The sequence below is a fragment of the Anser brachyrhynchus genome (genome assembly GCF_964034855.1).
Source record: "Anser brachyrhynchus genome assembly, contig: SCAFFOLD_121, whole genome shotgun sequence".
In the NCBI taxonomy this organism is placed as follows: Eukaryota; Metazoa; Chordata; class Aves; order Anseriformes; family Anatidae; genus Anser; species Anser brachyrhynchus.
This window is the reverse complement of record NW_027663658.1, coordinates 118,467-262,645: the sequence shown is the minus strand read 5'-3', so window position 1 is coordinate 262,645 and position 144,179 is coordinate 118,467. Positions and strand designations below refer to the sequence as shown.

General features: G+C 47.4%; 1 long non-coding RNA gene across 1 annotated transcript; it reads left to right on the top strand.

The window, feature by feature from the left end:
• The first annotated feature begins 64,144 nt into the window (after nucleotides 1-64,144).
• LOC308187074 lies at nucleotides 64,145-110,263 on the top strand. Its single transcript, XR_013944449.1, has 3 exons — nucleotides 64,145-65,228; nucleotides 74,356-75,071; nucleotides 109,829-110,263. It is a non-coding gene; the product is annotated as an uncharacterized lncRNA (long non-coding RNA).
• Nucleotides 110,264-144,179: the final 33,916 nt, after the last annotated feature.

Here is a 144,179-nt window from a genome sequence, read left to right as displayed (position 1 = left end):
AAACCTCCTGCAATGCTAAAAATCATCCTACCCACAATCATACTTCTTCCAACAGCCCTGCTGTCTCCACCAAAATTTCTATGGACTAACACCACCTTATACAGCCTCCTAATCGCTGCCCTAAGCCTACAGTGATTAATCCCAACCTACTACCCCTACAAATTTTTATCCAACTGAACAGGAATTGACCAAATCTCATCCCCCCTCCTAGTACTATCCTGCTGACTACTCCCACTCATAATCATAGCAAGCCAAAACCACCTGCAACAAGAACCCCTACAACGCAAACGAATCTTTATCTCAACCTTAGTCGCAGTCCAGCCATTCATCCTACTAGCCTTTTCCACCACAGAACTAGCACTATTTTACATCTCATTTGAAGCAACCCTCATTCCCACCCTAATCTTAATCACCCGATGGGGGAACCAACCAGAACGCCTAAGCGCTGGCATCTACCTGCTATTCTACACGCCAGTAAGCTCTCTACCCCTGCTAATCACAATCATACACCTATACGTGAAAATTGGCACCCTGCACCTGCCAACCCTACAACTAACCCACCCAACCCTATCCACCTCATGGACAGGAATACTATCAGGTCTAGCACTGCTCATAGCATTCATAGTAAAAGCCCCACTATACGGCCTACACCTCTGACTGCCAAAAGCCCACGTAGAAGCACCCATCGCAGGCTCAATACTCCTCGCCGCCCTACTACTAAAGCTAGGAGGATACGGAATTATACGAGTCACTCTATTTATGGGCCCACTGTCCAACCTCCTGCACTACCCCTTCCTAACCCTGGCCCTATGAGGCGCCCTAATGACTAGCTCAATCTGCCTACGACAGACAGACCTAAAATCACTAATCGCTTATTCATCCGTTAGCCACATAGGCCTAGTTATCGCCGCAGGAATAATCCAAACCCACTGATCATTCTCAGGGGCAATGATGCTAATAATTTCCCATGGACTAACTTCCTCCATACTATTCTGCCTAGCCAACACAAACTATGAACGTACGCACAGCCGAATTCTACTACTCACACGAGGCCTACAACCTCTCCTACCACTCATAGCTACCTGATGATTGCTGGCCAATCTAACAAACATAGCCTTACCCCCAACAACAAACCTCATAGCAGAGCTAACCATTATAATCACCTTATTCAACTGATCTGCCTTCACGATCATCCTAACAGGAATCGCAACCCTACTAACCGCCTCCTACACCTTATTCATACTACTAATGACCCAACGAGGCTCAATCCCCTCCCACATCACATCTATGCAAAACTCAACCACGCGAGAACACCTGCTCATAACACTCCACATTATCCCAATATTCCTCCTAATCCTCAAACCCGAACTGATCTCCGGAATCCCCTCATGCAAGTATAGTTTAAACCAAACATTAGACTGTGATTCTAAGAATAGAAGTTCAAACCTTCTTACCTGCCGAGGGGAGGGTTTAACCAACAAGAGCTGCTAACTCTTACATCTGAGCCTAAAACCTCAGCCCCCTTACTTTTAAAGGATAACAGCAATCCACTGGTCTTAGGAACCACCCATCTTGGTGCAAATCCAAGTAAAAGTAGTGAACCCCACACTACTAATCAACTCCCTCACACTACTCACGCTGACAATCCTCCTAACCCCAATCATCCTGCCATTTCTATTTAAAAACTTTAAAAACACCCCACAAGCCACCACCCGCGCTGTTAAAACCGCATTCCTAATTAGCCTAGCCCCTACAACCGCATTCATCTACTCGGGAGTAGAATCTGTCACCTGCCACTGGGAGTGAAAATTCATTATAAACTTTAAAATCCCCCTGAGCCTAAAAATAGACCAATACTCAATAACATTTCTTCCAATCGCCCTATTTGTAACATGATCAATCCTACAATTCGCCATATGATACATGGCCTCAGAGCCATACGTAACAAAATTTTTCACCTACCTACTGACATTCCTAGTCGCCATACTCCTCCTAACAACCGCAAACAACATATTCCTCCTATTCGTAGGCTGGGAAGGAGTACGAATCATGTCCTTCCTTCTCATCGGCTGATGACAAGGCCGAGCAGATGCCAACACCGCCGCCCTACGAGCCGTAATCTACAACCGAATCGGAGACGTCGGACTGATCCTGAGCATAGCATGACTAGCTTCAACATTCAACACCTGAGAGATCCAACAAGCCGTACACCCCCACCAAACCCCAATCCTCCCCCTCATAGGATTAATCCTCGCAGCCGCAGGAAAATCCGCCCAATTTGGACTCCACCCATGACTGCCCGCAGCAATAGAAGGCCCCACCCCAGTATCAGCCCTACTGCACTCCAGTACCATAGTAGTAGCCGGAATCTTCCTGCTCATCCGCATGCACCCCCTGCTAGCCACCAACCAGACAGCCCTAACTGCCTGCCTATGCCTAGGTGCTCTATCAACCCTATTCGCTGCCACATGCGCCCTAACCCAAAATGACATCAAAAAAATCATTGCTTTCTCAACATCCAGCCAACTAGGACTAATAATAGTCACTATCGGACTAAACCTCCCACAACTAGCCTTCCTACACATCTCAACCCATGCCTTCTTTAAAGCCATACTATTCCTATGCTCAGGGTCTATCATCCACAACCTAAACGGAGAACAAGATATCCGAAAGATAGGAGGCCTACAGAAAATACTCCCAGTCACTACTTCCTGCCTAACCATCGGAAACCTGGCGCTGATAGGAACCCCATTCCTAGCCGGATTCTACTCAAAAGACCTCATCATCGAAAGCTTAAACACATCATACCTAAATACTTGAGCCCTACTCCTAACCCTTATAGCCACAGCATTCACCGCAACCTACAGCATCCGCATAACCATCCTAGTCCAAGCTGGACAAACCCGAATCCCCCCAATAGTATCAATAAACGAAAACAACCCACTAATCACCGCCCCCCTAACCCGACTCGCCCTAGGCAGCATTACAGCAGGAATAATCATTACCTCTTTCATCACACCAACCAAAACCCCCCCAATAACCATACCCCTTATCACCAAAACTGCTGCCATCCTCATAACAATCCTAGGAATCATCCTAGCCCTAGAACTATCGAACATAACACACACCCTCACTCACCCCAAACCAACCCCCCTCATAAAATTCTCCTCTGCATTAGGGTGCTTCAACCCCCTAGTACACCGATTCTTCTCCAAAAACCTACTAGAAAAGGGACAAAACATTGCCCTACACTTGATCGACCTCTCCTGACTCAAAAAAATAGGGCCAGAGGGCCTTGCTGAACTACAAGTAGCCGCAAGCAAAGCCGCAACCTCAATACACACAGGGCTAATTAAGGCCTACCTAGGATCCTTCGCCCTCTCCATCCTGGTAATAATCCTAATAACACACAGACTCACTAATGGCCCCTAACATCCGCAAATCCCATCCCCTACTAAAAATAATCAACAACTCCCTAATCGACCTACCTGCTCCCTCCAACATCTCTGCCTGATGAAACTTCGGCTCCCTTCTAGCCATTCCATAGCCACACAAATCCTAACAGGCCTGCTACTAGCCATACACTACACCGCAGACACTTCACTCGCCTTCTCCTCAGTAGCTCACACATGCCGAGACGTCCAGTACGGATGGCTCATCCGCAACCTCCACGCCAATGGTGCTTCGCTCTTCTTTATCTGCATCTACTTACACATCGGACGAGGCCTCTACTACGGCTCCTACCTATACAAAGAAACCTGAAACACAGGAGTAATCCTCCTACTCACCCTAATAGCAACTGCCTTCGTAGGGTATGTCCTACCATGAGGACAAATGTCATTCTGAGGGGCCACCGTAATCACCAACCTATTCTCAGCCATCCCGTACATTGGGCAAACTCTAGTAGAATGAGCCTGAGGAGGATTCTCAGTAGACAATCCAACCTTAACCCGATTCTTCGCCATCCACTTCCTACTGCCCTTCCTAATTGCAGGAATCACCCTAGTCCACCTAACCTTTCTACACGAATCAGGCTCAAATAACCCACTAGGAATCGTATCAGACTGCGACAAATGAGGCCTAGAAGGTTGATTGTAAGAAGTATGATTATTAGGGATGTAAATATTATGGCTCATTTGTGGCCATTTTTGTTGAGTGGGACTATTAGTTGTTTTGTGATTAGGTGAAGGAGTCATGTTTGGATAGTAGAAAGGCGGTTGTTGATTCATCGGTTGTTTGGGGACGGGAATAGTAGGGCTGGGAAGAGTAGGGATAGTAGAATTAAGGGGATGCCAAATAGATTGGGGCTGGAAAATTGGTCACAGAAGCTTAGGTTCATGGTCAGGATCATGGTGTGGGTTTGGTAGTGAGGGAGGTCTTATTTGATGGGGGGTTGGTTGTGGTGAAGGCTAGTAGTTTTGGTTGGATGAGGAGTGCTAGGGTTAATCAGGTTATAATTATGATTGAAAATCATGGTGCGGGGTTAAGCTGTGGCATATCATTAAGGAGGGGGAAGTCCCTCTTTGGCTAGCTTAAAAGGCTAGTGCTGTTGCATAGCTTCTTAATGATTAGGATGATGATAGAAGGGACGATCAGGCCTCGAAATGTGGGAGTGGGGTTGATTCTACTACAATGGGTATGTAGCTGTGATTAGCCCCGCAAATTTCTGAGCATTGTCCGTAAAAAATCCCAGGCCGGGTGGTAATGAATGAAGTTTGGTTTAGTCGGCCTGGGATTGCGTCTGTTTTAACTCCGAGCGTTGGGACTGCTCAGGAGTGGAGTACGTCTCCTGCAGTAATGATCACGCGGATGGGGGATTCTATTGGGATAACTACGCGGTGGTCAACTTCTAGCAGTCGGAAGTGGCTGTTGGGTAAGTCTGGGGTGGGCACTATGTAGGAGTCGAAGGATAGGTCTTTGAAGTCTGTGTATTCGTAGCTTCAGTATCATTGGTGGCCGATGGCTTTTAGGGTGAGGTCTGGTTCATCGATTTTGTCCATTATGTAGAGGATTTGTAGGGATGGGAGGGCGAGGAGTACCAGGACGATAGCAGGTAGGATTGTCCAGATCAGCTCTACTTCTTGGGCGTCTACAGCATTGGACGAGAGTTTTTCTGTTAGTATGTGGGCTAAAAGGTAGAGAACTAGGCTGCAGATAGCTAGGGCAACGATTAGGGCGTGGTCGTGGAATTCAACGAGTTCTTCTATGATGGGTGATGAGGCGTCTTGGAATCCTAGTTGGGAGTGGTTGGCCACATGAGATGTACAGGATTTTTACCTGTGATTTAGTCTTGACAAGGCTATGTAATTGGTTTACTAACGTCTCATAAGAAAGAAGCATGAGCGGTGAATGCAGTTGGCTTGAAACCAGCATGTGAGGGTTCGATTCCTTCCTTTCTTGTACTTGGACGAAGGCCGGTTCCTCGAAAGTATGGTATGGGGGAGGGCAGCCGTGGATTCATTCAACGTTTGTGGTAGTTAGTTCTGGTTGTAGGACTTTTCGTTTGGCCGAAAAGGCTTCTCAGATGATGAATATTAGTATGATTACGGCTACTATTGAGATTAGGGAGCCGATGGAGGAAATGGTGTTTCATAGTGTGTAGGCGTCGGGATAGTCCGAGTATCGTCGGGGTATTCCTGCTAGGCCTAGGAAGTGCTGGGGGAAGAACGTTAGGTTTACTCCTGTAAATATTACCCCGAAGTGGGCTTTTGCTCATGTTTGGTGTAGGGTAAACCCAGTGAGTAGTGGGAATCAGTGAGTAAATCCTGCTAGAATGGCAAAGACGGCGCCTATGGATAGGACGTAGTGGAAGTGGGCAACTACGTAGTACGTGTCGTGCAGGGCGATGTCTAGGGAAGAGTTTGCAAGAACGATTCCTGTTAATCCTCCGATGGTAAATAGGAAGATAAATCCTAGAGCTCATAGTATTGGGGGGGTCTCATTTGATTGTTCCTCCGTGCAGGGTGGCTAGTCAGCTAAATACTTTGATTCCGGTAGGGATGGCAATGATTATAGTGGCTGATGTAAAGTAGGCTCGGGTATCAACGTCTATTCCTACTGTAAACATGTGGTGAGCTCAGACGATGAATCCTAGGAAGCCGATGGATAGTATGGCTCAGACTATTCCCATGTAGCCGAAGGGCTCCTTTTTGCCTGAGTAGTACGTGACTACGTGTGAGATGATTCCAAACCCCGGTAGGATCAGAATATAGACTTCTGGGTGTCCGAAGAATCAGAATAGGTGTTGGTACAGGATTGGGTCTCCTCCTCCAGCGGGGTCGAAGAATGTGGTGTTTAGGTTTCAATCAGTTAGTAATATTGTAATACCGGCGGCGAGTACGGGGAGTGATAGAAGGAGTAGGATGGCGGTAATTAGTACGGATCAGACAAATAGTGGGGTTTGGTATTGTGAGAGTGCGGGGGGTTTTATGTTGATGGCTGTGGTGATAAAGTTGATGGCCCCAAGGATGGAGGAGATACCGGCTAAGTGGAGTGAGAAGATAGCCAGGTCTACTGAAGCTCCGGCGTGGGCAAGGTTACCTGCTAGGGGAGGGTAGACAGTTCAGCCTGTGCCGGCGCCAGCTTCTACAGTGGATGAGGCTAGTAGGAGGAGGAATGATGGGGGGAGGAGTCAAAAGCTTATGTTGTTTATTCGCGGGAATGCTATGTCGGGGGCACCGATTATGAGGGGGACTAATCAGTTGCCGAATCCTCCGATCATGATGGGTATGACTATAAAGAAGCTTATTACAAAGGCGTGAGCGGTAACGATTACATTGTAAATTTGGTCGTCGCCTAGGAGAGTTCCTGGTTGTCCTAGTTCTGCGCGGATTAATAGGCTGAGTGCGGTGCCGACTATTCCTGCTCATGCCCCGAAGATGAGGTACAGGGTGCCAATATCCTTATGGTTAGTGGAAAATAGTCATCGGTTGATGAAGGTGATGGGTAAGATGGCTGAGTGTTGAAGCGTTAGGCTGTAGTCCTTTTTACAGAGGTTTAATTCCTCTTCTTATCGGCTCTGTAGTGAAATTCATGTTGAGTTGCAAGCTCATCGATGCGCACTAGGGTGCGTCAGGGTCTTTGTAGGCAGAAGCCAATTGGTTTAGGCATTTAGCTGTTAACTAGAGTTTTGTGGGATCGAAGCCCATCTGTCTAGGGAGGCTTTAGCTTAATTAAAGCGTCTGACTTGCATTCAGAAGATACAGGTTAATATTCTGTAAGTCTTAATGTGCAGAAACTAAGAGGGTTTAACTCTTATTTAAGGCTTTGAAGGCCTTCGGTTTGGGGTGTTATCCTAAGTTTCTAGACAATGGCATGTATTATTGGGGACAGGGGAAGTAAGAGGATTGATAGTGAGGCAAGGACCGCAGTAGGTGTGCTTGGGGCTTTGCTAGTGTATCATTGTTTTATGTGGTTAGAGGAGTTGGGGGGAAGGGTAATTGTTGAGTGGTATGCGAGGCGTAGGTAGAAGAAGAGGCTGAGCAGTGATAGCATGGCAATTGCCATGGCTGCTGGTGTTATTTCCTGTTTAGTTAGTTCTTGGATGATAAGTCACTTTGGTATAAAGCCTGTTAATGGGGGGAGGCCTGCTAGGGATAAAAGTACTAGTATTAGGGTGGCGTTTAGCACTGGGGTTTTTGTTCATGAGGTTGTGATCATGGATAGGTTAAGGGCTTTGATTTTGTTAAGGGCTAGGAATACGGCTGATGTTATGATTGTGTATAGGTAGAAGGTAAGTAAGGCCAATTTGGGGCTGTAAACTAGGATGATGGCGATTCAGCCTAAGTGGGAGATGGACGAGAAGGCTAGGATTTTGCGTGTTTGTGTTTGGTTCAGTCCTATTCAGCCTCCTAGTGCTGTTGAGGCTAGGGCCATGGCGGTGAGTAGAGCTGGGTCGAGGGATTTGGATGTTAGTAGGAGCAGGGTTAGTGGGGGGGAATTTTATGAGGGTCGAGAGTAGCAGGGCTGTTATTAGTGGCGATCCTTGTAGTACTTCTGGGAATCAGAAGTGAAATGGCACTAGGCCCAGTTTAATAGCGATTGCTGCTGTCAGTAGTAGACAGGAGGTTGGGTGGTTTATTTGTGTGATGTCTCATTGGCCGGTGACTCAGGCATTGGTTATGCTAGAGAATAGGACCAGGGCGGAAGCAGCTGCTTGGGTTAGGAAGTATTTCGTTGCGGCTTCTACTGCTCGTGGGTGGTGGGATTTGGCAATTAGGGGAATGATGGCTAGTGTGTTGATCTCCAGTCCTGTCCAGGCCAGAACTCAGTGGTTGCTGGAAATTGTGATTGTGGTGCCCAAGATGAGGCTGAAGGTTATGATTGGGGTCGCGTAAGGGTTCATTAGTAGAGGAGGGGGTTAAACCATCATTTTCGGGGTATGGGCCCGATAGCTTGATTAGCTGACTCTACTAGAAAATAATATAAGGGAAGTATGGAGAATTTTGATTTCTCTTGTGTGGGTTCAATTCCTACTTTTCTAAGGTCAACAGGAAATGAGAGGGCTGTTATACCTCTATGTTCACTTTATCATAGTGACCCTTTGTAGTTCAGGCACATTTCCTTATGTAAGGAGGTAGGCCTGCATAGCAGATAGGTATGCTGATGTGTCAGAGGCACAGAGCTAGTGTGAGGGGTAGGAAGTTTTTTCATAGTAGGTGCATTAGTTGGTCATATCGGAATCGTGGGTATGAAGCTCGGACCCATAAGAAACCAGAAGATAGTAGGAGGACTTTTGTGGCTAGGATGACGGGGAATAGTTCTGTGGGTGGCCCTAGGGCGCTTGGGTTTAGGAATATGATGGCTGTAAGTGTATTTATTAGCATAATGTTCGCATATTCAGCTAGGAAGAATAAGGCGAAGGGTCCTGCGGCGTATTCAACGTTAAACCCTGAGACTAGCTCAGATTCACCCTCTGTGAGGTCAAAAGGAGCTCGGTTTGTCTCTGCTAGGGTGGATACGTATCATATTATTGCTAGGGGTCATGAGGAGAAAATGAAGTATAGAGGCTCCTGTGCGACGGCAAAGGAGCTGAGTGTGTAGCTTCCGCTTAGTATGATTATTGATAGCAGGATTATGGCCAGTGTCACTTCGTATGAAATGGTCTGTGCTACTGCCCGTAGGGCTCCGATTAGTGCGTATTTTGAGTTCGAGGCTCAGCCTGATCATAGGACTGAGTAGACGGCTAGGCTTGACATGGCTATTAGGAAGAGAACTCCGAGGTTTAGATCTGCTAGGGGAAATGGGAGTGGTAGTGGTGCTCAAGTGGTGAGGGCTAGGACAAGGGCTAGTATTGGTATCAGAATGAATAGAAGTGGGGAAGAGGTAGAGGGTCGGATGGGCTCTTTGGTAAATAGTTTCAGTCCGTCCGCAAATGGTTGAAGTAGGCCAAAAGGCCCGACAACGTTAGGGCCTTTGCAGGATTGTATGTAGCTTAGGATTTTCCGTTCTACTAGGGTTAGGAAGGCTACGGCAATCAGGATTGGGATGATGTATAGGAGGGATATAACGAGGCAGCTTAGTGTTGTTATTTGAATCATGGGTGAAGCTAGGGAGAGGATTTGAACCTCTGGGGAAAGGGCTTAAGCCTTCTGCACTTGCCGGGCTCTGCCACTCTAGCTGGTCCTTTTCTAGGATTGAAAGTGGTGGGGGAAGGCCCTCTTCACGGTTTAGTTGGTTTCACTGCTTAGAGGGGGGGGGCGTGCTTGTGGTATTGGCCCCACTTTCCCGGTCCTTTCGTACTGGGGAGAGTGTGTCATAGATAGAAACCGACCTGGATTGCTCCGGTCTGAACTCAGATCACGTAGGACTGTTAATCGTTGAACAAACGAACCCTTAATAGCGGCTGCACCATTAGGATGTCCTGATCCAACATCGAGGTCGTAAACCCCCCTGTCGATATGGGCTCTTGAGGGGGATTGCGCTGTTATCCCTGGGGTAGCTTGGTCCATTAATCAATTATATTGGGTCTGGTCACTGTTAGCACTTTGAGGGGTAGCTCTAGGTAAAGAGGTATGGTCTTGTTTTTGGAGGATTTGTTCTCCTCCAAGGTCGCCCCAACCGAAAAATATCGACCAGGCTCTGCGATGGTAGTGGCCCCAGTGGGGTTGATTGAGGATTCGCGGTGGTCGTTGATTTTTAAGTTCCACAGGGTCTTCTCGTCTTATGTTCACATCCCCGCTTTTGCACGGGGAGATCAATTTCACTGATTATCTGTGAGAGACAGTTAAGACCTCGTTTAGCCATTCATACAAGTCTCGATTTATGGGACAATTGATTGCGCTACCTTTGCACGGTTAGGATACCGCGGCCGTTAAACCTAAGTCACCGGGCAGGCATCACCTTCAATACTTGTTTAATTTGCTGAAGGCTATGTTTTTGGTAAACAGTCGGGCCTTATTAATTTGCCGAGTTCCTTTCACAGATTTTAATCGCTCTTATAGGCGCTCCTGAGTCGGGTTAACAGGGTTAGTTAATACGTGGTCTTGTAGGGGTTTTTGTATCTGTCTAGGTCTGTTAATAATGTTTCTATGTAAGCTTGCGCCGTTAGAGGGGTGTGGCCCTGAGTTACTTATTTTAGCATTAATTCTCCTATATTCATAGGTTGACCTGTTTGTGATAAGGGAATCATCTTATTTTGGTATTTTTAGGTGGTGGAGCTTTGACGCACTCTTTTTTGATGGCTGCTTTAGGGCCCACGGTAGGATCAGTAGTAAGAATTATCCGCTAGTCGAGGTTGTGTCCTTTTTTAATGGAGCTGTCCCTCCATTAAATAGCTCTTAATCATCTCATTAGGGTTCAGGATGTCCGGTAGGGAGGATTAAGGGGGAACTTAGATTCGTTTCACAGGTAACCAGCTATCACCCAGCTCGGTTGGCTTTTCACCTCTACTGACAAGTCATCCCACTCTTTTGCAACAGAGACGGGTTCGCTCTCTTTAACTGCTTGAAAGTAGCTCGCTTGGGTTTCGGGGGGGCAAACTTTAGTTCACTTTGCTTGGTTGTTCTCGCTAAACCATGATGCAAAAGGTACAAGGGTTGATCTTTGCTGTCTGTCGCTTTGATTGTTTCACTGCTATTTCATCTTTCCCTTACGGTACTGGGGTCTCTATCGCGTCTAAGTGTCTTTTCTATCGCCTATACTAAGACTGTAAAATGCTTTAGTTTAATTAGTTTAGTAAATTCTTTAGTTTTGGTGTACTATTTGTGTGGTTGAGCTAGAGGGGGGGCTTCAAGACGATCCGGTCTAGTAGATATCTTTCAGGTGTAAGCTGAGTGCTTTGGTGTTATAGCTACGTCTTGATATTCTAAGTACACCTTCCGGTACACTTACCTTGTTACGACTTACCTCATCTTCAGCGTATTTATGGTATTAGTTATGTGGGATGTGGCTTTTGAGGAGGGTGACGGGCGGTATGTACGTGCCCCAGGGCCGGCTTAAAGTAGGCTCTATTGTCCCACTTTACTGCTAAATCCGCCTTCCAGAAGTGGTTTCACGCTTCTTTCCGTGTGCCCTATGAATAGGGAATGTAGCCCATTTCTTCCACTCCATAGGCTATACCTTGACCTGTCTTATTAGCGGGGTGCTATTGTGTCCACTGTTGTGCTCTCATTCGAGGTGGGCTGGCGACGGCGGTATGTAGGCTGTGTTGGCAAGGGGTGGTTGGGTTAATCGGGGATTATCGATTGTAGAACAGGCTCCTCTAGGTGGGTTTGGGGCACCGCCAAGTCCTTAGAGTTTTAAGCGTTTGTGCTCGTAGTTCTCTGGCGGATACTTCGGTAAAGTAAGTATCAAGATTTAGGGCCAGGCATAGTGGGGTATCTAATCCCAGTTTGGGCCCTGGCTTTCGTGGGTTTAAATCAGTCGTTAGTTCCTAAGATCATCTTAATGGTGTGTTTAGGTGCATCTTGGGCTTATGACAGCTCAGTTGCATTTTGATCTTAGTTAGCTAGGATAGGCATTTTACCACTCTTTACGCCGTGTCAATAGGACGGTTGATTTGGGTTTCTTGTATGACCGCGGTGGCTGGCACAAGATTTACCAACCCTTGAAGTTAGGCTGTTGCTATAACTAAGTCAAGTTTGCACTCATTGCTTAATGTTAATTACTGCTGAATACCCGTGGGGGCGTGGCTTAGCGAGGCGTCTTGGGCTACTACTTGGGTGTGCCTGATACCCGCTCCTCAAGGCCTGTATGGGGGTAGGTGGTCGAGGGCGTTTACACTGGGGCGCGGATACTTGCATGTATATATTTAGCAAAAACCAACCGTAAGGTTAGGACTAAGTCTTTTGTCCGCAGGCATGTTTTATGCCATCTTGGCAACTTCAGTGCCATGCTTTGTGTTAAGCTATGTGGACGGGGGTGTGGTTAGCTGATAGTTGAGTGGTGAGTGAGAGTGAAGTATATGAAATTATTGCTTGTGTTTACTATTTTTAGTACTGGAGTTTCTCTAATAAGTTTAAGTTATTTTGTATGTGTTTGTGTGTATATGTACATCGTTCCGATGATGTCATGGAAGGGATGATTAATGGAGTTTTAGAGGTAGTTTGCTGGGATTGGGCGATGAAGGTTTATGCTACATGGTGGTTAGCGAAAGTTTACTGGTTTAGTTTGTGAAGCGCAGGGGTTGCGCTTAATGATTTGTTGTTTTGTGCTATGTCCAACGAGCATTCATCCAATAGCCCCATTTAACCCGGAGGGTGGAGGTAACATTAACTGAATGTGGTCAAAGTGCATCAGTGTCAGGATGATTCCCCATATACGCCAACCGTCTCATCGAGGGACCCTTGAAATATAGGATAGGCCGTGAGGCAGGTGTGTCCAGGCTTAGATTGTGGGACCCCCGAGATCACTGGGAATAGCCACCTGTGAGGTAACCCCGGAAAAAATAAGAGGAACCAGAGGCGCCAAAAAGCTGGAACATGCCGCGATTACGCATTGAGAAGGTGAAAGTACTCACAGATGCCACTTTGAAGGGCAAGGAGGGGTGAGTGAACCCAATGGATGGCCCTGACCGAGGAACCAGAGGCGCAAAAATGTGAGGAGGGCGAGGGGTTTAGGGGGAACGTATGGGCCTGAAGCTAGTCATACCGGACATTATGTGCAACGGGTTGCTGATTTCACGTGAGGAGTACGATTAATAAATCCGTCTGATACGAACTGCATGAGATATGTGGTGGAGAGTTGTTGTTGGAGCATGTCCTGTGAGCATTCATTAAAATGGGGTCTTGTTATGCGCTTGAGTGGAGTTGTATTGGGTGTTGTGCGGTATGGTCCTAGAACATTCATGCCGGGTGGTTTGGTAGGAGTGTGTTTAAGGGTTTAATGGCCGTGTACATGTATGGGTTTAGCACCTGCTTATAAGATAGTCCGTATATAATGTATATTACTGGTACTATAGTATGTATGTGTATGGGGTATATAAATTTATGCACGAATATGCATAACCAAATACCCCCGCCTCGGGGGGGGAGGGGGGGGGGGTTAAGCATAATGGCATAGATGGGGTAGAATTATTGGGGGCTTGCGGTTAGTTCCTGTAGTTGAGAACAATGGCGGCTTTTCGAGCCGCAGGCCTCGGGTAGTGTCCGGGCAGGAATAATGACTTATTTTATGTTTTTTTTAGGGATTTGCTTTGCGGTGGGTGTTTTGGGTGTGGCGTCGAATCCTTCGCCGTATTATGGGGTTGTTGGTTTGGTGTTAGCGTCTGTGGCGGGGTGCGGGTGGTTGCTGGGCCTTGGGGTTTCGTTCGTGGCTTTAGTGCTGTTTATGGTGTATTTGGGGGGTATGCTGGTGGTGTTTGTTTATTCAGTAGCTTTAGCAGCGGAGCCTTTCCCTGGGGCTTGGGGGGATTGACGGGTGATTGGATGTGCAGTAGCGTTTGTGGCAATTGTTTTTGGGGGGTTGGTGTTTGGGGGGTTTATGGGGGCTTGGAAGTTCGGGGTTTCTACTGTGAATAATGTTGGGGTGTTTGTTGTTCGGTCGGATTTTAGTGGAGTTTCCATGTTTTATTCACATGGGGCAGGGATGTTTTTAGTGGCGGGTTGGGGGCTGTTGTTGACTTTGTTTGTTGTATTGGAGCTTGTGCGGGGGTTGTCGCGGGGTGCTATTCGGGCGGTTTAGGGGTTAGGGTCAGAGAATAGTTTATTGAAAATGCCAGCTTTGGGAGCTGGAGATAAAGGTTTGAGTCCTTTTTTTCTGAGTTTGGGGTACTCTAAGAAGTGGTAAGTCTTCAATCTTTGGTTTACAAGACCAATGTTTTTATAAACTATTAGAGTATTTAGCAGTTGAGTATTTTGTTTTCTAGGGCGCTTGCGGCGGGGAGGAGAAATAGGAGGATAGTGAAGTAGGCGATTGAAGCGAGTTGGCCGATGATGATGAATGGGTGTTCGACGGGTTGGCTTCCTACTCATGTTAGGACGAGGAGGTCGGCGACTAGTACTCAGAATAGGAGCTGGGAGAGTGGTCGGAATGTTATTGCTCGTTGTTTTGATTTGTGCAGGAATGGGATTAGGAATAGGATCAGTACGGAGGCGGCCAGCGCTAATACGCCTCCTAGTTTATTTGGGATTGAACGTAGGATGGCGTAGGCGAATAGGAAGTATCATTCTGGCTTGATGTGTGGTGGGGTTACTAGTGGGTTTGCTGGGGTGAAGTTTTCTGGGTCTCCCAGGAGGTTAACCGCTCATGCTTCTTTCTTATGAGACGTTAGTAAACCAATTACATAGCCTTGTCAAGACTAAATCACAGGTAAAAATCCTGTACATCTCATGTGGCCAACCACTCCCAACTAGGATTCCAAGACGCCTCATCACCCATCATAGAAGAACTCGTTGAATTCCACGACCACGCCCTAATCGTTGCCCTAGCTATCTGCAGCCTAGTTCTCTACCTTTTAGCCCACATACTAACAGAAAAACTCTCGTCCAATGCTGTAGACGCCCAAGAAGTAGAGCTGATCTGGACAATCCTACCTGCTATCGTCCTGGTACTCCTCGCCCTCCCATCCCTACAAATCCTCTACATAATGGACAAAATCGATGAACCAGACCTCACCCTAAAAGCCATCGGCCACCAATGATACTGAAGCTACGAATACACAGACTTCAAAGACCTATCCTTCGACTCCTACATAGTGCCCACCCCAGACTTACCCAACGGCCACTTCCGACTGCTAGAAGTTGACCACCGCGTAGTTATCCCAATAGAATCCCCCATCCGCGTGATCATTACTGCAGGAGACGTACTCCACTCCTGAGCAGTCCCAACGCTCGGAGTTAAAACAGACGCAATCCCAGGCCGACTAAACCAAACTTCATTCATTACCACCCGGCCTGGGAATTTTACGGACAATGCTCAGAAATTTGCGGGGCTAATCACAGCTACATACCCATTGTAGTAGAATCAACCCCACTCCCACATTTCGAGGCCTGATCGTCCCTTCTATCATCATCCTAATCATTAAGAAGCTATGCAACAGCACTAGCCTTTTAAGCTAGCCAAAGAGGGACTTCCCCCTCCTTAATGATATGCCACAGCTTAACCCCGCACCATGATTTTCAATCATAATTATAACCTGATTAACCCTAGCACTCCTCATCCAACCAAAACTACTAGCCTTCACCACAACCAACCCCCCATCAAATAAGACCTCCCTCACTACCAAACCCACACCATGATCCTGACCATGAACCTAAGCTTCTGTGACCAATTTTCCAGCCCCAATCTATTTGGCATCCCCTTAATCCTACTATCCCTACTCTTCCCAGCCCTACTATTCCCGTCCCCAAACAACCGATGAATCAACAACCGCCTTTCTACTATCCAAACATGACTCCTTCACCTAATCACAAAACAACTAATAGTCCCACTCAACAAAAATGGCCACAAATGAGCCATAATATTTACATCCCTAATAATCATACTTCTTACAATCAACCTTCTAGGCCTCCTTCCATATACATTCACCCCAACCACCCAACTATCTATGAACATAGCCCTAGCCTTCCCACTATGGCTCGCCACACTACTAACAGGCCTACGAAACCAACCATCAGCCTCTTTAGCCCACCTATTACCCGAAGGTACCCCTACACCCCTAATCCCCACACTAATCCTGATCGAAACAACCAGCCTACTAATCCGCCCCCTAGCCCTCGGAGTCCGCCTTACAGCCAACCTTACAGCAGGACACTTACTCATCCAACTCGTCTCTACAGCCTCCATTGCATTAATACCCACCCTTCCTGCAGTATCCATCCTAACAATAATCATCCTACTACTCCTAACCATCCTAGAAGTAGCAGTAGCCATAATCCAGGCCTACGTCTTCGTGCTCCTTCTAAGCCTATACTTACAAGAAAACATCTAATGGCACACCAAGCACACTCATACCACATAGTTGACCCAAGCCCTTGACCAATCTTCGGGGCAGCCGCCGCCCTACTCACAACCTCAGGATTAATCATGTGATTCCACTACAACTCATCCATACTACTAACCCTAGGCCTCATCTCAATACTCCTAGTAATACTCCAATGATGACGAGACATTGTACGAGAAAGCACCTTCCAAGGCCATCACACTCCCACAGTCCAAAAAGGCCTACGATACGGCATAATCCTTTTCATCACATCCGAAGCATTCTTCTTCTTAGGGTTCTTCTGAGCGTTCTTCCACTCGAGCCTGGCCCCAACCCCAGAACTAGGAGGCCAATGACCCCCAACAGGAATTAAACCACTCAACCCGATAGAAGTCCCCCTACTAAACACAGCCATCCTACTAGCCTCAGGCGTTACCGTAACGTGAGCCCATCACAGCATCACAGAAGGAAACCGAAAACACGCCATCCACGCCCTAACCCTAACGATCCTCCTGGGATTCTACTTCACAGCCCTACAAGCAATAGAATACCACGAAGCCCCATTCTCAATCGCCGATAGCGTCTACGGATCTACCTTCTTCGTTGCCACTGGATTCCACGGACTCCACGTAATCATCGGATCCTCCTTCCTGACCGTCTGCCTCTTCCGACTGATCAAGTTCCACTTTACATCAGACCACCACTTCGGATTCGAGGCAGCAGCCTGATACTGACACTTCGTAGACATCATCTGACTATTCCTCTACATAACCATCTACTGATGAGGATCTTGCTCTTCTAGTATATTAATTACAATTGACTTCCAATCTCTAGAATCTGGTATAAACCCAGAGGAGAGCAATGAACGCACTCATGTTCATATTCGCCCTATCATCAATCCTAAGCGCCGCCCTAACCGCATTAAACTTCTGACTCGCCCAAATAAACCCCGACTCAGAGAAACTCTCACCGTACGAATGTGGATTCGACCCACTTGGATCTGCTCGATTACCATTCTCAGTCCGATTCTTCCTCAGTAGCCATCCTGTTCGTCCTATTCGACCTAGAAATCGCCCTCCTACTCCCCCTGCCATGAGCCGTCCAACTCCAATCCCCCCTAATGACCCTCACCTGAACTGTAGTGATCCTCCTTCTCCTAACACTCGGACTGGCCTACGAGTGAATTCAAGGGGGCCTAGAATGAGCAGAATAACAGAAAGTTAGTCTAACCAAAAAGATAGCTGGTTTCGACCCAGCAGATTACAGCCAACCCTGTAACTTTCTTATGTCGCCCCTACATTTAAGCTTCTACTCAGCCTTCATTTTCAGCGGACTAGGACTAGCCTTCCACCGAACCCACCTAGTATCCGCCCTACTATGCCTTGAAAGCATAATATTATCGATATTCGTAGGCCTATCAATATGATCCATCGAAAACCAAGTCTCCTCATTCACCATGGTACCAATTCTCATGCTAACCTTCTCAGCGTGTGAGGCGGGCACAGGCCTGGCCATCCTAGTAGCCTCCACCCGCACACATGGCTCCGACCATCTACACAACCTAAACCTCCTGCAATGCTAAAAATCATCCTACCCACAATCATACTTCTTCCAACAGCCCTGCTGTCTCCACCAAAATTTCTATGGACTAACACCACCTTATACAGCCTCCTAATCGCTGCCCTAAGCCTACAGTGATTAATCCCAACCTACTACCCCTACAAATTTTTATCCAACTGAACAGGAATTGACCAAATCTCATCCCCCCTCCTAGTACTATCCTGCTGACTACTCCCACTCATAATCATAGCAAGCCAAAACCACCTGCAACAAGAACCCCTACAACGCAAACGAATCTTTATCTCAACCTTAGTCGCAGTCCAGCCATTCATCCTACTAGCCTTTTCCACCACAGAACTAGCACTATTTTACATCTCATTTGAAGCAACCCTCATTCCCACCCTAATCTTAATCACCCGATGGGGGAACCAACCAGAACGCCTAAGCGCTGGCATCTACCTGCTATTCTACACGCCAGTAAGCTCTCTACCCCTGCTAATCACAATCATACACCTATACGTGAAAATTGGCACCCTGCACCTGCCAACCCTACAACTAACCCACCCAACCCTATCCACCTCATGGACAGGAATACTATCAGGTCTAGCACTGCTCATAGCATTCATAGTAAAAGCCCCACTATACGGCCTACACCTCTGACTGCCAAAAGCCCACGTAGAAGCACCCATCGCAGGCTCAATACTCCTCGCCGCCCTACTACTAAAGCTAGGAGGATACGGAATTATACGAGTCACTCTATTTATGGGCCCACTGTCCAACCTCCTGCACTACCCCTTCCTAACCCTGGCCCTATGAGGCGCCCTAATGACTAGCTCAATCTGCCTACGACAGACAGACCTAAAATCACTAATCGCTTATTCATCCGTTAGCCACATAGGCCTAGTTATCGCCGCAGGAATAATCCAAACCCACTGATCATTCTCAGGGGCAATGATGCTAATAATTTCCCATGGACTAACTTCCTCCATACTATTCTGCCTAGCCAACACAAACTATGAACGTACGCACAGCCGAATTCTACTACTCACACGAGGCCTACAACCTCTCCTACCACTCATAGCTACCTGATGATTGCTGGCCAATCTAACAAACATAGCCTTACCCCCAACAACAAACCTCATAGCAGAGCTAACCATTATAATCACCTTATTCAACTGATCTGCCTTCACGATCATCCTAACAGGAATCGCAACCCTACTAACCGCCTCCTACACCTTATTCATACTACTAATGACCCAACGAGGCTCAATCCCCTCCCACATCAAGCTGTGGCATATCATTAAGGAGGGGGAAGTCCCTCTTTGGCTAGCTTAAAAGGCTAGTGCTGTTGCATAGCTTCTTAATGATTAGGATGATGATAGAAGGGACGATCAGGCCTCGAAATGTGGGAGTGGGGTTGATTCTACTACAATGGGTATGTAGCTGTGATTAGCCCCGCAAATTTCTGAGCATTGTCCGTAAAAAATCCCAGGCCGGGTGGTAATGAATGAAGTTTGGTTTAGTCGGCCTGGGATTGCGTCTGTTTTAACTCCGAGCGTTGGGACTGCTCAGGAGTGGAGTACGTCTCCTGCAGTAATGATCACGCGGATGGGGGATTCTATTGGGATAACTACGCGGTGGTCAACTTCTAGCAGTCGGAAGTGGCCGTTGGGTAAGTCTGGGGTGGGCACTATGTAGGAGTCGAATGATAGGTCTTTGAAGTCTGTGTATTCGTAGCTTCAGTATCATTGGTGGCCGATGGCTTTTAGGGTGAGGTCTGGTTCATCGATTTTGTCCATTATGTAGAGGATTTGTAGGGATGGGAGGGCGAGGAGTACCAGGACGATAGCAGGTAGGATTGTCCAGATCAGCTCTACTTCTTGGGCGTCTACAGCATTGGACGAGAGTTTTTCTGTTAGTATGTGGGCTAAAAGGTAGAGAACTAGGCTGCAGATAGCTAGGGCAACGATTAGGGCGTGGTCGTGGAATTCAACGAGTTCTTCTATGATGGGTGATGAGGCGTCTTGGAATCCTAGTTGGGAGTGGTTGGCCACATGAGATGTACAGGATTTTTACCTGTGATTTAGTCTTGACAAGGCTATGTAATTGGTTTACTAACGTCTCATAAGAAAGAAGCATGAGCGGTGAATGCAGTTGGCTTGAAACCAGCATGTGAGGGTTCGATTCCTTCCTTTCTTGTACTTGGACGAAGGCCGGTTCCTCGAAAGTATGGTATGGGGGAGGGCAGCCGTGGATTCATTCAACGTTTGTGGTAGTTAGTTCTGGTTGTAGGACTTTTCGTTTGGCCGAAAAGGCTTCTCAGATGATGAATATTAGTATGATTACGGCTACTATTGAGATTAGGGAGCCGATGGAGGAAATGGTGTTTCATAGTGTGTAGGCGTCGGGATAGTCCGAGTATCGTCGGGGTATTCCTGCTAGGCCTAGAAAGTGCTGGGGGAAGAACGTTAGGTTTACTCCTGTAAATATTACCCCGAAGTGGGCTTTTGCTCATGTTTGGTGTAGGGTAAACCCAGTGAGTAGTGGGAATCAGTGAGTAAATCCTGCTAGAATGGCAAAGACGGCGCCTATGGATAGGACGTAGTGGAAGTGGGCAACTACGTAGTACGTGTCGTGCAGGGCGATGTCTAGGGAAGAGTTTGCAAGAACGATTCCTGTTAATCCTCCGATGGTAAATAGGAAGATAAATCCTAGAGCTCATAGTATTGGGGGGGTCTCATTTGATTGTTCCTCCGTGCAGGGTGGCTAGTCAGCTAAATACTTTGATTCCGGTAGGGATGGCAATGATTATAGTGGCTGATGTAAAGTAGGCTCGGGTATCAACGTCTATTCCTACTGTAAACATGTGGTGAGCTCAGACGATGAATCCTAGGAAGCCGATGGATAGTATGGCTCAGACTATTCCCATGTAGCCGAAGGGCTCCTTTTTGCCTGAGTAGTACGTGACTACGTGTGAGATGATTCCAAACCCCGGTAGGATCAGAATATAGACTTCTGGGTGTCCGAAGAATCAGAATAGGTGTTGGTACAGGATTGGGTCTCCTCCTCCAGCGGGGTCGAAGAATGTGGTGTTTAGGTTTCAATCAGTTAGTAATATTGTAATACCGGCGGCGAGTACGGGGAGTGATAGAAGGAGTAGGATGGCGGTAATTAGTACGGATCAGACAAATAGTGGGGTTTGGTATTGTGAGAGTGCGGGGGGTTTTATGTTGATGGCTGTGGTGATAAAGTTGATGGCCCCAAGGATGGAGGAGATACCGGCTAAGTGGAGTGAGAAGATAGCCAGGTCTACTGAAGCTCCGGCGTGGGCAAGGTTACCTGCTAGGGGAGGGTAGACAGTTCAGCCTGTGCCGGCGCCAGCTTCTACAGTGGATGAGGCTAGTAGGAGGAGGAATGATGGGGGGAGGAGTCAAAAGCTTATGTTGTTTATTCGCGGGAATGCTATGTCGGGGGCACCGATTATGAGGGGGACTAATCAGTTGCCGAATCCTCCGATCATGATGGGTATGACTATAAAGAAGATTATTACAAAGGCGTGAGCGGTAACGATTACATTGTAAATTTGGTCGTCGCCTAGGAGAGTTCCTGGTTGTCCTAGTTCTGCGCGGATTAATAGGCTGAGTGCGGTGCCGACTATTCCTGCTCATGCCCCGAAGATGAGGTACAGGGTGCCAATATCCTTATGGTTAGTGGAAAATAGTCATCGGTTGATGAAGGTGACGGGTAAGATGGCTGAGTGTTGAAGCGTTAGGCTGTAGTCCTTTTTACAGAGGTTTAATTCCTCTTCTTATCGGCTCTGTAGTGAAATTCATGTTGAGTTGCAAGCTCATCGATGCGCACTAGGGTGCGTCAGGGTCTTTGTAGGCAGAAGCCAATTGGTTTAGGCATTTAGCTGTTAACTAGAGTTTTGTGGGATCGAAGCCCATCTGTCTAGGGAGGCTTTAGCTTAATTAAAGCGTCTGACTTGCATTCAGAAGATACAGGTTAATATTCTGTAAGTCTTAATGTGCAGAAACTAAGAGGGTTTAACTCTTATTTAAGGCTTTGAAGGCCTTCGGTTTGGGGTGTTATCCTAAGTTTCTAGACAATGGCATGTATTATTGGGGACAGGGGAAGTAAGAGGATTGATAGTGAGGCAAGGACCGCAGTAGGTGTGCTTGGGGCTTTGCTAGTGTATCATTGTTTTATGTGGTTAGAGGAGTTGGGGGGAAGGGTAATTGTTGAGTGGTATGCGAGGCGTAGGTAGAAGAAGAGGCTGAGCAGTGATAGCATGGCAATTGCCATGGCTGCTGGTGTTATTTCCTGTTTAGTTAGTTCTTGGATGATAAGTCACTTTGGTATAAAGCCTGTTAATGGGGGGAGGCCTGCTAGGGATAAAAGTACTAGTATTAGGGTGGCGTTTAGCACTGGGGTTTTTGTTCATGAGGTTGTGATCATGGATAGGTTAAGGGCTTTGATTTTGTTAAGGGCTAGGAATACGGCTGATGTTATGATTGTGTATAGGTAGAAGGTAAGTAAGGCCAATTTGGGGCTGTAAACTAGGATGATGGCGATTCAGCCTAAGTGGGAGATGGACGAGAAGGCTAGGATTTTGCGTGTTTGTGTTTGGTTCAGTCCTATTCAGCCTCCTAGTGCTGTTGAGGCTAGGGCCATGGCGGTGAGTAGAGCTGGGTCGAGGGATTTGGATGTTAGTAGGAGCAGGGTTAGTGGGGGGAATTTTATGAGGGTCGAGAGTAGCAGGGCTGTTATTAGTGGCGATCCTTGTAGTACTTCTGGGAATCAGAAGTGAAATGGCACTAGGCCCAGTTTAATAGCGATTGCTGCTGTCAGTAGTAGACAGGAGGTTGGGTGGTTTATTTGTGTGATGTCTCATTGGCCGGTGACTCAGGCATTGGTTATGCTAGAGAATAGGACCAGGGCGGAAGCAGCTGCTTGGGTTAGGAAGTATTTCGTTGCGGCTTCTACTGCTCGTGGGTGGTGGGATTTGGCAATTAGGGGAATGATGGCTAGTGTGTTGATCTCCAGTCCTGTCCAGGCCAGAACTCAGTGGTTGCTGGAAATTGTGATTGTGGTGCCCAAGATGAGGCTGAAGGTTATGATTGGGGTCGCGTAAGGGTTCATTAGTAGAGGAGGGGGTTAAACCATCATTTTCGGGGTATGGGCCCGATAGCTTGATTAGCTGACTCTACTAGAAAATAATATAAGGGAAGTATGGAGAATTTTGATTTCTCTTGTGTGGGTTCAATTCCTACTTTTCTAAGGTCAACAGGAAATGAGAGGGCTGTTATACCTCTATGTTCACTTTATCATAGTGACCCTTTGTAGTTCAGGCACATTTCCTTATGTAAGGAGGTAGGCCTGCATAGCAGATAGGTATGCTGATGTGTCAGAGGCACAGAGCTAGTGTGAGGGGTAGGAAGTTTTTTCATAGTAGGTGCATTAGTTGGTCATATCGGAATCGTGGGTATGAAGCTCGGACCCATAAGAAACCAGAAGATAGTAGGAGGACTTTTGTGGCTAGGATGACGGGGAATAGTTCTGTGGGTGGCCCTAGGGCGCTTGGGTTTAGGAATATGATGGCTGTAAGTGTATTTATTAGCATAATGTTCGCATATTCAGCTAGGAAGAATAAGGCGAAGGGTCCTGCGGCGTATTCAACGTTAAACCCTGAGACTAGCTCAGATTCACCCTCTGTGAGGTCAAAAGGAGCTCGGTTTGTCTCTGCTAGGGTGGATACGTATCATATTATTGCTAGGGGTCATGAGGAGAAAATGAAGTATAGAGGCTCCTGTGCGACGGCAAAGGAGCTGAGTGTGTAGCTTCCGCTTAGTATGATTATTGATAGCAGGATTATGGCCAGTGTCACTTCGTATGAAATGGTCTGTGCTACTGCCCGTAGGGCTCCGATTAGTGCGTATTTTGAGTTCGAGGCTCAGCCTGATCATAGGACTGAGTAGACGGCTAGGCTTGACATGGCTATTAGGAAGAGAACTCCGAGGTTTAGATCTGCTAGGGGAAATGGGAGTGGTAGTGGTGCTCAAGTGGTGAGGGCTAGGACAAGGGCTAGTATTGGTATCAGAATGAATAGAAGTGGGGAAGAGGTAGAGGGTCGGATGGGCTCTTTGGTAAATAGTTTCAGTCCGTCCGCAAATGGTTGAAGTAGGCCAAAAGGCCCGACAACGTTAGGGCCTTTGCGGGATTGTATGTAGCTTAGGATTTTCCGTTCTACTAGGGTTAGGAAGGCTACGGCAATCAGGATTGGGATGATGTATAGGAGGGATATAACGAGGCAGCTTAGTGTTGTTATTTGAATCATGGGTGAAGCTAGGGAGAGGATTTGAACCTCTGGGGAAAGGGCTTAAGCCTTCTGCACTTGCCGGGCTCTGCCACTCTAGCTGGTCCTTTTCTAGGATTGAAAGTGGTGGGGGAAGGCCCTCTTCACGGTTTAGTTGGTTTCACTGCTTAGAGGGGGGGGGCGTGCTTGTGGTATTGGCCCCACTTTCCCGGTCCTTTCGTACTGGGGAGAGTGTGTCATAGATAGAAACCGACCTGGATTGCTCCGGTCTGAACTCAGATCACGTAGGACTGTTAATCGTTGAACAAACGAACCCTTAATAGCGGCTGCACCATTAGGATGTCCTGATCCAACATCGAGGTCGTAAACCCCCCTGTCGATATGGGCTCTTGAGGGGGATTGCGCTGTTATCCCTGGGGTAGCTTGGTCCATTAATCAATTATATTGGGTCTGGTCACTGTTAGCACTTTGAGGGGTAGCTCTAGGTAAAGAGGTATGGTCTTGTTTTTGGAGGATTTGTTCTCCTCCAAGGTCGCCCCAACCGAAAAATATCGACCAGGCTCTGCGATGGTAGTGGCCCCAGTGGGGTTGATTGAGGATTCGCGGTGGTCGTTGATTTTTAAGTTCCACAGGGTCTTCTCGTCTTATGTTCACATCCCCGCTTTTGCACGGGGAGATCAATTTCACTGATTATCTGTGAGAGACAGTTAAGACCTCGTTTAGCCATTCATACAAGTCTCGATTTATGGGACAATTGATTGCGCTACCTTTGCACGGTTAGGATACCGCGGCCGTTAAACCTAAGTCACCGGGCAGGCATCACCTTCAATACTTGTTTAATTTGCTGAAGGCTATGTTTTTGGTAAACAGTCGGGCCTTATTAATTTGCCGAGTTCCTTTCACAGATTTTAATCGCTCTTATAGGCGCTCCTGAGTCGGGTTAACAGGGTTAGTTAATACGTGGTCTTGTAGGGGTTTTTGTATCTGTCTAGGTCTGTTAATAATGTTTCTATGTAAGCTTGCGCCGTTAGAGGGGTGTGGCCCTGAGTTACTTATTTTAGCATTAATTCTCCTATATTCATAGGTTGACCTGTTTGTGATAAGGGAATCATCTTATTTTGGTATTTTTAGGTGGTGGAGCTTTGACGCACTCTTTTTTGATGGCTGCTTTAGGGCCCACGGTAGGATCAGTAGTAAGAATTATCCGCTAGTCGAGGTTGTGTCCTTTTTTAATGGAGCTGTCCCTCCATTAAATAGCTCTTAATCATCTCATTAGGGTTCAGGATGTCCGGTAGGGAGGATTAAGGGGGAACTTAGATTCGTTTCACAGGTAACCAGCTATCACCCAGCTCGGTTGGCTTTTCACCTCTACTGACAAGTCATCCCACTCTTTTGCAACAGAGACGGGTTCGCTCTCTTTAACTGCTTGAAAGTAGCTCGCTTGGGTTTCGGGGGGGCAAACTTTAGTTCACTTTGCTTGGTTGTTCTCGCTAAACCATGATGCAAAAGGTACAAGGGTTGATCTTTGCTGTCTGTCGCTTTGATTGTTTCACTGCTATTTCATCTTTCCCTTACGGTACTGGGGTCTCTATCGCGTCTAAGTGTCTTTTCTATCGCCTATACTAAGACTGTAAAATGCTTTAGTTTAATTAGTTTAGTAAATTCTTTAGTTTTGGTGTACTATTTGTGTGGTTGAGCTAGAGGGGGGGCTTCAAGACGATCCGGTCTAGTAGATATCTTTCAGGTGTAAGCTGAGTGCTTTGGTGTTATAGCTACGTCTTGATATTCTAAGTACACCTTCCGGTACACTTACCTTGTTACGACTTACCTCATCTTCAGCGTATTTATGGTATTAGTTATGTGGGATGTGGCTTTTGAGGAGGGTGACGGGCGGTATGTACGTGCCCCAGGGCCGGCTTAAAGTAGGCTCTATTGTCCCACTTTACTGCTAAATCCGCCTTCCAGAAGTGGTTTCACGCTTCTTTCCGTGTGCCCTATGAATAGGGAATGTAGCCCATTTCTTCCACTCCATAGGCTATACCTTGACCTGTCTTATTAGCGGGGTGCTATTGTGTCCACTGTTGTGCTCTCATTCGAGGTGGGCTGGCGACGGCGGTATGTAGGCTGTGTTGGCAAGGGGTGGTTGGGTTAATCGGGGATTATCGATTGTAGAACAGGCTCCTCTAGGTGGGTTTGGGGCACCGCCAAGTCCTTAGAGTTTTAAGCGTTTGTGCTCGTAGTTCTCTGGCGGATACTTCGGTAAAGTAAGTATCAAGATTTAGGGCCAGGCATAGTGGGGTATCTAATCCCAGTTTGGGCCCTGGCTTTCGTGGGTTTAAATCAGTCGTTAGTTCCTAAGATCATCTTAATGGTGTGTTTAGGTGCATCTTGGGCTTATGACAGCTCAGTTGCATTTTGATCTTAGTTAGCTAGGATAGGCATTTTACCACTCTTTACGCCGTGTCAATAGGACGGTTGATTTGGGTTTCTTGTATGACCGCGGTGGCTGGCACAAGATTTACCAACCCTTGAAGTTAGGCTGTTGCTATAACTAAGTCAAGTTTGCACTCATTGCTTAATGTTAATTACTGCTGAATACCCGTGGGGGCGTGGCTTAGCGAGGCGTCTTGGGCTACTACTTGGGTGTGCCTGATACCCGCTCCTCAAGGCCTGTATGGGGGTAGGTGGTCGAGGGCGTTTACACTGGGGCGCGGATACTTGCATGTATATATTTAGCAAAAACCAACCGTAAGGTTAGGACTAAGTCTTTTGTCCGCAGGCATGTTTTATGCCATCTTGGCAACTTCAGTGCCATGCTTTGTGTTAAGCTATGTGGACGGGGGTGTGGTTAGCTGATAGTTGAGTGGTGAGTGAGAGTGAAGTATATGAAATTATTGCTTGTGTTTACTATTTTTAGTACTGGAGTTTCTCTAATAAGTTTAAGTTATTTTGTATGTGTTTGTGTGTATATGTACATCGTTCCGATGATGTCATGGAAGGGATGATTAATGGAGTTTTAGAGGTAGTTTGCTGGGATTGGGCGATGAAGGTTTATGCTACATGGTGGTTAGCGAAAGTTTACTGGTTTAGTTTGTGAAGCGCAGGGGTTGCGCTTAATGATTTGTTGTTTTGTGCTATGTCCAACGAGCATTCATCCAATAGCCCCATTTAACCCGGAGGGTGGAGGTAACATTAACTGAATGTGGTCAAAGTGCATCAGTGTCAGGATGATTCCCCATATACGCCAACCGTCTCATCGAGGGACCCTTGAAATATAGGATAGGCCGTGAGGCAGGTGTGTCCAGGCTTAGATTGTGGGACCCCCGAGATCACTGGGAATAGCCACCTGTGAGGTAACCCCGGAAAAAATAAGAGGAACCAGAGGCGCCAAAAAGCTGGAACATGCTGCGATTACGCATTGAGAAGGTGAAAGTACTCACAGATGCCACTTTGAAGGGCAAGGAGGGGTGAGTGAACCCAATGGATGGCCCTGACCGAGGAACCAGAGGCGCAAAAATGTGAGGAGGGCGAGGGGTTTAGGGGGAACGTATGGGCCTGAAGCTAGTCATACCGGACATTATGTGCAACGGGTTGCTGATTTCACGTGAGGAGTACGATTAATAAATCCGTCTGATACGAACTGCATGAGATATGTGGTGGAGAGTTGTTGTTGGAGCATGTCCTGTGAGCATTCATTAAAATGGGGTCTTGTTATGCGCTTGAGTGGAGTTGTATTGGGTGTTGTGCGGTATGGTCCTAGAACATTCATGCCGGGTGGTTTGGTAGGAGTGTGTTTAAGGGTTTAATGGCCGTGTACATGTATGGGTTTAGCACCTGCTTATAAGATAGTCCGTATATAATGTATATTACTGGTACTATAGTATGTATGTATATGGGGTATATAAATTTATGCACGAATATGCATAACCAAATACCCCCGCCTCGGGGGGGGAGGGGGGGGGGGTTAAGCATAATGGCATAGATGGGGTAGAATTATTGGGGGCTTGCGGTTAGTTCCTGTAGTTGAGAACAATGGCGGCTTTTCGAGCCGCAGGCCTCGGGTAGTGTCCGGGCAGGAATAATGACTTATTTTATGTTTTTTTTAGGGATTTGCTTTGCGGTGGGTGTTTTGGGTGTGGCGTCGAATCCTTCGCCGTATTATGGGGTTGTTGGTTTGGTGTTAGCGTCTGTGGCGGGGTGCGGGTGGTTGCTGGGCCTTGGGGTTTCGTTCGTGGCTTTAGTGCTGTTTATGGTGTATTTGGGGGGTATGCTGGTGGTGTTTGTTTATTCAGTAGCTTTAGCAGCGGAGCCTTTCCCTGGGGCTTGGGGGGATTGACGGGTGATTGGATGTGCAGTAGCGTTTGTGGCAATTGTTTTTGGGGGGTTGGTGTTTGGGGGGTTTATGGGGGCTTGGAAGTTCGGGGTTTCTACTGTGAATAATGTTGGGGTGTTTGTTGTTCGGTCGGATTTTAGTGGAGTTTCCATGTTTTATTCACATGGGGCAGGGATGTTTTTAGTGGCGGGTTGGGGGCTGTTGTTGACTTTGTTTGTTGTATTGGAGCTTGTGCGGGGGTTGTCGCGGGGTGCTATTCGGGCGGTTTAGGGGTTAGGGTCAGAGAATAGTTTATTGAAAATGCCAGCTTTGGGAGCTGGAGATAAAGGTTTGAGTCCTTTTTTTCTGAGTTTGGGGTACTCTAAGAAGTGGTAAGTCTTCAATCTTTGGTTTACAAGACCAATGTTTTTATAAACTATTAGAGTATTTAGCAGTTGAGTATTTTGTTTTCTAGGGCGCTTGCGGCGGGGAGGAGAAATAGGAGGATAGTGAAGTAGGCGATTGAAGCGAGTTGGCCGATGATGATGAATGGGTGTTCGACGGGTTGGCTTCCTACTCATGTTAGGACGAGGAGGTCGGCGACTAGTACTCAGAATAGGAGCTGGGAGAGTGGTCGGAATGTTATTGCTCGTTGTTTTGATTTGTGCAGGAATGGGATTAGGAATAGGATCAGTACGGAGGCGGCCAGTGCTAATACGCCTCCTAGTTTATTTGGGATTGAACGTAGGATGGCGTAGGCGAATAGGAAGTATCATTCTGGCTTGATGTGTGGTGGGGTTACTAGTGGGTTTGCTGGGGTGAAGTTTTCTGGGTCTCCCAGGAGGTTAACACAGGACCTAAACACACCATTAAGATGATCTTAGGAACTAACGACTGATTTAAACCCACGAAAGCCAGGGCCCAAACTGGGATTAGATACCCCACTATGCCTGGCCCTAAATCTTGATACTTACTTTACCGAAGTATCCGCCAGAGAACTACGAGCACAAACGCTTAAAACTCTAAGGACTTGGCGGTGCCCCAAACCCACCTAGAGGAGCCTGTTCTACAATCGATAATCCCCGATTAACCCAACCACCCCTTGCCAACACAGCCTACATACCGCCGTCGCCAGCCCACCTCGAATGAGAGCACAACAGTGGACACAATAGCACCCCGCTAATAAGACAGGTCAAGGTATAGCCTATGGAGTGGAAGAAATGGGCTACATTCCCTATTCATAGGGCACACGGAAAGAAGCGTGAAACCACTTCTGGAAGGCGGATTTAGCAGTAAAGTGGGACAATAGAGCCTACTTTAAGCCGGCCCTGGGGCACGTACATACCGCCCGTCACCCTCCTCAAAAGCCACATCCCACATAACTAATACCATAAATACGCTGAAGATGAGGTAAGTCGTAACAAGGTAAGTGTACCGGAAGGTGTACTTAGAATATCAAGACGTAGCTATAACACCAAAGCACTCAGCTTACACCTGAAAGATATCTACTAGACCGGATCGTCTTGAAGCCCCCCCTCTAGCTCAACCACACAAATAGTACACCAAAACTAAAGAATTTACTAAACTAATTAAACTAAAGCATTTTACAGTCTTAGTATAGGCGATAGAAAAGACACTTAGACGCGATAGAGACCCCAGTACCGTAAGGGAAAGATGAAATAGCAGTGAAACAATCAAAGCGACAGACAGCAAAGATCAACCCTTGTACCTTTTGCATCATGGTTTAGCGAGAACAACCAAGCAAAGTGAACTAAAGTTTGCCCCCCCGAAACCCAAGCGAGCTACTTTCAAGCAGTTAAAGAGAGCGAACCCGTCTCTGTTGCAAAAGAGTGGGATGACTTGTCAGTAGAGGTGAAAAGCCAACCGAGCTGGGTGATAGCTGGTTACCTGTGAAACGAATCTAAGTTCCCCCTTAATCCTCCCTACCGGACATCCTGAACCCTAATGAGATGATTAAGAGCTATTTAATGGAGGGACAGCTCCATTAAAAAAGGACACAACCTCGACTAGCGGATAATTCTTACTACTGATCCTACCGTGGGCCCTAAAGCAGCCATCAAAAAAGAGTGCGTCAAAGCTCCACCACCTAAAAATACCAAAATAAGATGATTCCCTTATCACAAACAGGTCAACCTATGAATATAGGAGAATTAATGCTAAAATAAGTAACTCAGGGCCACACCCCTCTAACGGCGCAAGCTTACATAGAAACATTATTAACAGACCTAGACAGATACAAAAACCCCTACAAGACCACGTATTAACTAACCCTGTTAACCCGACTCAGGAGCGCCTATAAGAGCGATTAAAATCTGTGAAAGGAACTCGGCAAATTAATAAGGCCCGACTGTTTACCAAAAACATAGCCTTCAGCAAATTAAACAAGTATTGAAGGTGATGCCTGCCCGGTGACTTAGGTTTAACGGCCGCGGTATCCTAACCGTGCAAAGGTAGCGCAATAAATTGTCCCATAAATCGAGACTTGTATGAATGGCTAAACGAGGTCTTAACTGTCTCTCACAGATAATCAGTGAAATTGATCTCCCCGTGCAAAAGCGGGGATGTGAACATAAGACGAGAAGACCCTGTGGAACTTAAAAATCAACGACCACCGCGAATCCTCAATCAACCCCACTGGGGCCACTACCATCGCAGAGCCTGGTCGATATTTTTCGGTTGGGGCGACCTTGGAGGAGAACAAATCCTCCAAAAACAAGACCATACCTCTTTACCTAGAGCTACCCCTCAAAGTGCTAACAGTGACCAGACCCAATATAATTGATTAATGGACCAAGCTACCCCAGGGATAACAGCGCAATCCCCCTCAAGAGCCCATATCGACAGGGGGGTTTACGACCTCGATGTTGGATCAGGACATCCTAATGGTGCAGCCGCTATTAAGGGTTCGTTTGTTCAACGATTAACAGTCCTACGTGATCTGAGTTCAGACCGGAGCAATCCAGGTCGGTTTCTATCTATGACACACTCTCCCCAGTACGAAAGGACCGGGAAAGTGGGGCCAATACCACAAGCACGCCCCCCCCCTCTAAGCAGTGAAACCAACTAAACCGTGAAGAGGGCCTTCCCCCACCACTTTCAATCCTAGAAAAGGACCAGCTAGAGTGGCAGAGCCCGGCAAGTGCAGAAGGCTTAAGCCCTTTCCCCAGAGGTTCAAATCCTCTCCCTAGCTTCACCCATGATTCAAATAACAACACTAAGCTGCCTCGTTATATCCCTCCTATACATCATCCCAATCCTGATTGCCGTAGCCTTCCTAACCCTAGTAGAACGGAAAATCCTAAGCTACATACAATCCCGCAAAGGCCCTAACGTTGTCGGGCCTTTTGGCCTACTTCAACCATTTGCGGACGGACTGAAACTATTTACCAAAGAGCCCATCCGACCCTCTACCTCTTCCCCACTTCTATTCATTCTGATACCAATACTAGCCCTTGTCCTAGCCCTCACCACTTGAGCACCACTACCACTCCCATTTCCCCTAGCAGATCTAAACCTCGGAGTTCTCTTCCTAATAGCCATGTCAAGCCTAGCCGTCTACTCAGTCCTATGATCAGGCTGAGCCTCGAACTCAAAATACGCACTAATCGGAGCCCTACGGGCAGTAGCACAGACCATTTCATACGAAGTGACACTGGCCATAATCCTGCTATCAATAATCATACTAAGCGGAAGCTACACACTCAGCTCCTTTGCCGTCGCACAGGAGCCTCTATACTTCATTTTCTCCTCATGACCCCTAGCAATAATATGATACGTATCCACCCTAGCAGAGACAAACCGAGCTCCTTTTGACCTCACAGAGGGTGAATCTGAGCTAGTCTCAGGGTTTAACGTTGAATACGCCGCAGGACCCTTCGCCTTATTCTTCCTAGCTGAATATGCGAACATTATGCTAATAAATACACTTACAGCCATCATATTCCTAAACCCAAGCGCCCTAGGGCCACCCACAGAACTATTCCCCGTCATCCTAGCCACAAAAGTCCTCCTACTATCTTCTGGTTTCTTATGGGTCCGAGCTTCATACCCACGATTCCGATATGACCAACTAATGCACCTACTATGAAAAAACTTCCTACCCCTCACACTAGCTCTGTGCCTCTGACACATCAGCATACCTATCTGCTATGCAGGCCTACCTCCTTACATAAGGAAATGTGCCTGAACTACAAAGGGTCACTATGATAAAGTGAACATAGAGGTATAACAGCCCTCTCATTTCCTGTTGACCTTAGAAAAGTAGGAATTGAACCCACACAAGAGAAATCAAAATTCTCCATACTTCCCTTATATTATTTTCTAGTAGAGTCAGCTAATCAAGCTATCGGGCCCATACCCCGAAAATGATGGTTTAACCCCCTCCTCTACTAATGAACCCTTACGCGACCCCAATCATAACCTTCAGCCTCATCTTGGGCACCACAATCACAATTTCCAGCAACCACTGAGTTCTGGCCTGGACAGGACTGGAGATCAACACACTAGCCATCATTCCCCTAATTGCCAAATCCCACCACCCACGAGCAGTAGAAGCCGCAACGAAATACTTCCTAACCCAAGCAGCTGCTTCCGCCCTGGTCCTATTCTCTAGCATAACCAATGCCTGAGTCACCGGCCAATGAGACATCACACAAATAAACCACCCAACCTCCTGTCTACTACTGACAGCAGCAATCGCTATTAAACTGGGCCTAGTGCCATTTCACTTCTGATTCCCAGAAGTACTACAAGGATCGCCACTAATAACAGCCCTGCTACTCTCGACCCTCATAAAATTCCCCCCACTAACCCTGCTCCTACTAATCCAAATCCCTCGACCCAGCTCTACTCACCGCCATGGCCCTAGCCTCAACAGCACTAGGAGGCTGAATAGGACTGAACCAAACACAAACACGCAAAATCCTAGCCTTCTCGTCCATCTCCCACTTAGGCTGAATCGCCATCATCCTAGTTTACAGCCCCAAATTGGCCTTACTTACCTTCTACCTATACACAATCATAACATCAGCCGTATTCCTAGCCCTTAACAAAATCAAAGCCCTTAACCTATCCATGATCACAACCTCATGAACAAAAACCCCAGTGCTAAACGCCACCCTAATACTAGTACTTTTATCCCTAGCAGGCCTCCCCCCATTAACAGGCTTTATACCAAAGTGACTTATCATCCAAGAACTAACTAAACAGGAAATAACACCAGCAGCCATGGCAATTGCCATGCTATCACTGCTCAGCCTCTTCTTCTACCTACGCCTCGCATACCACTCAACAATTACCCTTCCCCCCAACTCCTCTAACCACATAAAACAATGATACACTAGCAAAGCCCCAAGCACACCTACTGCGGTCCTTGCCTCACTATCAATCCTCTTACTTCCCCTGTCCCCAATAATACATGCCATTGTCTAGAAACTTAGGATAACACCCCAAACCGAAGGCCTTCAAAGCCTTAAATAAGAGTTAAACCCTCTTAGTTTCTGCACATTAAGACTTACAGAATATTAACCTGTATCTTCTGAATGCAAGTCAGACGCTTTAATTAAGCTAAAGCCTCCCTAGACAGATGGGCTTCGATCCCACAAAACTCTAGTTAACAGCTAAATGCCTAAACCAATTGGCTTCTGCCTACAAAGACCCTGACGCACCCTAGTGCGCATCGATGAGCTTGCAACTCAACATGAATTTCACTACAGAGCCGATAAGAAGAGGAATTAAACCTCTGTAAAAAGGACTACAGCCTAACGCTTCAACACTCAGCCATCTTACCCGTCACCTTCATCAACCGATGACTATTTTCCACTAACCATAAGGATATTGGCACCCTGTACCTCATCTTCGGGGCATGAGCAGGAATAGTCGGCACCGCACTCAGCCTATTAATCCGCGCAGAACTAGGACAACCAGGAACTCTCCTAGGCGACGACCAAATTTACAATGTAATCGTTACCGCTCACGCCTTTGTAATAAGCTTCTTTATAGTCATACCCATCATGATCGGAGGATTCGGCAACTGATTAGTCCCCCTCATAATCGGTGCCCCCGACATAGCATTCCCGCGAATAAACAACATAAGCTTTTGACTCCTCCCCCCATCATTCCTCCTCCTACTAGCCTCATCCACTGTAGAAGCTGGCGCCGGCACAGGCTGAACTGTCTACCCTCCCCTAGCAGGTAACCTTGCCCACGCCGGAGCTTCAGTAGACCTGGCTATCTTCTCACTCCACTTAGCCGGTATCTCCTCCATCCTTGGGGCCATCAACTTTATCACCACAGCCATCAACATAAAACCCCCCGCACTCTCACAATACCAAACCCCACTATTTGTCTGATCCGTACTAATTACCGCCATCCTACTCCTTCTATCACTCCCCGTACTCGCCGCCGGTATTACAATATTACTAACTGATTGAAACCTAAACACCACATTCTTCGACCCCGCTGGAGGAGGAGACCCAATCCTGTACCAACACCTATTCTGATTCTTCGGACACCCAGAAGTCTATATTCTGATCCTACCGGGGTTTGGAATCATCTCACACGTAGTCACGTACTACTCAGGCAAAAAGGAGCCCTTCGGCTACATGGGAATAGTCTGAGCCATACTATCCATCGGCTTCCTAGGATTCATCGTCTGAGCTCACCACATGTTTACAGTAGGAATAGACGTTGATACCCGAGCCTACTTTACATCAGCCACTATAATCATTGCCATCCCTACCGGAATCAAAGTATTTAGCTGACTAGCCACCCTGCACGGAGGAACAATCAAATGAGACCCCCCCAATACTATGAGCTCTAGGATTTATCTTCCTATTTACCATCGGAGGATTAACAGGAATCGTTCTTGCAAACTCTTCCCTAGACATCGCCCTGCACGACACGTACTACGTAGTTGCCCACTTCCACTACGTCCTATCCATAGGCGCCGTCTTTGCCATTCTAGCAGGATTTACTCACTGATTCCCACTACTCACTGGGTTTACCCTACACCAAACATGAGCAAAAGCCCACTTCGGGGTAATATTTACAGGAGTAAACCTAACGTTCTTCCCCCAGCACTTCCTAGGCCTAGCAGGAATACCCCGACGATACTCGGACTATCCCGACGCCTACACACTATGAAACACCATTTCCTCCATCGGCTCCCTAATCTCAATAGTAGCCGTAATCATACTAATATTCATCATCTGAGAAGCCTTTTCGGCCAAACGAAAAGTCCTACAACCAGAACTAACTACCACAAACGTTGAATGAATCCACGGCTGCCCTCCCCCATACCATACTTTCGAGGAACCGGCCTTCGTCCAAGTACAAGAAAGGAAGGAATCGAACCCTCACATGCTGGTTTCAAGCCAACTGCATTCACCGCTCATGCTTCTTTCTTATGAGACGTTAGTAAACCAATTACATAGCCTTGTCAAGACTAAATCACAGGTAAAAATCCTGTACATCTCATGTGGCCAACCACTCCCAACTAGGATTCCAAGACGCCTCATCACCCATCATAGAAGAACTCGTTGAATTCCACGACCACGCCCTAATCGTTGCCCTAGCTATCTGCAGCCTAGTTCTCTACCTTTTAGCCCACATACTAACAGAAAAACTCTCGTCCAATGCTGTAGACGCCCAAGAAGTAGAGCTGATCTGGACAATCCTACCTGCTATCGTCCTGGTACTCCTCGCCCTCCCATCCCTACAAATCCTCTACATAATGGACAAAATCGATGAACCAGACCTCACCCTAAAAGCCATCGGCCACCAATGATACTGAAGCTACGAATACACAGACTTCAAAGACCTATCATTCGACTCCTACATAGTGCCCACCCCAGACTTACCCAACGGCCACTTCCGACTGCTAGAAGTTGACCACCGCGTAGTTATCCCAATAGAATCCCCCATCCGCGTGATCATTACTGCAGGAGACGTACTCCACTCCTGAGCAGTCCCAACGCTCGGAGTTAAAACAGACGCAATCCCAGGCCGACTAAACCAAACTTCATTCATTACCACCCGGCCTGGGATTTTTTACGGACAATGCTCAGAAATTTGCGGGGCTAATCACAGCTACATACCCATTGTAGTAGAATCAACCCCACTCCCACATTTCGAGGCCTGATCGTCCCTTCTATCATCATCCTAATCATTAAGAAGCTATGCAACAGCACTAGCCTTTTAAGCTAGCCAAAGAGGGACTTCCCCCTCCTTAATGATATGCCACAGCTTAACCCCGCACCATGATTTTCAGTCATAATTATAACCTGATTAACCCTAGCACTCCTCATCCAACCAAAACTACTAGCCTTCACCACAACCAACCCCCCATCAAATAAGACCTCCCTCACTACCAAACCCACACCATGATCCTGACCATGAACCTAAGCTTCTGTGACCAATTTTCCAGCCCCAATCTATTTGGCATCCCCTTAATTCTACTATCCCTACTCTTCCCAGCCCTACTATTCCCGTCCCCAAACAACCGATGAATCAACAACCGCCTTTCTACTATCCAAACATGACTCCTTCACCTAATCACAAAACAACTAATAGTCCCACTCAACAAAAATGGCCACAAATGAGCCATAATATTTACATCCCTAATAATCATACTTCTTACAATCAACCTTCTAGGCCTCATTTGTCGCAGTCTGATACGATTCCTAGTGGGTTATTTGAGCCTGATTCGTGTAGAAAGGTTAGGTGGACTAGGGTGATTCCTGCAATTATGAAGGGCAGTAGGAAGTGGATGGCGAAGAATCGGGTTAAGGTTGGATTGTCTACTGAGAATCCTCCTCAGGCTCATTCTACTAGAGTTTGCCCAATGTACGGGATGGCTGAGAATAGGTTGGTGATTACGGTGGCCCCTCAGAATGACATTTGTCCTCATGGTAGGACATACCCTACGAAGGCAGTTGCTATTAGGGTGAGTAGGAGGATTACTCCTGTGTTTCAGGTTTCTTTGTATAGGTAGGAGCCGTAGTAGAGGCCTCGTCCGATGTGTAAGTAGATGCAGATAAAGAAGAGCGAAGCACCATTGGCGTGGAGGTTGCGGATGAGCCATCCGTACTGGACGTCTCGGCATGTGTGAGCTACTGAGGAGAAGGCGAGTGAAGTGTCTGCGGTGTAGTGTATGGCTAGTAGCAGGCCTGTTAGGATTTGTGTGGCTATGGAATGGCTAGAAGGGAGCCGAAGTTTCATCAGGCAGAGATGTTGGAGGGAGCAGGTAGGTCGATTAGGGAGTTGTTGATTATTTTTAGTAGGGGATGGGATTTGCGGATGTTAGGGGCCATTAGTGAGTCTGTGTGTTATTAGGATTATTACCAGGATGGAGAGGGCGAAGGATCCTAGGTAGGCCTTAATTAGCCCTGTGTGTATTGAGGTTGCGGCTTTGCTTGCGGCTACTTGTAGTTCAGCAAGGCCCTCTGGCCCTATTTTTTTGAGTCAGGAGAGGTCGATCAAGTGTAGGGCAATGTTTTGTCCCTTTTCTAGTAGGTTTTTGGAGAAGAATCGGTGTACTAGGGGGTTGAAGCACCCTAATGCAGAGGAGAATTTTATGAGGGGGGTTGGTTTGGGGTGAGTGAGGGTGTGTGTTATGTTCGATAGTTCTAGGGCTAGGATGATTCCTAGGATTGTTATGAGGATGGCAGCAGTTTTGGTGATAAGGGGTATGGTTATTGGGGGGGTTTTGGTTGGTGTGATGAAAGAGGTAATGATTATTCCTGCTGTAATGCTGCCTAGGGCGAGTCGGGTTAGGGGGGCGGTGATTAGTGGGTTGTTTTCGTTTATTGATACTATTGGGGGGATTCGGGTTTGTCCAGCTTGGACTAGGATGGTTATGCGGATGCTGTAGGTTGCGGTGAATGCTGTGGCTATAAGGGTTAGGAGTAGGGCTCAAGTATTTAGGTATGATGTGTTTAAGCTTTCGATGATGAGGTCTTTTGAGTAGAATCCGGCTAGGAATGGGGTTCCTATCAGCGCCAGGTTTCCGATGGTTAGGCAGGAAGTAGTGACTGGGAGTATTTTCTGTAGGCCTCCTATCTTTCGGATATCTTGTTCTCCGTTTAGGTTGTGGATGATAGACCCTGAGCATAGGAATAGTATGGCTTTAAAGAAGGCATGGGTTGAGATGTGTAGGAAGGCTAGTTGTGGGAGGTTTAGTCCGATAGTGACTATTATTAGTCCTAGTTGGCTGGATGTTGAGAAAGCAATGATTTTTTTGATGTCATTTTGGGTTAGGGCGCATGTGGCAGCGAATAGGGTTGATAGAGCACCTAGGCATAGGCAGGCAGTTAGGGCTGTCTGGTTGGTGGCTAGCAGGGGGTGCATGCGGATGAGCAGGAAGATTCCGGCTACTACTATGGTACTGGAGTGCAGTAGGGCTGATACTGGGGTGGGGCCTTCTATTGCTGCGGGCAGTCATGGGTGGAGTCCAAATTGGGCGGATTTTCCTGCGGCTGCGAGGATTAATCCTATGAGGGGGAGGATTGGGGTTTGGTGGGGGTGTACGGCTTGTTGGATCTCTCAGGTGTTGAATGTTGAAGCTAGTCATGCTATGCTCAGGATCAGTCCGACGTCTCCGATTCGGTTGTAGATTACGGCTCGTAGGGCGGCGGTGTTGGCATCTGCTCGGCCTTGTCATCAGCCGATGAGAAGGAAGGACATGATTCGTACTCCTTCCCAGCCTACGAATAGGAGGAATATGTTGTTTGCGGTTGTTAGGAGGAGTATGGCGACTAGGAATGTCAGTAGGTAGGTGAAAAATTTTGTTACGTATGGCTCTGAGGCCATGTATCATATGGCGAATTGTAGGATTGATCATGTTACAAATAGGGCGATTGGAAGAAATGTTATTGAGTATTGGTCTATTTTTAGGCTCAGGGGGATTTTAAAGTTTATAATGAATTTTCACTCCCAGTGGCAGGTGACAGATTCTACTCCCGAGTAGATGAATGCGGTTGTAGGGGCTAGGCTAATTAGGAATGCGGTTTTAACAGCGCGGGTGGTGGCTTGTGGGGTGTTTTTAAAGTTTTTAAATAGAAATGGCAGGATGATTGGGGTTAGGAGGATTGTCAGCGTGAGTAGTGTGAGGGAGTTGATTAGTAGTGTGGGGTTCACTACTTTTACTTGGATTTGCACCAAGATGGGTGGTTCCTAAGACCAGTGGATTGCTGTTATCCTTTAAAAGTAAGGGGGCTGAGGTTTTAGGCTCAGATGTAAGAGTTAGCAGCTCTTGTTGGTTAAACCCTCCCCTCGGCAGGTAAGAAGGTTTGAACTTCTATTCTTAGAATCACAGTCTAATGTTTGGTTTAAACTATACTTGCATGAGGGGATTCCGGAGATCAGTTCGGGTTTGAGGATTAGGAGGAATATTGGGATAATGTGGAGTGTTATGAGCAGGTGTTCTCGCGTGGTTGAGTTTTGCATAGATGCGATGTGGGAGGGGATTGAGCCTCGTTGGGTCATTAGTAGTATGAATAAGGTGTAGGAGGCGGTTAGTAGGGTTGCGATTCCTGTTAGGATGATCGTGAAGGCAGATCAGTTGAATAAGGTGATTATAATGGTTAGCTCTGCTATGAGGTTTGTTGTTGGGGGTAAGGCTATGTTTGTTAGATTGGCCAGCAATCATCAGGTAGCTATGAGTGGTAGGAGAGGTTGTAGGCCTCGTGTGAGTAGTAGAATTTGGCTGTGCGTACGTTCATAGTTTGTGTTGGCTAGGCAGAATAGTATGGAGGAAGTTAGTCCATGGGAAATTATTAGCATCATTGCCCCTGAGAATGATCAGTGGGTTTGGATTATTCCTGCGGCGATAACTAGGCCTATGTGGCTAACGGATGAATAAGCGATTAGTGATTTTAGGTCTGTCTGTCGTAGGCAGATTGAGCTAGTCATTAGGGCGCCTCATAGGGCCAGGGTTAGGAAGGGGTAGTGCAGGAGGTTGGACAGTGGGCCCATAAATAGAGTGACTCGTATAATTCCGTATCCTCCTAGCTTTAGTAGTAGGGCGGCGAGGAGTATTGAGCCTGCGATGGGTGCTTCTACGTGGGCTTTTGGCAGTCAGAGGTGTAGGCCGTATAGTGGGGCTTTTACTATGAATGCTATGAGCAGTGCTAGACCTGATAGTATTCCTGTCCATGAGGTGGATAGGGTTGGGTGGGTTAGTTGTAGGGTTGGCAGGTGCAGGGTGCCAATTTTCACGTATAGGTGTATGATTGTGATTAGCAGGGGTAGAGAGCTTACTGGCGTGTAGAATAGCAGGTAGATGCCAGCGCTTAGGCGTTCTGGTTGGTTCCCCCATCGGGTGATTAAGATTAGGGTGGGAATGAGGGTTGCTTCAAATGAGATGTAAAATAGTGCTAGTTCTGTGGTGGAAAAGGCTAGTAGGATGAATGGCTGGACTGCGACTAAGGTTGAGATAAAGATTCGTTTGCGTTGTAGGGGTTCTTGTTGCAGGTGGTTTTGGCTTGCTATGATTATGAGTGGGAGTAGTCAGCAGGATAGTACTAGGAGGGGGGATGAGATTTGGTCAATTCCTGTTCAGTTGGATAAAAATTTGTAGGGGTAGTAGGTTGGGATTAATCACTGTAGGCTTAGGGCAGCGATTAGGAGGCTGTATAAGGTGGTGTTAGTCCATAGAAATTTTGGTGGAGACAGCAGGGCTGTTGGAAGAAGTATGATTGTGGGTAGGATGATTTTTAGCATTGCAGGAGGTTTAGGTTGTGTAGATGGTCGGAGCCATGTGTGCGGGTGGAGGCTACTAGGATGGCCAGGCCTGTGCCCGCCTCACACGCTGAGAAGGTTAGCATGAGAATTGGTACCATGGTGAATGAGGAGACTTGGTTTTCGATGGATCATATTGATAGGCCTACGAATATCGATAATATTATGCTTTCAAGGCATAGTAGGGCGGATACTAGGTGGGTTCGGTGGAAGGCTAGTCCTAGTCCGCTGAAAATGAAGGCTGAGTAGAAGCTTAAATGTAGGGGCGACATAAGAAAGTTACAGGGTTGGCTGTAATCTGCTGGGTCGAAACCAGCTATCTTTTTGGTTAGACTAACTTTCTGTTATTCTGCTCATTCTAGGCCCCCTTGAATTCACTCGTAGGCCAGTCCGAGTGTTAGGAGAAGGAGGATCACTACAGTTCAGGTGAGGGTCATTAGGGGGGATTGGAGTTGGACGGCTCATGGCAGGGGGAGTAGGAGGGCGATTTCTAGGTCGAATAGGACGAACAGGATGGCTACTGAGGAAGAATCGGACTGAGAATGGTAATCGAGCAGATCCAAGTGGGTCGAATCCACATTCGTACGGTGAGAGTTTCTCTGAGTCGGGGTTTATTTGGGCGAGTCAGAAGTTTAATGCGGTTAGGGCGGCGCTTAGGATTGATGATAGGGCGAATATGAACATGAGTGCGTTCATTGCTCTCCTCTGGGTTTATACCAGATTCTAGAGATTGGAAGTCAATTGTAATTAATATACTAGAAGAGCAAGATCCTCATCAGTAGATGGTTATGTAGAGGAATAGTCAGATGACGTCTACGAAGTGTCAGTATCAGGCTGCTGCCTCGAATCCGAAGTGGTGGTCTGATGTAAAGTGGAACTTGATCAGTCGGAAGAGGCAGACGGTCAGGAAGGAGGATCCGATGATTACGTGGAGTCCGTGGAATCCAGTGGCAACGAAGAAGGTAGATCCGTAGACGCTATCGGCGATTGAGAATGGGGCTTCGTGGTATTCTATTGCTTGTAGGGCTGTGAAGTAGAATCCCAGGAGGATCGTTAGGGTTAGGGCGTGGATGGCGTGTTTTCGGTTTCCTTCTGTGATGCTGTGATGGGCTCACGTTACGGTAACGCCTGAGGCTAGTAGGATGGCTGTGTTTAGTAGGGGGACTTCTATCGGGTTGAGTGGTTTAATTCCTGTTGGGGGTCATTGGCCTCCTAGTTCTGGGGTTGGGGCCAGGCTCGAGTGGAAGAACGCTCAGAAGAACCCTAAGAAGAAGAATGCTTCGGATGTGATGAAAAGGATTATGCCGTATCGTAGGCCTTTTTGGACTGTGGGAGTGTGATGGCCTTGGAAGGTGCTTTCTCGTACAATGTCTCGTCATCATTGGAGTATTACTAGGAGTATTGAGATGAGGCCTAGGGTTAGTAGTATGGATGAGTTGTAGTGGAATCACATGATTAATCCTGAGGTTGTGAGTAGGGCGGCGGCTGCCCCGAAGATTGGTCAAGGGCTTGGGTCAACTATGTGGTATGAGTGTGCTTGGTGTGCCATTAGATGTTTTCTTGTAAGTATAGGCTTAGAAGGAGCACGAAGACGTAGGCCTGGATTATGGCTACTGCTACTTCTAGGATGGTTAGGAGTAGTAGGATGATTATTGTTAGGATGGATACTGCAGGAAGGGTGGGTATTAATGCAATGGAGGCTGTAGAGATGAGTTGGATGAGTAAGTGTCCTGCTGTAAGGTTGGCTGTAAGGCGGACTCCGAGGGCTAGGGGGCGGATTAGTAGGCTGGTTGTTTCGATCAGGATTAGTGCGGGGATTAGGGGTGTAGGGGTACCTTCGGGTAATAGGTGGGCTAAAGAGGCTGATGGTTGGTTTCGTAGGCCTGTTAGTAGTGTGGCGAGCCATAGTGGGAAGGCTAGGGCTATGTTCATAGATAGTTGGGTGGTTGGGGTGAATGTATATGGAAGGAGGCCTAGAAGGTTGATTGTAAGAAGTATGATTATTAGGGATGTAAATATTATGGCTCATTTGTGGCCATTTTTGTTGAGTGGGACTATTAGTTGTTTTGTGATTAGGTGAAGGAGTCATGTTTGGATAGTAGAAAGGCGGTTGTTGATTCATCGGTTGTTTGGGGACGGGAATAGTAGGGCTGGGAAGAGTAGGGATAGTAGGATTAAGGGGATGCCAAATAGATTGGGGCTGGAAAATTGGTCAAAGAAGCTTAGGTTCATGGTCAGGATCATGGTGTGGGTTTGGTAGTGAGGGAGGTCTTATTTGATGGGGGGTTGGTTGTGGTGAAGGCTAGTAGTTTTGGTTGGATGAGGAGTGCTAGGGTTAATCAGGTTATAATTATGATTGAAAATCATGGTGCGGGGTTAAGCTGTGGCATATCATTAAGGAGGGGGAAGTCCCTCTTTGGCTAGCTTAAAAGGCTAGTGCTGTTGCATAGCTTCTTAATGATTAGGATGATGATAGAAGGGACGATCAGGCCTCGAAATGTGGGAGTGGGGTTGATTCTACTACAATGGGTATGTAGCTGTGATTAGCCCCGCAAATTTCTGAGCATTGTCCGTAAAAAATCCCAGGCCGGGTGGTAATGAATGAAGTTTGGTTTAGTCGGCCTGGGATTGCGTCTGTTTTAACTCCGAGCGTTGGGACTGCTCAGGAGTGGAGTACGTCTCCTGCAGTAATGATCACGCGGATGGGGGATTCTATTGGGATAACTACGCGGTGGTCAACTTCTAGCAGTCGGAAGTGGCCGTTGGGTAAGTCTGGGGTGGGCACTATGTAGGAGTCGAATGATAGGTCTTTGAAGTCTGTGTATTCGTAGCTTCAGTATCATTGGTGGCCGATGGCTTTTAGGGTGAGGTCTGGTTCATCGATTTTGTCCATTATGTAGAGGATTTGTAGGGATGGGAGGGCGAGGAGTACCAGGACGATAGCAGGTAGGATTGTCCAGATCAGCTCTACTTCTTGGGCGTCTACAGCATTGGACGAGAGTTTTTCTGTTAGTATGTGGGCTAAAAGGTAGAGAACTAGGCTGCAGATAGCTAGGGCAACGATTAGGGCGTGGTCGTGGAATTCAACGAGTTCTTCTATGATGGGTGATGAGGCGTCTTGGAATCCTAGTTGGGAGTGGTTGGCCACATGAGATGTACAGGATTTTTACCTGTGATTTAGTCTTGACAAGGCTATGTAATTGGTTTACTAACGTCTCATAAGAAAGAAGCATGAGCGGTGAATGCAGTTGGCTTGAAACCAGCATGTGAGGGTTCGATTCCTTCCTTTCTTGTACTTGGACGAAGGCCGGTTCCTCGAAAGTATGGTATGGGGGAGGGCAGCCGTGGATTCATTCAACGTTTGTGGTAGTTAGTTCTGGTTGTAGGACTTTTCGTTTGGCCGAAAAGGCTTCTCAGATGATGAATATTAGTATGATTACGGCTACTATTGAGATTAGGGAGCCGATGGAGGAAATGGTGTTTCATAGTGTGTAGGCATCGGGATAGTCCGAGTATCGTCGGGGTATTCCTGCTAGGCCTAGGAAGTGCTGGGGGAAGAACGTTAGGTTTACTCCTGTAAATATTACCCCGAAGTGGGCTTTTGCTCATGTTTGGTGTAGGGTAAACCCAGTGAGTAGTGGGAATCAGTGAGTAAATCCTGCTAGAATGGCAAAGACGGCGCCTATGGATAGGACGTAGTGGAAGTGGGCAACTACGTAGTACGTGTCGTGCAGGGCGATGTCTAGGGAAGAGTTTGCAAGAACGATTCCTGTTAATCCTCCGATGGTAAATAGGAAGATAAATCCTAGAGCTCATAGTATTGGGGGGGGTCTCATTTGATTGTTCCTCCGTGCAGGGTGGCTAGTCAGCTAAATACTTTGATTCCGGTAGGGATGGCAATGATTATAGTGGCTGATGTAAAGTAGGCTCGGGTATCAACGTCTATTCCTACTGTAAACATGTGGTGAGCTCAGACGATGAATCCTAGGAAGCCGATGGATAGTATGGCTCAGACTATTCCCATGTAGCCGAAGGGCTCCTTTTTGCCTGAGTAGTACGTGACTACGTGTGAGATGATTCCGAACCCCGGTAGGATCAGAATATAGACTTCTGGGTGTCCGAAGAATCAGAATAGGTGTTGGTACAGGATTGGGTCTCCTCCTCCAGCGGGGTCGAAGAATGTGGTGTTTAGGTTTCGATCAGTTAGTAATATTGTAATACCGGCGGCGAGTACGGGGAGTGATAGAAGGAGTAGGATGGCGGTAATTAGTACGGATCAGACAAATAGTGGGGTTTGGTATTGTGAGAGTGCGGGGGGTTTTATGTTGATGGCTGCGGTGATAAAGTTGATGGCCCCAAGGATGGAGGAGATACCGGCTAAGTGGAGTGAGAAGATAGCCAGGTCTACTGAAGCTCCGGCGTGGGCAAGGTCACCTGCTAGGGGAGGGTAGACAGTTCAGCCTGTGCCGGCGCCAGCTTCTACAGTGGATGAGGCTAGTAGGAGGAGGAATGATGGGGGGAGGAGTCAAAAGCTTATGTTGTTTATTCGCGGGAATGCTATGTCGGGGGCACCGATTATGAGGGGGACTAATCAGTTGCCGAATCCTCCGATCATGATGGGTATGACTATAAAGAAGCTTATTACAAAGGCGTGAGCGGTAACGATTACATTGTAAATTTGGTCGTCGCCTAGGAGAGTTCCTGGTTGTCCTAGTTCTGCGCGGATTAATAGGCTGAGTGCGGTGCCGACTATTCCTGCTCATGCCCCGAAGATGAGGTACAGGGTGCCAATATCCTTATGGTTAGTGGAAAATAGTCATCGGTTGATGAAGGTGACGGGTAAGATGGCTGAGTGTTGAAGCGTTAGGCTGTAGTCCTTTTTACAGAGGTTTAATTCCTCTTCTTATCGGCTCTGTAGTGAAATTCATGTTGAGTTGCAAGCTCATCGATGCGCACTAGGGTGCGTCAGGGTCTTTGTAGGCAGAAGCCAATTGGTTTAGGCATTTAGCTGTTAACTAGAGTTTTGTGGGATCGAAGCCCATCTGTCTAGGGAGGCTTTAGCTTAATTAAAGCGTCTGACTTGCATTCAGAAGATACAGGTTAATATTCTGTAAGTCTTAATGTGCAGAAACTAAGAGGGTTTAACTCTTATTTAAGGCTTTGAAGGCCTTCGGTTTGGGGTGTTATCCTAAGTTTCTAGACAATGGCATGTATTATTGGGGACAGGGGAAGTAAGAGGATTGATAGTGAGGCAAGGACCGCAGTAGGTGTGCTTGGGGCTTTGCTAGTGTATCATTGTTTTATGTGGTTAGAGGAGTTGGGGGGAAGGGTAATTGTTGAGTGGTATGCGAGGCGTAGGTAGAAGAAGAGGCTGAGCAGTGATAGCATGGCAATTGCCATGGCTGCTGGTGTTATTTCCTGTTTAGTTAGTTCTTGGATGATAAGTCACTTTGGTATAAAGCCTGTTAATGGGGGGAGGCCTGCTAGGGATAAAAGTACTAGTATTAGGGTGGCGTTTAGCACTGGGGTTTTTGTTCATGAGGTTGTGATCATGGATAGGTTAAGGGCTTTGATTTTGTTAAGGGCTAGGAATACGGCTGATGTTATGATTGTGTATAGGTAGAAGGTAAGTAAGGCCAATTTGGGGCTGTAAACTAGGATGATGGCGATTCAGCCTAAGTGGGAGATGGACGAGAAGGCTAGGATTTTGCGTGTTTGTGTTTGGTTCAGTCCTATTCAGCCTCCTAGTGCTGTTGAGGCTAGGGCCATGGCGGTGAGTAGAGCTGGGTCGAGGGATTTGGATGTTAGTAGGAGCAGGGTTAGTGGGGGGAATTTTATGAGGGTCGAGAGTAGCAGGGCTGTTATTAGTGGCGATCCTTGTAGTACTTCTGGGAATCAGAAGTGAAATGGCACTAGGCCCAGTTTAATAGCGATTGCTGCTGTCAGTAGTAGACAGGAGGTTGGGTGGTTTATTTGTGTGATGTCTCATTGGCCGGTGACTCAGGCATTGGTTATGCTAGAGAATAGGACCAGGGCGGAAGCAGCTGCTTGGGTTAGGAAGTATTTCGTTGCGGCTTCTACTGCTCGTGGGTGGTGGGATTTGGCAATTAGGGGAATGATGGCTAGTGTGTTGATCTCCAGTCCTGTCCAGGCCAGAACTCAGTGGTTGCTGGAAATTGTGATTGTGGTGCCCAAGATGAGGCTGAAGGTTATGATTGGGGTCGCGTAAGGGTTCATTAGTAGAGGAGGGGGTTAAACCATCATTTTCGGGGTATGGGCCCGATAGCTTGATTAGCTGACTCTACTAGAAAATAATATAAGGGAAGTATGGAGAATTTTGATTTCTCTTGTGTGGGTTCAATTCCTACTTTTCTAAGGTCAACAGGAAATGAGAGGGCTGTTATACCTCTATGTTCACTTTATCATAGTGACCCTTTGTAGTTCAGGCACATTTCCTTATGTAAGGAGGTAGGCCTGCATAGCAGATAGGTATGCTGATGTGTCAGAGGCACAGAGCTAGTGTGAGGGGTAGGAAGTTTTTTCATAGTAGGTGCATTAGTTGGTCATATCGGAATCGTGGGTATGAAGCTCGGACCCATAAGAAACCAGAAGATAGTAGGAGGACTTTTGTGGCTAGGATGACGGGGAATAGTTCTGTGGGTGGCCCTAGGGCGCTTGGGTTTAGGAATATGATGGCTGTAAGTGTATTTATTAGCATAATGTTCGCATATTCAGCTAGGAAGAATAAGGCGAAGGGTCCTGCGGCGTATTCAACGTTAAACCCTGAGACTAGCTCAGATTCACCCTCTGTGAGGTCAAAAGGAGCTCGGTTTGTCTCTGCTAGGGTGGATACGTATCATATTATTGCTAGGGGTCATGAGGAGAAAATGAAGTATAGAGGCTCCTGTGCGACGGCAAAGGAGCTGAGTGTGTAGCTTCCGCTTAGTATGATTATTGATAGCAGGATTATGGCCAGTGTCACTTCGTATGAAATGGTCTGTGCTACTGCCCGTAGGGCTCCGATTAGTGCGTATTTTGAGTTCGAGGCTCAGCCTGATCATAGGACTGAGTAGACGGCTAGGCTTGACATGGCTATTAGGAAGAGAACTCTGAGGTTTAGATCTGCTAGGGGAAATGGGAGTGGTAGTGGTGCTCAAGTGGTGAGGGCTAGGACAAGGGCTAGTATTGGTATCAGAATGAATAGAAGTGGGGAAGAGGTAGAGGGTCGGATGGGCTCTTTGGTAAATAGTTTCAGTCCGTCCGCAAATGGTTGAAGTAGGCCAAAAGGCCCGACAACGTTAGGGCCTTTGCGGGATTGTATGTAGCTTAGGATTTTCCGTTCTACTAGGGTTAGGAAGGCTACGGCAATCAGGATTGGGATGATGTATAGGAGGGATATAACGAGGCAGCTTAGTGTTGTTATTTGAATCATGGGTGAAGCTAGGGAGAGGATTTGAACCTCTGGGGAAAGGGCTTAAGCCTTCTGCACTTGCCGGGCTCTGCCACTCTAGCTGGTCCTTTTCTAGGATTGAAAGTGGTGGGGGAAGGCCCTCTTCACGGTTTAGTTGGTTTCACTGCTTAGAGGGGGGGGGCGTGCTTGTGGTATTGGCCCCACTTTCCCGGTCCTTTCGTACTGGGGAGAGTGTGTCATAGATAGAAACCGACCTGGATTGCTCCGGTCTGAACTCAGATCACGTAGGACTGTTAATCGTTGAACAAACGAACCCTTAATAGCGGCTGCACCATTAGGATGTCCTGATCCAACATCGAGGTCGTAAACCCCCCTGTCGATATGGGCTCTTGAGGGGGATTGCGCTGTTATCCCTGGGGTAGCTTGGTCCATTAATCAATTATATTGGGTCTGGTCACTGTTAGCACTTTGAGGGGTAGCTCTAGGTAAAGAGGTATGGTCTTGTTTTTGGAGGATTTGTTCTCCTCCAAGGTCGCCCCAACCGAAAAATATCGACCAGGCTCTGCGATGGTAGTGGCCCCAGTGGGGTTGATTGAGGATTCGCGGTGGTCGTTGATTTTTAAGTTCCACAGGGTCTTCTCGTCTTATGTTCACATCCCCGCTTTTGCACGGGGAGATCAATTTCACTGATTATCTGTGAGAGACAGTTAAGACCTCGTTTAGCCATTCATACAAGTCTCGATTTATGGGACAATTGATTGCGCTACCTTTGCACGGTTAGGATACCGCGGCCGTTAAACCTAAGTCACCGGGCAGGCATCACCTTCAATACTTGTTTAATTTGCTGAAGGCTATGTTTTTGGTAAACAGTCGGGCCTTATTAATTTGCCGAGTTCCTTTCACAGATTTTAATCGCTCTTATAGGCGCTCCTGAGTCGGGTTAACAGGGTTAGTTAATACGTGGTCTTGTAGGGGTTTTTGTATCTGTCTAGGTCTGTTAATAATGTTTCTATGTAAGCTTGCGCCGTTAGAGGGGTGTGGCCCTGAGTTACTTATTTTAGCATTAATTCTCCTATATTCATAGGTTGACCTGTTTGTGATAAGGGAATCATCTTATTTTGGTATTTTTAGGTGGTGGAGCTTTGACGCACTCTTTTTTGATGGCTGCTTTAGGGCCCACGGTAGGATCAGTAGTAAGAATTATCCGCTAGTCGAGGTTGTGTCCTTTTTTAATGGAGCTGTCCCTCCATTAAATAGCTCTTAATCATCTCATTAGGGTTCAGGATGTCCGGTAGGGAGGATTAAGGGGGAACTTAGATTCGTTTCACAGGTAACCAGCTATCACCCAGCTCGGTTGGCTTTTCACCTCTACTGACAAGTCATCCCACTCTTTTGCAACAGAGACGGGTTCGCTCTCTTTAACTGCTTGAAAGTAGCTCACTTGGGTTTCGGGGGGGCAAACTTTAGTTCACTTTGCTTGGTTGTTCTCGCTAAACCATGATGCAAAAGGTACAAGGGTTGATCTTTGCTGTCTGTCGCTTTGATTGTTTCACTGCTATTTCATCTTTCCCTTACGGTACTGGGGTCTCTATCGCGTCTAAGTGTCTTTTCTATCGCCTATACTAAGACTGTAAAATGCTTTAGTTTAATTAGTTTAGTAAATTCTTTAGTTTTGGTGTACTATTTGTGTGGTTGAGCTAGAGGGGGGGCTTCAAGACGATCCGGTCTAGTAGATATCTTTCAGGTGTAAGCTGAGTGCTTTGGTGTTATAGCTACGTCTTGATATTCTAAGTACACCTTCCGGTACACTTACCTTGTTACGACTTACCTCATCTTCAGCGTATTTATGGTATTAGTTATGTGGGATGTGGCTTTTGAGGAGGGTGACGGGCGGTATGTACGTGCCCCAGGGCCGGCTTAAAGTAGGCTCTATTGTCCCACTTTACTGCTAAATCCGCCTTCCAGAAGTGGTTTCACGCTTCTTTCCGTGTGCCCTATGAATAGGGAATGTAGCCCATTTCTTCCACTCCATAGGCTATACCTTGACCTGTCTTATTAGCGGGGTGCTATTGTGTCCACTGTTGTGCTCTCATTCGAGGTGGGCTGGCGACGGCGGTATGTAGGCTGTGTTGGCAAGGGGTGGTTGGGTTAATCGGGGATTATCGATTGTAGAACAGGCTCCTCTAGGTGGGTTTGGGGCACCGCCAAGTCCTTAGAGTTTTAAGCGTTTGTGCTCGTAGTTCTCTGGCGGATACTTCGGTAAAGTAAGTATCAAGATTTAGGGCCAGGCATAGTGGGGTATCTAATCCCAGTTTGGGCCCTGGCTTTCGTGGGTTTAAATCAGTCGTTAGTTCCTAAGATCATCTTAATGGTGTGTTTAGGTGCATCTTGGGCTTATGACAGCTCAGTTGCATTTTGATCTTAGTTAGCTAGGATAGGCATTTTACCACTCTTTACGCCGTGTCAATAGGACGGTTGATTTGGGTTTCTTGTATGACCGCGGTGGCTGGCACAAGATTTACCAACCCTTGAAGTTAGGCTGTTGCTATAACTAAGTCAAGTTTGCACTCATTGCTTAATGTTAATTACTGCTGAATACCCGTGGGGGCGTGGCTTAGCGAGGCGTCTTGGGCTACTACTTGGGTGTGCCTGATACCCGCTCCTCAAGGCCTGTATGGGGGTAGGTGGTCGAGGGCGTTTACACTGGGGCGCGGATACTTGCATGTATATATTTAGCAAAAACCAACCGTAAGGTTAGGACTAAGTCTTTTGTCCGCAGGCATGTTTTATGCCATCTTGGCAACTTCAGTGCCATGCTTTGTGTTAAGCTATGTGGACGGGGGTGTGGTTAGCTGATAGTTGAGTGGTGAGTGAGAGTGAAGTATATGAAATTATTGCTTGTGTTTACTATTTTTAGTACTGGAGTTTCTCTAATAAGTTTAAGTTATTTTGTATGTGTTTGTGTGTATATGTACATCGTTCCGATGATGTCATGGAAGGGATGATTAATGGAGTTTTAGAGGTAGTTTGCTGGGATTGGGCGATGAAGGTTTATGCTACATGGTGGTTAGCGAAAGTTTACTGGTTTAGTTTGTGAAGCCCAGGGGTTGCGCTTAATGATTTGTTGTTTTGTACTATGTCCAACGAGCATTCATCCAATAGCCCCATTTAGCCAAATCCCACCACCCACGAGCAGTAGAAGCCGCAACGAAATACTTCCTAACCCAAGCAGCTGCTTCCGCCCTGGTCCTATTCTCTAGCATAACCAATGCCTGAGTCACCGGCCAATGAGACATCACACAAATAAACCACCCAACCTCCTGTCTACTACTGACAGCAGCAATCGCTATTAAACTGGGCCTAGTGCCATTTCACTTCTGATTCCCAGAAGTACTACAAGGATCGCCACTAATAACAGCCCTGCTACTCTCGACCCTCATAAAATTCCCCCCACTAACCCTGCTCCTACTAACATCCAAATCCCTCGACCCAGCTCTACTCACCGCCATGGCCCTAGCCTCAACAGCACTAGGAGGCTGAATAGGACTGAACCAAACACAAACACGCAAAATCCTAGCCTTCTCGTCCATCTCCCACTTAGGCTGAATCGCCATCATCCTAGTTTACAGCCCCAAATTGGCCTTACTTACCTTCTACCTATACACAATCATAACATCAGCCGTATTCCTAGCCCTTAACAAAATCAAAGCCCTTAACCTATCCATGATCACAACCTCATGAACAAAAACCCCAGTGCTAAACGCTACCCTAATACTAGTACTTTTATCCCTAGCAGGCCTCCCCCCATTAACAGGCTTTATACCAAAGTGACTTATCATCCAAGAACTAACTAAACAGGAAATAACACCAGCAGCCATGGCAATTGCCATGCTATCACTGCTCAGCCTCTTCTTCTACCTACGCCTCGCATACCACTCAACAATTACCCTTCCCCCCAACTCCTCTAACCACATAAAACAATGATACACTAGCAAAGCCCCAAGCACACCTACTGCGGTCCTTGCCTCACTATCAATCCTCTTACTTCCCCTGTCCCCAATAATACATGCCATTGTCTAGAAACTTAGGATAACACCCCAAACCGAAGGCCTTCAAAGCCTTAAATAAGAGTTAAACCCTCTTAGTTTCTGCACATTAAGACTTACAGAATATTAACCTGTATCTTCTGAATGCAAGTCAGACGCTTTAATTAAGCTAAAGCCTCCCTAGACAGATGGGCTTCGATCCCACAAAACTCTAGTTAACAGCTAAATGCCTAAACCAATTGGCTTCTGCCTACAAAGACCCTGACGCACCCTAGTGCGCATCGATGAGCTTGCAACTCAACATGAATTTCACTACAGAGCCGATAAGAAGAGGAATTAAACCTCTGTAAAAAGGACTACAGCCTAACGCTTCAACACTCAGCCATCTTACCCGTCACCTTCATCAACCGATGACTATTTTCCACTAACCATAAGGATATTGGCACCCTGTACCTCATCTTCGGGGCATGAGCAGGAATAGTCGGCACCGCACTCAGCCTATTAATCCGCGCAGAACTAGGACAACCAGGAACTCTCCTAGGCGACGACCAAATTTACAATGTAATCGTTACCGCTCACGCCTTTGTAATAAGCTTCTTTATAGTCATACCCATCATGATCGGAGGATTCGGCAACTGATTAGTCCCCCTCATAATCGGTGCCCCCGACATAGCATTCCCGCGAATAAACAACATAAGCTTTTGACTCCTCCCCCCATCATTCCTCCTCCTACTAGCCTCATCCACTGTAGAAGCTGGCGCCGGCACAGGCTGAACTGTCTACCCTCCCCTAGCAGGTAACCTTGCCCACGCCGGAGCTTCAGTAGACCTGGCTATCTTCTCACTCCACTTAGCCGGTATCTCCTCCATCCTTGGGGCCATCAACTTTATCACCACAGCCATCAACATAAAACCCCCCGCACTCTCACAATACCAAACCCCACTATTTGTCTGATCCGTACTAATTACCGCCATCCTACTCCTTCTATCACTCCCCGTACTCGCCGCCGGTATTACAATATTACTAACTGATCAAAACCTAAACACCACATTCTTCGACCCCGCTGGAGGAGGAGACCCAATCCTGTACCAACACCTATTCTGATTCTTCGGACACCCAGAAGTCTATATTCTGATCCTACCGGGGTTCGGAATCATCTCACACGTAGTCACGTACTACTCAGGCAAAAAGGAGCCCTTCGGCTACATGGGAATAGTCTGAGCCATACTATCCATCGGCTTCCTAGGATTCATCGTCTGAGCTCACCACATGTTTACAGTAGGAATAGACGTTGATACCCGAGCCTACTTTACATCAGCCACTATAATCATTGCCATCCCTACCGGAATCAAAGTATTTAGCTGACTAGCCACCCTGCACGGAGGAACAATCAAATGAGACCCCCCCAATACTATGAGCTCTAGGATTTATCTTCCTATTTACCATCGGAGGATTAACAGGAATCGTTCTTGCAAACTCTTCCCTAGACATCGCCCTGCACGACACGTACTACGTAGTTGCCCACTTCCACTACGTCCTATCCATAGGCGCCGTCTTTGCCATTCTAGCAGGATTTACTCACTGATTCCCACTACTCACTGGGTTTACCCTACACCAAACATGAGCAAAAGCCCACTTCGGGGTAATATTTACAGGAGTAAACCTAACGTTCTTCCCCCAGCACTTCCTAGGCCTAGCAGGAATACCCCGACGATACTCGGACTATCCCGACGCCTACACACTATGAAACACCATTTCCTCCATCGGCTCCCTAATCTCAATAGTAGCCGTAATCATACTAATATTCATCATCTGAGAAGCCTTTTCGGCCAAACGAAAAGTCCTACAACCAGAACTAACTACCACAAACGTTGAATGAATCCACGGCTGCCCTCCCCCATACCATACTTTCGAGGAACCGGCCTTCGTCCAAGTACAAGAAAGGAAGGAATCGAACCCTCACATGCTGGTTTCAAGCCAACTGCATTCACCGCTCATGCTTCTTTCTTATGAGACGTTAGTAAACCAATTACATAGCCTTGTCAAGACTAAATCACAGGTAAAAATCCTGTACATCTCATGTGGCCAACCACTCCCAACTAGGATTCCAAGACGCCTCATCACCCATCATAGAAGAACTCGTTGAATTCCACGACCACGCCCTAATCGTTGCCCTAGCTATCTGCAGCCTAGTTCTCTACCTTTTAGCCCACAGGAAATAACACCAGCAGCCATGGCAATTGCCATGCTATCACTGCTCAGCCTCTTCTTCTACCTACGCCTCGCATACCACTCAACAATTACCCTTTCCCCCCAACTCCTCTAACCACATAAAACAATGATACACTAGCAAAGCCCCAAGCACACCTACTGCGGTCCTTGCCTCACTATCAATCCTCTTACTTCCCCTGTCCCCAATAATACATGCCATTGTCTAGAAACTTAGGATAACACCCCAAACCGAAGGCCTTCAAAGCCTTAAATAAGAGTTAAACCCTCTTAGTTTCTGCACATTAAGACTTACAGAATATTAACCTGTATCTTCTGAATGCAAGTCAGACGCTTTAATTAAGCTAAAGCCTCCCTAGACAGATGGGCTTCGATCCCACAAAACTCTAGTTAACAGCTAAATGCCTAAACCAATTGGCTTCTGCCTACAAAGACCCTGACGCACCCTAGTGCGCATCGATGAGCTTGCAACTCAACATGAATTTCACTACAGAGCCGATAAGAAGAGGAATTAAACCTCTGTAAAAAGGACTACAGCCTAACGCTTCAACACTCAGCCATCTTACCCGTCACCTTCATCAACCGATGACTATTTTCCACTAACCATAAGGATATTGGCACCCTGTACCTCATCTTCGGGGCATGAGCAGGAATAGTCGGCACCGCACTCAGCCTATTAATCCGCGCAGAACTAGGACAACCAGGAACTCTCCTAGGCGACGACCAAATTTACAATGTAATCGTTACCGCTCACGCCTTTGTAATAAGCTTCTTTATAGTCATACCCATCATGATCGGAGGATTCGGCAACTGATTAGTCCCCCTCATAATCGGTGCCCCCGACATAGCATTCCCGCGAATAAACAACATAAGCTTTTGACTCCTCCCCCCATCATTCCTCCTCCTACTAGCCTCATCCACTGTAGAAGCTGGCGCCGGCACAGGCTGAACTGTCTACCCTCCCCTAGCAGGTGACCTTGCCCACGCCGGAGCTTCAGTAGACCTGGCTATCTTCTCACTCCACTTAGCCGGTATCTCCTCCATCCTTGGGGCCATCAACTTTATCACCACAGCCATCAACATAAAACCCCCCGCACTCTCACAATACCAAACCCCACTATTTGTCTGATCCGTACTAATTACCGCCATCCTACTCCTTCTATCACTCCCCGTACTCGCCGCCGGTATTACAATATTACTAACTGATCGAAACCTAAACACCACATTCTTCGACCCCGCTGGAGGAGGAGACCCAATCCTGTACCAACACCTATTCTGATTCTTCGGACACCCAGAAGTCTATATTCTGATCCTACCGGGGTTCGGAATCATCTCACACGTAGTCACGTACTACTCAGGCAAAAAGGAGCCCTTCGGCTACATGGGAATAGTCTGAGCCATACTATCCATCGGCTTCCTAGGATTCATCGTCTGAGCTCACCACATGTTTACAGTAGGAATAGACGTTGATACCCGAGCCTACTTTACATCAGCCACTATAATCATTGCCATCCCTACCGGAATCAAAGTATTTAGCTGACTAGCCACCCTGCACGGAGGAACAATCAAATGAGACCCCCCCAATACTATGAGCTCTAGGATTTATCTTCCTATTTACCATCGGAGGATTAACAGGAATCGTTCTTGCAAACTCTTCCCTAGACATCGCCCTGCACGACACGTACTACGTAGTTGCCCACTTCCACTACGTCCTATCCATAGGCGCCGTCTTTGCCATTCTAGCAGGATTTACTCACTGATTCCCACTACTCACTGGGTTTACCCTACACCAAACATGAGCAAAAGCCCACTTCGGGGTAATATTTACAGGAGTAAACCTAACGTTCTTCCCCCAGCACTTCCTAGGCCTAGCAGGAATACCCCGACGATACTCGGACTATCCCGACGCCTACACACTATGAAACACCATTTCCTCCATCGGCTCCCTAATCTCAATAGTAGCCGTAATCATACTAATATTCATCATCTGAGAAGCCTTTTCGGCCAAACGAAAAGTCCTACAACCAGAACTAACTACCACAAACGTTGAATGAATCCACGGCTGCCCTCCCCCATACCATACTTTCGAGGAACCGGCCTTCGTCCAAGTACAAGAAAGGAAGGAATCGAACCCTCACATGCTGGTTTCAAGCCAACTGCATTCACCGCTCATGCTTCTTTCTTATGAGACGTTAGTAAACCAATTACATAGCCTTGTCAAGACTAAATCACAGGTAAAAATCCTGTACATCTCATGTGGCCAACCACTCCCAACTAGGATTCCAAGACGCCTCATCACCCATCATAGAAGAACTCGTTGAATTCCACGACCACGCCCTAATCGTTGCCCTAGCTATCTGCAGCCTAGTTCTCTACCTTTTAGCCCACAGGAAATAACACCAGCAGCCATGGCAATTGCCATGCTATCACTGCTCAGCCTCTTCTTCTACCTACGCCTCGCATACCACTCAACAATTACCCTTTCCCCCCAACTCCTCTAACCACATAAAACAATGATACACTAGCAAAGCCCCAAGCACACCTACTGCGGTCCTTGCCTCACTATCAATCCTCTTACTTCCCCTGTCCCCAATAATACATGCCATTGTCTAGAAACTTAGGATAACACCCCAAACCGAAGGCCTTCAAAGCCTTAAATAAGAGTTAAACCCTCTTAGTTTCTGCACATTAAGACTTACAGAATATTAACCTGTATCTTCTGAATGCAAGTCAGACGCTTTAATTAAGCTAAAGCCTCCCTAGACAGATGGGCTTCGATCCCACAAAACTCTAGTTAACAGCTAAATGCCTAAACCAATTGGCTTCTGCCTACAAAGACCCTGACGCACCCTAGTGCGCATCGATGAGCTTGCAACTCAACATGAATTTCACTACAGAGCCGATAAGAAGAGGAATTAAACCTCTGTAAAAAGGACTACAGCCTAACGCTTCAACACTCAGCCATCTTACCCGTCACCTTCATCAACCGATGACTATTTTCCACTAACCATAAGGATATTGGCACCCTGTACCTCATCTTCGGGGCATGAGCAGGAATAGTCGGCACCGCACTCAGCCTATTAATCCGCGCAGAACTAGGACAACCAGGAACTCTCCTAGGCGACGACCAAATTTACAATGTAATCGTTACCGCTCACGCCTTTGTAATAAGCTTCTTTATAGTCATACCCATCATGATCGGAGGATTCGGCAACTGATTAGTCCCCCTCATAATCGGTGCCCCCGACATAGCATTCCCGCGAATAAACAACATAAGCTTTTGACTCCTCCCCCCATCATTCCTCCTCCTACTAGCCTCATCCACTGTAGAAGCTGGCGCCGGCACAGGCTGAACTGTCTACCCTCCCCTAGCAGGTGACCTTGCCCACGCCGGAGCTTCAGTAGACCTGGCTATCTTCTCACTCCACTTAGCCGGTATCTCCTCCATCCTTGGGGCCATCAACTTTATCACCACAGCCATCAACATAAAACCCCCCGCACTCTCACAATACCAAACCCCACTATTTGTCTGATCCGTACTAATTACCGCCATCCTACTCCTTCTATCACTCCCCGTACTCGCCGCCGGTATTACAATATTACTAACTGATCGAAACCTAAACACCACATTCTTCGACCCCGCTGGAGGAGGAGACCCAATCCTGTACCAACACCTATTCTGATTCTTCGGACACCCAGAAGTCTATATTCTGATCCTACCGGGGTTCGGAATCATCTCACACGTAGTCACGTACTACTCAGGCAAAAAGGAGCCCTTCGGCTACATGGGAATAGTCTGAGCCATACTATCCATCGGCTTCCTAGGATTCATCGTCTGAGCTCACCACATGTTTACAGTAGGAATAGACGTTGATACCCGAGCCTACTTTACATCAGCCACTATAATCATTGCCATCCCTACCGGAATCAAAGTATTTAGCTGACTAGCCACCCTGCACGGAGGAACAATCAAATGAGACCCCCCCCAATACTATGAGCTCTAGGATTTATCTTCCTATTTACCATCGGAGGATTAACAGGAATCGTTCTTGCAAACTCTTCCCTAGACATCGCCCTGCACGACACGTACTACGTAGTTGCCCACTTCCACTACGTCCTATCCATAGGCGCCGTCTTTGCCATTCTAGCAGGATTTACTCACTGATTCCCACTACTCACTGGGTTTACCCTACACCAAACATGAGCAAAAGCCCACTTCGGGGTAATATTTACAGGAGTAAACCTAACGTTCTTCCCCCAGCACTTCCTAGGCCTAGCAGGAATACCCCGACGATACTCGGACTATCCCGACGCCTACACACTATGAAACACCATTTCCTCCATCGGCTCCCTAATCTCAATAGTAGCCGTAATCATACTAATATTCATCATCTGAGAAGCCTTTTCGGCCAAACGAAAAGTCCTACAACCAGAACTAACTACCACAAACGTTGAATGAATCCACGGCTGCCCTCCCCCATACCATACTTTCGAGGAACCGGCCTTCGTCCAAGTACAAGAAAGGAAGGAATCGAACCCTCACATGCTGGTTTCAAGCCAACTGCATTCACCGCTCATGCTTCTTTCTTATGAGACGTTAGTAAACCAATTACATAGCCTTGTCAAGACTAAATCACAGGTAAAAATCCTGTACATCTCATGTGGCCAACCACTCCCAACTAGGATTCCAAGACGCCTCATCACCCATCATAGAAGAACTCGTTGAATTCCACGACCACGCCCTAATCGTTGCCCTAGCTATCTGCAGCCTAGTTCTCTACCTTTTAGCCCACAGGAAATAACACCAGCAGCCATGGCAATTGCCATGCTATCACTGCTCAGCCTCTTCTTCTACCTACGCCTCGCATACCACTCAACAATTACCCTTTCCCCCCAACTCCTCTAACCACATAAAACAATGATACACTAGCAAAGCCCCAAGCACACCTACTGCGGTCCTTGCCTCACTATCAATCCTCTTACTTCCCCTGTCCCCAATAATACATGCCATTGTCTAGAAACTTAGGATAACACCCCAAACCGAAGGCCTTCAAAGCCTTAAATAAGAGTTAAACCCTCTTAGTTTCTGCACATTAAGACTTACAGAATATTAACCTGTATCTTCTGAATGCAAGTCAGACGCTTTAATTAAGCTAAAGCCTCCCTAGACAGATGGGCTTCGATCCCACAAAACTCTAGTTAACAGCTAAATGCCTAAACCAATTGGCTTCTGCCTACAAAGACCCTGACGCACCCTAGTGCGCATCGATGAGCTTGCAACTCAACATGAATTTCACTACAGAGCCGATAAGAAGAGGAATTAAACCTCTGTAAAAAGGACTACAGCCTAACGCTTCAACACTCAGCCATCTTACCCGTCACCTTCATCAACCGATGACTATTTTCCACTAACCATAAGGATATTGGCACCCTGTACCTCATCTTCGGGGCATGAGCAGGAATAGTCGGCACCGCACTCAGCCTATTAATCCGCGCAGAACTAGGACAACCAGGAACTCTCCTAGGCGACGACCAAATTTACAATGTAATCGTTACCGCTCACGCCTTTGTAATAAGCTTCTTTATAGTCATACCCATCATGATCGGAGGATTCGGCAACTGATTAGTCCCCCTCATAATCGGTGCCCCCGACATAGCATTCCCGCGAATAAACAACATAAGCTTTTGACTCCTCCCCCCATCATTCCTCCTCCTACTAGCCTCATCCACTGTAGAAGCTGGCGCCGGCACAGGCTGAACTGTCTACCCTCCCCTAGCAGGTGACCTTGCCCACGCCGGAGCTTCAGTAGACCTGGCTATCTTCTCACTCCACTTAGCCGGTATCTCCTCCATCCTTGGGGCCATCAACTTTATCACCACAGCCATCAACATAAAACCCCCCGCACTCTCACAATACCAAACCCCACTATTTGTCTGATCCGTACTAATTACCGCCATCCTACTCCTTCTATCACTCCCCGTACTCGCCGCCGGTATTACAATATTACTAACTGATCGAAACCTAAACACCACATTCTTCGACCCCGCTGGAGGAGGAGACCCAATCCTGTACCAACACCTATTCTGATTCTTCGGACACCCAGAAGTCTATATTCTGATCCTACCGGGGTTCGGAATCATCTCACACGTAGTCACGTACTACTCAGGCAAAAAGGAGCCCTTCGGCTACATGGGAATAGTCTGAGCCATACTATCCATCGGCTTCCTAGGATTCATCGTCTGAGCTCACCACATGTTTACAGTAGGAATAGACGTTGATACCCGAGCCTACTTTACATCAGCCACTATAATCATTGCCATCCCTACCGGAATCAAAGTATTTAGCTGACTAGCCACCCTGCACGGAGGAACAATCAAATGAGACCCCCCCCAATACTATGAGCTCTAGGATTTATCTTCCTATTTACCATCGGAGGATTAACAGGAATCGTTCTTGCAAACTCTTCCCTAGACATCGCCCTGCACGACACGTACTACGTAGTTGCCCACTTCCACTACGTCCTATCCATAGGCGCCGTCTTTGCCATTCTAGCAGGATTTACTCACTGATTCCCACTACTCACTGGGTTTACCCTACACCAAACATGAGCAAAAGCCCACTTCGGGGTAATATTTACAGGAGTAAACCTAACGTTCTTCCCCCAGCACTTCCTAGGCCTAGCAGGAATACCCCGACGATACTCGGACTATCCCGACGCCTACACACTATGAAACACCATTTCCTCCTAGTCCTAGGACTTAGAGAAACTCCAGTACTAAAAATAGTAAACACAAGCAATAATTTCATATACTTCACTCTCACTCACCACTCAACTATCAGCTAACCACACCCCCGTCCACATAGCTTAACACAAAGCATGGCACTGAAGTTGCCAAGATGGCATAAAACATGCCTGCGGACAAAAGACTTAGTCCTAACCTTACGGTTGGTTTTTGCTAAATATATACATGCAAGTATCCGCGCCCCAGTGTAAACGCCCTCGACCACCTACCCCCATACAGGCCTTGAGGAGCGGGTATCAGGCACACCCAAGTAGTAGCCCAAGACGCCTCGCTAAGCCACGCCCCCACGGGTATTCAGCAGTAATTAACATTAAGCAATGAGTGCAAACTTGACTTAGTTATAGCAACAGCCTAACTTCAAGGGTTGGTAAATCTTGTGCCAGCCACCGCGGTCATACAAGAAACCCAAATCAACCGTCCTATTGACACGGCGTAAAGAGTGGTAAAATGCCTATCCTAGCTAACTAAGATCAAAATGCAACTGAGCTGTCATAAGCCCAAGATGCACCTAAACACACCATTAAGATGATCTTAGGAACTAACGACTGATTTAAACCCACGAAAGCCAGGGCCCAAACTGGGATTAGATACCCCACTATGCCTGGCCCTAAATCTTGATACTTACTTTACCGAAGTATCCGCCAGAGAACTACGAGCACAAACGCTTAAAACTCTAAGGACTTGGCGGTGCCCCAAACCCACCTAGAGGAGCCTGTTCTACAATCGATAATCCCCGATTAACCCAACCACCCCTTGCCAACACAGCCTACATACCGCCGTCGCCAGCCCACCTCGAATGAGAGCACAACAGTGGACACAATAGCACCCCGCTAATAAGACAGGTCAAGGTATAGCCTATGGAGTGGAAGAAATGGGCTACATTCCCTATTCATAGGGCACACGGAAAGAAGCGTGAAACCACTTCTGGAAGGCGGATTTAGCAGTAAAGTGGGACAATAGAGCCTACTTTAAGCCGGCCCTGGGGCACGTACATGGTTAAACATGCCTGTTAGTAGTGTGGCGAGCCATAGTGGGAAGGCTAGGGCTATGTTCATAGATAGTTGGGTGGTTGGGGTGAATGTATATGGAAGGAGGCCTAGAAGGTTGATTGTAAGAAGTATGATTATTAGGGATGTAAATATTATGGCTCATTTGTGGCCATTTTTGTTGAGTGGGACTATTAGTTGTTTTGTGATTAGGTGAAGGAGTCATGTTTGGATAGTAGAAAGGCGGTTGTTGATTCATCGGTTGTTTGGGGACGGGAATAGTAGGGCTGGGAAGAGTAGGGATAGTAGGATTAAGGGGATGCCAAATAGATTGGGGCTGGAAAATTGGTCAAAGAAGCTTAGGTTCATGGTCAGGATCATGGTGTGGGTTTGGTAGTGAGGGAGGTCTTATTTGATGGGGGGTTGGTTGTGGTGAAGGCTAGTAGTTTTGGTTGGATGAGGAGTGCTAGGGTTAATCAGGTTATAATTATGATTGAAAATCATGGTGCGGGGTTAAGCTGTGGCATATCATTAAGGAGGGGGAAGTCCCTCTTTGGCTAGCTTAAAAGGCTAGTGCTGTTGCATAGCTTCTTAATGATTAGGATGATGATAGAAGGGACGATCAGGCCTCGAAATGTGGGAGTGGGGTTGATTCTACTACAATGGGTATGTAGCTGTGATTAGCCCCGCAAATTTCTGAGCATTGTCCGTAAAAAATCCCAGGCCGGGTGGTAATGAATGAAGTTTGGTTTAGTCGGCCTGGGATTGCGTCTGTTTTAACTCCGAGCGTTGGGACTGCTCAGGAGTGGAGTACGTCTCCTGCAGTAATGATCACGCGGATGGGGGATTCTATTGGGATAACTACGCGGTGGTCAACTTCTAGCAGTCGGAAGTGGCCGTTGGGTAAGTCTGGGGTGGGCACTATGTAGGAGTCGAATGATAGGTCTTTGAAGTCTGTGTATTCGTAGCTTCAGTATCATTGGTGGCCGATGGCTTTTAGGGTGAGGTCTGGTTCATCGATTTCGTCCATTATGTAGAGGATTTGTAGGGATGGGAGGGCGAGGAGTACCAGGACGATAGCAGGTAGGATTGTCCAGATCAGCTCTACTTCTTGGGCGTCTACAGCATTGGACGAGAGTTTTTCTGTTAGTATGTGGGCTAAAAGGTAGAGAACTAGGCTGCAGATAGCTAGGGCAACGATTAGGGCGTGGTCGTGGAATTCAACGAGTTCTTCTATGATGGGTGATGAGGCGTCTTGGAATCCTAGTTGGGAGTGGTTGGCCACATGAGATGTACAGGATTTTTACTTGTGATTTAGTCTTGACAAGGCTATGTAATTGGTTTACTAACATCTCATAAGAAAGAAGCATGAGCGGTTAATGCAGTTGGCTTGAAACCAGCATGTGAGGGTTCGATTCCTTCCTTTCTTGTACTTGGACGAAGGCCGGTTCCTCGAAAGTATGGTATGGGGGAGGGCAGCCGTGGATTCATTCAACATTTGTGGTAGTTAGTTCTGGTTGTAGGACTTTTCGTTTGGCCGAAAAGGCTTCTCAGATGATGAATATTAGTATGATTACGGCTACTATTGAGATTAGGGAGCCGATGGAGGAAATGGTGTTTCATAGTGTGTAGGCGTCGGGATAGTCCGAGTATCGTCGGGGTATTCCTGCTAGGCCTAGGAAGTGCTGGGGGAAGAACGTTAGGTTTACTCCTGTAAATATTACCCCGAAGTGGGCTTTTGCTCATGTTTGGTGTAGGGTAAACCCAGTGAGTAGTGGGAATCAGTGAGTAAATCCTGCTAGAATGGCAAAGACGGCGCCTATGGATAGGACGTAGTGGAAGTGGGCAACTACGTAGTACGTGTCGTGCAGGGCGATGTCTAGGGAAGAGTTTGCAAGAACGATTCCTGTTAATCCTCCGATGGTAAATAGGAAGATAAATCCTAGAGCTCATAGTATTGGGGGGGGTCTCATTTGATTGTTCCTCCGTGCAAGGTGGCTAGTCAGCTAAATACTTTGATTCCGGTAGGGATGGCAATGATTATAGTGGCTGATGTAAAGTAGGCTCGGGTATCAACGTCTATTCCTACTGTAAACATGTGGTGAGCTCAGACGATGAATCCTAGGAAGCCGATGGATAGTATGGCTCAGACTATTCCCATGTAGCCGAAGGGCTCCTTTTTTCCTGAGTAGTACGTGACTACGTGTGAGATGATTCCGAACCCCGGTAGGATCAGAATATAGACTTCTGGGTGTCCGAAGAATCAGAATAGGTGTTGGTACAGGATTGGGTCTCCTCCTCCAGCGGGGTCGAAGAATGTGGTGTTTAGGTTTCGATCAGTTAGTAATATTGTAATACCGGCGGCGAGTACGGGGAGTGATAGAAGGAGTAGGATGGCGGTAATTAGTACGGATCAGACAAATAGTGGGGTTTGGTATTGTGAGAGTGCGGGGGGTTTTATGTTGATGGCTGTGGTGATAAAGTTGATGGCCCCAAGGATGGAGGAGATACCGGCTAAGTGGAGTGAGAAGATAGCCAGGTCTACTGAAGCTCCGGCGTGGGCAAGGTCACCTGCTAGGGGAGGGTAGACAGTTCAGCCTGTGCCGGCGCCAGCTTCTACAGTGGATGAGGCTAGTAGGAGGAGGAATGATGGGGGGAGGAGTCAAAAGCTTATGTTGTTTATTCGCGGGAATGCTATGTCGGGGGCACCGATTATGAGGGGGACTAATCAGTTGCCGAATCCTCCGATCATGATGGGTATGACTATAAAGAAGATTATTACAAAGGCGTGAGCGGTAACGATTACATTGTAAATTTGGTCGTCGCCTAGGAGAGTTCCTGGTTGTCCTAGTTCTGCGCGGATTAATAGGCTGAGTGCGGTGCCGACTATTCCTGCTCATGCCCCGAAGATGAGGTACAGGGTGCCAATATCCTTATGGTTAGTGGAAAATAGTCATCGGTTGATGAAGGTGACGGGTAAGATGGCTGAGTGTTGAAGCGTTAGGCTGTAGTCCTTTTTGCAGAGGTTTAATTCCTCTTCTTATCGGCTCTGTAGTGAAATTCATGTTGAGTTGCAAGCTCATCGATGCGCACTAGGGTGCGTCAGGGTCTTTGTAGGCAGAAGCCAATTGGTTTAGGCATTTAGCTGTTAACTAGAGTTTTGTGGGATCGAAGCCCATCTGTCTAGGGAGGCTTTAGCTTAATTAAAGCGTCTGACTTGCATTCAGAAGATACAGGTTAATATTCTGTAAGTCTTAATGTGCAGAAACTAAGAGGGTTTAACTCTTATTTAAGGCTTTGAAGGCCTTCGGTTTGGGGTGTTATCCTAAGTTTCTAGACAATGGCATGTATTATTGGGGACAGGGGAAGTAAGAGGATTGATAGTGAGGCAAGGACCGCAGTAGGTGTGCTTGGGGCTTTGCTAGTGTATCATTGTTTTATGTGGTTAGAGGAGTTGGGGGGAAGGGTAATTGTTGAGTGGTATGCGAGGCGTAGGTAGAAGAAGAGGCTGAGCAGTGATAGCATGGCAATTGCCATGGCTGCTGGTGTTATTTCCTGTTTAGTTAGTTCTTGGATGATAAGTCACTTTGGTATAAAGCCTGTTAATGGGGGGAGGCCTGCTAGGGATAAAAGTACTAGTATTAGGGTGGTGTTTAGCACTGGGGTTTTTGTTCATGAGGTTGTGATCATGGATAGGTTAAGGGCTTTGATTTTGTTAAGGGCTAGGAATACGGCTGATGTTATGATTGTGTATAGGTAGAAGGTAAGTAAGGCCAATTTGGGGCTGTAAACTAGGATGATGGCGATTCAGCCTAAGTGGGAGATGGACGAGAAGGCTAGGATTTTGCGTGTTTGTGTTTGGTTCAGTCCTATTCAGCCTCCTAGTGCTGTTGAGGCTAGGGCCATGGCGGTGAGTAGAGCTGGGTCGAGGGATTTGGATGTTAGTAGGAGCAGGGTTAGTGGGGGGAATTTTATGAGGGTCGAGAGTAGCAGGGCTGTTATTAGTGGCGATCCTTGTAGTACTTCTGGGAATCAGAAGTGAAATGGCACTAGGCCCAGTTTAATAGCGATTGCTGCTGTCAGTAGTAGACAGGAGGTTGGGTGGTTTATTTGTGTGATGTCTCATTGGCCAGTGACTCAGGCATTGGTTATGCTAGAGAATAGGACCAGGGCGGAAGCAGCTGCTTGGGTTAGGAAGTATTTCGTTGCGGCTTCTACTGCTCGTGGGTGGTGGGATTTGGCAATTAGGGGAATGATGGCTAGTGTGTTGATCTCCAGTCCTGTCCAGGCCAGAACTCAGTGGTTGCTGGAAATTGTGATTGTGGTGCCCAAGATGAGGCTGAAGGTTATGATTGGGGTCGCGTAAGGGTTCATTAGTAGAGGAGGGGGTTAAACCATCATTTTCGGGGTATGGGCCCGATAGCTTGATTAGCTGACTCTACTAGAAAATAATATAAGGGAAGTATGGAGAATTTTGATTTCTCTTGTGTGGGTCCAATTCCTACTTTTCTAAGGTCAACAGGAAATGAGAGGGCTGTTATACCTCTATGTTCACTTTATCATAGTGACCCTTTGTAGTTCAGGCACATTTCCTTATGTAAGGAGGTAGGCCTGCATAGCAGATAGGTATGCTGATGTGTCAGAGGCACAGAGCTAGTGTGAGGGGTAGGAAGTTTTTTCATAGTAGGTGCATTAGTTGGTCATATCGGAATCGTGGGTATGAAGCTCGGACCCATAAGAAACCAGAAGATAGTAGGAGGACTTTTGTGGCTAGGATGACGGGGAATAGTTCTGTGGGTGGCCCTAGGGCGCTTGGGTTTAGGAATATGATGGCTGTAAGTGTATTTATTAGCATAATGTTCGCATATTCAGCTAGGAAGAATAAGGCGAAGGGTCCTGCGGCGTATTCAACGTTAAACCCTGAGACTAGCTCAGATTCACCCTCTGTGAGGTCAAAAGGAGCTCGGTTTGTCTCTGCTAGGGTGGATACGTATCATATTATTGCTAGGGGTCATGAGGAGAAAATGAAGTATAGAGGCTCCTGTGCGATGGCAAAGGAGCTGAGTGTGTAGCTTCCGCTTAGTATGATTATTGATAGCAGGATTATGGCCAGTGTCACTTCGTATGAAATGGTCTGTGCTACTGCCCGTAGGGCTCCGATTAGTGCGTATTTTGAGTTCGAGGCTCAGCCTGATCATAGGACTGAGTAGACGGCTAGGCTTGACATGGCTATTAGGAAGAGAACTCCGAGGTTTAGATCTGCTAGGGGAAATGGGAGTGGTAGTGGTGCTCAAGTGGTGAGGGCTAGGACAAGGGCTAGTATTGGTATCAGAATGAATAGAAGTGGGGAAGAGGTAGAGGGTCGGATGGGCTCTTTGGTAAATAGTTTCAGTCCGTCCGCAAATGGTTGAAGTAGGCCAAAAGGCCCGACAACGTTAGGGCCTTTGCGGGATTGTATGTAGCTTAGGATTTTCCGTTCTACTAGGGTTAGGAAGGCTACGGCAATCAGGATTGGGATGATGTATAGGAGGGATATAACGAGGCAGCTTAGTGTTGTTATTTGAATCATGGGTGAAGCTAGGGAGAGGATTTGAACCTCTGGGGAAAGGGCTTAAGCCTTCTGCACTTGCCGGGCTCTGCCACTCTAGCTGGTCCTTTTCTAGGATTGAAAGTGGTGGGGGAAGGCCCTCTTCACGGTTTAGTTGGTTTCACTGCTTAGAGGGGGGGGGGCGTGCTTGTGGTATTGGCCCCACTTTCCCGGTCCTTTCGTACTGGGGAGAGTGTGTCATAGATAGAAACCGACCTGGATTGCTCCGGTCTGAACTCAGATCACGTAGGACTGTTAATCGTTGAACAAACGAACCCTTAATAGCGGCTGCACCATTAGGATGTCCTGATCCAACATCGAGGTCGTAAACCCCCCTGTCGATATGGGCTCTTGAGGGGGATTGCGCTGTTATCCCTGGGGTAGCTTGGTCCATTAATCAATTATATTGGGTCTGGTCACTGTTAGCACTTTGAGGGGTAGCTCTAGGTAAAGAGGTATGGTCTTGTTTTTGGAGGATTTGTTCTCCTCCAAGGTCGCCCCAACCGAAAAATATCGACCAGGCTCTGCGATGGTAGTGGCCCCAGTGGGGTTGATTGAGGATTCGCGGTGGTCGTTGATTTTTAAGTTCCACAGGGTCTTCTCGTCTTATGTTCACATCCCCGCTTTTGCACGGGGAGATCAATTTCACTGATTATCTGTGAGAGACAGTTAAGACCTCGTTTAGCCATTCATACAAGTCTCGATTTATGGGACAATTGATTGCGCTACCTTTGCACGGTTAGGATACCGCGGCCGTTAAACCTAAGTCACCGGGCAGGCATCACCTTCAATACTTGTTTAATTTGCTGAAGGCTATGTTTTTGGTAAACAGTTGGGCCTTATTAATTTGCCGAGTTCCTTTCACAGATTTTAATCGCTCTTATAGGCGCTCCTGAGTCGGGTTAACAGGGTTAGTTAATACGTGGTCTTGTAGGGGTTTTTGTATCTGTCTAGGTCTGTTAATAATGTTTCTATGTAAGCTTGCGCCGTTAGAGGGGTGTGGCCCTGTACATGAGGGGCCTAGGATGATTCCTAGGATTGTTATGAGGATGGCAGCGGTTTTGGTGATAAGGGGTATGGTTATTGGGGGGGGTTTGGTTGGTGTGATGAAAGAGGTAATGATTATTCCTGCTGTAATGCTGCCTAGGGCGAGTCGGGTTAGGGGGGCGGTGATTAGTGGGTTGTTTTCGTTTATTGATACTATTGGGGGGATTCGGGTTTGTCCAGCTTGGACTAGGATGGTTATGCGGATGCTGTAGGTTGCGGTGAATGCTGTGGCTATAAGGGTTAGGAGTAGGGCTCAAGTATTTAGGTATGATGTGTTTAAGCTTTCGATGATGAGGTCTTTTGAGTAGAATCCGGCTAGGAATGGGGTTCCTATCAGCGCCAGGTTTCCGATGGTTAGGCAGGAAGTAGTGACTGGGAGTATTTTCTGTAGGCCTCCTATCTTTCGGATATCTTGTTCTCCGTTTAGGTTGTGGATGATAGACCCTGAGCATAGGAATAGTATGGCTTTAAAGAAGGCATGGGTTGAGATGTGTAGGAAGGCTAGTTGTGGGAGGTTTAGTCCGATAGTGACTATTATTAGTCCTAGTTGGCTGGATGTTGAGAAAGCAATGATTTTTTTGATGTCATTTTGGGTTAGGGCGCATGTGGCAGCGAATAGGGTTGATAGAGCACCTAGGCATAGGCAGGCAGTTAGGGCTGTCTGGTTGGTGGCTAGCAGGGGGTGCATGCGGATGAGCAGGAAGATTCCGGCTACTACTATGGTACTGGAGTGCAGTAGGGCTGATACTGGGGTGGGGCCTTCTATTGCTGCGGGCAGTCATGGGTGGAGTCCAAATTGGGCGGATTTTCCTGCGGCTGCGAGGATTAATCCTATGAGGGGGAGGATTGGGGTTTGGTGGGGGTGTACGGCTTGTTGGATCTCTCAGGTGTTGAATGTTGAAGCTAGTCATGCTATGCTCAGGATCAGTCCGATGTCTCCGATTCGGTTGTAGATTACGGCTCGTAGGGCGGCGGTGTTGGCATCTGCTCGGCCTTGTCATCAGCCGATGAGAAGGAAGGACATGATTCGTACTCCTTCCCAGCCTACGAATAGGAGGAATATGTTGTTTGCGGTTGTTAGGAGGAGTATGGCGACTAGGAATGTCAGTAGGTAGGTGAAAAATTTTGTTACGTATGGCTCTGAGGCCATGTATCATATGGCGAATTGTAGGATTGATCATGTTACAAATAGGGCGATTGGAAGAAATGTTATTGAGTATTGGTCTATTTTTAGGCTCAGGGGGATTTTAAAGTTTATAATGAATTTTCACTCCCAGTGGCAGGTGACAGATTCTACTCCCGAGTAGATGAATGCGGTTGTAGGGGCTAGGCTAATTAGGAATGCGGTTTTAACAGCGCGGGTGGTGGCTTGTGGGGTGTTTTTAAAGTTTTTAAATAGAAATGGCAGGATGATTGGGGTTAGGAGGATTGTCAGCGTGAGTAGTGTGAGGGAGTTGATTAGTAGTGTGGGGTTCACTACTTTTACTTGGATTTGCACCAAGATGGGTGGTTCCTAAGACCAGTGGATTGCTGTTATCCTTTAAAAGTAAGGGGGCTGAGGTTTTAGGCTCAGATGTAAGAGTTAGCAGCTCTTGTTGGTTAAACCCTCCCCTCGGCAGGTAAGAAGGTTTGAACTTCTATTCTTAGAATCACAGTCTAATGTTTGGTTTAAACTATACTTGCATGAGGGGATTCCGGAGATCAGTTCGGGTTTGAGGATTAGGAGGAATATTGGGATAATGTGGAGTGTTATGAGCAGGTGTTCTCGCGTGGTTGAGTTTTGCATAGATGTGATGTGGGAGGGGATTGAGCCTCGTTGGGTCATTAGTAGTATGAATAAGGTGTAGGAGGCGGTTAGTAGGGTTGCGATTCCTGTTAGGATGATCGTGAAGGCAGATCAGTTGAATAAGGTGATTATAATGGTTAGCTCTGCTATGAGGTTTGTTGTTGGGGGTAAGGCTATGTTTGTTAGATTGGCCAGCAATCATCAGGTAGCTATGAGTGGTAGGAGAGGTTGTAGGCCTCGTGTGAGTAGTAGAATTCGGCTGTGCGTACGTTCATAGTTTGTGTTGGCTAGGCAGAATAGTATGGAGGAAGTTAGTCCATGGGAAATTATTAGGATCATTGCCCCTGAGAATGATCAGTGGGTTTGGATTATTCCTGCGGCGATAACTAGGCCTATGTGGCTAACGGATGAATAAGCGATTAGTGATTTTAGGTCTGTCTGTCGTAGGCAGATTGAGCTAGTCATTAGGGCGCCTCATAGGGCCAGGGTTAGGAAGGGGTAGTGCAGGAGGTTGGACAGTGGGCCCATAAATAGAGTGACTCGTATAATTCCGTATCCTCCTAGCTTTAGTAGTAGGGCGGCGAGGAGTATTGAGCCTGCGATGGGTGCTTCTACGTGGGCTTTTGGCAGTCAGAGGTGTAGGCCGTATAGTGGGGCTTTTACTATGAATGCTATGAGCAGTGCTAGACCTGATAGTATTCCTGTCCATGAGGTGGATAGGGTTGGGTGGGTTAGTTGTAGGGTTGGCAGGTGCAGGGTGCCAATTTTCACGTATAGGTGTATGATTGTGATTAGCAGGGGTAGAGAGCTTACTGGCGTGTAGAATAGCAGGTAGATGCCAGCGCTTAGGCGTTCTGGTTGGTTCCCCCATCGGGTGATTAAGATTAGGGTGGGAATGAGGGTTGCTTCAAATGAGATGTAAAATAGTGCTAGTTCTGTGGTGGAAAAGGCTAGTAGGATGAATGGCTGGACTGCGACTAAGGTTGAGATAAAGATTCGTTTGCGTTGTAGGGGTTCTTGTTGCAGGTGGTTTTGGCTTGCTATGATTATGAGTGGGAGTAGTCAGCAGGATAGTACTAGGAGGGGGGATGAGATTTGGTCAATTCCTGTTCAGTTGGATAAAAATTTGTAGGGGTAGTAGGTTGGGATTAATCACTGTAGGCTTAGGGCAGCGATTAGGAGGCTGTATAAGGTGGTGTTAGTCCATAGAAATTTTGGTGGAGACAGCAGGGCTGTTGGAAGAAGTATGATTGTGGGTAGGATGATTTTTAGCATTGCAGGAGGTTTAGGTTGTGTAGATGGTCGGAGCCATGTGTGCGGGTGGAGGCTACTAGGATGGCCAGGCCTGTGCCCGCCTCACACGCTGAGAAGGTTAGCATGAGAATTGGTACCATGGTGAATGAGGAGACTTGGTTTTCGATGGATCATATTGATAGGCCTACGAATATCGATAATATTATGCTTTCAAGGCATAGTAGGGCGGATACTAGGTGGGTTCGGTGGAAGGCTAGTCCTAGTCCGCTGAAAATGAAGGCTGAGTAGAAGCTTAAATGTAGGGGCGACATAAAAAAGTTACAGGGTTGGCTGTAATCTGCTGGGTCGAAACCAGCTATCTTTTTGGTTAGACTAACTTTCTGTTATTCTGCTCATTCTAGGCCCCCTTGAATTCACTCGTAGGCCAGTCCGAGTGTTAGGAGAAGGAGGATCACTACAGTTCAGGTGAGGGTCATTAGGGGGGATTGGAGTTGGACGGCTCATGGCAGGGGGAGTAGGAGGGCGATTTCTAGGTCGAATAGGACGAACAGGATGGCTACTGAGGAAGAATCGGACTGAGAATGGTAATCGAGCAGATCCAAGTGGGTCGAATCCACATTCGTACGGTGAGAGTTTCTCTGAGTCGGGGTTTATTTGGGCGAGTCAGAAGTTTAATGCGGTTAGGGCGGCGCTTAGGATTGATGATAGGGCGAATATGAACATGAGTGCGTTCATTGCTCTCCTCTGGGTTTATACCAGATTCTAGAGATTGGAAGTCAATTGTAATTAATATACTAGAAGAGCAAGATCCTCATCAGTAGATGGTTATGTAGAGGAATAGTCAGATGATGTCTACGAAGTGTCAGTATCAGGCTGCTGCCTCGAATCCGAAGTGGTGGTCTGATGTAAAGTGGAACTTGATCAGTCGGAAGAGGCAGACGGTCAGGAAGGAGGATCCGATGATTACGTGGAGTCCGTGGAATCCAGTGGCAACGAAGAAGGTAGATCCGTAGACGCTATCGGCGATTGAGAATGGGGCTTCGTGGTATTCTATTGCTTGTAGGGCTGTGAAGTAGAATCCCAGGAGGATCGTTAGGGTTAGGGCGTGGATGGCGTGTTTTCGGTTTCCTTCTGTGATGCTGTGATGGGCTCACGTTACGGTAACGCCTGAGGCTAGTAGGATGGCTGTGTTTAGTAGGGGGACTTCTATCGGGTTGAGTGGTTTAATTCCTGTTGGGGGTCATTGGCCTCCTAGTTCTGGGGTTGGGGCCAGGCTCGAGTGGAAGAACGCTCAGAAGAACCCTAAGAAGAAGAATGCTTCGGATGTGATGAAAAGGATTATGCTGTATCGTAGGCCTTTTTGGACTGTGGGAGTGTGATGGCCTTGGAAGGTGCTTTCTCGTACAATGTCTCGTCATCATTGGAGTATTACTAGGAGTATTGAGATGAGGCCTAGGGTTAGTAGTATGGATGAGTTGTAGTGGAATCACATGATTAATCCTGAGGTTGTGAGTAGGGCGGCGGCTGCCCCGAAGATTGGTCAAGGGCTTGGGTCAACTATGTGGTATGAGTGTGCTTGGTGTGCCATTAGATGTTTTCTTGTAAGTATAGGCTTAGAAGGAGCACGAAGACGTAGGCCTGGATTATGGCTACTGCTACTTCTAGGATGGTTAGGAGTAGTAGGATGATTATTGTTAGGATGGATACTGCAGGAAGGGTGGGTATTAATGCAATGGAGGCTGTAGAGACGAGTTGGATGAGTAAGTGTCCTGCTGTAAGGTTGGCTGTAAGGCGGACTCCGAGGGCTAGGGGGCGGATTAGTAGGCTGGTTGTTTCGATCAGGATTAGTGTGGGGATTAGGGGTGTAGGGGTACCTTCGGGTAATAGGTGGGCTAAAGAGGCTGATGGTTTGTTGTTCGGTCGGATTTTAGTGGAGTTTCCATGTTTTATTCACATGGGGCAGGGATGTTTTTAGTGGCGGGTTGGGGGCTGTTGTTGACTTTGTTTGTTGTATTGGAGCTTGTGTGGGGGTTGTCGCGGGGTGCTATTCGGGCGGTTTAGGGGTTAGGGTCAGAGAATAGTTTATTGAAAATGCCAGCTTTGGGAGCTGGAGATAAAGGTTTGAGTCCTTTTTTTCTGAGTTTGGGGTACTCTAAGAAGTGGTAAGTCTTCAATCTTTGGTTTACAAGACCAATGTTTTTATAAACTATTAGAGTATTTAGCAGTTGAGTATTTTGTTTTCTAGGGCGCTTGCGGCGGGGAGGAGAAATAGGAGGATAGTGAAGTAGGCGATTGAAGTGAGTTGGCCGATGATGATGAATGGGTGTTCGACGGGTTGGCTTCCTACTCATGTTAGGACGAGGAGGTCGGCGACTAGTACTCAGAATAGGAGCTGGGAGAGTGGTCGGAATGTTATTGCTCGTTGTTTTGATTTGTGCAGGAATGGGATTAGGAATAGGATCAGTACGGAGGCGGCCAGTGCTAATACGCCTCCTAGTTTATTTGGGATTGAACGTAGGATGGCGTAGGCGAATAGGAAGTATCATTCTGGCTTGATGTGTGGTGGGGTTACTAGTGGGTTTGCTGGGGTGAAGTTTTCTGGGTCTCCCAGGAGGTTAACCGCTCATGCTTCTTTCTTATGAGACGTTAGTAAACCAATTACATAGCCTTGTCAAGACTAAATCACAGGTAAAAATCCTGTACATCTCATGTGGCCAACCACTCCCAACTAGGATTCCAAGACGCCTCATCACCCATCATAGAAGAACTCGTTGAATTCCACGACCACGCCCTAATCGTTGCCCTAGCTATCTGCAGCCTAGTTCTCTACCTTTTAGCCCACATACTAACAGAAAAACTCTCGTCCAATGCTGTAGACGCCCAAGAAGTAGAGCTGATCTGGACAATCCTACCTGCTATCGTCCTGGTACTCCTCGCCCTCCCATCCCTACAAATCCTCTACATAATGGACGAAATCGATGAACCAGACCTCACCCTAAAAGCCATCGGCCACCAATGATACTGAAGCTACGAATACACAGACTTCAAAGACCTATCCTTCGACTCCTACATAGTGCCCACCCCAGACTTACCCAACGGCCACTTCCGACTGCTAGAAGTTGACCACCGCGTAGTTATCCCAATAGAATCCCCCATCCGCGTGATCATTACTGCAGGAGACGTACTCCACTCCTGAGCAGTCCCAACGCTCGGAGTTAAAACAGACGCAATCCCAGGCCGACTAAACCAAACTTCATTCATTACCACCCGGCCTGGGAATTTTACGGACAATGCTCAGAAATTTGCGGGGCTAATCACAGCTACATACCCATTGTAGTAGAATCAACCCCACTCCCACATTTCGAGGCCTGATCGTCCCTTCTATCATCATCCTAATCATTAAGAAGCTATGCAACAGCACTAGCCTTTTAAGCTAGCCAAAGAGGGACTTCCCCCTCCTTAATGATATGCCACAGCTTAACCCCGCACCATGATTTTCAATCATAATTATAACCTGATTAACCCTAGCACTCCTCATCCAACCAAAACTACTAGCCTTCACCACAACCAACCCCCCATCAAATAAGACCTCCCTCACTACCAAACCCACACCATGATCCTGACCATGAACCTAAGCTTCTGTGACCAATTTTCCAGCCCCAATCTATTTGGCATCCCCTTAATCCTACTATCCCTACTCTTCCCAGCCCTACTATTCCCGTCCCCAAACAACCGATGAATCAACAACCGCCTTTCTACTATCCAAACATGACTCCTTCACCTAATCACAAAACAACTAATAGTCCCACTCAACAAAAATGGCCACAAATGAGCCATAATATTTACATCCCTAATAATCATACTTCTTACAATCAACCTTCTAGGCCTCCTTCCATATACATTCACCCCAACCACCCAACTATCTATGAACATAGCCCTAGCCTTCCCACTATGGCTCGCCACACTACTAACAGGCCTACGAAACCAACCATCAGCCTCTTTAGCCCACCTATTACCCGAAGGTACCCCTACACCCCTAATCCCCACACTAATCCTGATCGAAACAACCAGCCTACTAATCCGCCCCCTAGCCCTCGGAGTCCGCCTTACAGCCAACCTTACAGCAGGACACTTACTCATCCAACTCGTCTCTACAGCCTCCATTGCATTAATACCCACCCTTCCTGCAGTATCCATCCTAACAATAATCATCCTACTACTCCTAACCATCCTAGAAGTAGCAGTAGCCATAATCCAGGCCTACGTCTTCGTGCTCCTTCTAAGCCTATACTTACAAGAAAACATCTAATGGCACACCAAGCACACTCATACCACATAGTTGACCCAAGCCCTTGACCAATCTTCGGGGCAGCCGCCGCCCTACTCACAACCTCAGGATTAATCATGTGATTCCACTACAACTCATCCATACTACTAACCCTAGGCCTCATCTCAATACTCCTAGTAATACTCCAATGATGACGAGACATTGTACGAGAAAGCACCTTCCAAGGCCATCACACTCCCACAGTCCAAAAAGGCCTACGATACGGCATAATCCTTTTCATCACATCCGAAGCATTCTTCTTCTTAGGGTTCTTCTGAGCGTTCTTCCACTCGAGCCTGGCCCCAACCCCAGAACTAGGAGGCCAATGACCCCCAACAGGAATTAAACCACTCAACCCGATAGAAGTCCCCCTACTAAACACAGCCATCCTACTAGCCTCAGGCGTTACCGTAACGTGAGCCCATCACAGCATCACAGAAGGAAACTGAAAACACGCCATCCACGCCCTAACCCTAACGATCCTCCTGGGATTCTACTTCACAGCCCTACAAGCAATAGAATACCACGAAGCCCCATTCTCAATCGCCGATAGCGTCTACGGATCTACCTTCTTCGTTGCCACTGGATTCCACGGACTCCACGTAATCATCGGATCCTCCTTCCTGACCGTCTGCCTCTTCCGACTGATCAAGTTCCACTTTACATCAGACCACCACTTCGGATTCGAGGCAGCAGCCTGATACTGACACTTCGTAGACATCATCTGACTATTCCTCTACATAACCATCTACTGATGAGGATCTTGCTCTTCTAGTATATTAATTACAATTGACTTCCAATCTCTAGAATCTGGTATAAACCCAGAGGAGAGCAATGAACGCACTCATGTTCATATTCGCCCTATCATCAATCCTAAGCGCCGCCCTAACCGCATTAAACTTCTGACTCGCCCAAATAAACCCCGACTCAGAGAAACTCTCACCGTACGAATGTGGATTCGACCCACTTGGATCTGCTCGATTACCATTCTCAGTCCGATTCTTCCTCAGTAGCCATCCTGTTCGTCCTATTCGACCTAGAAATCGCCCTCCTACTCCCCCTGCCATGAGCCGTCCAACTCCAATCCCCCCTAATGACCCTCACCTGAACTGTAGTGATCCTCCTTCTCCTAACACTCGGACTGGCCTACGAGTGAATTCAAGGGGGCCTAGAATGAGCAGAATAACAGAAAGTTAGTCTAACCAAAAAGATAGCTGGTTTCGACCCAGCAGATTACAGCCAACCCTGTAACTTTTTTATGTCGCCCCTACATTTAAGCTTCTACTCAGCCTTCATTTTCAGCGGACTAGGACTAGCCTTCCACCGAACCCACCTAGTATCCGCCCTACTATGCCTTGAAAGCATAATATTATCGATATTCGTAGGCCTATCAATATGATCCATCGAAAACCAAGTCTCCTCATTCACCATGGTACCAATTCTCATGCTAACCTTCTCAGCGTGTGAGGCGGGCACAGGCCTGGCCATCCTAGTAGCCTCCACCCGCACACATGGCTCCGACCATCTACACAACCTAAACCTCCTGCAATGCTAAAAATCATCCTACCCACAATCATACTTCTTCCAACAGCCCTGCTGTCTCCACCAAAATTTCTATGGACTAACACCACCTTATACAGCCTCCTAATCGCTGCCCTAAGCCTACAGTGATTAATCCCAACCTACTACCCCTACAAATTTTTATCCAACTGAACAGGAATTGACCAAATCTCATCCCCCCTCCTAGTACTATCCTGCTGACTACTCCCACTCATAATCATAGCAAGCCAAAACCACCTGCAAGAAGAACCCCTACAACGCAAACGAATCTTTATCTCAACCTTAGTCGCAGTCCAGCCATTCATCCTACTAGCCTTTTCCACCACAGAACTAGCACTATTTTACATCTCATTTGAAGCAACCCTCATTCCCACCCTAATCTTAATCACCCGATGGGGGAACCAACCAGAACGCCTAAGCGCTGGCATCTACCTGCTATTCTACACGCCAGTAAGCTCTCTACCCCTGCTAATCACAATCATACACCTATACGTGAAAATTGGCACCCTGCACCTGCCAACCCTACAACTAACCCACCCAACCCTATCCACCTCATGGACAGGAATACTATCAGGTCTAGCACTGCTCATAGCATTCATAGTAAAAGCCCCACTATACGGCCTACACCTCTGACTGCCAAAAGCCCACGTAGAAGCACCCATCGCAGGCTCAATACTCCTCGCCGCCCTACTACTAAAGCTAGGAGGATACGGAATTATACGAGTCACTCTATTTATGGGCCCACTGTCCAACCTCCTGCACTACCCCTTCCTAACCCTGGCCCTATGAGGCGCCCTAATGACTAGCTCAATCTGCCTACGACAGACAGACCTAAAATCACTAATCGCTTATTCATCCGTTAGCCACATAGGCCTAGTTATCGCCGCAGGAATAATCCAAACCCACTGATCATTCTCAGGGGCAATGATCCTAATAATTTCCCATGGACTAACTTCCTCCATACTATTCTGCCTAGCCAACACAAACTATGAACGTACGCACAGCCGAATTCTACTACTCACACGAGGCCTACAACCTCTCCTACCACTCATAGCTACCTGATGATTGCTGGCCAATCTAACAAACATAGCCTTACCCCCAACAACAAACCTCATAGCAGAGCTAACCATTATAATCACCTTATTCAACTGATCTGCCTTCACGATCATCCTAACAGGAATCGCAACCCTACTAACCGCCTCCTACACCTTATTCATACTACTAATGACCCAACGAGGCTCAATCCCCTCCCACATCGCATCTATGCAAAACTCAACCACGCGAGAACACCTGCTCATAACACTCCACATTATCCCAATATTCCTCCTAATCCTCAAACCCGAACTGATCTCCGGAATCCCCTCATGCAAGTATAGTTTAAACCAAACATTAGACTGTGATTCTAAGAATAGAAGTTCAAACCTTCTTACCTGCCGAGGGGAGGGTTTAACCAACAAGAGCTGCTAACTCTTACATCTGAGCCTAAAACCTCAGCCCCCTTACTTTTAAAGGATAACAGCAATCCACTGGTCTTAGGAACCACCCATCTTGGTGCAAATCCAAGTAAAAGTAGTGAACCCCACACTACTAATCAACTCCCTCACACTACTCACGCTGACAATCCTCCTAACCCCAATCATCCTGCCATTTCTATTTAAAAACTTTAAAAACACCCCACAAGCCACCACCCGCGCTGTTAAAACCGCATTCCTAATTAGCCTAGCCCCTACAACCGCATTCATCTACTCGGGAGTAGAATCTGTCACCTGCCACTGGGAGTGAAAATTCATTATAAACTTTAAAATCCCCCTGAGCCTAAAAATAGACCAATACTCAATAACATTTCTTCCAATCGCCCTATTTGTAACATGATCAATCCTACAATTCGCCATATGATACATGGCCTCAGAGCCATACGTAACAAAATTTTTCACCTACCTACTGACATTCCTAGTCGCCATACTCCTCCTAACAACCGCAAACAACATATTCCTCCTATTCGTAGGCTGGGAAGGAGTACGAATCATGTCCTTCCTTCTCATCGGCTGATGACAAGGCCGAGCAGATGCCAACACCGCCGCCCTACAAGCCGTAATCTACAACCGAATCGGAGACATCGGACTGACCCTGAGCATAGCATGACTAGCTTCAACATTCAACACCTGAGAGATCCAACAAGCCGTACACCCCCACCAAACCCCAATCCTCCCCCTCATAGGATTAATCCTCGCAGCCGCAGGAAAATCCGCCCAATTTGGACTCCACCCATGACTGCCCGCAGCAATAGAAGGCCCCACCCCAGTATCAGCCCTACTGCACTCCAGTACCATAGTAGTAGCCGGAATCTTCCTGCTCATCCGCATGCACCCCCTGCTAGCCACCAACCAGACAGCCCTAACTGCCTGCCTATGCCTAGGTGCTCTATCAACCCTATTCGCTGCCACATGCGCCCTAACCCAAAATGACATCAAAAAAATCATTGCTTTCTCAACATCCAGCCAACTAGGACTAATAATAGTCACTATCGGACTAAACCTCCCACAACTAGCCTTCCTACACATCTCAACCCATGCCTTCTTTAAAGCCATACTATTCCTATGCTCAGGGTCTATCATCCACAACCTAAACGGAGAACAAGATATCCGAAAGATAGGAGGCCTACAGAAAATACTCCCAGTCACTACTTCCTGCCTAACCATCGGAAACCTGGCGCTGATAGGAACCCCATTCCTAGCCGGATTCTACTCAAAAGACCTCATCATCGAAAGCTTAAACACATCATACCTAAATACTTGAGCCCTACTCCTAACCCTTATAGCCACAGCATTCACCGCAACCTACAGCATCCGCATAACCATCCTAGTCCAAGCTGGACAAACCCGAATCCCCCCAATAGTATCAATAAACGAAAACAACCCACTAATCACCGCCCCCCTAACCCGACTCGCCCTAGGCAGCATTACAGCAGGAATAATCATTACCTCTTTCATCACACCAACCAAAACCCCCCCAATAACCATACCCCTTATCACCAAAACCGCTGCCATCCTCATAACAATCCTAGGAATCATCCTAGGCCCCTCATGTACAGGGCCACACCCCTCTAACGGCGCAAGCTTACATAGAAACATTATTAACAGACCTAGACAGATACAAAAACCCCTACAAGACCACGTATTAACTAACCCTGTTAACCCGACTCAGGAGCGCCTATAAGAGCGATTAAAATCTGTGAAAGGAACTCGGCAAATTAATAAGGCCCGACTGTTTACCAAAAACATAGCCTTCAGCAAATTAAACAAGTATTGAAGGTGATGCCTGCCCGGTGACTTAGGTTTAACGGCCGCGGTATCCTAACCGTGCAAAGGTAGCGCAATCAATTGTCCCATAAATCGAGACTTGTATGAATGGCTAAACGAGGTCTTAACTGTCTCTCACAGATAATCAGTGAAATTGATCTCCCCGTGCAAAAGCGGGGATGTGAACATAAGACGAGAAGACCCTGTGGAACTTAAAAATCAACGACCACCGCGAATCCTCAATCAACCCCACTGGGGCCACTACCATCGCAGAGCCTGGTCGATATTTTTCGGTTGGGGCGACCTTGGAGGAGAACAAATCCTCCAAAAACAAGACCATACCTCTTTACCTAGAGCTACCCCTCAAAGTGCTAACAGTGACCAGACCCAATATAATTGATTAATGGACCAAGCTACCCCAGGGATAACAGCGCAATCCCCCTCAAGAGCCCATATCGACAGGGGGGTTTACGACCTCGATGTTGGATCAGGACATCCTAATGGTGCAGCCGCTATTAAGGGTTCGTTTGTTCAACGATTAACAGTCCTACGTGATCTGAGTTCAGACCGGAGCAATCCAGGTCGGTTTCTATCTATGACACACTCTCCCCAGTACGAAAGGACCGGGAAAGTGGGGCCAATACCACAAGCACGCCCCCCCCCTCTAAGCAGTGAAACCAACTAAACCGTGAAGAGGGCCTTCCCCCACCACTTTCAATCCTAGAAAAGGACCAGCTAGAGTGGCAGAGCCCGGCAAGTGCAGAAGGCTTAAGCCCTTTCCCCAGAGGTTCAAATCCTCTCCCTAGCTTCACCCATGATTCAAATAACAACACTAAGCTGCCTCGTTATATCCCTCCTATACATCATCCCAATCCTGATTGCCGTAGCCTTCCTAACCCTAGTAGAACGGAAAATCCTAAGCTACATACAATCCCGCAAAGGCCCTAACGTTGTCGGGCCTTTTGGCCTACTTCAACCATTTGCGGACGGACTGAAACTATTTACCAAAGAGCCCATCCGACCCTCTACCTCTTCCCCACTTCTATTCATTCTGATACCAATACTAGCCCTTGTCCTAGCCCTCACCACTTGAGCACCACTACCACTCCCATTTCCCCTAGCAGATCTAAACCTCGGAGTTCTCTTCCTAATAGCCATGTCAAGCCTAGCCGTCTACTCAGTCCTATGATCAGGCTGAGCCTCGAACTCAAAATACGCACTAATCGGAGCCCTACGGGCAGTAGCACAGACCATTTCATACGAAGTGACACTGGCCATAATCCTGCTATCAATAATCATACTAAGCGGAAGCTACACACTCAGCTCCTTTGCCGTCGCACAGGAGCCTCTATACTTCATTTTCTCCTCATGACCCCTAGCAATAATATGATACGTATCCACCCTAGCAGAGACAAACCGAGCTCCTTTTGACCTCACAGAGGGTGAATCTGAGCTAGTCTCAGGGTTTAACGTTGAATACGCCGCAGGACCCTTCGCCTTATTCTTCCTAGCTGAATATGCGAACATTATGCTAATAAATACACTTACAGCTATCATATTCCTAAACCCAAGCGCCCTAGGGCCACCCACAGAACTATTCCCCGTCATCCTAGCCACAAAAGTCCTCCTACTATCTTCTGGTTTCTTATGGGTCCGAGCTTCATACCCACGATTCCGATATGACCAACTAATGCACCTACTATGAAAAAACTTCCTACCCCTCACACTAGCTCTGTGCCTCTGACACATCAGCATACCTATCTGCTATGCAGGCCTACCTCCTTACATAAGGAAATGTGCCTGAACTACAAAGGGTCACTATGATAAAGTGAACATAGAGGTATAACAGCCCTCTCATTTCCTGTTGACCTTAGAAAAGTAGGAATTGAACCCACACAAGAGAAATCAAAATTCTCCATACTTCCCTTATATTATTTTCTAGTAGAGTCAGCTAATCAAGCTATCGGGCCCATACCCCGAAAATGATGGTTTAACCCCCTCCTCTACTAATGAACCCTTACGCGACCCCAATCATAACCTTCAGCCTCATCTTGGGCACCACAATCACAATTTCCAGCAACCACTGAGTTCTGGCCTGGACAGGACTGGAGATCAACACACTAGCCATCATTCCCCTAATTGCCAAATCCCACCACCCACGAGCAGTAGAAGCCGCAACGAAATACTTCCTAACCCAAGCAGCTGCTTCCGCCCTGGTCCTATTCTCTAGCATAACCAATGCCTGAGTCACCGGCCAATGAGACATCACACAAATAAACCACCCAACCTCCTGTCTACTACTGACAGCAGCAATCGCTATTAAACTGGGCCTAGTGCCATTTCACTTCTGATTCCCAGAAGTACTACAAGGATCGCCACTAATAACAGCCCTGCTACTCTCGACCCTCATAAAATTCCCCCCACTAACCCTGCTCCTACTAACATCCAAATCCCTCGACCCAGCTCTACTCACCGCCATGGCCCTAGCCTCAACAGCACTGGGAGGCTGAATAGGACTGAACCAAACACAAACACGCAAAATCCTAGCCTTCTCGTCCATCTCCCACTTAGGCTGAATCGCCATCATCCTAGTTTACAGCCCCAAATTGGCCTTACTTACCTTCTACCTATACACAATCATAACATCAGCCGTATTCCTAGCCCTTAACAAAATCAAAGCCCTTAACCTATCCATGATCACAACCTCATGAACAAAAACCCCAGTGCTAAACGCCACCCTAATACTAGTACTTTTATCCCTAGCAGGCCTCCCCCCATTAACAGGCTTTATACCAAAGTGACTTATCATCCAAGAACTAACTAAACAGGAAATAACACCAGCAGCCATGGCAATTGCCATGCTATCACTGCTCAGCCTCTTCTTCTACCTACGCCTCGCATACCACTCAACAATTACCCTTCCCCCCAACTCCTCTAACCACATAAAACAATGATACACTAGCAAAGCCCCAAGCACACCTACTGCGGTCCTTGCCTCACTATCAATCCTCTTACTTCCCCTGTCCCCAATAATACATGCCATTGTCTAGAAACTTAGGATAACACCCCAAACCGAAGGCCTTCAAAGCCTTAAATAAGAGTTAAACCCTCTTAGTTTCTGCACATTAAGACTTACAGAATATTAACCTGTATCTTCTGAATGCAAGTCAGACGCTTTAATTAAGCTAAAACCTCCCTAGACAGATGGGCTTCGATCCCACAAAACTCTAGTTAACAGCTAAATGCCTAAACCAATTGGCTTCTGCCTACAAAGACCCTGACGCACCCTAGTGCGCATCGATGAGCTTGCAACTCAACATGAATTTCACTACAGAGCCGATAAGAAGAGGAATTAAACCTCTGTAAGAAGGACTACAGCCTAACGCTTCAACACTCAGCCATCTTACCCGTCACCTTCATCAACCGATGACTATTTTCCACTAACCATAAGGATATTGGCACCCTGTACCTCATCTTCGGGGCATGAGCAGGAATAGTCGGCACCGCACTCAGCCTATTAATCCGCGCAGAACTAGGACAACCAGGAACTCTCCTAGGCGACGACCAAATTTACAATGTAATCGTTACCGCTCACGCCTTTGTAATAAGCTTCTTTATAGTCATACCCATCATGATCGGAGGATTCGGCAACTGATTAGTCCCCCTCATAATCGGTGCCCCCGACATAGCATTCCCGCGAATAAACAACATAAGCTTTTGACTCCTCCCCCCATCATTCCTCCTCCTACTAGCCTCATCCACTGTAGAAGCTGGCGCCGGCACAGGCTGAACTGTCTACCCTCCCCTAGCAGGTAACCTTGCCCACGCCGGAGCTTCAGTAGACCTGGCTATCTTCTCACTCCACTTAGCCGGTATCTCCTCCATCCTTGGGGCCATCAACTTTATCACCACAGCCATCAACATAAAACCCCCCGCACTCTCACAATACCAAACCCCACTATTTGTCTGATCCGTACTAATTACCGCCATCCTACTCCTTCTATCACTCCCCGTACTCGCCGCCGGTATTACAATATTACTAACTGATTGAAACCTAAACACCACATTCTTCGACCCCGCTGGAGGAGGAGACCCAATCCTGTACCAACACCTATTCTGATTCTTCGGACACCCAGAAGTCTATATTCTGATCCTACCGGGGTTCGGAATCATCTCACACGTAGTCACGTACTACTCAGGCAAAAAGGAGCCCTTCGGCTACATGGGAATAGTCTGAGCCATACTATCCATCGGCTTCCTAGGATTCATCGTCTGAGCTCACCACATGTTTACAGTAGGAATAGACGTTGATACCCGAGCCTACTTTACATCAGCCACTATAATCATTGCCATCCCTACCGGAATCAAAGTATTTAGCTGACTAGCCACCCTGCACGGAGGAACAATCAAATGAGACCCCCCCAATACTATGAGCTCTAGGATTTATCTTCCTATTTACCATCGGAGGATTAACAGGAATCGTTCTTGCAAACTCTTCCCTAGACATCGCCCTGCACGACACGTACTACGTAGTTGCCCACTTCCACTATGTCCTATCCATAGGCGCCGTCTTTGCCATTCTAGCAGGATTTACTCACTGATTCCCACTACTCACTGGGTTTACCCTACACCAAACATGAGCAAAAGCCCACTTCGGGGTAATATTTACAGGAGTAAACCTAACGTTCTTCCCCCAGCACTTCCTAGGCCTAGCAGGAATACCCCGACGATACTCGGACTATCCCGACGCCTGCACACTATGAAACACCATTTCCTCCATCGGCTCCCTAATCTCAATAGTAGCCGTAATCATACTAATATTCATCATCTGAGAAGCCTTTTCGGCCAAACGAAAAGTCCTACAACCAGAACTAACTACCACAAACGTTGAATGAATCCACGGCTGCCCTCCCCCATACCATACTTTCGAGGAACCGGCCTTCGTCCAAGTACAAGAAAGGAAGGAATCGAACCCTCACATGCTGGTTTCAAGCCAACTGCATTCACCGCTCATGCTTCTTTCTTATGAGACGTTAGTAAACCAATTACATAGCCTTGTCAAGACTAAATCACAGGTAAAAATCCTGTACATCTCATGTGGCCAACCACTCCCAACTAGGATTCCAAGACGCCTCATCACCCATCATAGAAGAACTCGTTGAATTCCACGACCACGCCCTAATCGTTGCCCTAGCTATCTGCAGCCTAGTTCTCTACCTTTTAGCCCACATACTAACAGAAAAACTCTCGTCCAATGCTGTAGACGCCCAAGAAGTAGAGCTGATCTGGACAATCCTACCTGCTATCGTCCTGGTACTCCTCGCCCTCCCATCCCTACAAATCCTCTACATAATGGACAAAATCGATGAACCAGACCTCACCCTAAAAGCCATCGGCCACCAATGATACTGAAGCTACGAATACACAGACTTCAAAGACCTATCATTCGACTCCTACATAGTGCCCACCCCAGACTTACCCAACGGCCACTTCCGACTGCTAGAAGTTGACCACCGCGTAGTTATCCCAATAGAATCCCCCATCCGCGTGATCATTACTGCAGGAGATGTACTCCACTCCTGAGCAGTCCCAACGCTCGGAGTTAAAACAGACGCAATCCCAGGCCGACTAAACCAAACTTCATTCATTACCACCCGGCCTGGGATTTTTTACGGACAATGCTCAGAAATTTGCGAGGCTAATCACAGCTACATACCCATTGTAGTAGAATCAACCCCACTCCCACATTTCGAGGCCTGATCGTCCCTTCTATCATCATCCTAATCATTAACAAGCTATGCAACAGCACTAGCCTTTTAAGCTAGCCAAAGAGGGACTTCCCCCTCCTTAATGATATGCCACAGCTTGATGTGGGAGGGGATTGAGCCTCGTTGGGTCATTAGTAGTATGAATAAGGTGTAGGAGGCGGTTAGTAGGGTTGCGATTCCTGTTAGGATGATCGTGAAGGCAGATCAGTTGAATAAGGTGATTATAATGGTTAGCTCTGCTATGAGGTTTGTTGTTGGGGGTAAGGCTATGTTTGTTAGATTGGCCAGCAATCATCAGGTAGCTATGAGTGGTAGGAGAGGTTGTAGGCCTCGTGTGAGTAGTAGAATTCGGCTGTGCGTACGTTCATAGTTTGTGTTGGCTAGGCAGAATAGTATGGAGGAAGTTAGTCCATGGGAAATTATTAGGATCATTGCCCCTGAGAATGATCAGTGGGTTTGGATTATTCCTGCGGCGATAACTAGGCCTATGTGGCTAACGGATGAATAAGCGATTAGTGATTTTAGGTCTGTCTGTCGTAGGCAGATTGAGCTAGTCATTAGGGCGCCTCATAGGGCCAGGGTTAGGAAGGGGTAGTGCAGGAGGTTGGACAGTGGGCCCATAAATAGAGTGACTCGTATAATTCCGTATCCTCCTAGCTTTAGTAGTAGGGCGGCGAGGAGTATTGAGCCTGCAATGGGTGCTTCTACGTGGGCTTTTGGCAGTCAGAGGTGTAGGCCGTATAGTGGGGCTTTTACTATGAATGCTATGAGCAGTGCTAGACCTGATAGTATTCCTGTCCATGAGGTGGATAGGGTTGGGTGGGTTAGTTGTAGGGTTGGCAGGTGCAGGGTGCCAATTTTCACGTATAGGTGTATGATTGTGATTAGCAGGGGTAGAGAGCTTACTGGCGTGTAGAATAGCAGGTAGATGCCAGCGCTTAGGCGTTCTGGTTGGTTCCCCCATCGGGTGATTAAGATTAGGGTGGGAATGAGGGTTGCTTCAAATGAGATGTAAAATAGTGCTAGTTCTGTGGTGGAAAAGGCTAGTAGGATGAATGGCTGGACTGCGACTAAGGTTGAGATAAAGATTCGTTTGCGTTGTAGGGGTTCTTGTTGCAGGTGGTTTTGGCTTGCTATGATTATGAGTGGGAGTAGTCAGCAGGATAGTACTAGGAGGGGGGATGAGATTTGGTCAATTCCTGTTCAGTTGGATAAAAATTTGTAGGGGTAGTAGGTTGGGATTAATCACTGTAGGCTTAGGGCAGCGATTAGGAGGCTGTATAAGGTGGTGTTAGTCCATAGAAATTTTGGTGGAGACAGCAGGGCTGTTGGAAGAAGTATGATTGTGGGTAGGATGATTTTTAGCATTGCAGGAGGTTTAGGTTGTGTAGATGGTCGGAGCCATGTGTGCGGGTGGAGGCTACTAGGATGGCCAGGCCTGTGCCCGCCTCACACGCTGAGAAGGTTAGCATGAGAATTGGTACCATGGTGAATGAGGAGACTTGGTTTTCGATGGATCATATTGATAGGCCTACGAATATCGATAATATTATGCTTTCAAGGCATAGTAGGGCGGATACTAGGTGGGTTCGGTGGAAGGCTAGTCCTAGTCCGCTGAAAATGAAGGCTGAGTAGAAGCTTAAATGTAGGGGCGACATAAGAAAGTTACAGGGTTGGCTGTAATCTGCTGGGTCGAAACCAGCTATCTTTTTGGTTAGACTAACTTTCTGTTATTCTGCTCATTCTAGGCCCCCTTGAATTCACTCGTAGGCCAGTCCGAGTGTTAGGAGAAGGAGGATCACTACAGTTCAGGTGAGGGTCATTAGGGGGGATTGGAGTTGGACGGCTCATGGCAGGGGGAGTAGGAGGGCGATTTCTAGGTCGAATAGGACGAACAGGATGGCTACTGAGGAAGAATCGGACTGAGAATGGTAATCGAGCAGATCCAAGTGGGTCGAATCCACATTCGTACGGTGAGAGTTTCTCTGAGTCGGGGTTTATTTGGGCGAGTCAGAAGTTTAATGCGGTTAGGGCGGCGCTTAGGATTGATGATAGGGCGAATATGAACATGAGTGCGTTCATTGCTCTCCTCTGGGTTTATACCAGATTCTAGAGATTGGAAGTCAATTGTAATTAATATACTAGAAGAGCAAGATCCTCATCAGTAGATGGTTATGTAGAGGAATAGTCAGATGATGTCTACGAAGTGTCAGTATCAGGCTGCTGCCTCGAATCCGAAGTGGTGGTCTGATGTAAAGTGGAACTTGATCAGTCGGAAGAGGCAGACGGTCAGGAAGGAGGATCCGATGATTACGTGGAGTCCGTGGAATCCAGTGGCAACGAAGAAGGTAGATCCGTAGACGCTATCGGCGATTGAGAATGGGGCTTCGTGGTATTCTATTGCTTGTAGGGCTGTGAAGTAGAATCCCAGGAGGATCGTTAGGGTTAGGGCGTGGATGGCGTGTTTTCGGTTTCCTTCTGTGATGCTGTGATGGGCTCACGTTACGGTAACGCCTGAGGCTAGTAGGATGGCTGTGTTTAGTAGGGGGACTTCTATCGGGTTGAGTGGTTTAATTCCTGTTGGGGGTCATTGGCCTCCTAGTTCTGGGGTTGGGGCCAGGCTCGAGTGGAAGAACGCTCAGAAGAACCCTAAGAAGAAGAATGCTTCGGATGTGATGAAAAGGATTATGCCGTATCGTAGGCCTTTTTGGACTGTGGGAGTGTGATGGCCTTGGAAGGTGCTTTCTCGTACAATGTCTCGTCATCATTGGAGTATTACTAGGAGTATTGAGATGAGGCCTAGGGTTAGTAGTATGGATGAGTTGTAGTGGAATCACATGATTAATCCTGAGGTTGTGAGTGGGGCGGCGGCTGCCCCGAAGATTGGTCAAGGGCTTGGGTCAACTATGTGGTATGAGTGTGCTTGGTGTGCCATTAGATGTTTTCTTGTAAGTATAGGCTTAGAAGGAGCACGAAGACGTAGGCCTGGATTATGGCTACTGCTACTTCTAGGATGGTTAGGAGTAGTAGGATGATTATTGTTAGGATGGATACTGCAGGAAGGGTGGGTATTAATGCAATGGAGGCTGTAGAGATGAGTTGGATGAGTAAGTGTCCTGCTGTAAGGTTGGCTGTAAGGCGGACTCCGAGGGCTAGGGGACGGATTAGTAGGCTGGTTGTTTCGATCAGGATTAGTGTGGGGATTAGGGGTGTAGGGGTACCTTCGGGTAATAGGTGGGCTAAAGAGGCTGATGGTTGGTTTCGTAGGCCTGTTAGTAGTGTGGCGAGCCATAGTGGGAAGGCTAGGGCTATGTTCATAGATAGTTGGGTGGTTGGGGTGAATGTATATGGAAGGAGGCCTAGAAGGTTGATTGTAAGAAGTATGATTATTAGGGATGTAAATATTATGGCTCATTTGTGGCCATTTTTGTTGAGTGGGACTATTAGTTGTTTTGTGATTAGGTGAAGGAGTCATGTTTGGATAGTAGAAAGGCGGTTGTTGATTCATCGGTTGTTTGGGGACGGGAATAGTAGGGCTGGGAAGAGTAGGGATAGTAGGATTAAGGGGATGCCAAATAGATTGGGGCTGGAAAATTGGTCAAAGAAGCTTAGGTTCATGGTCAGGATCATGGTGTGGGTTTGGTAGTGAGGGAGGTCTTATTTGATGGGGGGTTGGTTGTGGTGAAGGCTAGTAGTTTTGGTTGGATGAGGAGTGCTAGGGTTAATCAGGTTATAATTATGATTGAAAATCATGGTGCGGGGTTAAGCTGTGGCATATCATTAAGGAGGGGGAAGTCCCTCTTTGGCTAGCTTAAAAGGCTAGTGCTGTTGCATAGCTTCTTAATGATTAGGATGATGATAGAAGGGACGATCAGGCCTCGAAATGTGGGAGTGGGGTTGATTCTACTACAATGGGTATGTAGCTGTGATTAGCCCCGCAAATTTCTGAGCATTGTCCGTAAAAAATCCCAGGCCGGGTGGTAATGAATGAAGTTTGGTTTAGTCGGCCTGGGATTGCGTCTGTTTTAACTCCGAGCGTTGGGACTGCTCAGGAGTGGAGTACGTCTCCTGCAGTAATGATCACGCGGATGGGGGATTCTATTGGGATAACTACGCGGTGGTCAACTTCTAGCAGTCGGAAGTGGCCGTTGGGTAAGTCTGGGGTGGGCACTATGTAGGAGTCGAATGATAGGTCTTTGAAGTCTGTGTATTCGTAGCTTCAGTATCATTGGTGGCCGATGGCTTTTAGGGTGAGGTCTGGTTCATCGATTTTGTCCATTATGTAGAGGATTTGTAGGGATGGGAGGGCGAGGAGTACCAGGACGATAGCAGGTAGGATTGTCCAGATCAGCTCTACTTCTTGGGCGTCTACAGCATTGGACGAGAGTTTTTCTGTTAGTATGTGGGCTAAAAGGTAGAGAACTAGGCTGCAGATAGCTAGGGCAACGATTAGGGCGTGGTCGTGGAATTCAACGAGTTCTTCTATGATGGGTGATGAGGCGTCTTGGAATCCTAGTTGGGAGTGGTTGGCCACATGAGATGTACAGGATTTTTACCTGTGATTTAGTCTTGACAAGGCTATGTAATTGGTTTACTAACATCTCATAAGAAAGAAGCATGAGCGGTGAATGCAGTTGGCTTGAAACCAGCATGTGAGGGTTCGATTCCTTCCTTTCTTGTACTTGGACGAAGGCCGGTTCCTCGAAAGTATAGTATGGGGGAGGGCAGCCGTGGATTCATTCAACGTTTGTGGTAGTTAGTTCTGGTTGTAGGACTTTTCGTTTGGCCGGAAAGGCTTCTCAGATGATGAATATTAGTATGATTACGGCTACTATTGAGATTAGGGAGCCGATGGAGGAAATGGTGTTTCATAGTGTGTAGGCGTCGGGATAGTCCGAGTATCGTCGGGGTATTCCTGCTAGGCCTAGGAAGTGCTGGGGGAAGAACGTTAGGTTTACTCCTGTAAATATTACCCCGAAGTGGGCTTTTGCTCATGTTTGGTGTAGGGTAAACCCAGTGAGTAGTGGGAATCAGTGAGTAAATCCTGCTAGAATGGCAAAGACGGCGCCTATGGATAGGACGTAGTGGAAGTGGGCAACTACGTAGTACGTGTCGTGCAGGGCGATGTCTAGGGAAGAGTTTGCAAGAACGATTCCTGTTAATCCTCCGATGGTAAATAGGAAGATAAATCCTAGAGCTCATAGTATTGGGGGGGGTCTCATTTGATTGTTCCTCCGTGCAAGGTGGCTAGTCAGCTAAATACTTTGATTCCGGTAGGGATGGCAATGATTATAGTGGCTGATGTAAAGTAGGCTCGGGTATCAACGTCTATTCCTACTGTAAACATGTGGTGAGCTCAGACGATGAATCCTAGGAAGCCGATGGATAGTATGGCTCAGACTATTCCCATGTAGCCGAAGGGCTCCTTTTTGCCTGAGTAGTACGTGACTACGTGTGAGATGATTCCGAACCCCGGTAGGATCAGAATATAGACTTCTGGGTGTCCGAAGAATCAGAATAGGTGTTGGTACAGGATTGGGTCTCCTCCTCCAGCGGGGTCGAAGAATGTGGTGTTTAGGTTTCGATCAGTTAGTAATATTGTAATACCGGCGGCGAGTACGGGGAGTGATAGAAGGAGTAGGATGGCGGTAATTAGTACGGATCAGACAAATAGTGGGGTTTGGTATTGTGAGAGTGCGGGGGGTTTTATGTTGATGGCTGTGGTGATAAAGTTGATGGCCCCAAGGATGGAGGAGATACCGGCTAAGTGGAGTGAGAAGATAGCCAGGTCTACTGAAGCTCCGGCGTGGGCAAGGTTACCTGCTAGGGGAGGGTAGACAGTTCAGCCTGTGCCGGCGCCAGCTTCTACAGTGGATGAGGCTAGTAGGAGGAGGAATGATGGGGGGAGGAGTCAAAAGCTTATGTTGTTTATTCGCGGGAATGCTATGTCGGGGGCACCGATTATGAGGGGGACTAATCAGTTGCCGAATCCTCCGATCATGATGGGTATGACTATAAAGAAGCTTATTACAAAGGCGTGAGCGGAACGATTACATTGTAAATTTGGTCGTCGCCTAGGAGAGTTCCTGGTTGTCCTAGTTCTGCGCGGATTAATAGGCTGAGTGCGGTGCCGACTATTCCTGCTCATGCCCCGAAGATGAGGTACAGGGTGCCAATATCCTTATGGTTAGTGGAAAATAGTCATCGGTTGATGAAGGTGACGGGTAAGATGGCTGAGTGTTGAAGCGTTAGGCTGTAGTCCTTTTTGCAGAGGTTTAATTCCTCTTCTTATCGGCTCTGTAGTGAAATTCATGTTGAGTTGCAAGCTCATCGATGCGCACTAGGGTGCGTCAGGGTCTTTGTAGGCAGAAGCCAATTGGTTTAGGCATTTAGCTGTTAACTAGAGTTTTGTGGGATCGAAGCCCATCTGTCTAGGGAGGCTTTAGCTTAATTAAAGCGTCTGACTTGCATTCAGAAGATACAGGTTAATATTCTGTAAGTCTTAATGTGCAGAAACTAAGAGGGTTTAACTCTTATTTAAGGCTTTGAAGGCCTTCGGTTTGGGGTGTTATCCTAAGTTTCTAGACAATGGCATGTATTATTGGGGACAGGGGAAGTAAGAGGATTGATAGTGAGGCAAGGACCGCAGTAGGTGTGCTTGGGGCTTTGCTAGTGTATCATTGTTTTATGTGGTTAGAGGAGTTGGGGGGAAGGGTAATTGTTGAGTGGTATGCGAGGCGTAGGTAGAAGAAGAGGCTGAGCAGTGATAGCATGGCAATTGCCATGGCTGCTGGTGTTATTTCCTGTTTAGTTAGTTCTTGGATGATAAGTCACTTTGGTATAAAGCCTGTTAATGGGGGGAGGCCTGCTAGGGATAAAAGTACTAGTATTAGGGTGGCGTTTAGCACTGGGGTTTTTGTTCATGAGGTTGTGATCATGGATAGGTTAAGGGCTTTGATTTTGTTAAGGGCTAGGAATACGGCTGATGTTATGATTGTGTATAGGTAGAAGGTAAGTAAGGCCAATTTGGGGCTGTAAACTAGGATGATGGCGATTCAGCCTAAGTGGGAGATGGACGAGAAGGCTAGGATTTTGCGTGTTTGTGTTTGGTTCAGTCCTATTCAGCATCCTAGTGCTGTTGAGGCTAGGGCCATGGCGGTGAGTAGAGCTGGGTCGAGGGATTTGGATGTTAGTAGGAGCAGGGTTAGTGGGGGGAATTTTATGAGGGTCGAGAGTAGCAGGGCTGTTATTAGTGGCGATCCTTGTAGTACTTCTGGGAATCAGAAGTGAAATGGCACTAGGCCCAGTTTAATAGCGATTGCTGCTGTCAGTAGTAGACAGGAGGTTGGGTGGTTTATTTGTGTGATGTCTCATTGGCCAGTGACTCAGGCATTGGTTATGCTAGAGAATAAGACCAGGGCGGAAGCAGCTGCTTGGGTTAGGAAGTATTTCGTTGCGGCTTCTACTGCTCGTGGGTGGTGGGATTTGGCAATTAGGGGAATGATGGCTAGTGTGTTGATCTCCAGTCCTGTCCAGGCCAGAACTCAGTGGTTGCTGGAAATTGTGATTGTGGTGCCCAAGATGAGGCTGAAGGTTATGATTGGGGTCGCGTAAGGGTTCATTAGTAGAGGAGGGGGTTAAACCATCATTTTCGGGGTATGGGCCCGATAGCTTGATTAGCTGACTCTACTAGAAAATAATATAAGGGAAGTATGGAGAATTTTGATTTCTCTTGTGTGGGTTCAATTCCTACTTTTCTAAGGTCAACAGGAAATGAGAGGGCTGTTATACCTCTATGTTCACTTTATCATAGTGACCCTTTGTAGTTCAGGCACATTTCCTTATGTAAGGAGGTAGGCCTGCATAGCAGATAGGTATGCTGATGTGTCAGAGGCACAGAGCTAGTGTGAGGGGTAGGAAGTTTTTTCATAGTAGGTGCATTAGTTGGTCATATCGGAATCGTGGGTATGAAGCTCGGACCCATAAGAAACCAGAAGATAGTAGGAGGACTTTTGTGGCTAGGATGACGGGGAATAGTTCTGTGGGTGGCCCTAGGGCGCTTGGGTTTAGGAATATGATGGCTGTAAGTGTATTTATTAGCATAATGTTCGCATATTCAGCTAGGAAGAATAAGGCGAAGGGTCCTGCGGCGTATTCAACGTTAAACCCTGAGACTAGCTCAGATTCACCCTCTGTGAGGTCAAAAGGAGCTCGGTTTGTCTCTGCTAGGGTGGATACGTATCATATTATTGCTAGGGGTCATGAGGAGAAAATGAAGTATAGAGGCTCCTGTGCGATGGCAAAGGAGCTGAGTGTGTAGCTTCCGCTTAGTATGATTATTGATAGCAGGATTATGGCCAGTGTCACTTCGTATGAAATGGTCTGTGCTACTGCCCGTAGGGCTCCGATTAGTGCGTATTTTGAGTTCGAGGCTCAGCCTGATCATAGGACTGAGTAGACGGCTAGGCTTGACATGGCTATTAGGAAGAGAACTCCGAGGTTTAGATCTGCTAGGGGAAATGGGAGTGGTAGTGGTGCTCAAGTGGTGAGGGCTAGGACAAGGGCTAGTATTGGTATCAGAATGAATAGAAGTGGGGAAGAGGTAGAGGGTCGGATGGGCTCTTTGGTAAATAGTTTCAGTCCGTCCGCAAATGGTTGAAGTAGGCCAAAAGGCCCGACAACGTTAGGGCCTTTGCGGGATTGTATGTAGCTTAGGATTTTCCGTTCTACTAGGGTTAGGAAGGCTACGGCAATCAGGATTGGGATGATGTATAGGAGGGATATAATGAGGCAGCTTAGTGTTGTTATTTGAATCATGGGTGAAGCTAGGGAGAGGATTTGAACCTCTGGGGAAAGGGCTTAAGCCTTCTGCACTTGCCGGGCTCTGCCACTCTAGCTGGTCCTTTTCTAGGATTGAAAGTGGTGGGGGAAGGCCCTCTTCACGGTTTAGTTGGTTTCACTGCTTAGAGGGGGGGGGGCGTGCTTGTGGTATTGGCCCCACTTTCCCGGTCCTTTCGTACTGGGGAGAGTGTGTCATAGATAGAAACCGACCTGGATTGCTCCGGTCTGAACTCAGATCACGTAGGACTGTTAATCGTTGAACAAACGAACCCTTAATAGCGGCTGCACCATTAGGATGTCCTGATCCAACATCGAGGTCGTAAACCCCCCTGTCGATATGGGCTCTTGAGGGGGATTGCGCTGTTATCCCTGGGGTAGCTTGGTCCATTAATCAATTATATTGGGTCTGGTCACTGTTAGCACTTTGAGGGGTAGCTCTAGGTAAAGAGGTATGGTCTTGTTTTTGGAGGATTTGTTCTCCTCCAAGGTCGCCCCAACCGAAAAATATCGACCAGGCTCTGCGATGGTAGTGGCCCCAGTGGGGTTGATTGAGGATTCGCGGTGGTCGTTGATTTTTAAGTTCCACAGGGTCTTCTCGTCTTATGTTCACATCCCCGCTTTTGCACGGGGAGATCAATTTCACTGATTATCTGTGAGAGACAGTTAAGACCTCGTTTAGCCATTCATACAAGTCTCGATTTATGGGACAATTGATTGCGCTACCTTTGCACGGTTAGGATACCGCGGCCGTTAAACCTAAGTCACCGGGCAGGCATCACCTTCAATACTTGTTTAATTTGCTGAAGGCTATGTTTTTGGTAAACAGTTGGGCCTTATTAATTTGCCGAGTTCCTTTCACAGATTTTAATCGCTCTTATAGGCGCTCCTGAGTCGGGTTAACAGGGTTAGTTAATACGTGGTCTTGTAGGGGGTTTTGTATCTGTCTAGGTCTGATAATAATGTTTCTATGTAAGCTTGCGCCGTTAGAGGGGTGTGGCCCTGTACATGAGGGGCCTAGGATGATTCCTAGGATTGTTATGAGGATGGCAGCGGTTTTGGTGATAAGGGGTATGGTTATTGGGGGGGGTTTGGTTGGTGTGATGAAAGAGGTAATGATTATTCCTGCTGTAATGCTGCCTAGGGCGAGTCGGGTTAGGGGGGCGGTGATTAGTGGGTTGTTTTCGTTTATTGATACTATTGGGGGGATTCGGGTTTGTCCAGCTTGGACTAGGATGGTTATGCGGATGCTGTAGGTTGCGGTGAATGCTGTGGCTATAAGGGTTAGGAGTAGGGCTCAAGTATTTAGGTATGATGTGTTTAAGCTTTCGATGATGAGGTCTTTTGAGTAGAATCCGGCTAGGAATGGGGTTCCTATCAGCGCCAGGTTTCCGATGGTTAGGCAGGAAGTAGTGACTGGGAGTATTTTCTGTAGGCCTCCTATCTTTCGGATATCTTGTTCTCCGTTTAGGTTGTGGATGATAGACCCTGAGCATAGGAATAGTATGGCTTTAAAGAAGGCATGGGTTGAGATGTGTAGGAAGGCTAGTTGTGGGAGGTTTAGTCCGATAGTGACTATTATTAGTCCTAGTTGGCTGGATGTTGAGAAAGCAATGATTTTTTTGATGTCATTTTGGGTTAGGGTGCATGTGGCAGCGAATAGGGTTGATAGAGCACCTAGGCATAGGCAGGCAGTTAGGGCTGTCTGGTTGGTGGCTAGCAGGGGGTGCATGCGGATGAGCAGGAAGATTCCGGCTACTACTATGGTACTGGAGTGCAGTAGGGCTGATACTGGGGTGGGGCCTTCTATTGCTGCGGGCAGTCATGGGTGGAGTCCAAATTGGGCGGATTTTCCTGCGGCTGCGAGGATTAATCCTATGAGGGGGAGGATTGGGGTTTGGTGGGGGTGTACGGCTTGTTGGATCTCTCAGGTGTTGAATGTTGAAGCTAGTCATGCTATGCTCAGGATCAGTCCGATGTCTCCGATTCGGTTGTAGATTACGGCTCGTAGGGCGGCGGTGTTGGCATCTGCTCGGCCTTGTCATCAGCCGATGAGAAGGAAGGACATGATTCGTACTCCTTCCCAGCCTACGAATAGGAGGAATATGTTGTTTGCGGTTGTTAGGAGGAGTATGGCGACTAGGAATGTCAGTAGGTAGGTGAAAAATTTTGTTACGTATGGCTCTGAGGCCATGTATCATATGGCGAATTGTAGGATTGATCATGTTACAAATAGGGCGATTGGAAGAAATGTTATTGAGTATTGGTCTATTTTTAGGCTCAGGGGGATTTTAAAGTTTATAATGAATTTTCACTCCCAGTGGCAGGTGACAGATTCTACTCCCGAGTAGATGAATGCGGTTGTAGGGGCTAGGCTAATTAGGAATGCGGTTTTAACAGCGCGGGTGGTGGCTTGTGGGGTGTTTTTAAAGTTTTTAAATAGAAATGGCAGGATGATTGGGGTTAGGAGGATTGTCAGCGTGAGTAGTGTGAGGGAGTTGATTAGTAGTGTGGGGTTCACTACTTTTACTTGGATTTGCACCAAGATGGGTGGTTCCTAAGACCAGTGGATTGCTGTTATCCTTTAAAAGTAAGGGGGCTGAGGTTTTAGGCTCAGATGTAAGAGTTAGCAGCTCTTGTTGGTTAAACCCTCCCCTCGGCAGGTAAGAAGGTTTGAACTTCTATTCTTAGAATCACAGTCTAATGTTTGGTTTAAACTATACTTGCATGAGGGGATTCCGGAGATCAGTTCGGGTTTGAGGATTAGGAGGAATATTGGGATAATGTGGAGTGTTATGAGCAGGTGTTCTCGCGTGGTTGAGTTTTGCATAGATGCGATGTGGGAGGGGATTGAGCCTCGTTGGGTCATTAGTAGTATGAATAAGGTGTAGGAGGCGGTTAGTAGGGTTGCGATTCCTGTTAGGATGATCGTGAAGGCAGATCAGTTGAATAAGGTGATTATAATGGTTAGCTCTGCTATGAGGTTTGTTGTTGGGGGTAAGGCTATGTTTGTTAGATTGGCCAGCAATCATCAGGTAGCTATGAGTGGTAGGAGAGGTTGTAGGCCTCGTGTGAGTAGTAGAATTTGGCTGTGCGTACGTTCATAGTTTGTGTTGGCTAGGCAGAATAGTATGGAGGAAGTTAGTCCATGGGAAATTATTAGGATCATTGCCCCTGAGAATGATCAGTGGGTTTGGATTATTCCTGCGGCGATAACTAGGCCTATGTGGCTAACGGATGAATAAGCGATTAGTGATTTTAGGTCTGTCTGTCGTAGGCAGATTGAGCTAGTCATTAGGGCGCCTCATAGGGCCAGGGTTAGGAAGGGGTAGTGCAGGAGGTTGGACAGTGGGCCCATAAATAGAGTGACTCGTATAATTCCGTATCCTCCTAGCTTTAGTAGTAGGGCGGCGAGGAGTATTGAGCCTGCAATGGGTGCTTCTACGTGGGCTTTTGGCAGTCAGAGGTGTAGGCCGTATAGTGGGGCTTTTACTATGAATGCTATGAGCAGTGCTAGACCTGATAGTATTCCTGTCCATGAGGTGGATAGGGTTGGGTGGGTTAGTTGTAGGGTTGGCAGGTGCAGGGTGCCAATTTTCACGTATAGGTGTATGATTGTGATTAGCAGGGGTAGAGAGCTTACTGGCGTGTAGAATAGCAGGTAGATGCCAGCGCTTAGGCGTTCTGGTTGGTTCCCCCATCGGGTGATTAAGATTAGGGTGGGAATGAGGGTTGCTTCAAATGAGATGTAAAATAGTGCTAGTTCTGTGGTGGAAAAGGCTAGTAGGATGAATGGCTGGACTGCGACTAAGGTTGAGATAAAGATTCGTTTGCGTTGTAGGGGTTCTTGTTGCAGGTGGTTTTGGCTTGCTATGATTATGAGTGGGAGTAGTCAGCAGGATAGTACTAGGAGGGGGGATGAGATTTGGTCAATTCCTGTTCAGTTGGATAAAAATTTGTAGGGGTAGTAGGTTGGGATTAATCACTGTAGGCTTAGGGCAGCGATTAGGAGGCTGTATAAGGTGGTGTTAGTCCATAGAAATTTTGGTGGAGACAGCAGGGCTGTTGGAAGAAGTATGATTGTGGGTAGGATGATTTTTAGCATTGCAGGAGGTTTAGGTTGTGTAGATGGTCGGAGCCATGTGTGCGGGTGGAGGCTACTAGGATGGCCAGGCCTGTGCCCGCCTCACACGCTGAGAAGGTTAGCATGAGAATTGGTACCATGGTGAATGAGGAGACTTGGTTTTCGATGGATCATATTGATAGGCCTACGAATATCGATAATATTATGCTTTCAAGGCATAGTAGGGCGGATACTAGGTGGGTTCGGTGGAAGGCTAGTCCTAGTCCGCTGAAAATGAAGGCTGAGTAGAAGCTTAAATGTAGGGGCGACATAAAAAAGTTACAGGGTTGGCTGTAATCTGCTGGGTCGAAACCAGCTATCTTTTTGGTTAGACTAACTTTCTGTTATTCTGCTCATTCTAGGCCCCCTTGAATTCACTCGTAGGCCAGTCCGAGTGTTAGGAGAAGGAGGATCACTACAGTTCAGGTGAGGGTCATTAGGGGGGATTGGAGTTGGACGGCTCATGGCAGGGGGAGTAGGAGGGCGATTTCTAGGTCGAATAGGACGAACAGGATGGCTACTGAGGAAGAATCGGACTGAGAATGGTAATCGAGCAGATCCAAGTGGGTCGAATCCACATTCGTACGGTGAGAGTTTCTCTGAGTCGGGGTTTATTTGGGCGAGTCAGAAGTTTAATGCGGTTAGGGCGGCGCTTAGGATTGATGATAGGGCGAATATGAACATGAGTGCGTTCATTGCTCTCCTCTGGGTTTATACCAGATTCTAGAGATTGGAAGTCAATTGTAATTAATATACTAGAAGAGCAAGATCCTCATCAGTAGATGGTTATGTAGAGGAATAGTCAGATGACGTCTACGAAGTGTCAGTATCAGGCTGCTGCCTCGAATCCGAAGTGGTGGTCTGATGTAAAGTGGAACTTGATCAGTCGGAAGAGGCAGACGGTCAGGAAGGAGGATCCGATGATTACGTGGAGTCCGTGGAATCCAGTGGCAATGAAGAAGGTAGATCCGTAGACGCTATCGGCGATTGAGAATGGGGCTTCGTGGTATTCTATTGCTTGTAGGGCTGTGAAGTAGAATCCCAGGAGGATCGTTAGGGTTAGGGCGTGGATGGCGTGTTTTCGGTTTCCTTCTGTGATGCTGTGATGGGCTCACGTTACGGTAACGCCTGAGGCTAGTAGGATGGCTGTGTTTAGTAGGGGGACTTCTATCGGGTTGAGTGGTTTAATTCCTGTTGGGGGTCATTGGCCTCCTAGTTCTGGGGTTGGGGCCAGGCTCGAGTGGAAGAACGCTCAGAAGAACCCTAAGAAGAAGAATGCTTCGGATGTGATGAAAAGGATTATGCCGTATCGTAGGCCTTTTTGGACTGTGGGAGTGTGATGGCCTTGGAAGGTGCTTTCTCGTACAATGTCTCGTCATCATTGGAGTATTACTAGGAGTATTGAGATGAGGCCTAGGGTTAGTAGTATGGATGAGTTGTAGTGGAATCACATGATTAATCCTGAGGTTGTGAGTAGGGCGGCGGCTGCCCCGAAGATTGGTCAAGGGCTTGGGTCAACTATGTGGTATGAGTGTGCTTGGTGTGCCATTAGATGTTTTCTTGTAAGTATAGGCTTAGAAGGAGCACGAAGACGTAGGCCTGGATTATGGCTACTGCTACTTCTAGGATGGTTAGGAGTAGTAGGATGATTATTGTTAGGATGGATACTGCAGGAAGGGTGGGTATTAATGCAATGGAGGCTGTAGAGATGAGTTGGATGAGTAAGTGTCCTGCTGTAAGGTTGGCTGTAAGGCGGACTCCGAGGGCTAGGGGGCGGATTAGTAGGCTGGTTGTTTCGATCAGGATTAGTGCGGGGATTAGGGGTGTAGGGGTACCTTCGGGTAATAGGTGGGCTAAAGAGGCTGATGGTTGGTTTCGTAGGCCTGTTAGTAGTGTGGCGAGCCATAGTGGGAAGGCTAGGGCTATGTTCATAGATAGTTGGGTGGTTGGGGTGAATGTATATGGAAGGAGGCCTAGAAGGTTGATTGTAAGAAGTATGATTATTAGGGATGTAAATATTATGGCTCATTTGTGGCCATTTTTGTTGAGTGGGACTATTAGTTGTTTTGTGATTAGGTGAAGGAGTCATGTTTGGATAGTAGAAAGGCGGTTGTTGATTCATCGGTTGTTTGGGGACGGGAATAGTAGGGCTGGGAAGAGTAGGGATAGTAGGATTAAGGGGATGCCGAATAGATTGGGGCTGGAAAATTGGTCAAAGAAGCTTAGGTTCATGGTCAGGATCATGGTGTGGGTTTGGTAGTGAGGGAGGTCTTATTTGATGGGGGGTTGGTTGTGGTGAAGGCTAGTAGTTTTGGTTGGATGAGGAGTGCTAGGGTTAATCAGGTTATAATTATGATTGAAAATCATGGTGCGGGGTTAAGCTGTGGCATATCATTAAGGAGGGGGAAGTCCCTCTTTGGCTAGCTTAAAAGGCGAGTGCTGTTGCATAGCTTCTTAATGATTAGGATGATGATAGAAGGGACGATCAGGCCTCGAAATGTGGGAGTGGGGTTGATTCTACTACAATGGGTATGTAGCTGTGATTAGCCCCGCAAATTTCTGAGCATTGTCCGTAAAAATTCCCAGGCCGGGTGGTAATGAATGAAGTTTGGTTTAGTCGGCCTGGGATTGCGTCTGTTTTAACTCCGAGCGTTGGGACTGCTCAGGAGTGGAGTACGTCTCCTGCAGTAATGATCACGCGGATGGGGGATTCTATTGGGATAACTACGCGGTGGTCAACTTCTAGCAGTCGGAAGTGGCCGTTGGGTAAGTCTGGGGTGGGCACTATGTAGGAGTCGAATGATAGGTCTTTGAAGTCTGTGTATTCGTAGCTTCAGTATCATTGGTGGCCGATGGCTTTTAGGGTGAGGTCTGGTTCATCGATTTTGTCCATTATGTAGAGGATTTGTAGGGATGGGAGGGCGAGGAGTACCAGGACGATAGCAGGTAGGATTGTCCAGATCAGCTCTACTTCTTGGGCGTCTACAGCATTGGACGAGAGTTTTTCTGTTAGTATGTGGGCTAAAAGGTAGAGAACTAGGCTGCAGATAGCTAGGGCAACGATTAGGGCGTGGTCGTGGAATTCAACGAGTTCTTCTATGATGGGTGATGAGGCGTCTTGGAATCCTAGTTGGGAGTGGTTGGCCACATGAGATGTACAGGATTTTTACCTGTGATTTAGTCTTGACAAGGCTATGTAATTGGTTTACTAACGTCTCATAAGAAAGAAGCATGAGCGGTGAATGCAGTTGGCTTGAAACCAGCATGTGAGGGTTCGATTCCTTCCTTTCTTGTACTTGGACGAAGGCCGGTTCCTCGAAAGTATGGTATGGGGGAGGGCAGCCGTGGATTCATTCAACGTTTGTGGTAGTTAGTTCTGGTTGTAGGACTTTTCGTTTGGCCGAAAAGGCTTCTCAGATGATGAATATTAGTATGATTACGGCTACTATTGAGATTAGGGAGCCGATGGAGGAAATGGTGTTTCATAGTGTGTAGGCGTCGGGATAGTCCGAGTATCGTCGGGGTATTCCTGCTAGGCCTAGGAAGTGCTGGGGGAAGAACGTTAGGTTTACTCCTGTAAATATTACCCCGAAGTGGGCTTTTGCTCATGTTTGGTGTAGGGTAAACCCAGTGAGTAGTGGGAATCAGTGAGTAAATCCTGCTAGAATGGCAAAGACGGCGCCTATGGATAGGACGTAGTGGAAGTGGGCAACTACGTAGTACGTGTCGTGCAGGGCGATGTCTAGGGAAGAGTTTGCAAGAACGATTCCTGTTAATCCTCCGATGGTAAATAGGAAGATAAATCCTAGAGCTCATAGTATTGGGGGGGTCTCATTTGATTGTTCCTCCGTGCAGGGTGGCTAGTCAGCTAAATACTTTGATTCCGGTAGGGATGGCAATGATTATAGTGGCTGATGTAAAGTAGGCTCGGGTATCAACGTCTATTCCTACTGTAAACATGTGGTGAGCTCAGACGATGAATCCTAGGAAGCCGATGGATAGTATGGCTCAGACTATTCCCATGTAGCCGAAGGGCTCCTTTTTGCCTGAGTAGTACGTGACTACGTGTGAGATGATTCCAAACCCCGGTAGGATCAGAATATAGACTTCTGGGTGTCCGAAGAATCAGAATAGGTGTTGGTACAGGATTGGGTCTCCTCCTCCAGCGGGGTCGAAGAATGTGGTGTTTAGGTTTTGATCAGTTAGTAATATTGTAATACCGGCGGCGAGTACGGGGAGTGATAGAAGGAGTAGGATGGCGGTAATTAGTACGGATCAGACAAATAGTGGGGTTTGGTATTGTGAGAGTGCGGGGGGTTTTATGTTGATGGCTGTGGTGATAAAGTTGATGGCCCCAAGGATGGAGGAGATACCGGCTAAGTGGAGTGAGAAGATAGCCAGGTCTACTGAAGCTCCGGCGTGGGCAAGGTTACCTGCTAGGGGAGGGTAGACAGTTCAGCCTGTGCCGGCGCCAGCTTCTACAGTGGATGAGGCTAGTAGGAGGAGGAATGATGGGGGGAGGAGTCAAAAGCTTATGTTGTTTATTCGCGGGAATGCTATGTCGGGGGCACCGATTATGAGGGGGACTAATCAGTTGCCGAATCCTCCGATCATGATGGGTATGACTATAAAGAAGATTATTACAAAGGCGTGAGCGGTAACGATTACATTGTAAATTTGGTCGTCGCCTAGGAGAGTTCCTGGTTGTCCTAGTTCTGCGCGGATTAATAGGCTGAGTGCGGTGCCGACTATTCCTGCTCATGCCCCGAAGATGAGGTACAGGGTGCCAATATCCTTATGGTTAGTGGAAAATAGTCATCGGTTGATGAAGGTGACGGGTAAGATGGCTGAGTGTTGAAGCGTTAGGCTGTAGTCCTTTTTACAGAGGTTTAATTCCTCTTCTTATCGGCTCTGTAGTGAAATTCATGTTGAGTTGCAAGCTCATCGATGCGCACTAGGGTGCGTCAGGGTCTTTGTAGGCAGAAGCCAATTGGTTTAGGCATTTAGCTGTTAACTAGAGTTTTGTGGGATCGAAGCCCATCTGTCTAGGGAGGCTTTAGCTTAATTAAAGCGTCTGACTTGCATTCAGAAGATACAGGTTAATATTCTGTAAGTCTTAATGTGCAGAAACTAAGAGGGTTTAACTCTTATTTAAGGCTTTGAAGGCCTTCGGTTTGGGGTGTTATCCTAAGTTTCTAGACAATGGCATGTATTATTGGGGACAGGGGAAGTAAGAGGATTGATAGTGAGGCAAGGACCGCAGTAGGTGTGCTTGGGGCTTTGCTAGTGTATCATTGTTTTATGTGGTTAGAGGAGTTGGGGGGAAGGGTAATTGTTGAGTGGTATGCGAGGCGTAGGTAGAAGAAGAGGCTGAGCAGTGATAGCATGGCAATTGCCATGGCTGCTGGTGTTATTTCCTGTTTAGTTAGTTCTTGGATGATAAGTCACTTTGGTATAAAGCCTGTTAATGGGGGGAGGCCTGCTAGGGATAAAAGTACTAGTATTAGGGTGGCGTTTAGCACTGGGGTTTTTGTTCATGAGGTTGTGATCATGGATAGGTTAAGGGCTTTGATTTTGTTAAGGGCTAGGAATACGGCTGATGTTATGATTGTGTATAGGTAGAAGGTAAGTAAGGCCAATTTGGGGCTGTAAACTAGGATGATGGCGATTCAGCCTAAGTGGGAGATGGACGAGAAGGCTAGGATTTTGCGTGTTTGTGTTTGGTTCAGTCCTATTCAGCCTCCTAGTGCTGTTGAGGCTAGGGCCATGGCGGTGAGTAGAGCTGGGTCGAGGGATTTGGATGTTAGTAGGAGCAGGGTTAGTGGGGGGAATTTTATGAGGGTCGAGAGTAGCAGGGCTGTTATTAGTGGCGATCCTTGTAGTACTTCTGGGAATCAGAAGTGAAATGGCACTAGGCCCAGTTTAATAGCGATTGCTGCTGTCAGTAGTAGACAGGAGGTTGGGTGGTTTATTTGTGTGATGTCTCATTGGCCGGTGACTCAGGCATTGGTTATGCTAGAGAATAGGACCAGGGCGGAAGCAGCTGCTTGGGTTAGGAAGTATTTCGTTGCGGCTTCTACTGCTCGTGGGTGGTGGGATTTGGCAATTAGGGGAATGATGGCTAGTGTGTTGATCTCCAGTCCTGTCCAGGCCAGAACTCAGTGGTTGCTGGAAATTGTGATTGTGGTGCCCAAGATGAGGCTGAAGGTTATGATTGGGGTCGCGTAAGGGTTCATTAGTAGAGGAGGGGGTTAAACCATCATTTTCGGGGTATGGGCCCGATAGCTTGATTAGCTGACTCTACTAGAAAATAATATAAGGGAAGTATGGAGAATTTTGATTTCTCTTGTGTGGGTTCAATTCCTACTTTTCTAAGGTCAACAGGAAATGAGAGGGCTGTTATACCTCTATGTTCACTTTATCATAGTGACCCTTTGTAGTTCAGGCACATTTCCTTACGTAAGGAGGTAGGCCTGCATAGCAGATAGGTATGCTGATGTGTCAGAGGCACAGAGCTAGTGTGAGGGGTAGGAAGTTTTTTCATAGTAGGTGCATTAGTTGGTCATATCGGAATCGTGGGTATGAAGCTCGGACCCATAAGAAACCAGAAGATAGTAGGAGGACTTTTGTGGCTAGGATGACGGGGAATAGTTCTGTGGGTGGCCCTAGGGCGCTTGGGTTTAGGAATATGATGGCTGTAAGTGTATTTATTAGCATAATGTTCGCATATTCAGCTAGGAAGAATAAGGCGAAGGGTCCTGCGGCGTATTCAACGTTAAACCCTGAGACTAGCTCAGATTCACCCTCTGTGAGGTCAAAAGGAGCTCGGTTTGTCTCTGCTAGGGTGGATACGTATCATATTATTGCTAGGGGTCATGAGGAGAAAATGAAGTATAGAGGCTCCTGTGCGACGGCAAAGGAGCTGAGTGTGTAGCTTCCGCTTAGTATGATTATTGATAGCAGGATTATGGCCAGTGTCACTTCGTATGAAATGGTCTGTGCTACTGCCCGTAGGGCTCCGATTAGTGCGTATTTTGAGTTCGAGGCTCAGCCTGATCATAGGACTGAGTAGACGGCTAGGCTTGACATGGCTATTAGGAAGAGAACTCCGAGGTTTAGATCTGCTAGGGGAAATGGGAGTGGTAGTGGTGCTCAAGTGGTGAGGGCTAGGACAAGGGCTAGTATTGGTATCAGAATGAATAGAAGTGGGGAAGAGGTAGAGGGTCGGATGGGCTCTTTGGTAAATAGTTTCAGTCCGTCCGCAAATGGTTGAAGTAGGCCAAAAGGCCCGACAACGTTAGGGCCTTTGCGGGATTGTATGTAGCTTAGGATTTTCCGTTCTACTAGGGTTAGGAAGGCTACGGCAATCAGGATTGGGATGATGTATAGGAGGGATATAATGAGGCAGCTTAGTGTTGTTATTTGAATCATGGGTGAAGCTAGGGAGAGGATTTGAACCTCTGGGGAAAGGGCTTAAGCCTTCTGCACTTGCCGGGCTCTGCCACTCTAGCTGGTCCTTTTCTAGGATTGAAAGTGGTGGGGGAAGGCCCTCTTCACGGTTTAGTTGGTTTCACTGCTTAGAGGGGGGGGGCGTGCTTGTGGTATTGGCCCCACTTTCCCGGTCCTTTCGTACTGGGGAGATAGAACTGTCGTACTGTCATAGATAGAAACCGACCTGGATTGCTCCGGTCTGAACTCAGATCACGTAGGACTGTTAATCGTTGAACAAACGAACCCTTAATAGCGGCTGCACCATTAGGATGTCCTGATCCAACATCGAGGTCGTAAACCCCCCTGTCGATATGGGCTCTTGAGGGGGATTGCGCTGTTATCCCTGGGGTAGCTTGGTCCATTAATCAATTATATTGGGTCTGGTCACTGTTAGCACTTTGAGGGGTAGCTCTAGGTAAAGAGGTATGGTCTTGTTTTTGGAGGATTTGTTCTCCTCCAAGGTCGCCCCAACCGAAAAATATCGACCAGGCTCTGCGATGGTAGTGGCCCCAGTGGGGTTGATTGAGGATTCGCGGTGGTCGTTGATTTTTAAGTTCCACAGGGTCTTCTCGTCTTATGTTCACATCCCCGCTTTTGCCCTGGGGATGCACTGCAGTGAGTCCAGAGAGTGCACTGGCACCACTGGGGATGAACTGCAGTGAGTCCAGAGAGTGCACTGGCACCACTCAGGGTGCAGTGCAGTAAGTCCAGAGACTTCACTGGCACCACTGGGAATGCAGTGCAGTGAGTGCAGAGAGTGCACTGGCACCACTGGGGATGCAGTGCAGTGAGTCCAGAGAGTGCACTGGCACCACTGGGGATGCACTGCAGTGAGTCCAGAGAGTGCACTGGCACCACTGGGGATGCAGTGCAGTGAGTCCAGAGAGTGCACTGGCACCACTGGGGATGCAGTGCAGTGAGTCCAGAGAGTGCACTGGCACCACCGGGGATGCACTGCAGTGAGTCCAGAGAGTGCACTGGCATCACTGGGGATGCACTACAGTGAGTCCAGAGATTGTACCATCACCACTGGGGATGCAGTGCAGTGAGTCCAGAGAGTGCACTGGCACCACCGGGGATGCACTTCAGTGAGTCCAGAGAGTGCACTGGCACCACTGGGGATGCAGTCCAGTGAGTCCAGTGAGTGCACTGGCACCACTGGGGATGCTGTGCAGTGAGTGCAGAGAGTGCACTGGCACCACCGGGGATTCACTGTAGTGAGTCCAGAGAGTGCTCTGGCACCACCTGTGATGCAGTACAGTGAGTCCAGTGAGTGCACTGGCACCACTGGGGATGCAGTGCTGTGACTCCGGAGAGCGCACTGGCACCACTGGGGATTCAGTGCAGTCAGTCCAGTGAGTGCACTGACACCACTGGGGATGCACTTCAGTGAGTCCAGAGAGTGCACTGGCACCACTGGCGATGCACTGCAGTGAGTCCAGAGACTGCACTGTAACCACTGGGGATGCACTGCAGTGAGTCCAGAGAGTGCACTGGCACCACTGGGGATGCCGTGCAGTGAGTCCAGAGACTGCACTGGCACCACTGGGGATGCAGTGCAGTGAGTCCAGAGACTGCACTGGCACCACTGGGGATGCACTGCAGTGAGTCCAGAGACTGCACTGGCACCACTGGGGCTGCACTGCAGTGAGTCCAGAGAGTGCACTGGCACCACTGGGGATGCAGTGCAGTGAGTCCAGAGAGTGCACTGGCACCACTGGGGATGCAGTCCAGTGAGTCCAGAGAGTGCACTGGCACCACTGGGGATGCACTTCAGTGAGTTCAGAGAGTGCACTTGCACCACTGGGGATGGGTTTCAAGCCAACTGCATTAACCGCTCATGCTTCTTTCTTATGAGACGTTAGTAAACCAATTACATAGCCTTGTCAAGACTAAATCACAGGTAAAAATCCTGTACATCTCATGTGGCCAACCACTCCCAACTAGGATTCCAAGAACCAGGAGGTTCGGTGAAAATAGGGCTAGTGCTATTAGAGGGGTGATTATTAGGGTAAGCCCTAAGCTGTCTTTAATGGAGAAGTATGGGTGGAATGGGATTTTGTCGCAGTCTGATACGATTCCTAGTGGGTTATTTGAGCCTGATTCGTGTAGGAAGGTTAGGTGGACTAGGGTGATTCCTGCAATTAGGAAGGGCAGTAGGAAGTGGATGGCGAAGAATCGGGTTAAGGTTGGATTGTCTACTGAGAATCCTCCTCAGGCTCATTCTACTAGAGTTTGCCCAATGTACGGGATGGCTGAGAATAGGTTGGTGATTACGGTGGCCCCTCAGAATGACATTTGTCCTCATGGTAGGACATACCCTACGAAGGCAGTTGCTATTAGGGTGAGTAGGAGGATTACTCCTGTGTTTCAGGTTTCTTTGTATAGGTAGGAGCCGTAGTAGAGGCCTCGTCCGATGTGTAAGTAGATGCAGATAAAGAAGAGCGAAGCACCATTGGCGTGGAGGTTGCGGATGAGCCATCCGTACTGGACGTCTCGGCATGTGTGAGCTACTGAGGAGAAGGCGAGTGAAGTGTCTGCGGTGTAGTGTATGGCTAGTAGCAGGCCTGTTAGGATTTGTGTGGCTAAGCAGATGGCTAGAAGGGAGCCGAAGTTTCATCAGGCAGAGATGTTGGAGGGGGCAGGTAGGTCGATTAGGGAGTTGTTGATTATTTTTAGTAGGGGATGGGATTTGCGGATGTTAGGGGCCATTAGTGAGTCTGTGTGTTATTAGGATTATTACCAGGATGGAGAGGGCGAAGGATCCTAGGTAGGCCTTAATTAGCCCTGTGTGTATTGAGGTTGCGGCTTTGCTTGCGGCTTCTTGTAGTTCAGCAAGGCCCTCTGGCCCTATTTTTTTGAGTCAGGAGAGGTCGATCAAGTGTAGGGCAATGTTTTGTCCCTTTTCTAGTAGGTTTTTGGAGAAGAATCGGTGTACTAGGGGGTTGAAGTACCCTAATGCAGAGGAGAAGTTTATGAGGGGGGTTGGTTTGGGGTGAGTGAGGGTGTGTGTTATGTTCGATAGTTCTAGGGCTAGGATGATTCCTAGGATTGTTATGAGGATGGCAGCAGTTTTGGTGATAAGGGGTATGGTTATTGGGGGGGTTTTGGTTGGTGTGATGAAAGAGGTAATGATTATTCCTGCTGTAATGCTGCCTAGGGCGAGTCGGGTTAGGGGGGCGGTGATTAGTGGGTTGTTTTCGTTTATTGATACTATTGGGGGGATTCGGGTTTGTCCAGCTTGGACTAGGATGGTTATGCGGATGCTGTAGGTTGCGGTGAATGCTGTGGCTATAAGGGTTAGGAGTAGGGCTCAAGTATTTAGGTATGATGTGTTTAAGCTTTCGATGATGAGGTCTTTTGAGTAGAATCCGGCTAGGAATGGGGTTCCTATCAGCGCCAGGTTTCCGATGGTTAGGCAGGAAGTAGTGACTGGGAGTATTTTCTGTAGGCCTCCTATCTTTCGGATATCTTGTTCTCCGTTTAGGTTGTGGATGATAGACCCTGAGCATAGGAATAGTATGGCTTTAAAGAAGGCATGGGTTGAGATGTGTAGGAAGGCTAGTTGTGGGAGGTTTAGTCCGATAGTGACTATTATTAGTCCTAGTTGGCTGGATGTTGAGAAAGCAATGATTTTTTTGATGTCATTTTGGGTTAGGGCGCATGTGGCAGCGAATAGGGTTGATAGAGCACCTAGGCATAGGCAGGCAGTTAGGGCTGTCTGGTTGGTGGCTAGCAGGGGGTGCATGCGGATGAGCAGGAAGATTCCGGCTACTACTATGGTACTGGAGTGCAGTAGGGCTGATACTGGGGTGGGGCCTTCTATTGCTGCGGGCAGTCATGGGTGGAGTCCAAATTGGGCGGATTTTCCTGCGGCTGCGAGGATTAATCCTATGAGGGGGAGGATTGGGGTTTGGTGGGGGTGTACGGCTTGTTGGATCTCTCAGGTGTTGAATGTTGAAGCTAGTCATGCTATGCTCAGGATCAGTCCGATGTCTCCGATTCGGTTGTAGATTACGGCTTGTAGGGCGGCGGTGTTGGCATCTGCTCGGCCTTGTCATCAGCCGATGAGAAGGAAGGACATGATTCGTACTCCTTCCCAGCCTACGAATAGGAGGAATATGTTGTTTGCGGTTGTTAGGAGGAGTATGGCGACTAGGAATGTCAGTAGGTAGGTGAAAAATTTTGTTACGTATGGCTCTGAGGCCATGTATCATATGGCGAATTGTAGGATTGATCATGTTACAAATAGGGCGATTGGAAGAAATGTTATTGAGTATTGGTCTATTTTTAGGCTCAGGGGGATTTTAAAGTTTATAATGAATTTTCACTCCCAGTGGCAGGTGACAGATTCTACTCCCGAGTAGATGAATGCGGTTGTAGGGGCTAGGCTAATTAGGAATGCGGTTTTAACAGCGCGGGTGGTGGCTTGTGGGGTGTTTTTAAAGTTTTTAAATAGAAATGGCAGGATGATTGGGGTTAGGAGGATTGTCAGCGTGAGTAGTGTGAGGGAGTTGATTAGTAGTGTGGGGTTCACTACTTTTACTTGGATTTGCACCAAGATGGGTGGTTCCTAAGACCAGTGGATTGCTGTTATCCTTTAAAAGTAAGGGGGCTGAGGTTTTAGGCTCAGATGTAAGAGTTAGCAGCTCTTGTTGGTTAAACCCTCCCCTCGGCAGGTAAGAAGGTTTGAACTTCTATTCTTAGAATCACAGTCTAATGTTTGGTTTAAACTATACTTGCATGAGGGGATTCCGGAGATCAGTTCGGGTTTGAGGATTAGGAGGAATATTGGGATAATGTGGAGTGTTATGAGCAGGTGTTCTCGCGTGGTTGAGTTTTGCATAGATGCGATGTGGGAGGGGATTGAGCCTCGTTGGGTCATTAGTAGTATGAATAAGGTGTAGGAGGCGGTTAGTAGGGTTGCGATTCCTGTTAGGATGATCGTGAAGGCAGATCAGTTGAATAAGGTGATTATAATGGTTAGCTCTGCTATGAGGTTTGTTGTTGGGGGTAAGGCTATGTTTGTTAGATTGGCCAGCAATCATCAGGTAGCTATGAGTGGTAGGAGAGGTTGTAGGCCTCGTGTGAGTAGTAGAATTTGGCTGTGCGTACGTTCATAGTTTGTGTTGGCTAGGCAGAATAGTATGGAGGAAGTTAGTCCATGGGAAATTATTAGGATCATTGCCCCTGAGAATGATCAGTGGGTTTGGATTATTCCTGCGGCGATAACTAGGCCTATGTGGCTAACGGATGAATAAGCGATTAGTGATTTTAGGTCTGTCTGTCGTAGGCAGATTGAGCTAGTCATTAGGGCGCCTCATAGGGCCAGGGTTAGGAAGGGGTAGTGCAGGAGGTTGGACAGTGGGCCCATAAATAGAGTGACTCGTATAATTCCGTATCCTCCTAGCTTTAGTAGTAGGGCGGCGAGGAGTATTGAGCCTGCGATGGGTGCTTCTACGTGGGCTTTTGGCAGTCAGAGGTGTAGGCCGTATAGTGGGGCTTTTACTATGAATGCTATGAGCAGTGCTAGACCTGATAGTATTCCTGTCCATGAGGTGGATAGGGTTGGGTGGGTTAGTTGTAGGGTTGGCAGGTGCAGGGTGCCAATTTTCACGTATAGGTGTATGATTGTGATTAGCAGGGGTAGAGAGCTTACTGGCGTGTAGAATAGCAGGTAGATGCCAGCGCTTAGGCGTTCTGGTTGGTTCCCCCATCGGGTGATTAAGATTAGGGTGGGAATGAGGGTTGCTTCAAATGAGATGTAAAATAGTGCTAGTTCTGTGGTGGAAAAGGCTAGTAGGATGAATGGCTGGACTGCGACTAAGGTTGAGATAAAGATTCGTTTGCGTTGTAGGGGTTCTTCTTGCAGGTGGTTTTGGCTTGCTATGATTATGAGTGGGAGTAGTCAGCAGGATAGTACTAGGAGGGGGGATGAGATTTGGTCAATTCCTGTTCAGTTGGATAAAAATTTGTAGGGGTAGTAGGTTGGGATTAATCACTGTAGGCTTAGGGCAGCGATTAGGAGGCTGTATAAGGTGGTGTTAGTCCATAGAAATTTTGGTGGAGACAGCAGGGCTGTTGGAAGAAGTATGATTGTGGGTAGGATGATTTTTAGCATTGCAGGAGGTTTAGGTTGTGTAGATGGTCGGAGCCATGTGTGCGGGTGGAGGCTACTAGGATGGCCAGGCCTGTGCCCGCCTCACACGCTGAGAAGGTTAGCATGAGAATTGGTACCATGGTGAATGAGGAGACTTGGTTTTCGATGGATCATATTGATAGGCCTACGAATATCGATAATATTATGCTTTCAAGGCATAGTAGGGCGGATACTAGGTGGGTTCGGTGGAAGGCTAGTCCTAGTCCGCTGAAAATGAAGGCTGAGTAGAAGCTTAAATGTAGGGGCGACATAAGAAAGTTACAGGGTTGGCTGTAATCTGCTGGGTCGAAACCAGCTATCTTTTTGGTTAGACTAACTTTCTGTTATTCTGCTCATTCTAGGCCCCCTTGAATTCACTCGTAGGCCAGTCCGAGTGTTAGGAGAAGGAGGATCACTACAGTTCAGGTGAGGGTCATTAGGGGGGATTGGAGTTGGACGGCTCATGGCAGGGGGAGTAGGAGGGCGATTTCTAGGTCGAATAGGACGAACAGGATGGCTACTGAGGAAGAATCGGACTGAGAATGGTAATCGAGCAGATCCAAGTGGGTCGAATCCACATTCGTACGGTGAGAGTTTCTCTGAGTCGGGGTTTATTTGGGCGAGTCAGAAGTTTAATGCGGTTAGGGCGGCGCTTAGGATTGATGATAGGGCGAATATGAACATGAGTGCGTTCATTGCTCTCCTCTGGGTTTATACCAGATTCTAGAGATTGGAAGTCAATTGTAATTAATATACTAGAAGAGCAAGATCCTCATCAGTAGATGGTTATGTAGAGGAATAGTCAGATGACGTCTACGAAGTGTCAGTATCAGGCTGCTGCCTCGAATCCGAAGTGGTGGTCTGATGTAAAGTGGAACTTGATCAGTCGGAAGAGGCAGACGGTCAGGAAGGAGGATCCGATGATTACGTGGAGTCCGTGGAATCCAGTGGCAACGAAGAAGGTAGATCCGTAGACGCTATCGGCGATTGAGAATGGGGCTTCGTGGTATTCTATTGCTTGTAGGGCTGTGAAGTAGAATCCCAGGAGGATCGTTAGGGTTAGGGCGTGGATGGCGTGTTTTCGGTTTCCTTCTGTGATGCTGTGATGGGCTCACGTTACGGTAACGCCTGAGGCTAGTAGGATGGCTGTGTTTAGTAGGGGGACTTCTATCGGGTTGAGTGGTTTAATTCCTGTTGGGGGTCATTGGCCTCCTAGTTCTGGGGTTGGGGCCAGGCTCGAGTGGAAGAACGCTCAGAAGAACCCTAAGAAGAAGAATGCTTCGGATGTGATGAAAAGGATTATGCCGTATCGTAGGCCTTTTTGGACTGTGGGAGTGTGATGGCCTTGGAAGGTGCTTTCTCGTACAATGTCTCGTCATCATTGGAGTATTACTAGGAGTATTGAGATGAGGCCTAGGGTTAGTAGTATGGATGAGTTGTAGTGGAATCACATGATTAATCCTGAGGTTGTGAGTAGGGCGGCGGCTGCCCCGAAGATTGGTCAAGGGCTTGGGTCAACTATGTGGTATGAGTGTGCTTGGTGTGCCATTAGATGTTTTCTTGTAAGTATAGGCTTAGAAGGAGCACGAAGACGTAGGCCTGGATTATGGCTACTGCTACTTCTAGGATGGTTAGGAGTAGTAGGATGATTATTGTTAGGATGGATACTGCAGGAAGGGTGGGTATTAATGCAATGGAGGCTGTAGAGATGAGTTGGATGAGTAAGTGTCCTGCTGTAAGGTTGGCTGTAAGGCGGACTCCGAGGGCTAGGGGGCGGATTAGTAGGCTAGTTGTTTCGATCAGGATTAGTGCGGGGATTAGGGGTGTAGGGGTACCTTCGGGTAATAGGTGGGCTAAAGAGGCTGATGGTTGGTTTCGTAGGCCTGTTAGTAGTGTGGCGAGCCATAGTGGGAAGGCTAGGGCTATGTTCATAGATAGTTGGGTGGTTGGGGTGAATGTATATGGAAGGAGGCCTAGAAGGTTGATTGTAAGAAGTATGATTATTAGGGATGTAAATATTATGGCTCATTTGTGGCCATTTTTGTTGAGTGGGACTATTAGTTGTTTTGTGATTAGGTGAAGGAGTCATGTTTGGATAGTAGAAAGGCGGTTGTTGATTCATCGGTTGTTTGGGGACGGGAATAGTAGGGCTGGGAAGAGTAGGGATAGTAGGATTAAGGGGATGCCGAATAGATTGGGGCTGGAAAATTGGTCAAAGAAGCTTAGGTTCATGGTCAGGATCATGGTGTGGGTTTGGTAGTGAGGGAGGTCTTATTTGATGGGGGGTTGGTTGTGGTGAAGGCTAGTAGTTTTGGTTGGATGAGGAGTGCTAGGGTTAATCAGGTTATAATTATGATTGAAAATCATGGTGCGGGGTTAAGCTGTGGCATATCATTAAGGAGGGGGAAGTCCCTCTTTGGCTAGCTTAAAAGGCTAGTGCTGTTGCATAGCTTCTTAATGATTAGGATGATGATAGAAGGGACGATCAGGCCTCGAAATGTGGGAGTGGGGTTGATTCTACTACAATGGGTATGTAGCTGTGATTAGCCCCACAAATTTCTGAGCATTGTCCGTAAAAAATCCCAGGCCGGGTGGTAATGAATGAAGTTTGGTTTAGTCGGCCTGGGATTGCGTCTGATTTAACTCCGAGCGTTGGGACTGCTCAGGAGTGGAGTACGTCTCCTGCAGTAATGATCACGCGGATGGGGGATTCTATTGGGATAACTACGCGGTGGTCAACTTCTAGCAGTCGGAAGTGGCCGTTGGGTAAGTCTGGGGTGGGCACTATGTAGGAGTCGAAGGATAGGTCTTTGAAGTCTGTGTATTCGTAGCTTCAGTATCATTGGTGGCCGATGGCTTTTAGGGTGAGGTCTGGTTCATCGATTTTGTCCATTATGTAGAGGATTTGTAGGGATGGGAGGGCGAGGAGTACCAGGACGATAGCAGGTAGGATTGTCCAGATCAGCTCTACTTCTTGGGCGTCTACAGCATTGGACGAGAGTTTTTCTGTTAGTATGTGGGCTAAAAGGTAGAGAACTAGGCTGCAGATAGCTAGGGCAACGATTAGGGCGTGGTCGTGGAATTCAACGAGTTCTTCTATGATGGGTGATGAGGCGTCTTGGAATCCTAGTTGGGAGTGGTTGGCCACATGAGATGTACAGGATTTTTACCTGTGATTTAGTCTTGACAAGGCTATGTAATTGGTTTACTAACGTCTCATAAGAAAGAAGCATGAGCGGTGAATGCAGTTGGCTTGAAACCAGCATGTGAGGGTTCGATTCCTTCCTTTCTTGTACTTGGACGAAGGCCGGTTCCTCGAAAGTATGGTATGGGGGAGGGCAGCCGTGGATTCATTCAACGTTTGTGGTAGTTAGTTCTGGTTGTAGGACTTTTCGTTTGGCCGAAAAGGCTTCTCAGATGATGAATATTAGTATGATTACGGCTACTATTGAGATTAGGGAGCCGATGGAGGAAATGGTGTTTCATAGTGTGTAGGCGTCGGGATAGTCCGAGTATCGTCGGGGTATTCCTGCTAGGCCTAGGAAGTGCTGGGGGAAGAACGTTAGGTTTACTCCTGTAAATATTACCCCGAAGTGGGCTTTTGCTCATGTTTGGTGTAGGGTAAACCCAGTGAGTAGTGGGAATCAGTGAGTAAATCCTGCTAGAATGGCAAAGACGGCGCCTATGGATAGGACGTAGTGGAAGTGGGCAACTACGTAGTACGTGTCGTGCAGGGCGATGTCTAGGGAAGAGTTTGCAAGAACGATTCCTGTTAATCCTCCGATGGTAAATAGGAAGATAAATCCTAGAGCTCATAGTATTGGGGGGGGTCTCATTTGATTGTTCCTCCGTGCAGGGTGGCTAGTCAGCTAAATACTTTGATTCCGGTAGGGATGGCAATGATTATAGTGGCTGATGTAAAGTAGGCTCGGGTATCAACGTCTATTCCTACTGTAAACATGTGGTGAGCTCAGACGATGAATCCTAGGAAGCCGATGGATAGTATGGCTCAGACTATTCCCATGTAGCCGAAGGGCTCCTTTTTGCCTGAGTAGTACGTGACTACGTGTGAGATGATTCCAAACCCCGGTAGGATCAGAATATAGACTTCTGGGTGTCCGAAGAATCAGAATAGGTGTTGGTACAGGATTGGGTCTCCTCCTCCAGCGGGGTCGAAGAATGTGGTGTTTAGGTTTCGATCAGTTAGTAATATTGTAATACCGGCGGCGAGTACGGGGAGTGATAGAAGGAGTAGGATGGCGGTAATTAGTACGGATCAGACAAATAGTGGGGTTTGGTATTGTGAGAGTGCGGGGGGTTTTATGTTGATGGCTGTGGTGATAAAGTTGATGGCCCCAAGGATGGAGGAGATACCGGCTAAGTGGAGTGAGAAGATAGCCAGGTCTACTGAAGCTCCGGCGTGGGCAAGGTCACCTGCTAGGGGAGGGTAGACAGTTCAGCCTGTGCCGGCGCCAGCTTCTACAGTGGATGAGGCTAGTAGGAGGAGGAATGATGGGGGGAGGAGTCAAAAGCTTATGTTGTTTATTCGCGGGAATGCTATGTCGGGGGCACCGATTATGAGGGGGACTAATCAGTTGCCGAATCCTCCGATCATGATGGGTATGACTATAAAGAAGCTTATTACAAAGGCGTGAGCGGTAACGATTACATTGTAAATTTGGTCGTCGCCTAGGAGAGTTCCTGGTTGTCCTAGTTCTGCGCGGATTAATAGGCTGAGTGCGGTGCCGACTATTCCTGCTCATGCCCCGAAGATGAGGTACAGGGTGCCAATATCCTTATGGTTAGTGGAAAATAGTCATCGGTTGATGAAGGTGACGGGTAAGATGGCTGAGTGTTGAAGCGTTAGGCTGTAGTCCTTTTTACAGAGGTTTAATTCCTCTTCTTATCGGCTCTGTAGTGAAATTCATGTTGAGTTGCAAGCTCATCGATGCGCACTAGGGTGCGTCAGGGTCTTTGTAGGCAGAAGCCAATTGGTTTAGGCATTTAGCTGTTAACTAGAGTTTTGTGGGATCGAAGCCCATCTGTCTAGGGAGGCTTTAGCTTAATTAAAGCGTCTGACTTGCATTCAGAAGATACAGGTTAATATTCTGTAAGTCTTAATGTGCAGAAACTAAGAGGGTTTAACTCTTATTTAAGGCTTTGAAGGCCTTCGGTTTGGGGTGTTATCCTAAGTTTCTAGACAATGGCATGTATTATTGGGGACAGGGGAAGTAAGAGGATTGATAGTGAGGCAAGGACCGCAGTAGGTGTGCTTGGGGCTTTGCTAGTGTATCATTGTTTTATGTGGTTAGAGGAGTTGGGGGGAAGGGTAATTGTTGAGTGGTATGCGAGGCGTAGGTAGAAGAAGAGGCTGAGCAGTGATAGCATGGCAATTGCCATGGCTGCTGGTGTTATTTCCTGTTTAGTTAGTTCTTGGATGATAAGTCACTTTGGTATAAAGCCTGTTAATGGGGGGAGGCCTGCTAGGGATAAAAGTACTAGTATTAGGGTGGCGTTTAGCACTGGGGTTTTTGTTCATGAGGTTGTGATCATGGATAGGTTAAGGGCTTTGATTTTGTTAAGGGCTAGGAATACGGCTGATGTTATGATTGTGTATAGGTAGAAGGTAAGTAAGGCCAATTTGGGGCTGTAAACTAGGATGATGGCGATTCAGCCTAAGTGGGAGATGGACGAGAAGGCTAGGATTTTGCGTGTTTGTGTTTGGTTCAGTCCTATTCAGCCTCCTAGTGCTGTTGAGGCTAGGGCCATGGCGGTGAGTAGAGCTGGGTCGAGGGATTTGGATGTTAGTAGGAGCAGGGTTAGTGGGGGGAATTTTATGAGGGTCGAGAGTAGCAGGGCTGTTATTAGTGGCGATCCTTGTAGTACTTCTGGGAATCAGAAGTGAAATGGCACTAGGCCCAGTTTAATAGCGATTGCTGCTGTCAGTAGTAGACAGGAGGTTGGGTGGTTTATTTGTGTGATGTCTCATTGGCCGGTGACTCAGGCATTGGTTATGCTAGAGAATAGGACCAGGGCGGAAGCAGCTGCTTGGGTTAGGAAGTATTTCGTTGCGGCTTCTACTGCTCGTGGGTGGTGGGATTTGGCAATTAGGGGAATGATGGCTAGTGTGTTGATCTCCAGTCCTGTCCAGGCCAGAACTCAGTGGTTGCTGGAAATTGTGATTGTGGTGCCCAAGATGAGGCTGAAGGTTATGATTGGGGTCGCGTAAGGGTTCATTAGTAGAGGAGGGGGTTAAACCATCATTTTCGGGGTATGGGCCCGATAGCTTGATTAGCTGACTCTACTAGAAAATAATATAAGGGAAGTATGGAGAATTTTGATTTCTCTTGTGTGGGTTCAATTCCTACTTTTCTAAGGTCAACAGGAAATGAGAGGGCTGTTATACCTCTATGTTCACTTTATCATAGTGACCCTTTGTAGTTCAGGCACATTTCCTTATGTAAGGAGGTAGGCCTGCATAGCAGATAGGTATGCTGATGTGTCAGAGGCACAGAGCTAGTGTGAGGGGTAGGAAGTTTTTTCATAGTAGGTGCATTAGTTGGTCATATCGGAATCGTGGGTATGAAGCTCGGACCCATAAGAAACCAGAAGATAGTAGGAGGACTTTTGTGGCTAGGATGACGGGGAATAGTTCTGTGGGTGGCCCTAGGGCGCTTGGGTTTAGGAATATGATGGCTGTAAGTGTATTTATTAGCATAATGTTCGCATATTCAGCTAGGAAGAATAAGGCGAAGGGTCCTGCGGCGTATTCAACGTTAAACCCTGAGACTAGCTCAGATTCACCCTCTGTGAGGTCAAAAGGAGCTCGGTTTGTCTCTGCTAGGGTGGATACGTATCATATTATTGCTAGGGGTCATGAGGAGAAAATGAAGTATAGAGGCTCCTGTGCGATGGCAAAGGAGCTGAGTGTGTAGCTTCCGCTTAGTATGATTATTGATAGCAGGATTATGGCCAGTGTCACTTCGTATGAAATGGTCTGTGCTACTGCCCGTAGGGCTCCGATTAGTGCGTATTTTGAGTTCGAGGCTCAGCCTGATCATAGGACTGAGTAGACGGCTAGGCTTGACATGGCTATTAGGAAGAGAACTCCGAGGTTTAGATCTGCTAGGGGAAATGGGAGTGGTAGTGGTGCTCAAGTGGTGAGGGCTAGGACAAGGGCTAGTATTGGTATCAGAATGAATAGAAGTGGGGAAGAGGTAGAGGGTCGGATGGGCTCTTTGGTAAATAGTTTCAGTCCGTCCGCAAATGGTTGAAGTAGGCCAAAAGGCCCGACAACGTTAGGGCCTTTGCGGGATTGTATGTAGCTTAGGATTTTCCGTTCTACTAGGGTTAGGAAGGCTACGGCAATCAGGATTGGGATGATGTATAGGAGGGATATAACGAGGCAGCTTAGTGTTGTTATTTGAATCATGGGTGAAGCTAGGGAGAGGATTTGAACCTCTGGGGAAAGGGCTTAAGCCTTCTGCACTTGCCGGGCTCTGCCACTCTAGCTGGTCCTTTTCTAGGATTGAAAGTGGTGGGGGAAGGCCCTCTTCACGGTTTAGTTGGTTTCACTGCTTAGAGGGGGGGGGCGTGCTTGTGGTATTGGCCCCACTTTCCCGGTCCTTTCGTACTGGGGAGAGTGTGTCATAGATAGAAACCGACCTGGATTGCTCCGGTCTGAACTCAGATCACGTAGGACTGTTAATCGTTGAACAAACGAACCCTTAATAGCGGCTGCACCATTAGGATGTCCTGATCCAACATCGAGGTCGTAAACCCCCCTGTCGATATGGGCTCTTGAGGGGGATTGCGCTGTTATCCCTGGGGTAGCTTGGTCCATTAATCAATTATATTGGGTCTGGTCACTGTTAGCACTTTGAGGGGTAGCTCTAGGTAAAGAGGTATGGTCTTGTTTTTGGAGGATTTGTTCTCCTCCAAGGTCGCCCCAACCGAAAAATATCGACCAGGCTCTGCGATGGTAGTGGCCCCAGTGGGGTTGATTGAGGATTCGCGGTGGTCGTTGATTTTTAAGTTCCACAGGGTCTTCTCGTCTTATGTTCACATCCCCGCTTTTGCACGGGGAGATCAATTTCACTGATTATCTGTGAGAGACAGTTAAGACCTCGTTTAGCCATTCATACAAGTCTCGATTTATGGGACAATTGATTGCGCTACCTTTGCACGGTTAGGATACCGCGGCCGTTAAACCTAAGTCACCGGGCAGGCATCACCTTCAATACTTGTTTAATTTGCTGAAGGCTATGTTTTTGGTAAACAGTCGGGCCTTATTAATTTGCCGAGTTCCTTTCACAGATTTTAATCGCTCTTATAGGCGCTCCTGAGTCGGGTTAACAGGGTTAGTTAATACGTGGTCTTGTAGGGGTTTTTGTATCTGTCTAGGTCTGTTAATAATGTTTCTATGTAAGCTTGCGCCGTTAGAGGGGTGTGGCCCTGAGTTACTTATTTTAGCATTAATTCTCCTATATTCATAGGTTGACCTGTTTGTGATAAGGGAATCATCTTATTTTGGTATTTTTAGGTGGTGGAGCTTTGACGCACTCTTTTTTGATGGCTGCTTTAGGGCCCACGGTAGGATCAGTAGTAAGAATTATCCGCTAGTCGAGGTTGTGTCCTTTTTTAATGGAGCTGTCCCTCCATTAAATAGCTCTTAATCATCTCATTAGGGTTCAGGATGTCCGGTAGGGAGGATTAAGGGGGAACTTAGATTCGTTTCACAGGTAACCAGCTATCACCCAGCTCGGTTGGCTTTTCACCTCTACTGACAAGTCATCCCACTCTTTTGCAACAGAGACGGGTTCGCTCTCTTTAACTGCTTGAAAGTAGCTCGCTTGGGTTTCGGGGGGGCAAACTTTAGTTCACTTTGCTTGGTTGTTCTCGCTAAACCATGATGCAAAAGGTACAAGGGTTGATCTTTGCTGTCTGTCGCTTTGATTGTTTCACTGCTATTTCATCTTTCCCTTACGGTACTGGGGTCTCTATCGCGTCTAAGTGTCTTTTCTATCGCCTATACTAAGACTGTAAAATGCTTTAGTTTAATTAGTTTAGTAAATTCTTTAGTTTTGGTGTACTATTTGTGTGGTTGAGCTAGAGGGGGGGCTTCAAGACGATCCGGTCTAGTAGATATCTTTCAGGTGTAAGCTGAGTGCTTTGGTGTTATAGCTACGTCTTGATATTCTAAGTACACCTTCCGGTACACTTACCTTGTTACGACTTACCTCATCTTCAGCGTATTTATGGTATTAGTTATGTGGGATGTGGCTTTTGAGGAGGGTGACGGGCGGTATGTACGTGCCCCAGGGCCGGCTTAAAGTAGGCTCTATTGTCCCACTTTACTGCTAAATCCGCCTTCCAGAAGTGGTTTCACGCTTCTTTCCGTGTGCCCTATGAATAGGGAATGTAGCCCATTTCTTCCACTCCATAGGCTATACCTTGACCTGTCTTATTAGCGGGGTGCTATTGTGTCCACTGTTGTGCTCTCATTCGAGGTGGGCTGGCGACGGCGGTATGTAGGCTGTGTTGGCAAGGGGTGGTTGGGTTAATCGGGGATTATCGATTGTAGAACAGGCTCCTCTAGGTGGGTTTGGGGCACCGCCAAGTCCTTAGAGTTTTAAGCGTTTGTGCTCGTAGTTCTCTGGCGGATACTTCGGTAAAGTAAGTATCAAGATTTAGGGCCAGGCATAGTGGGGTATCTAATCCCAGTTTGGGCCCTGGCTTTCGTGGGTTTAAATCAGTCGTTAGTTCCTAAGATCATCTTAATGGTGTGTTTAGGTGCATCTTGGGCTTATGACAGCTCAGTTGCATTTTGATCTTAGTTAGCTAGGATAGGCATTTTACCACTCTTTACGCCGTGTCAATAGGACGGTTGATTTGGGTTTCTTGTATGACCGCGGTGGCTGGCACAAGATTTACCAACCCTTGAAGTTAGGCTGTTGCTATAACTAAGTCAAGTTTGCACTCATTGCTTAATGTTAATTACTGCTGAATACCCGTGGGGGCGTGGCTTAGCGAGGCGTCTTGGGCTACTACTTGGGTGTGCCTGATACCCGCTCCTCAAGGCCTGTATGGGGGTAGGTGGTCGAGGGCGTTTACACTGGGGCGTGGATACTTGCATGTATATATTTAGCAAAAACCAACCGTAAGGTTAGGACTAAGTCTTTTGTCCGCAGGCATGTTTTATGCCATCTTGGCAACTTCAGTGCCATGCTTTGTGTTAAGCTATGTGGACGGGGGTGTGGTTAGCTGATAGTTGAGTGGTGAGTGAGAGTGAAGTATATGAAATTATTGCTTGTGTTTACTATTTTTAGTACTGGAGTTTCTCTAATAAGTTTAAGTTATTTTGTATGTGTTTGTGTGTATATGTACATCGTTCCGATGATGTCATGGAAGGGATGATTAATGGAGTTTTAGAGGTAGTTTGCTGGGATTGGGCGATGAAGGTTTATGCTACATGGTGGTTAGCGAAAGTTTACTGGTTTAGTTTGTGAAGCGCAGGGGTTGCGCTTAATGATTTGTTGTTTTGTGCTATGTCCAACGAGCATTCATCCAATAGCCCCATTTAACCCGGAGGGTGGAGGTAACATTAACTGAATGTGGTCAAAGTGCATCAGTGTCAGGATGATTCCCCATATACGCCAACCGTCTCATCGAGGGACCCTTGAAATATAGGATAGGCCGTGAGGCAGGTGTGTCCAGGCTTAGATTGTGGGACCCCCGAGATCACTGGGAATAGCCACCTGTGAGGTAACCCCGGAAAAAATAAGAGGAACCAGAGGCGCCAAAAAGCTGGAACATGCCGCGATTACGCATTGAGAAGGTGAAAGTACTCACAGATGCCACTTTGAAGGGCAAGGAGGGGTGAGTGAACCCAATGGATGGCCCTGACCGAGGAACCAGAGGCGCAAAAATGTGAGGAGGGCGAGGGGTTTAGGGGGAACGTATGGGCCTGAAGCTAGTCATACCGGACATTATGTGCAACGGGTTGCTGATTTCACGTGAGGAGTACGATTAATAAATCCGTCTGATACGAACTGCATGAGATATGTGGTGGAGAGTTGTTGTTGGAGCATGTCCTGTGAGCATTCATTAAAATGGGGTCTTGTTATGCGCTTGAGTGGAGTTGTATTGGGTGTTGTGCGGTATGGTCCTAGAACATTCATGCCGGGTGGTTTGGTAGGAGTGTGTTTAAGGGTTTAATGGCCGTGTACATGTATGGGTTTAGCACCTGCTTATAAGATAGTCCGTATATAATGTATATTACTGGTACTATAGTATGTATGTATATGGGGTATATAAATTTATGCACGAATATGCATAACCAAATACCCCCGCCTCGGGGGGGGAGGGGGGGGGGGTTAAGCATAATGGCATAGATGGGGTAGAATTATTGGGGGCTTGCGGTTAGTTCCTGTAGTTGAGAACAATGGCGGCTTTTCGAGCCGCAGGCCTCGGGTAGTGTCCGGGCAGGAATAATGACTTATTTTATGTTTTTTTTAGGGATTTGCTTTGCGGTGGGTGTTTTGGGTGTGGCGTCGAATCCTTCGCCGTATTATGGGGTTGTTGGTTTGGTGTTAGCGTCTGTGGCGGGGTGCGGGTGGTTGCTGGGCCTTGGGGTTTCGTTCGTGGCTTTAGTGCTGTTTATGGTGTATTTGGGGGGTATGCTGGTGGTGTTTGTTTATTCAGTAGCTTTAGCAGCGGAGCCTTTCCCTGGGGCTTGGGGGGATTGACGGGTGATTGGATGTGCAGTAGCGTTTGTGGCAATTGTTTTTGGGGGGTTGGTGTTTGGGGGGTTTATGGGGGCTTGGAAGTTCGGGGTTTCTACTGTGAATAATGTTGGGGTGTTTGTTGTTCGGTCGGATTTTAGTGGAGTTTCCATGTTTTATTCACATGGGGCAGGGATGTTTTTAGTGGCGGGTTGGGGGCTGTTGTTGACTTTGTTTGTTGTATTGGAGCTTGTGCGGGGGTTGTCGCGGGGTGCTATTCGGGCGGTTTAGGGGTTAGGGTCAGAGAATAGTTTATTGAAAATGCCAGCTTTGGGAGCTGGAGATAAAGGTTTGAGTCCTTTTTTTCTGAGTTTGGGGTACTCTAAGAAGTGGTAAGTCTTCAATCTTTGGTTTACAAGACCAATGTTTTTATAAACTATTAGAGTATTTAGCAGTTGAGTATTTTGTTTTCTAGGGCGCTTGCGGCGGGGAGGAGAAATAGGAGGATAGTGAAGTAGGCGATTGAAGTGAGTTGGCCGATGATGATGAATGGGTGTTCGACGGGTTGGCTTCCTACTCATGTTAGGACGAGGAGGTCGGCGACTAGTACTCAGAATAGGAGCTGGGAGAGTGGTCGGAATGTTATTGCTCGTTGTTTTGATTTGTGCAGGAATGGGATTAGGAATAGGATCAGTACGGAGGTGGCCAGTGCTAATACGCCTCCTAGTTTAGTTGGGATTGAACGTAGGATGGCGTAGGCGAATAGGAAGTATCATTCTGGCTTGATGTGTGGTGGGGTTACTAGCGGGTTTGCTGGGGTGAAGTTTTCTGGGTCTCCCAGGAGGTTAACCGCTCATGCTTCTTTCTTATGAGACGTTAGTAAACCAATTACATAGCCTTGTCAAGACTAAATCACAGGTAAAAATCCTGTACATCTCATGTGGCCAACCACTCCCAACTAGGATTCCAAGATGCCTCATCACCCATCATAGAAGAACTCGTTGAATTCCACGACCACGCCCTAATCGTTGCCCTAGCTATCTGCAGCCTAGTTCTCTACCTTTTAGCCCACATACTAACAGAAAAACTCTCGTCCAATGCTGTAGACGCCCAAGAAGTAGAGCTGATCTGGACAATCCTACCTGCTATCGTCCTGGTACTCCTCGCCCTCCCATCCCTACAAATCCTCTACATAATGGACAAAATCGACGAACCAGACCTCACCCTAAAAGCCATCGGCCACCAATGATACTGAAGCTACGAATACACAGACTTCAAAGACCTATCCTTCGACTCCTACATAGTGCCCACCCCAGACTTACCCAACGGCCACTTCCGACTGCTAGAAGTTGACCACCGCGTAGTTATCCCAATAGAATCCCCCATCCGCGTGATCATTACTGCAGGAGACGTACTCCACTCCTGAGCAGTCCCAACGCTCGGAGTTAAAACAGACGCAATCCCAGGCCGACTAAACCAAACTTCATTCATTACCACCCGGCCTGGGATTTTTTACGGACAATGCTCAGAAATTTGCGGGGCTAATCACAGCTACATACCCATTGTAGTAGAATCAACCCCACTCCCACATTTTGAGGCCTGATCGTCCCTTCTATCATCATCCTAATCATTAAGAAGCTATGCAACAGCACTAGCCTTTTAAGCTAGCCAAAGAGGGACTTCCCCCTCCTTAATGATATGCCACAGCTTAACCCCGCACCATGATTTTCAATCATAATTATAACCTGATTAACCCTAGCACTCCTCATCCAACCAAAACTACTAGCCTTCACCACAACCAACCCCCCATCAAATAAGACCTCCCTCACTACCAAACCCACACCATGATCCTGACCATGAACCTAAGCTTCTGTGACCAATTTTCCAGCCCCAATCTATTTGGCATCCCCTTAATCCTACTATCCCTACTCTTCCCAGCCCTACTATTCCCGTCCCCAAACAACCGATGAATCAACAACCGCCTTTCTACTATCCAAACATGACTCCTTCACCTAATCACAAAACAACTAATAGTCCCACTCAACAAAAATGGCCACAAATGAGCCATAATATTTACATCCCTAATAATCATACTTCTTACAATCAACCTTCTAGGCCTCCTTCCATATACATTCACCCCAACCACCCAACTATCTATGAACATAGCCCTAGCCTTCCCACTATGGCTCGCCACACTACTAACAGGCCTACGAAACCAACCATCAGCCTCTTTAGCCCACCTATTACCCGAAGGTACCCCTACACCCCTAATCCCCACACTAATCCTGATCGAAACAACCAGCCTACTAATCCGCCCCCTAGCCCTCGGAGTCCGCCTTACAGCCAACCTTACAGCAGGACACTTACTCATCCAACTCGTCTCTACAGCCTCCATTGCATTAATACCCACCCTTCCTGCAGTATCCATCCTAACAATAATCATCCTACTACTCCTAACCATCCTAGAAGTAGCAGTAGCCATAATCCAGGCCTACGTCTTCGTGCTCCTTCTAAGCCTATACTTACAAGAAAACATCTAATGGCACACCAAGCACACTCATACCACATAGTTGACCCAAGCCCTTGACCAATCTTCGGGGCAGCCGCCGCCCTACTCACAACCTCAGGATTAATCATGTGATTCCACTACAACTCATCCATACTACTAACCCTAGGCCTCATCTCAATACTCCTAGTAATACTCCAATGATGACGAGACATTGTACGAGAAAGCACCTTCCAAGGCCATCACACTCCCACAGTCCAAAAAGGCCTACGATACGGCATAATCCTTTTCATCACATCCGAAGCATTCTTCTTCTTAGGGTTCTTCTGAGCGTTCTTCCACTCGAGCCTGGCCCCAACCCCAGAACTAGGAGGCCAATGACCCCCAACAGGAATTAAACCACTCAACCCGATAGAAGTCCCCCTACTAAACACAGCCATCCTACTAGCCTCAGGCGTTACCGTAACGTGAGCCCATCACAGCATCACAGAAGGAAACCGAAAACACGCCATCCACGCCCTAACCCTAACGATCCTCCTGGGATTCTACTTCACAGCCCTACAAGCAATAGAATACCACGAAGCCCCATTCTCAATCGCCGATAGCGTCTACGGATCTACCTTCTTCGTTGCCACTGGATTCCACGGACTCCACGTAATCATCGGATCCTCCTTCCTGACCGTCTGCCTCTTCCGACTGATCAAGTTCCACTTTACATCAGACCACCACTTCGGATTCGAGGCAGCAGCCTGATACTGACACTTCGTAGACGTCATCTGACTATTCCTCTACATAACCATCTACTGATGAGGATCTTGCTCTTCTAGTATATTAATTACAATTGACTTCCAATCTCTAGAATCTGGTATAAACCCAGAGGAGAGCAATGAACGCACTCATGTTCATATTCGCCCTATCATCAATCCTAAGCGCCGCCCTAACCGCATTAAACTTCTGACTCGCCCAAATAAACCCCGACTCAGAGAAACTCTCACCGTACGAATGTGGATTCGACCCACTTGGATCTGCTCGATTACCATTCTCAGTCCGATTCTTCCTCAGTAGCCATCCTGTTTGTCCTATTCGACCTAGAAATCGCCCTCCTACTCCCCCTGCCATGAGCCGTCCAACTCCAATCCCCCCTAATGACCCTCACCTGAACTGTAGTGATCCTCCTTCTCCTAACACTCGGACTGGCCTACGAGTGAATTCAAGGGGGCCTAGAATGAGCAGAATAACAGAAAGTTAGTCTAACCAAAAAGATAGCTGGTTTCGACCCAGCAGATTACAGCCAACCCTGTAACTTTTTTATGTCGCCCCTACATTTAAGCTTCTACTCAGCCTTCATTTTCAGCGGACTAGGACTAGCCTTCCACCGAACCCACCTAGTATCCGCCCTACTATGCCTTGAAAGCATAATATTATCGATATTCGTAGGCCTATCAATATGATCCATCGAAAACCAAGTCTCCTCATTCACCATGGTACCAATTCTCATGCTAACCTTCTCAGCGTGTGAGGCGGGCACAGGCCTGGCCATCCTAGTAGCCTCCACCCGCACACATGGCTCCGACCATCTACACAACCTAAACCTCCTGCAATGCTAAAAATCATCCTACCCACAATCATACTTCTTCCAACAGCCCTGCTGTCTCCACCAAAATTTCTATGGACTAACACCACCTTATACAGCCTCCTAATCGCTGCCCTAAGCCTACAGTGATTAATCCCAACCTACTACCCCTACAAATTTTTATCCAACTGAACAGGAATTGACCAAATCTCATCCCCCCTCCTAGTACTATCCTGCTGACTACTCCCACTCATAATCATAGCAAGCCAAAACCACCTGCAACAAGAACCCCTACAACGCAAACGAATCTTTATCTCAACCTTAGTCGCAGTCCAGCCATTCATCCTACTAGCCTTTTCCACCACAGAACTAGCACTATTTTACATCTCATTTGAAGCAACCCTCATTCCCACCCTAATCTTAATCACCCGATGGGGGAACCAACCAGAACGCCTAAGCGCTGGCATCTACCTGCTATTCTACACGCCAGTAAGCTCTCTACCCCTGCTAATCACAATCATACACCTATACGTGAAAATTGGCACCCTGCACCTGCCAACCCTACAACTAACCCACCCAACCCTATCCACCTCATGGACAGGAATACTATCAGGTCTAGCACTGCTCATAGCATTCATAGTAAAAGCCCCACTATACGGCCTACACCTCTGACTGCCAAAAGCCCACGTAGAAGCACCCATCGCAGGCTCAATACTCCTCGCCGCCCTACTACTAAAGCTAGGAGGATACGGAATTATACGAGTCACTCTATTTATGGGCCCACTGTCCAACCTCCTGCACTACCCCTTCCTAACCCTGGCCCTATGAGGCGCCCTAATGACTAGCTCAATCTGCCTACGACAGACAGACCTAAAATCACTAATCGCTTATTCATCCGTTAGCCACATAGGCCTAGTTATCGCCGCAGGAATAATCCAAACCCACTGATCATTCTCAGGGGCAATGATGCTAATAATTTCCCATGGACTAACTTCCTCCATACTATTCTGCCTAGCCAACACAAACTATGAACGTACGCACAGCCGAATTCTACTACTCACACGAGGCCTACAACCTCTCCTACCACTCATAGCTACCTGATGATTGCTGGCCAATCTAACAAACATAGCCTTACCCCCAACAACAAACCTCATAGCAGAGCTAACCATTATAATCACCTTATTCAACTGATCTGCCTTCACGATCATCCTAACAGGAATCGCAACCCTACTAACCGCCTCCTACACCTTATTCATACTACTAATGACCCAACGAGGCTCAATCCCCTCCCACATCGCATCTATGCAAAACTCAACCACGCGAGAACACCTGCTCATAACACTCCACATTATCCCAATATTCCTCCTAATCCTCAAACCCGAACTGATCTCCGGAATCCCCTCATGCAAGTATAGTTTAAACCAAACATTAGACTGTGATTCTAAGAATAGAAGTTCAAACCTTCTTACCTGCCGAGGGGAGGGTTTAACCAACAAGAGCTGCTAACTCTTACATCTGAGCCTAAAACCTCAGCCCCCTTACTTTTAAAGGATAACAGCAATCCACTGGTCTTAGGAACCACCCATCTTGGTGCAAATCCAAGTAAAAGTAGTGAACCCCACACTACTAATCAACTCCCTCACACTACTCACGCTGACAATCCTCCTAACCCCAATCATCCTGCCATTTCTATTTAAAAACTTTAAAAACACCCCACAAGCCACCACCCGCGCTGTTAAAACCGCATTCCTAATTAGCCTAGCCCCTACAACCGCATTCATCTACTCGGGAGTAGAATCTGTCACCTGCCACTGGGAGTGAAAATTCATTATAAACTTTAAAATCCCCCTGAGCCTAAAAATAGACCAATACTCAATAACATTTCTTCCAATCGCCCTATTTGTAACATGATCAATCCTACAATTCGCCATATGATACATGGCCTCAGAGCCATACGTAACAAAATTTTTCACCTACCTACTGACATTCCTAGTCGCCATACTCCTCCTAACAACCGCAAACAACATATTCCTCCTATTCGTAGGCTGGGAAGGAGTACGAATCATGTCCTTCCTTCTCATCGGCTGATGACAAGGCCGAGCAGATGCCAACACCGCCGCCCTACGAGCCGTAATCTACAACCGAATCGGAGACATCGGACTGATCCTGAGCATAGCATGACTAGCTTCAACATTCAACACCTGAGAGATCCAACAAGCCGTACACCCCCACCAAATCCTCCCCCTCATAGGATTAATCCTCGCAGCCGCAGGAAAATCCGCCCAATTTGGACTCCACCCATGACTGCCCGCAGCAATAGAAGGCCCCACCCCAGTATCAGCCCTACTGCACTCCAGTACCATAGTAGTAGCCGGAATCTTCCTGCTCATCCGCATGCACCCCCTGCTAGCCACCAACCAGACAGCCCTAACTGCCTGCCTATGCCTAGGTGCTCTATCAACCCTATTCGCTGCCACATGCGCCCTAACCCAAAATGACATCAAAAAAATCATTGCTTTCTCAACATCCAGCCAACTAGGACTAATAATAGTCACTATCGGACTAAACCTCCCACAACTAGCCTTCCTACACATCTCAACCCATGCCTTCTTTAAAGCCATACTATTCCTATGCTCAGGGTCTATCATCCACAACCTAAACGGAGAACAAGATATCCGAAAGATAGGAGGCCTACAGAAAATACTCCCAGTCACTACTTCCTGCCTAACCATCGGAAACCTGGCGCTGATAGGAACCCCATTCCTAGCCGGATTCTACTCAAAAGACCTCATCATCGAAAGCTTAAACACATCATACCTAAATACTTGAGCCCTACTCCTAACCCTTATAGCCACAGCATTCACCGCAACCTACAGCATCCGCATAACCATCCTAGTCCAAGCTGGACAAACCCGAATCCCCCCAATAGTATCAATAAACGAAAACAACCCACTAATCACCGCCCCCCTAACCCGACTCGCCCTAGGCAGCATTACAGCAGGAATAATCATTACCTCTTTCATCACACCAACCAAAACCCCCCCAATAACCATACCCCTTATCACCAAAACCGCTGCCATCCTCATAACAATCCTAGGAATCATCCTAGGCCCCTCATGTACAGGGCCACACCCCTCTAACGGCGCAAGCTTACATAGAAACATTATTAACAGACCTAGACAGATACAAAAACCCCTACAAGACCACGTATTAACTAACCCTGTTAACCCGACTCAGGAGCGCCTATAAGAGCGATTAAAATCTGTGAAAGGAACTCGGCAAATTAATAAGGCCCAACTGTTTACCAAAAACATAGCCTTCAGCAAATTAAACAAGTATTGAAGGTGATGCCTGCCCGGTGACTTAGGTTTAACGGCCGCGGTATCCTAACCGTGCAAAGGTAGCGCAATCAATTGTCCCATAAATCGAGACTTGTATGAATGGCTAAACGAGGTCTTAACTGTCTCTCACAGATAATCAGTGAAATTGATCTCCCCGTGCAAAAGCGGGGATGTGAACATAAGACGAGAAGACCCTGTGGAACTTAAAAATCAACGACCACCGCGAATCCTCAATCAACCCCACTGGGGCCACTACCATCGCAGAGCCTGGTCGATATTTTTCGGTTGGGGCGACCTTGGAGGAGAACAAATCCTCCAAAAACAAGACCATACCTCTTTACCTAGAGCTACCCCTCAAAGTGCTAACAGTGACCAGACCCAATATAATTGATTAATGGACCAAGCTACCCCAGGGATAACAGCGCAATCCCCCTCAAGAGCCCATATCGACAGGGGGGTTTACGACCTCGATGTTGGATCAGGACATCCTAATGGTGCAGCCGCTATTAAGGGTTCGTTTGTTCAACGATTAACAGTCCTACGTGATCTGAGTTCAGACCGGAGCAATCCAGGTCGGTTTCTATCTATGACACACTCTCCCCAGTACGAAAGGACCGGGAAAGTGGGGCCAATACCACAAGCACGCCCCCCCCCCCTCTAAGCAGTGAAACCAACTAAACCGTGAAGAGGGCCTTCCCCCACCACTTTCAATCCTAGAAAAGGACCAGCTAGAGTGGCAGAGCCCGGCAAGTGCAGAAGGCTTAAGCCCTTTCCCCAGAGGTTCAAATCCTCTCCCTAGCTTCACCCATGATTCAAATAACAACACTAAGCTGCCTCATTATATCCCTCCTATACATCATCCCAATCCTGATTGCCGTAGCCTTCCTAACCCTAGTAGAACGGAAAATCCTAAGCTACATACAATCCCGCAAAGGCCCTAACGTTGTCGGGCCTTTTGGCCTACTTCAACCATTTGCGGACGGACTGAAACTATTTACCAAAGAGCCCATCCGACCCTCTACCTCTTCCCCACTTCTATTCATTCTGATACCAATACTAGCCCTTGTCCTAGCCCTCACCACTTGAGCACCACTACCACTCCCATTTCCCCTAGCAGATCTAAACCTCGGAGTTCTCTTCCTAATAGCCATGTCAAGCCTAGCCGTCTACTCAGTCCTATGATCAGGCTGAGCCTCGAACTCAAAATACGCACTAATCGGAGCCCTACGGGCAGTAGCACAGACCATTTCATACGAAGTGACACTGGCCATAATCCTGCTATCAATAATCATACTAAGCGGAAGCTACACACTCAGCTCCTTTGCCATCGCACAGGAGCCTCTATACTTCATTTTCTCCTCATGACCCCTAGCAATAATATGATACATATCCACCCTAGCAGAGACAAACCGAGCTCCTTTTGACCTCACAGAGGGTGAATCTGAGCTAGTCTCAGGGTTTAACGTTGAATACGCCGCAGGACCCTTCGCCTTATTCTTCCTAGCTGAATATGCGAACATTATGCTAATAAATACACTTACAGCCATCATATTCCTAAACCCAAGCGCCCTAGGGCCACCCACAGAACTATTCCCCGTCATCCTAGCCACAAAAGTCCTCCTACTATCTTCTGGTTTCTTATGGGTCCGAGCTTCATACCCACGATTCCGATATGACCAACTAATGCACCTACTATGAAAAAACTTCCTACCCCTCACACTAGCTCTGTGCCTCTGACACATCAGCATACCTATCTGCTATGCAGGCCTACCTCCTTACATAAGGAAATGTGCCTGAACTACAAAGGGTCACTATGATAAAGTGAACATAGAGGTATAACAGCCCTCTCATTTCCTGTTGACCTTAGAAAAGTAGGAATTGAACCCACACAAGAGAAATCAAAATTCTCCATACTTCCCTTATATTATTTTCTAGTAGAGTCAGCTAATCAAGCTATCGGGCCCATACCCCGAAAATGATGGTTTAACCCCCTCCTCTACTAATGAACCCTTACGCGACCCCAATCATAACCTTCAGCCTCATCTTGGGCACCACCATCACAATTTCCAGCAACCACTGAGTTCTGGCCTGGACAGGACTGGAGATCAACGCACTAGCCATCATTCCCCTAATTGCCAAATCCCACCACCCACGAGCAGTAGAAGCCGCAACGAAATACTTCCTAACCCAAGCAGCTGCTTCCGCCCTGGTCCTATTCTCTAGCATAACCAATGCCTGAGTCACCGGCCAATGAGACATCACACAAATAAACCACCCAACCTCCTGTCTACTACTGACAGCAGCAATCGCTATTAAACTGGGCCTAGTGCCATTTCACTTCTGATTCCCAGAAGTACTACAAGGATCGCCACTAATAACAGCCCTGCTACTCTCGACCCTCATAAAATTCCCCCCACTAACCCTGCTCCTACTAACATCCAAATCCCTCGACCCAGCTCTACTCACCGCCATGGCCCTAGCCTCAACAGCACTAGGAGGCTGAATAGGACTGAACCAAACACAAACACGCAAAATCCTAGCCTTCTCGTCCATCTCCCACTTAGGCTGAATCGCCATCATCCTAGTTTACAGCCCCAAATTGGCCTTACTTACCTTCTACCTATACACAATCATAACATCAGCCGTATTCCTAGCCCTTAACAAAATCAAAGCCCTTAACCTATCCATGATCACAACCTCATGAACAAAAACCCCAGTGCTAAACGCCACCCTAATACTAGTACTTTTATCCCTAGCAGGCCTCCCCCCATTAACAGGCTTTATACCAAAGTGACTTATCATCCAAGAACTAACTAAACAGGAAATAACACCAGCAGCCATGGCAATTGCCATGCTATCACTGCTCAGCCTCTTCTTCTACCTACGCCTCGCATACCACTCAACAATTACCCTTCCCCCCAACTCCTCTAACCACATAAAACAATGATACACTAGCAAAGCCCCAAGCACACCTACTGCGGTCCTTGCCTCACTATCAATCCTCTTACTTCCCCTGTCCCCAATAATACATGCCATTGTCTAGAAACTTAGGATAACACCCCAAACCGAAGGCCTTCAAAGCCTTAAATAAGAGTTAAACCCTCTTAGTTTCTGCACATTAAGACTTACAGAATATTAACCTGTATCTTCTGAATGCAAGTCAGACGCTTTAATTAAGCTAAAGCCTCCCTAGACAGATGGGCTTCGATCCCACAAAACTCTAGTTAACAGCTAAATGCCTAAACCAATTGGCTTCTGCCTACAAAGACCCTGACGCACCCTAGTGCGCATCGATGAGCTTGCAACTCAACATGAATTTCACTACAGAGCCGATAAGAAGAGGAATTAAACCTCTGTAAAAAGGACTACAGCCTAACGCTTCAACACTCAGCCATCTTACCCGTCACCTTCATCAACCGATGACTATTTTCCACTAACCATAAGGATATTGGCACCCTGTACCTCATCTTCGGGGCATGAGCAGGAATAGTCGGCACCGCACTCAGCCTATTAATCCGCGCAGAACTAGGACAACCAGGAACTCTCCTAGGCGACGACCAAATTTACAATGTAATCGTTACCGCTCACGCCTTTGTAATAATCTTCTTTATAGTCATACCCATCATGATCGGAGGATTCGGCAACTGATTAGTCCCCCTCATAATCGGTGCCCCCGACATAGCATTCCCGCGAATAAACAACATAAGCTTTTGACTCCTCCCCCCATCATTCCTCCTCCTACTAGCCTCATCCACTGTAGAAGCTGGCGCCGGCACAGGCTGAACTGTCTACCCTCCCCTAGCAGGTAACCTTGCCCACGCCGGAGCTTCAGTAGACCTGGCTATCTTCTCACTCCACTTAGCCGGTATCTCCTCCATCCTTGGGGCCATCAACTTTATCACCACAGCCATCAACATAAAACCCCCCGCACTCTCACAATACCAAACCCCACTATTTGTCTGATCCGTACTAATTACCGCCATCCTACTCCTTCTATCACTCCCCGTACTCGCCGCCGGTATTACAATATTACTAACTGATCGAAACCTAAACACCACATTCTTCGACCCCGCTGGAGGAGGAGACCCAATCCTGTACCAACACCTATTCTGATTCTTCGGACACCCAGAAGTCTATATTCTGATCCTACCGGGGTTTGGAATCATCTCACACGTAGTCACGTACTACTCAGGCAAAAAGGAGCCCTTCGGCTACATGGGAATAGTCTGAGCCATACTATCCATCGGCTTCCTAGGATTCATCGTCTGAGCTCACCACATGTTTACAGTAGGAATAGACGTTGATACCCGAGCCTACTTTACATCAGCCACTATAATCATTGCCATCCCTACCGGAATCAAAGTATTTAGCTGACTAGCCACCCTGCACGGAGGAACAATCAAATGAGACCCCCCCAATACTATGAGCTCTAGGATTTATCTTCCTATTTACCATCGGAGGATTAACAGGAATCGTTCTTGCAAACTCTTCCCTAGACATCGCCCTGCACGACACGTACTACGTAGTTGCCCACTTCCACTACGTCCTATCCATAGGCGCCGTCTTTGCCATTCTAGCAGGATTTACTCACTGATTCCCACTACTCACTGGGTTTACCCTACACCAAACATGAGCAAAAGCCCACTTCGGGGTAATATTTACAGGAGTAAACCTAACGTTCTTCCCCCAGCACTTCCTAGGCCTAGCAGGAATACCCCGACGATACTCGGACTATCCCGACGCCTACACACTATGAAACACCATTTCCTCCATCGGCTCCCTAATCTCAATAGTAGCCGTAATCATACTAATATTCATCATCTGAGAAGCCTTTTCGGCCAAACGAAAAGTCCTACAACCAGAACTAACTACCACAAACGTTCAATGAATCCACGGCTGCCCTCCCCCATACCATACTTTCGAGGAACCGGCCTTCGTCCAAGTACAAGAAAGGAAGGAATCGAACCCTCACATGCTGGTTTCAAGCCAACTGCATTCACCGCTCATGCTTCTTTCTTATGAGACGTTAGTAAACCAATTACATAGCCTTGTCAAGACTAAATCACAGGTAAAAATCCTGTACATCTCATGTGGCCAACCACTCCCAACTAGGATTCCAAGACGCCTCATCACCCATCATAGAAGAACTCGTTGAATTCCACGACCACGCCCTAATCGTTGCCCTAGCTATCTGCAGCCTAGTTCTCTACCTTTTAGCCCACATACTAACAGAAAAACTCTCGTCCAATGCTGTAGACGCCCAAGGAGTAGAGCTGATCTGGACAATCCTACCTGCTATCGTCCTGGTACTCCTCGCCCTCCCATCCCTACAAATCCTCTACATAATGGACAAAATCGATGAACCAGACCTCACCCTAAAAGCCATCGGCCACCAATGATACTGAAGCTACGAATACACAGACTTCAAAGACCTATCATTCGACTCCTACATAGTGCCCACCCCAGACTTACCCAACGGCCACTTCCGACTGCTAGAAGTTGACCACCGCGTAGTTATCCCAATAGAATCCCCCATCCGCGTGATCATTACTGCAGGAGACGTACTCCACTCCTGAGCAGTCCCAACGCTCGGAGTTAAAACAGACGCAATCCCAGGCCGACTAAACCAAACTTCATTCATTACCACCCGGCCTGGGATTTTTTACGGACAATGCTCAGAAATTTGCGGGGCTAATCACAGCTACATACCCATTGTAGTAGAATCAACCCCACTCCCACATTTCGAGGCCTGATCGTCCCTTCTATCATCATCCTAATCATTAAGAAGCTATGCAACAGCACTAGCCTTTTAAGCTAGCCAAAGAGGGACTTCCCCCTCCTTAATGATATGCCACAGCTTGATGTGGGAGGGGATTGAGCCTCGTTGGGTCATTAGTAGTATGAATAAGGTGTAGGAGGCGGTTAGTAGGGTTGCGATTCCTGTTAGGATGATCGTGAAGGCAGATCAGTTGAATAAGGTGATTATAATGGTTAGCTCTGCTATGAGGTTTGTTGTTGGGGGTAAGGCTATGTTTGTTAGATTGGCCAGCAATCATCAGGTAGCTATGAGTGGTAGGAGAGGTTGTAGGCCTCGTGTGAGTAGTAGAATTTGGCTGTGCGTACGTTCATAGTTTGTGTTGGCTAGGCAGAATAGTATGGAGGAAGTTAGTCCATGGGAAATTATTAGGATCATTGCCCCTGAGAATGATCAGTGGGTTTGGATTATTCCTGCGGCGATAACTAGGCCTATGTTACATGCCATGTTTTATGCCATCTTGGCAACTTCAGTGCCATGCTTTGTGTTAAGCTATGTGGACGGGGGTGTGGTTAGCTGATAGTTGAGTGGTGAGTGAGAGTGAAGTATATGAAATTATTGCTTGTGTTTACTATTTTTAGTACTGGAGTTTCTCTAATAAGTTTAAGTTATTTTGTATGTGTTTGTGTGTATATGTACATCGTTCCGATGATGTCATGGAAGGGATGATTAATGGAGTTTTAGAGGTAGTTTGCTGGGATTGGGCGATGAAGGTTTATGCTACATGGTGGTTAGCGAAAGTTTACTGGTTTAGTTTGTGAAGCGCAGGGGTTGCGCTTAATGATTTGTTGTTTTGTGCTATGTCCAACGAGCATTCATCCAATAGCCCCATTTAACCCGGAGGGTGGAGGTAACATTAACTGAATGTGGTCAAAGTGCATCAGTGTCAGGATGATTCCCCATATACGCCAACCGTCTCATCGAGGGACCCTTGAAATATAGGATAGGCCGTGAGGCAGGTGTGTCCAGGCTTAGATTGTGGGACCCCCGAGATCACTGGGAATAGCCACCTGTGAGGTAACCCCGGAAAAAATAAGAGGAACCAGAGGCGCCAAAAAGCTGGAACATGCCGCGATTACGCATTGAGAAGGTGAAAGTACTCACAGATGCCACTTTGAAGGGCAAGGAGGGGTGAGTGAACCCAATGGATGGCCCTGACCGAGGAACCAGAGGCGCAAAAATGTGAGGAGGGCGAGGGGTTTAGGGGGAACGTATGGGCCTGAAGCTAGTCATACCGGACATTATGTGCAACGGGTTGCTGATTTCACGTGAGGAGTACGATTAATAAATCCGTCTGATACGAACTGCATGAGATATGTGGTGGAGAGTTGTTGTTGGAGCATGTCCTGTGAGCATTCATTAAAATGGGGTCTTGTTATGCGCTTGAGTGGAGTTGTATTGGGTGTTGTGCGGTATGGTCCTAGAACATTCATGCCGGGTGGTTTGGTAGGAGTGTGTTTAAGGGTTTAATGGCCGTGTACATGTATGGGTTTAGCACCTGCTTATAAGATAGTCCGTATATAATGTATATTACTGGTACTATAGTATGTATGTGTATGGGGTATATAAATTTATGCACGAATATGCATAACCAAATACCCCCGCCTCGGGGGGGGAGGGGGGGGGGGTTAAGCATAATGGCATAGATGGGGTAGAATTATTGGGGGCTTGCGGTTAGTTCCTGTAGTTGAGAACAATGGCGGCTTTTCGAGCCGCAGGCCTCGGGTAGTGTCCGGGCAGGAATAATGACTTATTTTATGTTTTTTTTAGGGATTTGCTTTGCGGTGGGTGTTTTGGGTGTGGCGTCGAATCCTTCGCCGTATTATGGGGTTGTTGGTTTGGTGTTAGCGTCTGTGGCGGGGTGCGGGTGGTTGCTGGGCCTTGGGGTTTCGTTCGTGGCTTTAGTGCTGTTTATGGTGTATTTGGGGGGTATGCTGGTGGTGTTTGTTTATTCAGTAGCTTTAGCAGCGGAGCCTTTCCCTGGGGCTTGGGGGGATTGACGGGTGATTGGATGTGCAGTAGCGTTTGTGGCAATTGTTTTTGGGGGGTTGGTGTTTGGGGGGTTTATGGGGGCTTGGAAGTTCGGGGTTTCTACTGTGAATAATGTTGGGGTGTTTGTTGTTCGGTCGGATTTTAGTGGAGTTTCCATGTTTTATTCACATGGGGCAGGGATGTTTTTAGTGGCGGGTTGGGGGCTGTTGTTGACTTTGTTTGTTGTATTGGAGCTTGTGCGGGGGTTGTCGCGGGGTGCTATTCGGGCGGTTTAGGGGTTAGGGTCAGAGAATAGTTTATTGAAAATGCCAGCTTTGGGAGCTGGAGATAAAGGTTTGAGTCCTTTTTTTCTGAGTTTGGGGTACTCTAAGAAGTGGTAAGTCTTCAATCTTTGGTTTACAAGACCAATGTTTTTATAAACTATTAGAGTATTTAGCAGTTGAGTATTTTGTTTTCTAGGGCGCTTGCGGCGGGGAGGAGAAATAGGAGGATAGTGAAGTAGGCGATTGAAGCGAGTTGGCCGATGATGATGAATGGGTGTTCGACGGGTTGGCTTCCTACTCATGTTAGGACGAGGAGGTCGGCGACTAGTACTCAGAATAGGAGCTGGGAGAGTGGTCGGAATGTTATTGCTCGTTGTTTTGATTTGTGCAGGAATGGGATTAGGAATAGGATCAGTACGGAGGCGGCCAGTGCTAATACGCCTCCTAGTTTATTTGGGATTGAACGTAGGATGGCGTAGGCGAATAGGAAGTATCATTCTGGCTTGATGTGTGGTGGGGTTACTAGTGGGTTTGCTGGGGTGAAGTTTTCTGGGTCTCCCAGGAGGTTAACCGCTCATGCTTCTTTCTTATGAGACGTTAGTAAACCAATTACATAGCCTTGTCAAGACTAAATCACAGGTAAAAATCCTGTACATCTCATGTGGCCAACCACTCCCAACTAGGATTCCAAGACGCCTCATCACCCATCATAGAAGAACTCGTTGAATTCCACGACCACGCCCTAATCGTTGCCCTAGCTATCTGCAGCCTAGTTCTCTACCTTTTAGCCCACATACTAACAGAAAAACTCTCGTCCAATGCTGTAGACGCCCAAGAAGTAGAGCTGATCTGGACAATCCTACCTGCTATCGTCCTGGTACTCCTCGCCCTCCCATCCCTACAAATCCTCTACATAATGGACGAAATCGATGAACCAGACCTCACCCTAAAAGCCATCGGCCACCAATGATACTGAAGCTACGAATACACAGACTTCAAAGACCTATCCTTCGACTCCTACATAGTGCCCACCCCAGACTTACCCAACGGCCACTTCCGACTGCTAGAAGTTGACCACCGCGTAGTTATCCCAATAGAATCCCCCATCCGCGTGATCATTACTGCAGGAGACGTACTCCACTCCTGAGCAGTCCCAACGCTCGGAGTTAAAACAGACGCAATCCCAGGCCGACTAAACCAAACTTCATTCATTACCACCCGGCCTGGGAATTTTACGGACAATGCTCAGAAATTTGCGGGGCTAATCACAGCTACATACCCATTGTAGTAGAATCAACCCCACTCCCACATTTCGAGGCCTGATCGTCCCTTCTATCATCATCCTAATCATTAAGAAGCTATGCAACAGCACTAGCCTTTTAAGCTAGCCAAAGAGGGACTTCCCCCTCCTTAATGATATGCCACAGCTTAACCCCGCACCATGATTTTCAATCATAATTATAACCTGATTAACCCTAGCACTCCTCATCCAACCAAAACTACTAGCCTTCACCACAACCAACCCCCCATCAAATAAGACCTCCCTCACTACCAAACCCACACCATGATCCTGACCATGAACCTAAGCTTCTGTGACCAATTTTCCAGCCCCAATCTATTTGGCATCCCCTTAATTCTACTATCCCTACTCTTCCCAGCCCTACTATTCCCGTCCCCAAACAACCGATGAATCAACAACCGCCTTTCTACTATCCAAACATGACTCCTTCACCTAATCACAAAACAACTAATAGTCCCACTCAACAAAAATGGCCACAAATGAGCCATAATATTTACATCCCTAATAATCATACTTCTTACAATCAACCTTCTAGGCCTCATTTGTCGCAGTCTGATACGATTCCTAGTGGGTTATTTGAGCCTGATTCGTGTAGAAAGGTTAGGTGGACTAGGGTGATTCCTGCAATTAGGAAGGGCAGTAGGAAGTGGATGGCGAAGAATCGGGTTAAGGTTGGATTGTCTACTGAGAATCCTCCTCAGGCTCATTCTACTAGAGTTTGCCCAATGTACGGGATGGCTGAGAATAGGTTGGTGATTACGGTGGCCCCTCAGAATGACATTTGTCCTCATGGTAGGACATACCCTACGAAGGCAGTTGCTATTAGGGTGAGTAGGAGGATTACTCCTGTGTTTCAGGTTTCTTTGTATAGGTAGGAGCCGTAGTAGAGGCCTCGTCCGATGTGTAAGTAGATGCAGATAAAGAAGAGCGAAGCACCATTGGCGTGGAGGTTGCGGATGAGCCATCCGTACTGGACGTCTCGGCATGTGTGAGCTACTGAGGAGAAGGCGAGTGAAGTGTCTGCGGTGTAGTGTATGGCTAGTAGCAGGCCTGTTAGGATTTGTGTGGCTATGGAATGGCTAGAAGGGAGCCGAAGTTTCATCAGGCAGAGATGTTGGAGGGAGCAGGTAGGTCGATTAGGGAGTTGTTGATTATTTTTAGTAGGGGATGGGATTTGCGGATGTTAGGGGCCATTAGTGAGTCTGTGTGTTATTAGGATTATTACCAGGATGGAGAGGGCGAAGGATCCTAGGTAGGCCTTAATTAGCCCTGTGTGTATTGAGGTTGCGGCTTTGCTTGCGGCTACTTGTAGTTCAGCAAGGCCCTCTGGCCCTATTTTTTTGAGTCAGGAGAGGTCGATCAAGTGTAGGGCAATGTTTTGTCCCTTTTCTAGTAGGTTTTTGGAGAAGAATCGGTGTACTAGGGGGTTGAAGCACCCTAATGCAGAGGAGAATTTTATGAGGGGGGTTGGTTTGGGGTGAGTGAGGGTGTGTGTTATGTTCGATAGTTCTAGGGCTAGGATGATTCCTAGGATTGTTATGAGGATGGCAGCAGTTTTGGTGATAAGGGGTATGGTTATTGGGGGGGTTTTGGTTGGTGTGATGAAAGAGGTAATGATTATTCCTGCTGTAATGCTGCCTAGGGCGAGTCGGGTTAGGGGGGCG